A 111268-nucleotide genomic window follows, 5' to 3' on the forward strand; every position below is an offset into this window, starting at 1 on the left:
AAAAATCTAATTTTTCCTACGCCCCATTCCTTCATTAGTCTGTCATCTCCTCCTCCCCCCTTCTGTCATGATTTTGTATAATTAACTAAATTGCTTAGGGGAAATGAATCAGATTAAAAGTACACATTAAATGTAGTGGAGTAAAAGTTGACAGAAATGTAAAAAAAAAAAAAAAAAAGTAAAAGTAAAAAGGTAAAGTACAGATACTCCCAAAAAATACTTAAGAATGGCATCAAAATATTAAAACTATATAGTCTTCTTCAGGTTGCAAAGGGCTGAAGTTTTAAACGTCACTGTGTTGTACGCGAAGGGCCCTTAGAAGTTACATTTTTCCGATAGCACTTAAAGGCGTCATTTGGCACACTGAAGCCTGAGACAAGTCAGTGAAGTAATCCAGCCAACCGAGAGCCGAGGCGAGGGAAGGCGTGTCAGCCGGGTGGGAATACGAACACTGGGAGGCTCAACTGTCAGTTACAGCCAAGAGGATCCTGCGAGTAAACACACGAGCCAAACTGACTCCTACTCCACGGCCCCAGCTGAACATCTGGTAACAACTGAAAAACGTTATATGCTCGTACACACTTGCAGTCTTTATGTTTCTAAATCTTCCTTTTTGTTTCAGATATCCAGCCCGGTGTGACGGAGTGCGCGAGACATACCAAACATGTCCCAGCAGGCAGTAAACGGGGTCCCGTGCAGGGGCAAGGTGCTAACTTTGGACAACATGAACCCCAATGTGAAGAAAGTCGAGTACGCGGTTCGTGGGGCCATAGTCCTGAGGGCCATGCAGATAGAGAAGGAGCTGAAAGAGGTAAACACAACTCGTGGGGCTGCAGCCGCAGATCAGTTTGATAATGCACGAGGAAAAAGACAGTTACTGGGCTGTCACAGCAGTGCTGGTGTGGCGTTCAGTGGACTTAGGTCTTGGTCTGATGCCGACAAGTGCAGCGCTGTGGAAACAGGTCTGGCTTTGGAGTTAGGTCAAGTTATGTGAAGTTGTGTTTAAATCACATGATGTTCCTGCTCGTACAGACAGTTGACGCTGTAATGTCCCACTTCCCATTTTATGGTCATTATTTTATATCTAAGAGCTGAGGTGGACAAAGTACACTACTCTCTCGAAGTATACCCAGCTAGCAACTTGTGGTTTTTAACACGTTCTGGGAATTATACAGTGCAACCAATGCAATGTTTTAGTGATGTTTTCTTTATATTCCCAGAATGTTCTTCTTAAAGTTCATTCTTTATAAACCTCAAAAATTACATTTTTCTTTTTCATTTATTGATTGTTAACATATGACATTACATAACATTTCAACTAAAAAAGGTCTGTTATCTCAGTCCTCAATAACATTTTCTGAATGTTGCTTTGAAAATGTTGTCCATTTGTTCTCATGTAACATTGTGGGAATTATTCTGTGATCTGTCACCTGAATGTTGCAGTTAAAACGTTACGTCTAAGTGAGTATGAACCTTACAGGAACATTATTGGAAATGATAAACATCCTTGAAACGTTCTTTGAACATTAGATTAAATTGTTTTCTTTAAAACATTTTTGCAACCTGTAAGTAAGGTTAGCAGATGTTGCGGGAATGTTCCCTGCTAGCTGGGATACTTCTGGTCAAATATTAATACAAAACAAGCGAACGTTTCTGAGGCAAAATTATTACTTGATTTAAATTACTGGAGTACTTGCTATTAAAAATGCTTAAGTATTCAAAGTACATTTTAAAAATTCTCAACAAACTGTTGCATATTGTCACAATACATTAACAGATCCTAATGACTCTAAAACAACCCACTGAATGCACTGACTTGCTTGTAGAAATTTCAATAAAAAACTGGTTCAATATGCCACAAATTCTGCAGAAATGCACAAATTGTCTGTAGATCCTGAGCCCACCTGGTGGCTCAGGTAGTAAAGCAGCTGCCCCATGTCCTCACCGCTGTGGGTTCAATTCCAGCTTGGGTCCTTTACTGCACATCATCCCCTCTCTTTCCCCCTTTCAGACTATCAGTGTTTTATCATCATGGAGCCAAAAAAAAATCTTAAAGTAAATAAATAAATAAGCAACCTACCTCAACATCTGAGTTATCCACCTTATAACTGTTCAGCAGCACCTCAGCCAGGTAGAAAAATCATCATACAAAAAATTTATTGAATTCAAAACCAAAAATAACTTTCATATAATGTTCAATTTAGGGTAACATCCACCCAATTTTTAAGTCCAAAATTGAACTTTTGTCGCTAGTGCAAACAATTTGGTTTTTTTTTCTGGACTTTTTCATTTTAGAAAATAGACAGTGTGGAGTAGGAAAGTCCAGTGGCTCAGTGGATAAGGCAGGCGCTCCACATATTTAGGTAGTGTCCTTGCCACAGTGACTGTGGGTTCAATTCCAGCTTGCGGTTCTTTGCTGCATGTCATCCCCTTTCTCTCCCCCTTTCACATTATCAATCCGCTGGCCTATTTAAAAGGCAAGGAAAAATGCCAAAAAAATCTTTTAAAGTTTATTGTGTGTGTGTGTGTGTGTGTGTGAGTGACAAAGGAGGAATGCATGATTGGCAAAGCTACTGAACCACTTCAACGGCTGGAATTTGTTTGACATTGGTCAACAACCAGATACTAGTAATTATGCACTTTTGGAAACACCTTTCAGAATGTGCCTTTTTTAAAAAGAAAATTTAAAACATTGCTGCAGCTCTAAAAATATTTGAAGTACCTCTCAGTAGATTTTGGCTTGCAGTAGCGATTGTGGAGAGTGAGCACCAAAGCTATTTTCCCTGCTCTGTTTCCTGGAGATATGTTTTGAAAGTAAAGAGAGAGGAAAGAGAAATCGGTAGCCCTGATTGATTAGATGCTTGCCTTGGACAGGTTTTGCTGACTGGCTGAGAGAGTGGAGGACGGCAGGACATACAGAGGACAGGAGGTCTGCTTTTTTAAAAAAACAAACCATGCATGACAGCAGTGGTGGGTCTGTTATGTTATGTTCTGTGCAGCACTGCTCAACTCACGTTACAGCAGTGGTCATATTGATCCACCATGCTTCAAGGACAATCATGTTGAAGAGGGAGTCTTTAAAAGGCTGTAATGCAACTCTCTCTGCAGCTAGTTATCTTCACGGGACGCTTAATGGTCTGAAAGAAAGTTGCCCAAAGCAGATTTGAGTGCATTTCTCTCCGCTCCAGCCTGAGGTGTCCTGAAAGGATGTGTATATTGTGCAAGGTTTATTATGTAAGATGAGAGGGTACATTCTCTATCCTCTTTTGTCCCTCTGGGTTTGCCCACCTCCCTCCTCCCCACTGGGGAGGGAGTTCATTGGACGGAGCTGCAGCTGTGAGGCCCAGCAGCGTCACAGGCCTTTCTCTGCAAGGAGGTCCATTTCAAGCAGCCCCAGTTCTGCTAAAAGTGCTCGACTTCTCGCTAGTCTACCCAATTTTCCTCCACACATTAAAGGAGAAAGGAAAATATAACCAAATGCTTAATGTTTGCCTGGAATAACAAGAATCATTTGCTGCAGCGCTCCAAAATGTTACTTGTGAACTATACAGCTTTATGTTAGACAAGTCAAATCCAAAGTCCAGAGAGAGAGTCTAATTTTAGACACATGCATTAGGTTAGACAAGGCTGCTTTATACTAGTGGTGGGCTGTATGACCTAAAAGTTGTATCATGATACTATTTAAGATTTGGCAGTTTCATATCTGGGCCTTTAAATTGGTTTTAGGATAAACAAATACAACAAAACATTTAAATTCCATGTGTTCCTAGTGTGTTAAGTCAATGCAAGCTATTTTAAATGCTGTGTAGACAAGGATGTGCTAAAAAGCAAACATGAAGTTTTCTCTTTCCCAGCACCACATGTAGCAATGCAAATGCGAGTGAAAACTATCAGGAATGTGAAATCCAGGAGTTTTCTGAGGGGTCAGGGTCTGTATTACTGCGGTTGCCCCAGTGATCTGCGGGTGTGTTTCCTGTCAGATCTATGACTAGAACACTTTTACTGTTGGCTCAGCAGATTTTATGCAAGTGTGTGTGTGTGTGTGTGTGTGTGTGTGTGTGTGTGTGTGTGTGTGTGTGTGTTTGTGCATGCATGCGCTAGTGTGGTGATGACCCTTATAAATCCTTACCCAGACATCTGGCATGACAGTGTCTGCACTGCAGTAAGCTTTTTGAAGCTTGGATCTAAGCTGCTGGCAAGTCTGCATTGTCTGTTACAATGGTGTTGTGACAGTAGAGCAAGAGATCAGGGAAAAAACAGGTTTTATTGAGTTATGAGTTTGTTAAGGGAGCAGTGTGTAGGATTTAGTGGCATCTAGTGATGAGGAATGCAGATTGCAACCAGCTGAAACTTCTCTGCAAACCATTAGCTCCTGGTTAGACTCCTTCAGTGGTCATTGTTCAGGAGGAGTCGAATCATCTGCATGGTTCTCCTCTTCTCCAAAACAAATAGACCATTTGATTACAAGTGGTAAACACACTAAATAAAGCAGTTCGACGCTACAAATCTGCTGTCGCGGCACCTGCTAATTTGTGCTCTGTTGCAACTTAAAAACCAGATGTTCAGTAGGTTTTTACAGGGAGCCATACTATCCACAGAGGTCTCTTCCTCTCCAGAACAAACCCAGCAGGTGATTAAAACTGCATATAAATCAGTGTTGCGTTACAAATCTGTGTTTTTCAGATGCTGTTCAGCTCGTTTAGGAGGGACTGTTAAATATGGCAGTGTTAAATCAAAAACATGAATGGTCCTGTATAAAAGCCATTGTTTGGGTTTGTCCTTTCTGGGCTTCTGCAGAAACCTGGCTGTGCAACATGGCAGACTCCTTGGATGAGAATCTGCCCCCATGTATAATGGCTCATTCTAAAGTACCAACAATTCTAAACTTCTGATGATTAGAAAGTCTACGTATTTATGTCATTTTCCATTTCTGCTAATATAGCCCCCTAAACACAATGGACCCTTTGAAACACAAAAAGTCTCATGTCCAATTAGCATTTTTTTTTATCTTTTATCTCTTCCATTCCCTGTGTGTTGACTCCTATTGAGCAAATTGGCAGGTTACTTTCATGTCCATTGGCATGTTAAAATCAGTAATGAGTCAGACGCATCACATGAGCAAACCAGCAGTGGCTCTTTATTAGTTTGCATGAGACCGAGCTTGAATTAGAAGAGTTCCAGTAATTTAGCGTGACTGAACACTGTTAGAGGGATGATAGTTTAAGATTATGTCACAGGACTAAGTGATACGTGAATTCAGGCTAGGCTCTATTCAGCCTGGTGACCCTGAGGGTTTCTTGGCCTGGCTCACTGGTCCGGCCTGTGTAATCAGTGCCTGGTGCTGAGCGAGCAGGAGAACGAAGCGCTGAGATGGGGAACGGACTGGCCCCTGTCCTTCCCAGAGAACAGCAGCGTCTTTGTTGCTGGAGAACAAGGCAGGGACGAGGACTGAAAAGGAAACGTGCTGCATCCAGTTAATTAGATTTCAGACAAGCTCGTATCTGACTTCACGCTAACCTAAAAGACCTTGCAGGCCTTGCTTTTGCCTTCATGCAAGGACATGGAATGATAATATTGACTCAGTCAAAAAGACAGTTCTCCCTGTGCCCTTGGATGCGTTTCGCTTGGTATTTTATCATGCTGAATCATAACGAGGATCATGTTATTAAGTTATGATGTGTGTTTAAGCTGAATTTAAGATGAAGTTATGATGTGGGTTTAAGCTGAACTTTAAGCTGAGCTGAAGAGCAGGTCTGTGTGTGAAGTTCTGTCTGTTTCATCTGATGAAATGAGGCAGTTGAATATTATTATAGAGACATGCCTGGACTCACTCACCTGAGGCAAGTTTTAGCAAAGATATTATTGCATCACATTCACCCGCTGGCAACCACAAGTAGACACAGCAAGTTCCCAAAGAATTGTTTCTCTTTTTAAAGGTTTGATAAAAGCAAAGGGAATCTGCACAATCTGGATTTTCAGATCCATAAGTGGGCAATTGTCTCTGGCACTGTTCAGAAATGTCTTTGATTCTATTTATTGGAGTTAACAGCTTTGAATTGACTTGAAAAGGGTTTGTAAAAGTAATATTCTCTACGGTGCCTACTTGAAATTAGGGGTAGGCAATTTATCAATATTGCAAGATAGGGCTAGGTAAAGTAATATTGTAACAGTTGTCTTTTCCTGGTTTTGATGGCTGCTTTATAGTAGAGTGATTTGATTTTCTGAACTTATCAGATTGTTTTAGCTGTTCTAATATTTACCTTAATACACTTAATCATTATACTGTGCAAATGAAATGCCAGATCATGCTTCTCTTGTGCTCAAAGGCAAGATTAGCAAGAAGTCAGATATGAATTTCTTTCTACCTTTTCAGTTGACAGGGTGTCTGCAAGTCCAAAAGTTTCAAATGCCTTAAATTTGATTATAGTCCTAAGCAGAGTTTAAACTGAACTGATGAGGTCGTAATTGCCACAAAAAAATGTCGGAGGAATACGGAGGAGCTTGACTCAAGTCCACATTCTTAATATTACAAATCTTTAAACCTATCACTGAATCTAATACTATACTTGATACTATCTCTGTCCTTCAGAAATCATGTTTATATGTTACTAAATTACTTTCGTTGTTACTTTATATGGCAATGTAATCGCTACCTGGACTATGTTAAAAAGACAACATTTCTTTGTCTATTTCTTTGGTAACGTAACCTCACAGTCATGTACCTTGTAGGCTTTGTGAGTTAGTTGAGGAGAATGGTCGGTGTGCAAACTGCAGGACCTTGACACCACACCTTTGGGTTTGAGTTCAGACTCCTGTCGTCTTAGATTTAGACAATAAAAGCACTTTGGTAAAGTTTAGAAAAAGATTGGGATTTTGGTTAAATGGTAATAAAAAAAAACCAGTAATAACAAAGACTCGTGTTTTATGTTAAGGCAGCAAATGTGTTTTGGTTAAGGTTAGGAAAAGATCATAATTACAGGTAATAAAAATATAATTAAATATAATTCTGTCTCTAAGAGTAGATTCTTATGGCAAGATTGAACTTTTTGTTGGAAAGCAATTGAAAGTCAATTTTAGTGAACATTTTGCTGATACCTGTAGTATCAAGCTTTGTGTACATTCATTAGCAATATTTCCTCATTAACAGAAATTGTATATTGCTCTGCATGACCTTTTTCTTATAAATGTACGTTTCAAATTAGTTCACCAACACGCACATAACTGTTAATTAACTTAAATCAGTCTAATAACCACATTCCTACACAAAACCTAACTTTGCACAGGACAACATTAAAAACCTAAAATCAGTCTTAAATTTGGTGAGAAATTATCTTGAAAAGTTCTTAAAAAGTGTAAGTGATATCTGTAGGCACCCCGGTTTTCTTTGGCTTTGTGTTTCCACTGTATTTCACACCAGCATGCAGTAAAATGTAATGAACACTTTAATTATGCCATTTTAAATGCACAAACCATGTAGCCAAAACTCATTATCATGCTATCTATTCAAACCTCATTGCTCAGCCCTGGTTTGAAGTCACAGGATAAATCTATTGTCACATCTCCTCTGATAAACAGCAACAGATGCAGCATGTTGTGTGTCCACCAAACAGACGTGCAGGCACCAAACCAGAGTTTGTCAGGTCCAATTACGTCAAAGAATTGAAGATGAAGGACTTTCTGATTCAATGATGATGAATAGTAAGTTTGATCGAGGGAGGAAATAGGTTAGATGATGAAAGATTGGATTAAGCCAGCAAATCTTGTGTAAGTCCATATTCAGACACAGAAGAGGTTTGTGTCTCTGTGAGCTCCAGCAGCAGCGTCATCCCTGTCCAGGCCAGCGCCTCCTGCTCTAAAAGCCAAACCAGACTCTGTGCCAGGGTCTTTGCGCAACAAAAGGGCTCTCCTGAGAGAAGATGCATGGTTGAGATGAATAAAAGTCTTTCTGATTTGATTTACATACTGAGCTTAAGGTAGTTAAGAGATGTAAAATGTTCCTTATGGTGATAACCTGTTTTTTTTGTCTTTTTATTTTCAGGGAGTCAAGAAGCCTTTCACAGAAGTTATCAAAGCTAACATAGGTGACGCCCATGCAATGGGTCAGAAACCTATCACATTTCTCAGACAGGTAAGACAACTTTCTGTAGTTTTGCCTCCAAGGTTTGTGTGTAATTGTTAGACAGCACTATGAACTGCATGTGAAACTGGACTTACTACATTCATACATGCTGAATGTGCATCTGTTGGATCTGTCTTTTGTCCTCCTCTCTAGGTCTTGGCTTTGTGTTCTTACCCTGAACTCCTGGAAGACAACAAGTTTCCAGAGGATGCAAAGCAAAGAGCGAGGCGTATTCTCGATGCATGTGGAGGCCACAGTATAGGTCAGACAACTCCCCCTCGCTCCACCAACCACAATTAAATCCCCGTCTGCCAACACACGTCATGAGCATCCACCACCGTTTGTCTACTCATTGATAGTTTATTTGGACAGTTTCTGCACTAGTTCAACGTAGCATCAACTGATCAATGAAGTGTGTCTTGTTTGAATCAAAGTCCATTTTCTTGTGTTCAAGGGGCCTACAGTGCCAGCCAGGGTATTGAGTGCATCCGCCGGGATGTGGCAAGCTACATAGAAAAGCGAGATGGTGGAATCCCCTCAAACCCGGACAACATCTACCTCTCCACTGGAGCCAGTGATGCCATTGTGGTATGGATTACGCTTTTTATTGTCTCTGGATGCAGGGCCACCAGTTTATAAAGTGGCTTAATCCAGCAGAAGTTGACATACTTTTAGTACAATTAACTCATGAATCTGTTCTTTATTAAGCCTCTGTTAATTATACACTCAGCTGCACTTTGCACATCTGTGACATCACTCCGCTCACTGACCTTTGTCACTGTTGCTGCAGCTTTGCCCAGGTTTATTGAACTTAATCATGCTACTGAATGACCTCAGGATACACTCAGTTAGTGTGCTTTAAGATATATGCTGTTTCCTGCAGCGTTAAACTTTGACATTGTGCCCCTCAGTGTAGGTGTGTTTGTTTATTCTGCTGTTGTAAAGTACATCTGCTGGCCTCAGTAGCTTTGTCAGTCATTATCATGGAACTGTCCAGGTGCCAAATAATCAGACCAGATCAGTTACACATCTAACTTCTATATTAAATACTGTAGGTGTTTTTCTGACATGGAATCTTTTAACAGGTTAGTGAAATAATACAGTAAAATGCCTGCACACATCATACCAGGTAGCATTTCTAGTTGCTAATACGAAACTAACCAAAACCAATATATTTCAAAGGGACACAAAATGACTTCAAAGTGATATGAAAATGACAAAAAAAAAAAAATCACGAAGATGCACAAAATGACCTAGAACAAAACACTTGTGTGTCTTGGTCCTACATAGGAGAGGTGGTGGGGTCTTTTGCATATCTGTGCATATAGGCGGTCCAGTTCTTAAAACAGGTTGAGAAATGGTGCTACTTCAACCTTAATTTTTATCAATTTATCTTCCACCACTTCCCCATCTCCTCCCTACACCTTCTAATCTCAGACCATGCTGAAGTTGCTTGTGTGTGGCGAGGGGCGTGACCGTACAGGGGTGATGATCTCCATCCCCCAGTACCCTCTGTACTCCGCCGCCTTGGCAGACCTGGGCGCCGTGCAGATAAGCTACTACCTTGATGAGGATAAGTGCTGGAGTCTGGATGTTGCAGAGCTCAGGAGAGCCATCAATGCAGCCAGGCAGCACTGCAATCCCCGCGTCCTCTGCATCATTAACCCCGGAAACCCCACTGGTATGTCTGACGTTACAGTTTCTGTGTGTTAAATGAAACAGTTGTTTGAATGACTTATATCACTAAACTCTGGTTGTCCTGTGTGACAGGTCAGGTCCAGAGCAGACAGTGCATTGAGGACGTGATCCGATTTGCTAAAGAGGAGCATCTCTTTCTCATGGCTGATGAAGTAATACACCAATGTCATTTTCTTCCTTCCTTTCTGCATTAAATGAAGTTATTTTATGACTTCATAAAAAATGGTAACACTCACTCAAGCCATTACATGTACAGAAGTAGAGTATATATTTTGCTGTGAGCACATTTGCTCTTTGTGGCACTTGAACGATTATTTTTCATTCAACTGCTGATATACTCCACATTTGAGTTAATCATTTTATGCATAATTTGTTTTTAATGAGCTGTTTTTCCATTTCAGGTTTACCAGGATAATGTGTACGCAGAGGGCTGTAAGTTTCACTCCTTTAAGAAGGTGCTGTTTGAAATGGGACCAGAGTACTCCAGTACAGTGGAGATGGCCTCCTTCCACTCCACATCCAAGTGCTACATGGGAGAGTGAGTCACTAGACACATACACTTATATTTTATTTTTTTGTGTATACTTTAATAGCCCTAGGAGTTGCTACTTAGTTGACGTATACATCACCTTTACTAAGAGTACACTTTGTGTTTGACTTACTCCTCTCCTCTATTTGCATTTCTCAGGTGTGGATTCCGTGGAGGCTACATGGAGGTGATTAACATGGACCCTGAGGTGAAGGCCCAACTTACCAAACTGGTTTCTGTGCGCCTGTGCCCTCCGGTACCTGGACAGGCTCTCCTGGACCTGGTCGTCAACCCCCCGCAGCCGGATGAGCCTTCTTACAACACATTTATGAAGGTCTGAAAAACTCTTTGGCTAGCACACATCCTGGTTATGCTCTGAGTGTATGCAAACACACAATGCACTTATGTAAACACTATAATCTAGTATGCACACAAAGCCTTTATTGAGCACGCCAAGGCCGCTGACGTTTTTCCACTCAGAAATATATAATCAGCTTTTTAATGCTCTTATGTTCTGAGAAGATGTTTGAGCTTTGTAATGAGTATCATATATATCAGGGACTCCAAAGAACTAAAAAGTTAATGAATCCATTTAGCATCACTCAAGGACCTTATAAAAATTAAAAAGTTGAGACACTACTAGCAGTTTGGAGCGGGGTTGACACTATAATAATGTGAGTTATATTTATTGATTTTATGACACTTACATACTTACATTTTTTATGACATACTATACTGTGACTTTTGTACATTTACATTTACAGTACATTTTTATGGCACTATATCGATAATACTATAGTAAAGCGTTTTTCTGCCATTTTATACTATACATTTTTTGGACTATTGTTCATGGAATACTATATTATGACATTTTTTTCTACAATTCGTATGGCACACTACACTATGACATTTTTAACATATTTTTGACTTTTGTGTATGGCATATTATACAATGATTTTTTGGATTTTTTTTTGCATACAACACAAAGACTTTCTTTGACATTTTTCTCACATACTATACAATGCCTTTATTATAACATTAAAATACTATGACTTTCTTAACATTTTTTATGGCATACTTTCCTGTGACTTTTTTAAAATTATATACCTTACTATAACTTTTTTACAGGATTTTTTAAGGCATACTATATGATGACTTCTTTTTGGCATACTACTATGATGTTTTAATGATTTGAAAACTATTTTTTTTTAATAACTGAGGATGACATACTATGCACTGATTTTTACTTATGATATTTGACAACATATACCAAGTTGTGACTTTTGCTCTTGATTTTTGATGACATACTTTACTATGCTGGATTTTTTAAAATGATTTTTGATGGCATACTATGGCAAAACATTTCTTATTTTGTTTATACTTTTCTATGTTTTTTTAAAATGATTTTTGTTGACAGACAACACTTATTTATTATCTTCATGGTTTTTAAACTACATTCTATGATATAAACTTCTTTTTTATTTTTTTGAATGAAAAATCAAAACATTATAATGTTTTGATGTGTTTTTGATGGACATGCTATACATGATGTTTTTTTAATTTTATTTTATTTCTTAAACCACGTACTATACTACGATGCTTTTATGATTTTTTTGCATGATATGCTAGAGTATGACATTTTTTGGAGTTTTTGAATAGCATACTATGCTATGGTGTTTTTAGTATTTATCTGGATGAGAATCTATGCTATGACATTTTGCAGATAACGACAGACTATACGATGGTGTATCATTGAGTTTTTGATCACAACAACATTACAACATTCTATGCTATGCCGTGTGTTTGCACGCTATTTTATGCTGTTTTGAGGTGTTTTCATCTGTTTTTGGGATCGTCACATTTTGACAATTTTGCCTTTTGGGTCATTTTTTCAACATGCATTTTTATGGTGTTTTTGGCCATTTTTGCAGCATTCTATGCTATGGCGTGTGTCAGCATGTAAATTTATGCTGTTTTGAGGGGTTTTCAGCTCTTTTTGGGACATGTCATATTTTAAAATTTTTTGCCTATACTATAGCCTTGCCGTTTGGGTCATTTTTTCAACATGCATTTTCATGGTGTTTTTGGCCATTTTTACAACATTCTATGCAATGGTGTGTCTTTGCACGCTATTTTATGCTGTTTTGAGGTGTTTTCAGCTGTTTTTGGGACATGTCTTATTTTGACATTTTTGCCATACTATAGCCTTGCCTTTTGGGTCATTTTTTCAACATGCATTTTTATGGTGTTTTTGGCCATTTTAGCAACATTCTATGTTATGGCATGTGTCAGCATGTTATTTTATGCTGTTTCAGGGTGTTTTCAGCTCTTTTTGGGACATGTCTTATTTTGACATTTTTGCCATCGTATAGCCTTGCCTTTCGGGTCATTGTTTCAACATGCATTTTCATGGTGTTTTTGGCCATTTTTACAACATTCTATGCAATGGCGTGTGTTTGCAAGCTATTTTATGCTGTTTTGGAGTGTTTTCAACTGTTTTTGGGATCGTCACATTTTGACATTTTGCCATACTATAGCCTTGCCTTTTGGATCATTTTTTTCAACATGCATTTTATGGTGTTTTTGGCCATTTTTGCAACATTCTATGCTATGGTATGCCTTTGCATGTTATTTTATGCTGTTTCGAGGTGTTTTCAGCTCTTTTTGGGACATGTCATATTTTGACAATTTTGCCATACTATAGCCTTGCGTTTTGGGTCATTTTTTCAGCGTACATTTTTTTGGTGTTTTTGGCCATTTTTACAACATTCTATGCATATGGCGTGTGTTTGCACGCTATTTTATGCTGTTTTGGAGTGTTTTCAACTGTTTTTGGGACATGTCACATTTTGACATTTTTGCCTTACTATAGCCTTGCCTTTTGGATCATTTTTTTCAACATGCATTTATATGGTGTTTTTGGTCATTTTTACACCATTCTATGCTATGGCGCGTTTCAGCATGTTATTTTATGCTGTTTTGGGGTGTTTTCAGCAAGTTTTTGGGACATGTCATATTTTGACATTTTTGCCATACTATAGCCTTGCCTTTTGGGTCATTTTTTCAACATGCATTTTTATGGTGTTTTTGGCCATTTTTGCAACATTGTATGCTATGGTGTGCCTTTGCACGCTATAATTTTATGCTGTTTGGAGTGTTTTCAACTGTTTTTGGGACATGTCACATTTTGACATTTTTGCCATACTATAGCCTTGCTTTTGCGTCATTTTTTCAACTACATTTTTTCATGGTGTTTTTGGCAATTTTTGCAACATTGTATGCTATGTGTGCCTTTGCACGCTATTTTATGCTGTTTTGGAGTGTTTTCAGCTGTTTTTGGGACGTGTCATATTTTGACATTTTTGCCATACTATAGCCTTGCCTTTTTGGTCATTTTTTTTCAACATGCATTTTGATGTTGTTTTTGGCCATTTTTGCAGCATTCTATGCTATGGCGCGTTTCAGCATGTAATTTTATGCTGTTTCAGGTGTTTTCAGAAGTTTTTGGAACATGTCATATTTTGACATTTTTGCCATACTATAGCCTTGCCTTTTGGGTCATTTTTTTCAACATGCATTTTTATGGTGTTTTTGGCCATTTTTACAACATTCTTTGCAATGGCGTGTGTTTGCACGCTATTTTATGCTGTTTTGGGGTGTTTTCAGCTGTTTTTGGGACATGTCATATTTTGACAATTTTGCCATACTATAGCCTTGCGTTTTGGGTCATTTTTTCAGCCTACATTTTTTTGGTGTTTTTGGCCATTTTTGCAACATTCTATGCTATGGCGTGTCTTTGCACGTTATTTTATGCTGTTTTCGAGGTGTTTTTAGCTGTTTTTGGGACATGTCACATTTTGACATTTTTGCCATACTATAGCCTTGCTTTTGCGTGTCATTTTTTCAACATGCATTTCCATGTGTTTTTGGCCATTTTTGCAACATTCTATGCTATGGTGTGTCTTTGCACGCTATTTTATGCTGTTTTGAGGTGTTTTCAGAAGTTTTTGGGACATGTCATATTTTGACATTTTTGCCATACTATAGCCTTGCCTTTTTTGGTCATTTTTTCAACATGCATATTATGGTGTTTTTGGCCATTTTTTTGCAATTCATTCTATGCTATGGCGTGTCTTTGCAGCATTATTTTATGCTGTTTCGAGGTGTTTTTAGCTGTTTTTGGGACGTGTCACATTTTGACATTTTTGCCATACTATAGCCTTGCTTTTCGTGTCATTTTTTCAACATGCATTTTATGGTGTTTTTGGCCATTTTTGCAACATTCTATGCTATGGGTGTGTCTTTGCACGCTATTTTATGCTGTTTTTGAGGTGTTTTCAGAAGTTTTTGGGACATGTCATTTTGACATTTTGCCATACTATAGCCTTGCCTTTTCATGTCATTTTTTCAACATGCATTTTTATGGTGTTTTTGGCAGTTTTTGCAACATTCTATGCTATGGCGTGTCTTTGCACGCTATTTTATGCTGTTTCGATGTGTTTTAAGCTGTTTTTGGGACATGTCATATTTTGACATTTTTGCCATACTATAGCCTTGCCTTTTTGGTCATTTTTTCAGTATGCATTTTTATGGTGTTTTTGGCCATTTTTGCAACATTCTATGCTATGGCGTGTGTCAGCATGTTATTTTATGCAATTTCGAGGTGTTTTCAGCTGTTTTTGGGACATGTCATATTTTGACATTTTTGCCATACTATAGCCTTGCTTTTTGTGTCATTTTTTTCAACATGCAATATTATGGTGTTTTTGGCCAGTTTTTTGCAACATTCTATGCCATGGCGTGTCTTTGCATGTTATTTTATGCTGTTTCGAGGTGTTTTTTAGCTGTTTTTGGGACATGTCTTATTTTGACATTTTTGCCATACTATAGCCTTGCTTTTCGTGTCATTTTTTCAACATGCATTTTCATGGTGTTTTTTGGCATTTTTTGCAACATTCTATGCTATGGCGTGTCTTTGCACGCTATTTTATGCTGTTTCGATGTGTTTTCAGCTGTTTTTGGGACATGTCATATTTTGACATTTTTGCCATACTATAGCCTTGCCTTTTTGGGTCATTTTTTTTCAACATGCATTATTATGGTGTTTTTGGCCATTTTTTGCAACATTCTATGCTATGGCGTGTCTTTGCATGCTATTTTATGCTGTTTCGAGGTGTTTTCAGCTGTTTTTGGGACATGTCATTTTTTGACATTTTTGCCATACTATAGCCTTGCTTTTTGGGTCATTTTTTCAACATGCATTTTCATGGTGTTTTTGGCCATTTTTTTGCAAATTCTATGCTATGGTGTCTTTGCACGCTATTTTATGCTGTTTTGAGGTGTTTTCAGCAGTTTTTTGGGACATGTCATATTTTTGACATTTTTGCCATACTATAGCCTTGCCTTTCATGGGTCATTTTTTCAACATGCATTTTCATGGTGTTTTTTGGCAGTTTTTGCAACATTCTATGCTATGGCGTGTCTTTGCACGCTATTTTATGCTGTTTCGAGTGTTTTAAGCTGTTTTTGGGGACGTGTCATATTTTGACATTTTTGCCATACTATAGCCTTGCCTTTTTGGTCATTTTTTCAACATGCAATATTATGGTGTTTTTGGCCATTTTTGCAACATTCTATGCTATGGCGTGTCTTGTCAGCATGTTATTTTATGCTGTTTTTTCGAGGTGTTTTCAGCTGTTTTTGGGACATGTCATATTTTGACATTTTTGCCATACTATAGCCTTGCTTTTTGTGGGTCATTTTTTCAACATGCAATATTATGGTGTTTTTGGTAGTTTTTGCAACATTCTATGCCATGGCGTCTTTGCATGCTTATTTTATGCTGTTTCGGTGTTTTTCAGCTGTTTTTGGGACATGTCATATTTTGACATTTTTGCCATACTATAGCCTTGCTTTTTTGGGTCATTTTTTCAACATGCATTTTATGGTGTTTTTGGCCAGTTTTTGCAACATTCTATGCTATGGGTGTCTTTGCAGCATGCTATTTCATGCTGTTTTGAGGTGTTTTCAGCTGTTTTTGGGACATGTCATTTTTTGACATTTTTGCCATACTATAGCCTTGCTTTTTCGTGTCATTTTTTCAACATGCATTTTTATGGTGTTTTTGGCAGTTTTTGCAACATTCTATGCTATGGCGTGTCTTTGCACGTTATTTTATGCTGTTTCGAGGTGTTTTCAGCTGTTTTTGGGACATGTCATATTTTGACATTTTTGCCATACTATAGCCTTGCTTTTGTGTCATTTTTTCAACATGCATTTTCATGGTGTTTTTGGCAGTTTTTTGCAACATTCTATGCTATGGCGTGTGTTTGCACGCTATTTTATGCTGTTTTTGAGGTGTTTTCAGCAGTTTTTTGGGACGTGTCATTTTTGACATTTTTGCCATACTATAGCCTTGCTTTTTGGGTCATTTTTTCAACATGCATTTTTATGCATGGTGTTTTTGGCAGTTTTTGCAACATTCTATGCTATGGCTTGTTTTCAGCACGTTATTTTATGCTGTTTTTTCGAGGTGTTTTTCAGCTGTTTTTGGGACATGTCATATTTTGACATTTTTGCCATACTATAGCCTTGCTTTTCGTGGGTCATTTTTTCAACATGCATTTTTATGGTGTTTTTGGCATTTTTTTGCAACATTCTATGCTATGGCGTGTCTTTGCACGCTATTTTATGCTGTTTTTTGAGGTGTTTTCAGCTGTTTTTTTGGGACATGTCATATTTTGACATTTTTGCCATACTATAGCCTTGCCTTTTGGGTCATTTTTTTCAACATGCATTTTTATGGTGTTTTTGGTAGTTTTTTTGCAACATTCTATGCTATGGCGTGTTTTGCACGCTATTTTATGCTGTTTTCGAGGTGTTTTCAGCTGTTTTTTTGGGACATGTCATTTTTTTGACATTTTTGCCATACTATAGCCTTGCTTTTCGGTCATTTTTTCAACATGCATTTTATGGTGTTTTTGGTGGTTTTTGCAACATTCTATGCTATGGGTGTCTTTGCACGCTATTTTATGTTTTGAGGTGTTTTCAGAAGCTGTTTTTGGGAAATGTCATATTTTGACATTTTTGCCATACTATAGCCTTGCCTTTTGGTCATTTTTTCAACATGCATTATTATGGTGTTTTTGGCAGTTTTTGCAACATTCTATGCTATGGCGTGTCTTTGCATGCTATTTTATGCTGTTTTTCGAGGGTGTTTTTAGCTGTTTTTGGGACGTGTCATTTTTTGACATTTTTGCCATACTATAGCCTTGCTTTTGGGTCATTTTTTTCAACATGCATTTTCCATGGTGTTTTTGGCCATTTTTGCAACATTCTATGCTATGGCGTGTTTTGGCACGCTATTTTATGCTGTTTTGAGGTGTTTTCAGCTGTTTTTGGGACATGTCATATTTTGACATTTTTGCCATACTATAGCCTTGCCTTTTCATGGGTCATTTTTTCAACATGCATTTTCATGGTGTTTTTTGGCAGTTTTTGCAACATTCTATGCTATGGCGTGTTTTGCACGCTATTTTATGCTGTTTTCGATGTGTTTTCAGCTGTTTTTTGGGACATGTCATATTTTGACATTTTTGCCATACTATAGCCTTGCCTTTTTGGTCAATTTTTCAACATGCAAATATTATGGTGTTTTTGGCCATTTTTGCAAACATTCTATGCTATGGCGTGTCTTCAGCATGCTATTTTATGCTGTTTTCGAGGTGTTTTCAGCTGTTTTTTGGGACATGTCATATTTTGACATTTTTGCCATACTATAGCCTTGCTTTTGGGTCATTTTTTCAACATGCAATATTATGTGTTTTTGGTAGTTTTTGCAAAACCTATGCCATGGCGTGTCAGCATGTTATTTTATGCTGTTTTTGAGGTGTTTTTCAGCTGTTTTTTAGGACATGTCATATTTTGACATTTTTGCCATACTATAGCCTTGCTTTTGGGTCATTTTTTCAACATGCATTTCCATGGTGTTTTTGGTAGTTTTTGCAACATTCTATGCTATGGCGTGTGTTTGCACGCTATTTCATGCTGTTTTGAGGTGTTTTCAGAAGTTTTTTGGGAAATGTCATTTTTTGACATTTTTGCCATACTATAGCCTTGCTTTTCGGGTCATTTTTTCAACATGCATTTTTATGGTGTTTTTTGGTTTTTTGCAACATTCTATGCTATGGCGTGTCTTCAGCATGCTATTTTATGCTGTTTTCGAGGTGTTTTCAGCTGTTTTTGGGACATGTCATTTTTTGACATTTTTGCCATACTATAGCCTTGCCTTTTGTGTCATTTTTTCAACATGCATTTTCATGGTGTTTTTTTGCAGTTTTTGCAACATTCTATGCTATGGCGTGTCTTTGCACGCTATTTTTTATGCTGTTTTCGATGTGTTTTCAGCTGTTTTTGGGACGTATCATTTTTGACATTTTTGCCATACTATAGCCTTGCCTTTTTGGGTCATTTTTTCAACATGCAATTATTATGTGTTTTTGGTATGTTTTTGCAACATTCTATGCTATGGGTGTCTTTGCACGCTATTTTTATGCTGTGTTTCGAGGTGTTTTCAGAAGTTTTTGGGACGTGTCATTTTTTGACATTTTTGCCATACTATAGCCTTGCTTTTTTGGTCATTTTTTCAACATGCATTTCCAAAAACAGCTGAAAGCATTTTTGCAAAATCCTTTGCATGAAATAAGCATGCTATTTTGAGACTGTTGCCATAGCAGGATTTGCTGTTTTTGCAAAAATGCCAAAAACACCAAAAAATGTATTTGAAAATTTGACCCAAAAGGCAAGGCTATAGTATGGCAAAAATGTCAAAATATGACATGTCCCCAAACAGCTGAAAAACACCTCAAAACAGCATAAAATAGCGTGCAAAGATACGCCATAGCATTTTAATGCAGTTTATGTTGCAAAAAAAACTGCAAAAAACACCATGAAAATGCATTTTTTGAAAAAATGACCCAAGGCAAGGCTATAGTATGGCAAAAATGTCAAAATATGACATGTCCCAAAAAACAGCTGAAAACATTTTTTGCAAAAACTGCATAAAATAGCGTGCAAAGACACGCCATAGCAGTTTAGAATGTTTTGCAAAAATGCCAAAAAACACCATGAAAATGCATGTTTTGCCAAAAAAATGACCGAAAAGCAAGGCTATAGTATGGCAAAAATGTCAAAATATGACATGTCCCAAAAACTGCTGAAAACACCTCAAAAACTGCATAAAAAGCGTGCAAAGACACGCCATAGCATAGAATTTGCAAAAATGGCCAAAAACACCACATGAAATGCATGTTGAAAAAATGACAAAAAAAGCAAGGCTATAGTATGGCAAAAATGTCAAAATATGACATGACATTTCCCAAAAACAGCTGAAAACACCTCAAAACAGCATAAAATAGCGTGCAAATGAAGACACGCCATAGCATAGAATTTTTGCAAAAATGGCAAAAAAAACACCATAAAAATGCATGTTGAAAAAATGACACGAAAAGCAAGGCTATAGTATGGCAAAAATGTCAAAAAATGACATTCCCAAAAACAGCTGAAAAACACCTCAAAACTGCATAAAATAGCGTGCAAAGACACGCCATAGCATAGAATGTTGCAAAAATGGCCAAAAACACCATGAAAATGCATGTTGAAAAAATGACCGAAAAAGCAAGGCTATAGTATGGCAAAAATGTCAAAAAATGACATGTCCCAAAAACAGCTGAAAACACTAAAAACAGCATAAAATAGCGTGCCAAGACACGCCATAGCATAGAATTTGCAAAAAATGGCCAAAAACACCAAAAAATGCATGTTGAAAAAATGACCGAAAAGGCAAGGCTATAGTATGGCAAAAATGTCAAAATATGACATGTCCCAAAAACAGCTGAAAACACTTCAAAAACAGCATAAAATAGCGTGCAAAGACACGCCATAGCATAGAATTTTGCAAAAAATGGCCAAAAAACACCATAAAAATGCATGTTGAAAAAATGACCAAAAAGGCAAGGCTATAGTATGGCAAAAATGTCAAAATATGACATGTCCCAAAAACAGCTGAAAACACCTCAAAACAGCATAAAATAGCGTGCCAAGACACGCCATAGCATAGAATTTGCAAAAATGGCCAAAAACACCATAAAAATGCATGTTGAAAAAAAAATGACCAAAAAGGCAAGGCTATAGTATGGCAAAAATGTCAAAATATGACATGTCCCAAAAACAGCTAAAAAAACACTTCAAAACAAATAAAATAGCGTGCAAAGACACGCCATAGCATAGAATGTTGCAAAAATGGCCAAAAAACACCATAAAAATGCATGTTGAAAAAATGACCGAAAAAGCAAGGCTATAGTATGGCAAAAATGTCAAAATATGACATGTCCCAAAAAACAGCTGAAAACACCTCAAAAAACAGCATAAAATAGCGTGCAAAGACACGCCATAGCATAGAATGTTGCAAAAATGGCCAAAAACACCATAAAAATGCATGTTGAAAAAATGACCAAAAAGCAAGGCTATAGTATGGCAAAAATGTCAAAATATGACATGTCCCAAAAACAGCTGAAAACACCTCAAAACAGCATAAAATAGCGTGCCAAAGACACGCCATAGCATAGAATGTTGCAAAAAAATGGCCAAAAACACCATAAAAATGCATGTTGAAAAAATGACCGAAAAGGCAAGGCTATAGTATGGCAAAAATGTCAAAAAATGACATGTCCCAAAAACAGCTGAAAACACCTCAAAACAGCATAAAATAGCGTGCAAGACACGCCATAGCATAGAATGTTGCAAAAATGGCCAAAAAACACCATAAAAATGCATGTTGAAAAAATGACCGAAAAGCAAGGCTATAGTATGGCAAAAATGTCAAAATATGACATGTCCCAAAAAACAGCTGAAAACACCTCAAAACAGCATAAAATAGCGTGCCAAGACACGCCATAGCATAGAATGTTGCAAAAATGGCCAAAAACACCATAAAAATGCATGTTGAAAAAATGACCAAAAAGGCAAGGCTATAGTATGGCAAAAATGTGTCAAATATGACATGTCCCAAAAAACAGCTGAAAACACCTCAAAACAGCATAAAATAGCGTGCAAAGACACGCCATAGCATAGAATGTTGCAAAAAAATGGCCAAAAACACCATAAAAATGCATGTTGAAAAAAATGACAAAAAGGCAAGGCTATAGTATGGCAAAAATGTCAAAAAATGACATGTCCCAAAAACAGCTGAAAAACACCTCAAAACAGCATAAAATAGCGTGCAAGACACGCCATAGCATAGAATTTTGCAAAAAAATGGCCAAAAAAAACACCATAAAAATGCATGTTGAAAAAATCCCAAAAAAAAGGCAAGGCTATAGTATGGCAAAAATGTCAAAATATGACATGTCCCAAAAACAGCTGAAAACACTCAAAACAGCATAAAAAAATAGCGTGCAAGACACGCCCATAGCATAGAATGTTGCAAAAAATGGCAAAAACACCATAATGAAAAATGCATGTTGAAAAAATGACCAAAAAGCAAGGCTATAGTATGGCAAAAATGTCAAAAAATGACATGTCCCAAAAAACAGCTGAAAACACCTCAAAACAGCATAAAATAGCGTGCCAAGACACGCCATAGCATAGAATGTTGCAAAAAAAATGGCAAAAAAACACCATAAAAATGCATGTTGAAAAAATGACCAAAAAGCAAGGCTATAGTATGGCAAAAAAATGTCAAAATATGACATGTCCCAAAAAACAGCTGAAAACACCTCAAAAAACTGCATAAAATAGCGTGCCAAGACACGCCATAGCATAGAATTTGCAAAAATGGCCAAAAAACACCATAAAAATGCATGTTGAAAAAATGACCAAAAAGCAAGGCTATAGTATGGCAAAAATGTCAAAATATGACATGTCCCAAAAAACAGCTGAAAACACCTCAAAACAGCATAAAAATAGCGTGCAAAAGACACGCCATAGCATAGAATTTTGCAAAAAAAATGGCCAAAAAAAAACACCCAAAAATGCATGTTGAAAAAAAATGACCAAAAAGGCAAGGCTATAGTATGGCAAAAATGTCAAAAAATATGACATGTCCCAAAAACAGCTGAAAACACTCAAAACAGCAAAAAATAGCGTGCCAAGACACGCCATAGCATAGAATGTTGCAAAAATGGCCAAAAACACCATAAAAATGCATGTTGAAAAAATGACACGAAAAGGCAAGGCTATAGTATGGCAAAAATGTCAAAATATGACATGTCCCAAAAACAGCTGAAAAACACTCAAAAACACATAAAATAGCGTGCAAAAGACACGCCATAGCATAGAATGTTGCAAAAATGGCCAAAAACCCATGAAAAAATGCATGTTGAAAAAATGACCAAAAAGGCAAGGCTATAGTATGGCAAAAAAATGTCAAAATATGACATGTCCCAAAAAACAGCTGAAAACACCTCAAAAACAGCATAAAATAGCGTGCCAAGACACGCCATAGCATAGAATGTTGCAAAAATGGCCAAAAACACCATAAAAATGCATGTTGAAAAAATGACCAAAAAAAAGCAAGGCTATAGTATGGCAAAAAAATGTCAAAAAATGACATGTCCAAAAACAGCTGAAAAAAACACCTCAAAAACAGCATAAATAGCGTGCAAAGACACGCCATAGCATAGAATGTTGCAAAAAAAAATGGCCAAAAAAACACCATAAAAATGCATGTTGCATGTTGAAAAAATGACCAAAAAAAAGGCAAGGCTATAGTATGGCAAAAATGTCAAAATATGACATGTCCCAAAAACAGCTAAAAAACACTCGAAAAACAGCAAAATAGCGTGCCAAGACACGCCATAGCATAGAATGTTGCAAAAATGGCAAAAAACACCACCATAAAAATGCATGTTGAAAAAATGACCAAAAAAGCAAGGCTATAGTATGGCAAAAATGTCAAAAAATGACATGTCCCAAAAAACAGCTGAAAACACCTCAAAACTGCATAAAATAGCGTGCAAGACACGCCATAGCATAGAATGTTGCAAAAATGGCCAAAAAAACACCATAAAAATGCATGTTGAAAAAATGACCAAAAAAAAAGCAAGGCTATAGTATGGCAAAAATGTCAAAAAAATGACATGTCCCAAAAACAGCTGAAAACACTCAAAAAACAGCATAAAATAGCGTGCAAAGACACGCCATAGCATAGAATTTGCAAAAAATGGCAAAAAACACCATAAAAATGCATGTTGAAAAAATGACCGAAAAGCAAGGCTATAGTATGGCAAAAATGTCAAAAAAATGACATGTCAAAAAAAACAGCTGAAAAACACCTCAAAAACAGCATAAATAGCGTGCCAAGACACGCCATAGCATAGAATGTTGCAAAAAATGGGCCAAAACACCAAAAAATGCATGTTGAAAAAATGACCAAAAAAAAAGGCAAGGCTATAGTATGGCAAAAATGTCAAAAATATGACATGTCCAAAAAAACAGAAAAAACACCTCAAAAACAGCATAAAAATAGCGTGCCAAGACACGCCATAGCATAGAATTTTGCAAAAAATGGCAAAAAAACACCAAAAAATGCATGTTGAAAAAATGAAAAAAAACCGAAAAGCAAGGCTATAGTATGGCAAAAATGTCAAAATATGACATGTCCCAAAAACAGCTGAAAAACACCTCAAAAAAACAGCATAAAAATAGCGTGCAAGACACGCCATAGCATAGAATGTTGCAAAAAATGGCAAAAAAAACACCATAAATGCATGTTGAAAAAAATGACCAAAAAGGCAAGGCTATAGTATGGCAAAAATGTCAAAATATGACATGTCCAAAAAAACAGCTGAAAACACCTCAAAACAGCATAAAAAATAGCGTGCAAAGACACGCCATAGCATAGAATGTTGCAAAAAATGGCAAAACACCATAAAAATGCATGTTGAAAAAATGACCAAAAAAGCAAGGCTATAGTATGGAAAAAATGTCAAAAATGACATGTCCCAAAAACAGCTGAAAACACCTTCAAAACAGCATAAAATAGCGTGCAAGACACGCCATAGCATAGAATTTGCAAAAATGGCCAAAAACACCATAAAAATGCATGTTGAAAAAATGACCAAAAAGCAAGGCTATAGTATGGAAAAAAATGTCAAAATATGACATGTCCCAAAAACAGCTGAAAACACCTCAAAAAACAGCATAAAATAGCGTGCAAAGACACGCCATAGCATAGAATGTTGCAAAATGGCCAAAAACACCATAAAAATGCATGTTGAAAAAATGACCAAAAAGGCAAGGCTATAGTATGGCAAAAATGTCAAAATATGACATGTCCCAAAAACAGCTGAAAACACCTCAAAACAGCATAAAATAGCGTGCGTGCCAAGACACGCCATAGCATAGAATGTTGCAAAAATGGCAAAAAAAAAACACCATAAAAATGCATGTTGAAAAAAATGACCAAAAAGGCAAGGCTATAGTATGGCAAAAATGTCAAAAAAATGACATGTCCCAAAAAACAGCTGAAAACACCTCAAAACAGCATAAAATAGCGTGCAAAGACACGCCATAGCATAGAATTTGCAAAAAATGGCCAAAAACACCATAAAAATGCATGTTGAAAAAATGACAAAAAGGCAAGGCTATAGTATGGCAAAAATGTCAAAAAATGACATGTCCCAAAAAACAGCTGAAAACACCAAAAAACAGCATAAAATAGCGTGCAAAGACACGCCATAGCATAGAATTTTGCAAAAAATGGCAAAAAACACCATAAAAATGCATGTTGAAAAAATGACCAAAAAGGCAAGGCTATAGTATGGCAAAAATGTCAAAATATGACATGTCCCAAAAACAGAAAAAAACACTTCAAAACAGCATAAAATAGCGTGCCAAAGACACGCCATAGCATAGAATGAATTTGCAAAAAAATGGCCAAAAAAAAAACACCATAAAAATGCATGTTGAAAAAATGACCGAAAAAAGGCAAGGCTATAGTATGGCAAAAATGTCAAAAAATGACATGTCCCAAAAACAGCTGAAAACACCTCAAAACAGCATAAAATAGCGTGCCAAGACACGCCATAGCATAGAATGTTGCAAAAATGGCAAAAAACACCATAAAAATGCATGTTGAAAAAAAAATGACCAAAAAAGGCAAGGCTATAGTATGCAAAAAATGTCAAAATATGACATGTCCAAAAAAAAACAGCTGAAAACACCTCAAAAACAGCATAAAAAATAGCGTGCAAAGACACGCCATAGCATAGAATGTTGCAAAAATGGCCAAAAAAAAACACCATAAAAATGCATGTTGAAAAAATGACAAAAAAGCAAGGCTATAGTATGGCAAAAATGTCAAAATATGACATGTCCCAAAAACAGCTGAAAACACCTCAAAACAGCATAAAATAGCGTGCAAAGACACGCCATAGCATAGAATTTTGCAAAAATGGCCAAAAACACCATAAAAATGCATGTTGAAAAAAATGACCGAAAAGGCAAGGCTATAGTATGGCAAAAATGTCAAAATATGACATGTCCCAAAAACAGCTGAAAACACCTCAAAACAGCATAAAATAGCGTGCCAAGACACGCCATAGCATAGAATTTGCAAAAAAAAATGCCAAAAACACCATAAAAATGCATGTTGAAAAAAATGACGAAAAAAAGGCAAGGCTATAGTATGGCAAAAATGTCAAAATATGACATGTCCCAAAAACAGCTGAAAAACACCTCAAAAACAGCATAAAATAGCGTGCAAGACACGCGCCATAGCATAGAATGTTGCAAAAAAATGGCCAAAAACACCATAAAAATGCATGTTGAAAAAAATGACCGAAAAAGGCAAGGCTATAGTATGGCAAAAATGTCAAAATATGACATGTCCCAAAAAAAGCTGAAAACACCTTAAAAAACAGCATAAAATAGCGTGCCAAAGACACGCCATAGCATAGAATGATTTTGCAAAAATGGCCAAAAAAAACACCATAAAAAATGCATGTTGAAAAAAAAATGACCGAAAAGGCAAGGCTATAGTATGGCAAAAATGTCAAAATATGACATGTCCCAAAAACAGCTGAAAACACCTAAAAAACAGCATAAAATAGCGTGCCAAGACACGCCATAGCATAGAATGTTTGCAAAAAAAATGGCCAAAAAAACACATAAAAATGCATGTTGAAAAAATGACCAAAAAGCAAGGCTATAGTATGGCAAAAATGTCAAAAAATATGACATGTCCCAAAAACAGCTGAAAAACACCTCAAAACAGCATAAAATAGCGTGCAAGACACGCCATAGCATAGAATTTTGCAAAAAAATGGCCAAAAACACCATAAAAATGCATGTTGAAAAAATGACCAAAAAGGCAAGGCTATAGTATGGCAAAAATGTCAAAATATGACATGTCCCCAAAAAAACAGCTGAAAACACTCAAAACAGCATAAAATAGCGTGCAAAGACACGCCATAGCATAGAATTTGCAAAAAAAATGGCCAAAAACACCATGAAAATGCATGTTGAAAAAAAAATGACCCAAAAAGGCAAGGCTATAGTATGCAAAAAAAATGTCAAAATATGACATGTCCAAAAAACAGCTGAAAACCAAAAAACAGCATAAAATAGCGTGCAAGACACGCCATAGCATAGAATGTTGCAAAAAAATGGCCAAAAACACCATAAAAATGCATGTTGAAAAAATGACCAAAAAGGCAAGGCTATAGTATGGCAAAAATGTCAAAAAATGACACGTCCCAAAAACAGCTGAAAACACTTCAAAAACAGCATAAAAATAGTGCAAAGACACGCCATAGCATAGAAATTTGCAAAAAAATGGCCAAAAAACACCATAAAAATGCATGTTGAAAAAAATGACCGAAAAAGCAAGGCTATATAGTATGGCAAAAATGTCAAAATATGACATGTCCAAAAAAAACAGCTGAAAAAACACCTTAAAACAGCATAAAAATAGCGTGCAAAGACACGCCATAGCATAGAATGTTGCAAAAAATGGCCAAAAAACACCATAAAAATGCATGTTGAAAAAAAAATGACCGAAAAGGCAAGGCTATAGTATGGCAAAAATGTCAAAAATATGACATGTCCCAAAAACAGCTGAAAAAACACCTCAAAACAGCATAAAAATAGCGTGCCAAAGACACGCCATAGCATAGAATGTTGCAAAAAATGGCCAAAAAAACACCAAAAAAATGCATGTTGAAAAAATGACCAAAAAGGCAAGGCTATAGTATGGCAAAAATGTCAAAATATGACATGTCCAAAAAAACAGCTGAAAACACCTCAAAAAACAGCATAAAATAGCGTGCAAAGACACGCCATAGCATAGAATGTTGCAAAAAAAATGGCCAAAAACACCAAAAATGCATGTTGAAAAAATGATGACCAAAAAGGCAAGGCTATAGTATGGCAAAAATGTCAAAATATGACATGTCCCAAAAAACACAGAAAAAACACCTCAAAACAGCATAAAATAGCGTGCAAAGACACGCCATAGCATAGAATTGCTGCAAAAAATGCCCAAAAACACCATAAAAATGCATGTTGAAAAAAAATGACCAAAAAGGCAAGGCTATAGTATGGCAAAAATGTCAAAATATGACATGTCCCAAAAACAGCTGAAAAAACCTGTAAAACAGCATAAAATAGCGTGCGAAGACACGCCATAGCATAGAATGTTGCAAAAATGGCCAAAAACACCATAAAAATGCATGTTGAAAAAAATGACCACGAAAAGGCAAGGCTATAGTATGGCAAAAATGTCAAAATATGACATGTCCCAAAAACAGCTGAAAACACCTTCAAAACAGCATAAAATAGCGTGCAAGACACGCCATAGCATAGAATTTGCAAAAATGGCCAAAAAAAAAACACCATAAAAATGCATGTTGAAAAAATGACCAAAAAAAAGCAAGGCTATAGTATGGCAAAAATGTCAAAAAATGACATGTCCCAAAAACAGCTGAAAACACCTAAAAACAGCATAAATAGCGTGCAAAACACACGCCATAGCATAGAATGTTGCAAAAATGGCCAAAAACACCATAAAAATGCATGTTGAAAAAATGACCAAAAAGGCAAGGCTATAGTATGGCAAAAATGTCAAAATATGACATGTCCCAAAAAAACAGCTGAAAACACTTAAAAACAGCATAAAATAGCGTGCCAAGACACGCCATAGCATAGAATGTTGCAAAAATGGCCAAAAAAACACCATAAAAATGCATGTTGAAAAAAAATGACCCAAAAGGCAAGGCTATAGTATGGCAAAAATGTCAAAATATGACATGTCCCAAAAACAGCTGAAAACACCTCAAAAAAAACAGCATAAAAAATAGCGTGCCAAGACACGCCATAGCATAGAAATTTGCAAAAATGGCCCAAAAACACCATAAAAATGCATGTTGAAAAAAATGACCAAAAAGGCAAGGCTATAGTATGCAAAAATGTCAAAATATGACATGTCAAAAAAACAGCTGAAAACACCTCAAAACAGCATAAAATAGCGTGCCAAGACACGCCATAGCATAGAATGTTGCAAAAAATGGCCAAAAACACCATAAAAATGCATGTTGAAAAAATGACCAAAAAGCAAGGCTATAGTATGGCAAAAATGTCAAAATATGACATGTCCCAAAAACAGCTGAAAACACAAAAAACAGCATAAAATAGCGTGCAAGACACGCCATAGCATAGAATGTTGCAAAAATGGCCAAAAACACCAAAAAATGCATGTTGAAAAAATGACCGAAAAGCAAGGCTATAGTATGCAAAAATGTCAAAATATGACATGTCCCAAAAACAGCTGAAAACACTCAAAAACACATAAAATAGCGTGCAAAGACACGCCATAGCATAGAATTTGCAAAAAAATGGCCAAAAAAACACCATAAAAATGCATGTTGAAAAAATGACCAAAAAAGCAAGGCTATAGTATGGCAAAAATGTCAAAAAATGACATGCCCCCAAAAAACAGCTGAAAACACTAAAAACAGCATAAAATAGCGTGCAAAGACACGCCATAGCATAGAATTTGCAAAAAATGGCCAAAAAACACCATAAAAATGCATGTTGAAAAAATGACCAAAAAAAGGCAAGGCTATATAGTATGGCAAAAAATGTCAAAAATATGACATGTCCCAAAAACAGCTGAAAACACCTTCAAAAAACAGCATAAAATAGCGTGCAAGACACGCCATAGCATAGAATGTTGCAAAAATGGCCAAAAACACCCATAAAAATGCATGTTGAAAAAATGACCAAAAAGGCAAGGCTATAGTATGGCAAAAATGTCAAAAAAATATGACATGTCCCAAAAACAGCTGAAAACACTCAAAACAGCATAAAATAGCGTGCAAGACACGCCATAGCATAGAATTTTGCAAAAAATGGGCAAAAAAACACCATAAAAAATGCATGTTGAAAAAATGACCAAAAAGGCAAGGCTATAGTATGGCAAAAATGTCAAAAATGACATGTCCCAAAAATGTCCCAAAAAACAGCTGAAAACACCTCAAAACAGCATAAAATAGCGTGCAAGACACGCCATAGCATAGATGTTGTTGCAAAAATGGCCAAAAACACCAAAAAAAATGCATGTTGAAAAAATGACCGAAAAAGGCAAGGCTATAGTATGGCAAAAATGTCAAAAATATGACATGTCCCAAAAAAACAGCTGAAAAACACCTCAAAAAACAGCATAAAATAGCGTGCAAAGACACGCCATAGCATAGAATTTTGCAAAAATGGCCAAAAACACCATAAAAATGCATGTTGAAAAAATGACCAAAAAGGCAAGGCTATAGTATGGCAAAAATGTCAAAAAATGACATGTCCCAAAAACAGCTGAAAACACCTCAAAACAGCATAAAATAGCGTGCAAAGACACGCCATAGCATAGAATGTGCAAAAATGGCCAAAAAACACCAAAAATGCATGTTGAAAAAATGACCAAAAAGGCAAGGCTATAGTATGGCAAAAATGTCAAAAATGACATGTCCCAAAAAAGCAGCTGAAAACACCTCAAAACAGCATAAAATAGCGTGCAAGACACGCCATAGCATAGAATGTTGCAAAAATGGCCAAAAACACCATAAAAATGCATGTTGAAAAAATGACCAAAAAGGCAAGGCTATAGTATGGCAAAAATGTCAAAATATGACATGTCCCAAAAACAGCTGAAAACACCTCAAAACAGCATAAAATAGCGTGCCAAGACACGCCATAGCATAGAATGTTGCAAAAAAATGGCCAAAAAAAACACCAAAAATGCATGTTGAAAAAATGACCAAAAAGGCAAGGCTATAGTATGGCAAAAATGTCAAAATATGACATGTCCCAAAAACAGCTGAAAACACCTCAAAACAGCATAAAATAGCGTGCCAAAGACACGCCATAGCATAGAATGTGCAAAAAAATGGCCAAAAACACCATAAAAATGCATGTTGAAAAAAAATGACCCGAAAAGGCAAGGCTATAGTATGGCAAAAATGTCAAAAATGACATGTCAAAAAAAGCAGCTGAAAACACTTCAAAACAGCATAAAAATAGCGTGCAAAGACACGCCATAGCATAGAATGTTGCAAAAAATGGCCAAAAAACACCAAAAAAAATAAAAATGCATGTTGAAAAAATGACACGAAAAGCAAGGCTATAGTATGGCAAAAATGTCAAAATATGACATGTCCCAAAAAACAGCTGAAAACACCTCAAAAAAACAGCATAAAATAGCGTGCCAAGACACGCCATAGCATAGAATGTTGCAAAAAAATGGCCAAAAAAACACCATAAAAATGCATGTTGAAAAAATGACCAAAAAGGCAAGGCTATAGTATGGGAAAAAATGTCAAAATATGACATGTCCCAAAAAAACAGCTGAAAACACCTCAAAACAGCATAAAATAGCGTGCAAAAGACACGCCATAGCATAGAATGTTGCAAAAAAATGGCAAAAAACACCATAAAAATGCATGTTGAAAAAATGACCGAAAAAGCAAGGCTATAGTATGGCAAAAATGTCAAAATGTGACATGTCCCAAAAACAGCTGAAAACACTTAAAAAAACAGCATAAAATAGCGTGCAAAGACACGCCATAGCATAGAATGTTGCAAAAAATGGCCAAAAACACCATAAAAATGCATGTTGAAAAAAATGACCAAAAAGGCAAGGCTATAGTATGGCAAAAATGTCAAAATATGACATGTCCCAAAAACAGCTGAAAACACTTCAAAACAGCATAAAATAGCGTGCAAAGACACGCCATAGCATAGAATGTTGCAAAAATGGCCAAAAAACACCATAAAAATGCATGTTGAAAAAATGACCAAAAAGGCAAGGCTATAGTATGGCAAAAATGTCAAAATATGACATGTCCCAAAAACAGCTGAAAAAACACCTCAAAAACAGCATAAAAATAGCGTGCAATGAGACACGCCATAGCATAGAATGTTGCAAAAAATGGCAAAAAAACACCAGAAAAAATGCATGTTGAAAAAAAATGACCAAAAAGGCAAGGCTATAGTATGGCAAAAATGTCAAAAATATGACATGTCCCAAAAAACAGCTGAAAACACCTCAAAACAGCATAAATAGCGTGCAAAGACACGCCATAGCATAGAATGTTGCAAAAATGGCCAAAAAACACCAAAAAATGCATGTTGAAAAAATGACCCAAAAAAAAGCAAGGCTATAGTATGGCAAAAATGTCAAAATATGACATGTCCCAAAAACAGCTGAAAACACTCAAAACAGCATAAAATAGCGTGCCAAGACACGCCATAGCATAGAATGTTGCAAAAAATGGCCAAAAACACCATAAAAATGCATGTTGAAAAAATGACCAAAAAGGCAAGGCTATAGTATGGCAAAAATGTCAAAATATGACATGTCCCAAAAACAGCTGAAAAACACTCAAAACAGCATAAAATAGCGTGCAAAGACACGCCATAGCATAGAATGTTGCAAAAAATGGCCAAAAACACCAAAAAAATGCATGTTGAAAAAATGATGACAAAAAGGCAAGGCTATAGTATGGCAAAAATGTCAAAATATGACATGTCCAAAAAACAGCTGAAAACACTCAAAACAGCATAAAATAGCGTGCCAAGACACGCCATAGCATAGAATGTTGCAAAAAATGGCCAAAAACACCATAAAAAATGCATGTTGAAAAAAATGACCAAAAAGGCAAGGCTATAGTATGGCAAAAATGTCAAAATATGACATGTCCCAAAAACACAGCTGAAAACACCAAAAAACAGCATAAAATAGCGTGCAAAGACACGCCATAGCATAGAATGTTGCAAAAATGGCCAAAAAAACCATAAAAATGCATGTTGAAAAAATGACAAAAAAGCAAGGCTATAGTATGGCAAAAATGTCAAAAATATGACATGTCCCAAAAAACAGCTGAAAAACACCTCAAAAACAGCATAAAATAGCGTGCCAAGACACGCCATAGCATAGAATGTTGCAAAAAAAATGGCCAAAAACACCATAAAAATGCATGTTGAAAAAATGACCAAAAAGGCAGGCTATAGTATGGCAAAAATGTCAAAATATGACATGTCCAAAAAAAACAGCTGAAAACACACTCAAAACAGCATAAAATAGCGTGCAAGACACGCCATAGCATAGAATGTTGCAAAAATGGCCAAAAAACACCATAAAAATGCATGTTGAAAAAAATGACCAAAAAGGCAAGGCTATAGTATGGCAAAAATGTCAAAATATGACATGTCCCAAAAACAGCTGAAAACACTCAAAACAGCATAAAATAGCGTGCCAAGACACGCCATAGCATAGAATTGTTGCAAAAATGGCCCAAAAACACCATAAAAATGCATGTTGAAAAAATGACCAAAAAGGCAAGGCTATAGTATGGCAAAAAATGTCAAAAAATGACATGTCCCAAAAACAGCTGAAAACACCTCAAAACACAGCATAAAATAGCGTGCGCAAAGACACGCCATAGCATAGAATGTTGCAAAAAAAATGGCCAAAAACAACCATAAAAATGCATGTTGAAAAAATGACCAAAAAGGCAAGGCTATAGTATGGCAAAAATGTCAAAATATGACATGTCCCAAAAACAGCTGAAAACACCTCAAAACAGCATAAAATAGCGTGCAAGACACGCCATAGCATAGAATGTTGCAAAAAAAATGGCCAAAAACACCATAAAAATGCATGTTGAAAAAAAAATGACCGAAAAGGCAAGGCTATAGTATGGCAAAAATGTCAAAATATGACATGTCCCAAAAAAAGCTGAAAAAACACCTCAAAACAGCATAAAATAGCGTGCAAGACACGCCATAGCATAGAATTTGCAAAAATGGCCAAAAACACCATAAAAATGCATGTTGAAAAAAATGACCAAAAAGGCAAGGCTATAGTATGGCAAAAATGTCAAAATATGACATGTCCCAAAAACAGCTGAAAACACTTCAAAACAGCATAAAAATAGCGTGCAAGACACGCCATAGCATAGAATGTTGCAAAAATGGCCAAAAACACCATAAAAATGCATGTTGAAAAAATGACGAAAAGGCAAGGCTATAGTATGGCAAAAATGTCAAAATATGACATGTCCCAAAAACAGCTGAAAACACCTCAAAACAGCATAAAATAGCGTGCAAGACACGCCATAGCATAGAATGTGCAAAAATGGCCAAAAACACCATGAAAATGCATGTTGAAAAAATGACCAAAAAGGCAAGGCTATAGTATGGCAAAAATGTCAAAAAATATGACATGTCCCAAAAACAGCTGAAAACACCTCAAAACAGCACATAAAATAGCGTGCCAAGACACGCCATAGCATAGAATGTTGCAAAAAATGGCCAAAAACACCATAAAAATGCATGTTGAAAAAATGACCAAAAAAGCAAGGCTATAGTATGGCAAAAATGTCAAAATATGACATGTCCCAAAAAACAGCTGAAAAAACACCTTAAAAAACAGCATAAAATAGCGTGCAAAGACACGCCATAGCATAAATGTTGCAAAAATGGCCCAAAAACACCATAAAAATGCATGTTGAAAAAATGACCAAAAAGGCAAGGCTATAGTATGGCAAAAAATGTCAAAATATGACATGTCCCAAAAAACAGCTGAAAAACACCTCAAAACATAAAATAGCGTGCAAAGACACGCCATAGCATAGAATGTTGCAAAAAAAATGGCAAAAAACACCATAAAAATGCATGTTGAAAAAATGACCAAAAAGGCAAGGCTATAGTATGGCAAAAATGTCAAAATATGACATGTCCCAAAAACAGCTGAAAAACACAAAAAAACAGCATAAAATAGCGTGCAAAGACGCCATAGCATAGAATGTTGCAAAAATGGCCAAAAACACCATAAAAATGCATGTTGAAAAAATGACCAAAAAGGCAAGGCTATAGTATGGCAAAAATGTCAAAATATGACATGTCCCAAAAACAGCTGAAAACACTCAAAACAGCATAAAATAGCGTGCAAAGACACGCCATAGCATAGAATGTTGCAAAAAATGGCCAAAAACACCATAAAAATGCATGTTGAAAAAATGACCGAAAAGGCAAGGCTATAGTATGGCAAAAATGTCAAAAATATGACATGTCCCAAAAAACAGCTGAAAAAAACACCTCAAAACAGCATAAAAATAGCGTGCAAAAGACACGCCATAGCATAGAATGTTGCAAAAATGGCCAAAAACACCAAAAAAAATGCATGTTGAAAAAATGACCAAAAAGGCAAGGCTATAGTATGGAAAAAATGTCAAAATATGACATGTCCCAAAAACAGCTGAAAACACCTCAAAACAGCATAAAATAGCGTGCAAGACACACACGCCATAGCATAGAATGTTGCAAAAATGGCCAAAAACACCATAAAAATGCATGTTGAAAAAATGACCAAAAAGGCAAGGCTATAGTATGGCAAAAATGTCAAAATATGACATGTCCCAAAAACAGCTAAAAACACCTCAAAACAGCATAAAATAGCGTGCAAAGACACGCCATAGCATAGAATGTTGCAAAAATGGCCAAAAACACCATAAAATGCATGTTGAAAAAATGACCAAAAAGGCAAGGCTATAGTATGGCAAAAATGTCAAAATATGACACATGTCCCAAAAACAGCTGAAAAAACACTTCAAAACAGCATAAAATAGCGTGCGTGCAAAGACACGCCATAGCATAGAATGTTGCAAAAATGGCAAAAAACACCATAAAAATGCATGTTGAAAAAATGACCGAAAAGGCAAGGCTATAGTATGGCAAAAATGTCAAAATATGACATGTCCCAAAAACAGCTGAAAACACCTCAAAACAGCATAAAATAGCGTGCAAAGACACGCCATAGCATAGAATGTTGCAAAAAAATGGCCAAAAAACACCATAAAAATGCATGTTGAAAAAATGACACGAAAAGGCAAGGCTATAGTATGGCAAAAATGTCAAAATATGACATGTCCCAAAAACAGCTGAAAACACTCAAAACAGCATAAAATAGCGTGCAAAAGACACGCCATAGCATAGAATGTTGCAAAAATGGCCAAAAAAACACCATAAAAATGCATGTTGAAAAAATGACAAAAAGCAAGGCTATAGTATGGCAAAAATGTCAAAATATGACATGTCCCAAAAACAGCTGAAAACACTCAAAACAGCATAAAATAGCGTGCAAAGACACGCCATAGCATAGAATGTTGCAAAAAATGGCCAAAAACACCATAAAAATGCATGTTGAAAAAATGACCAAAAAGGCAAGGCTATAGTATGGCAAAAATGTCAAAATATGACATGTCCCAAAAACAGCTTAAAACACCTCAAAACAGCATAAAATAGCGTGCAAACACACCATAGCATAGAATGTTGCAAAAAATGGCCAAAAACACCATAAAAATGCATGTTGAAAAAATGACCGAAAAGGCAAGGCTATAGTATGGCAAAAATGTCAAAATATGACATGTCCCAAAAACAGCTGAAAACACCTCAAAACAGCATAAAATAGCGTGCAAAGACACGCCATAGCATAGAATGTTGCAAAAATGGCCAAAAACACCATAAAAATGCATGTTGAAAAAATGACACGAAAAGGCAAGGCTATAGTATGGCAAAAATGTCAAAATATGACATGTCCCAAAAAAACAGCTAAAAAAACACTTCAAAACAGCATAAAATAGCGTGCAAAGACACGCCATAGCATAGAATGTTGCAAAAAATGGCCAAAAACACCATAAAAATGCATTGAAAAAATGACCAAAAAGGCAAGGCTATAGTATGGCAAAAATGTCAAAATATGACATGTCCCAAAAACAGCTGAAAAACACCTCAAAACAGCATAAAATAGCGTGCAAAGACACGCCATAGCATAGAATGTTGCAAAAATGGCCAAAAACACCATAAAAATGCATGTTGAAAAAATGACACAAAAAGGCAAGGCTATAGTATGGCAAAAATGTCAAAATATGACATGTCCCAAAAACAGCTGAAAACACCTCAAAACACACAGCATAAAATAGCGTGCAAAGACACGCCATAGCATAGAATGTTGCAAAAAATGCCAAAAAACACCATAAAAATGCATGTTGAAAAAATGACCGAAAAGGCAAGGCTATAGTATGGCAAAAATGTCAAAATATGACATGTCCCAAAAACAGCTGAAAACACCTCAAAACAGCATAAAATAGCGTGCAAAGACACGCCATAGCATAGAATGTTGCAAAAAATGGCAAAAAACACCATAAAAATGCATGTTGAAAAAATGACACGAAAAGCAAGGCTATAGTATGGCAAAAATGTCAAAATATGACATGTCCCAAAAACAGCTGAAAACACCTCAAAACAGCATAAAATAGCATGCTGAAGACACGCCATAGCATAGAATGTTGCAAAAATGGCCAAAAACACCATAAAAATGCATGTTGAAAAAATGACCAAAAAGGCAAGGCTATAGTATGGCAAAAATGTCAAAATATGACATGTCCCAAAAACAGCTGAAAACACATCAAAACAGCATAAAATAGCGTGCAAAGACACGCCATAGCATAGAATGTTGCAAAAACTGCAAAAAACACCATGAAAATGCATGTTGAAAAAATGACATGAAAGGCAAGGCTATAGTATGGCAAAAATGTCAAAAAATGACATGTCCCAAAAACTTCTGAAAACACCTCAAAACAGCATAAAATAGCGTGCAAAGACACACCATAGCATAGAATGTTGCAAAAATGGCCAAAAACACCATGGAAATGCATGTTGAAAAAATGACACGAAAAAGCAAGGCTATAGTATGGCAAAAATGTCAAAATATGACATGTCCCAAAAACAGCTAAAAACACCTCGAAACAGCATAAAATAGCGTGCAAAGACACGCCATAGCATAGAATGTTGCAAAAACTGGCCAAAAACACCATAAATTGCATGTTGAAAAAATGACCAAAAAGGCAAGGCTATAGTATGGCAAAAATGTCAAAATATGACATGCCCCAAAAACACTGAAAACACCTCGAAACAGCATAAAATAGCGTGCAAAGACACGCCATAGCATAGAATGTTGCAAAAATGGCCAAAAACACCATAAATTGCATATTGAAAAAATGACACGAAAAGGCAAGGCTATAGTATGGCAAAAATGTCAAAAAATGACATGTCCCAAAAACTTCTGAAAACACCTCAAAACAGCATAAAATAGCGTGCAAAGACACACCATAGCATAGAATGTTGCAAAAATGGCCAAAAAACACCATAAAAATGCATGTTGAAAAAATGACACGAAAAGGCAAGGCTATATATGGCAAAAATGTCAAAATATGACATGTCCCAAAAACTGCTGAAAACACCTCAAAACAGCATAAAATAGCGTGCAAAGACACACCATAGCATAGAATGTTGCAAAAATGGCCAAAAAACACCATGGAAATGCATGTTGAAAAAATGACCCAAAAAGTAAGGCTATAGTATGGCAAAAATGTCAAAATATGGCATGTCCCAAAAACAGCTAAAAACACCTCGAAACAGCATAAAATAACGTGCAAAGACACGCCATAGCATAGAATGTTGCAAAAATGGTCAAAAACATCATAAAAATACATGTTGAACAAATGACCCAAAAGGCAAGGCCTGGACTGCATACTTTAGTATGACTTTTTCATGGCATTTAGGACGACATACTATAGTATGACTTTTAATGGACAACATACCATGACATTAATTTTGTTTTCCGGTTTGGATGACATTCTATACCTTTCTAGACTTTTTCATTATGTTTTGAAAGACATACTGACGATTTCATGCTGTTTTGGACAACATTCTACACCTTTTCTTTTTCACTGTATTTCTTTTCCCAAATTTTCTTGCATAATATAGTAAGATTTTTGTCTGACTTATTTTAAAAGTTGACAAAATAGATATATGAATACAATTCATGTTCCATAAAAGTTTTGCCTTTTGCTTCCCCTACAGGAGCGTACAGCAGTGTTAGCAACTTTAGCAGAGAAGGCCGCACTAACAGAGCAGACCTTCAACACTGTACCTGGCATCACCTGTAACCCTGTGCAGGGGGCCATGTACACCTTCCCCCGCATCACTCTATCCCAGAGGGCCATCAACAAGGCAAAGGTCTGCTCTGCAAACACAGCTTATGTCACTAATCACCCTAATTTACTGGTCAATGTGAACGCGTTCAAATGTGGATGTGTCTGTCCACCTACAGGAAGAAGGCCTTGCCCCGGACATGTTTTACTGCATGAGGCTGCTGGAGGAGGAGGGTATCTGTTTGGTGCCAGGAAGCGGCTTTGGCCAGAGGGAGGGAACTTTCCACTTCAGGTTAGTATAGAAAGAAGGCAGACATCTCATCTCACACCAAAACAATCTAGACTGATAAATAGCAGTACAGGTGAAAGGAAAAAATATGTAGCTTTGCTTTGGGGATCAAATGACTTTTTAATCAAAATCTTACTTCCTGTTTTTGTGTCCAGGATGACCATCTTGCCTCCCACTGAGAAGCTGAAGATTGTGCTGCAGAAGATCCGGGACTTCCACCTGCGGTTCACAAAAGACTTTTCTTAATAATCATCTCAAAAACCAACTTATTTTGTGCCAGTAACGTCAAGTGCCTATGAGTGAAGGAGGTAGCAGTCTTACCTTCATCTCCCGAAACACCCATCTCTCATCTGAAGGCTGCATTCACCCTCGATCAGATATTCAGATATTTTCACTGTTCTGCAGTGAAGAACATGTAACGCTTGCTTGTTTAGATAGCTAGTGAAAATTAGATGTCCTGCTCACATGTATGTACAACATGTGAACATGTAATGATTTTCAGTGAACGATGCACTTTCCCAAAGTATTATCCAGCCAGGTTTGCAATGTTAGAAAAGATGTTATAATTCTGGTTGTATGTTATCTAAAGAGTATACAATGATTCAGATGCTGCTACAGGTACATATCTCCCTTGCCAAGACTTGTACTGCCAAATTAGATTAAAGTGTCAATTACATAACTTGAAAGTGATTACTTGATTAACTTGACTAGCCATAAAGGGTACACTGTGTTTAGAATTACAGAATATTTTCAGGGTGATGTTTTAAGGCCTGTCTCAAAGTTCAGCCATTCTTATTACTAATTTTTAATTTGAGCTTAAATTAAATTTTAAAAAAAAGAATTTCTTGACTACTTGTTGTCTTAAATGTTTGCACTGGTGGCACTTACATTTAGAATATGTTTTGCAAAATACTCTCCAGATTTTATTCATTTATCGTAAAAAACAGTCACATTTAAGTGCTGGCCCACAAAGCAGCCATTATTTTTTGTTTTATTTAAAAAGATTGAAATCGTCAACAGTGCTTACATGCTTTTTAGAAACACAAGAATCTCTTGGAATGAACTGAAACTAAAAAAAAAAAACTGATTTTACATTGTAATCGTCGCAGCAACTCAGTAACACCGTTTAACTTTACTGCGCTCCCTTCACCTTCCCAGAGGCCCCTTCAGCGTTCCCTAACACTGCCCGAGCATGGTTAGAGTTCTTCGCCACTTATGAAGAGATACTTTCAAAGTTCGTCTCTCTTCTGTGATAGCTGTGTGGCGTGTGTTTCCAAGAACTTGCTCAAGGCCTCGACTGTTCTATCTCCACCTTCAAATTTGATGGGGCTCTGCTTGCTGTTGCTTGGGGCAAAGTATATTGTGGGGAATCCCTCCGTTTTGTAGTTTTCATTTGGCACATCATTGGCTGTGGCGTCCATCTTGGCGATCACCAGGTTCTTCTCCCCTTTGTACTTCTTGCCCAAGGCCAAGTAATCAGGCTCTAGTTTCTTACAGTGGCCACACCAGGGAGCATAAAACTCGATCAGGACATCCTTCTTGGTATCCATGACAATCTCGTCAAAGGTTTTTCCTACAACAACCTTAACGGGTCCTTTGTTGTTCTTTGGCACAGGCTGGGACTTGATGATGGGTTTGAGTTTTCCTGTAGGCAGGTGAAAGAAATTTGTTCTGATTTTGCTTTCATTGCGACAAATTACTGAGCAGAAACTGCATGTGCCTCAAATTAAAACTAAACCATGCTCCTTTACATGATCTCATCCATCAAAATCTACATCATTTGCTAAAACCACTAGGATTCATCACTCACCTTTCTTGAAAGCCATAACAAAGTCTCTCAGCACCTCAGAGTCCAGCTCCTCTGGCTCCATGGCAAACTTTTTGCCTCCTTCTGCCAGAATTCCCACATTCACCTCCTCCCCGCTCTCGCTTAGGCCCAGGCTCTTCAGCTCTTCTGCGTAGTCCTCCTCGTCTCCGATGGCAAATGTATACTCTGGGAAGTCCTTGGCCACCTCAAGCACCTTGGACCTCCAGAACTGAGTTGCTAAAAATGAAGGACAGACGAGGGGAAAATGTTATTGCGCAACACCTAATCCAAAATTGGTGTTAAATGTTTGGGTGGTTGATGGTTTCGGTCAACACGAGCTTGAAAACCCCTGATATTTTACATCATACACAATGACATGCAGTACAATACGTCATAAAAAAGTTGAGAATATTATGTTACAAGTAACATAGTATGCCAGTGAAAATTTATATATTTATTCATAGTATAGCGTATCATGAAGATTGTATACAAAATGGGATGGAATATTATACTATTTTGTGGTCAAAAATGGGAGCATAGTATGTCATAAAATTAACATAACACAATGTCACAGTATAATATGGGAAAAAATGCATTGAAAAACGCAATAGTGAAGTATGTGGTTCAAAAAATTAAAAAAAAATAGTATTGTGTGTCTCTCAAAAAATGATGAAAAGGTAATAGTATGTCAAAAAATATACTATCGTAAAAAAAAAATAAAAAACATGTCATCGTATGAGGAAATTTTAATAAAAATCACTAACACCTAATAGAATGTCACTGAAAAAAATCCTGAAAACGCTTCATCATTAAAAAAAAGTCATATGTCATGTAAATTGCACAAAAAAGTCATACTATCATATGTGGTCCAAAATTGTGCAAGAATTCATACTATAATATGTCCAAAATAGCAAAAAAAAAAAGCCATAGCATAGTATGTTGTCCAAAATAGCATTTAAAAAAATACTATAGCAACATCACAAAGTGCAAAGTAGTGCAATATAGCACATACACACTACAACTCATAGTATAGGATGTCATCCATACAAGTCATACTGTAATATTTTGTCCAAAAGCATAAATACTTCATAACATGGGCACCCCCTACAGCTGCATTAGGTTTAACATTTTCCCCCTTAACAATAGGCCACATAAATAGCAATATGACAGTGAAATAATTAAAATAGAATAACCACAAAACTGAGTGAGGAGAGGAAGAACTTAACTCATAATCAAGACAGAGCAAAATTGCCTTTATGTTATGAGTGTATGTTATGAGTAACTGACCTTTCCTGTAGTCAAAGCTGAAGTCAACTCCATAGTACACAATCACCAGAGGTCTTTTGGTGTAACGCTTGGCATCATTGCTTGGTTTTCTGTGTCCCACCAGAGGAATCATGTGCTTTTTGAAGAACTCCTGCACTTCTGATACTGATGTAGAGTCCTGTGAGATAAATGAATGAGTTCTCACTAAATAAAATCAGAAAACGGGCTCAATAGAAAGATTTACATAAAGCGCTATTCAGGTGAAACCCCTCAGTTCTGTTTTAGTCTATTTGACACTGATACTAGAACTGAAAGAAAGCACAGCCATTTATGACTCAGAGTTTCATACCACAATAAACCATTTCAAATCACAAATACTGAAGAGAAAAGAAGAAAAAAAAAACACAAAAGATGGTACCTTCACTGTGAGTGTGTGCGACGCTGGCTCGTACTTTGAGTGGAACTTTTCAGGCTGAGCGATCACGATCTGACCGGGTGAGGCTTTCAGCAGTTTGGCAACTTCAGAGCTGAAGGAGTGACGGAAGCTGAAGTCTTCCCTCAGTGCATTACCTTACAGACAGACAGAAAGACAGCAATGAGTATACTCATGTCTGTTTGAAGAGACGCTTTTCAAGACATTCAAGCAGAGATATTTGAACTTTCATAAAGCACACACAGGCAGGAAGTCAAAACTACTTGCTTCGCACTAGATCAAGGAGACCGATAACAAATATTTGAAACCGAAACAAATATGCAGAAAATTACAGTTTAAAGATTAAGAATAACATAACTTGGTTTAACTTTATTCAAGCATATGTATAATTAAATGGTACAAGGAGAACTTTCAACATTATTTCTTAAACAAAGAGCCATCGCTCTTCCACCGTCTTTGCATGTATTGCAGCCTGCCTTCCCTGTTGTTTTTATATGTGACACTTGTGACATCTAACTAGGGGTGGGAAATATGATATAAATACTATCACGATATTTCAAATATTTTTGCAACAACAATAATCTTGATGTTACAAGAAAACACTGAAAATATATATGCTATTTTATTATTACCTTCAAGAACACACAGTTGCAAAAAAATAAGTGTCACGGTCTTAAATGTCTGCATAAATGGGATAGTTTGCCTTCAAATATTCAGCAAAAAAATATTTTAGTTGTAAAAAAACAACAGTAACCGCTGACAATTTTGCTCTTAGCCAGTGTTGTTGTTACCTTGCGTAATGGAATCATAAGATTATGCCTACAAGCTGGAACACTGCCATTATCACTACATGAATATTTCTTGTCATATTAAAAACTATACCAGTATTATTGTGAACAATATGATATGGCAAACCGCGACATCCGACCATCAGAGAGTGCTGTGGGCGGGACATTGAGCGAGGCAACACAGCAGTGACTGTAATCTGAAGGCGGTGGCATCAGAGCCAAAGTAAAACGTTTTTCAAATAATTTATTTCATTGGCTGTCTGGTAAAAAATGACAGATGCTGATAACCGCAAAAATGCTAAATAGTGTGGTTGACGATTTGCCAATAATCAGTCAACCTATATCAACATATATCTCCAAGCTCGTGGTACTTACAGGCCTCAATGTAGATTTCATACGCTGCATCCTGTTCACCAGAGAAGACGCCAACGATGACGGCATCGTCGCCATCCTTGATGAGCTCCTGCACCTGTTTTACTGCCTGAACCTGCTTGGAGGGAGGGCCAGCCTGATCAGCCATGTAATCAACAATGCCTAGAGGGAAAGAGAGAGGGGTGCATCAACTGTGATGGATGAAAAGAAACAAAATGCATGAAAAACAGCAACTCGGATTAGTGTCCTGTGTATAAAAGACACTACACAAAAATTGACCAACCATGTTGCTCTCTCGGCCCGTTGTAGTCGAACACTTTGCCTCTCCTGAAGATCTTAATGGTGGGATACCCTGTGACTCCAAAACGTGTGGCGATCTCATTCTCGATCGTGGCGTCCACTTTGGCCAGAGGAATGGGAGGAGAGCGTTGGCTCAACTGCTTGGCTGCCTTCTCATACTCAGGAGCCAAACGCTTACAGTGTCCACACCTGAAGATGAGTCATTCCAGGCAAATAATGAGTATTTTTAATACTGAACAGCAGCTTTTTAAAAGCTAAACTAACATCTAGTTGTGTAAAAAAAAAGAAAAAAAAAAGAAAATTTTCCTGAGCACATGTTTGGTTTATTTTGTGCTTGTCACCATTTCCAAAAACATTTAATAAAAAGCTCAGCTATGGACATCAGTGTCTCACTTTTATACTCACAAAACTAACAGTGCTAATATAACCATCTGTATTTAATAACAGACAGACTGCTGACTGACCATGGAGCGTAGAACTCCACCAGGATGATGTCTGCGTTGTTGACAGTCTCATCAAAGTTGTCTTTGGTCAGCACCAGCGTTGCCTCAGGAGGGGGCTTCCAATCTGGCTGAGCCACCTCTTTCACCCGTGCCACGATAGCTGCAACAAACAGGCATGCAACATATCACTGCCAAGTCTTTCATTAGAAAAAAGGGTCAAGGGGCAACATCTAGCTCACCAGATAGTCACCTCTTCAATATAAATTTGTCCCTTGGCCCCTTCTGCTGCTTCACCCCCCCCCCCCCCCATATTTACTATCTATCTGTGTTTTAAAAACAAAAAAAATGTCTTCAGAAACATATATGTTAAGCTGTAATATGAGAAGCTCTGAACAGGAAGTGTTCTGCATAGTACAAACAGAGGCTACCCCCCCCCCTTCATGTTGGCAGATGGGCCAAGTACACATCAGATAAAAAAAAAGGGTGTGACAACACGGTTGAAAGCTATGTGTGTCAATTAATGTGCTTGCGTTCAATGGCTCTGCTTGAGATTGGTTGCACTGGTGTATGTGCAGGAACTCTGTACCGCGGAGATCACCGCTGCACAGACTCTAACTCTAAATGCTGTCACCAGCGTAAGACAGCGGCTGCAGCGGCTGCATTCGGGATATTTTGAGTTCATTTTTGTACAGTGGAGGGACGTGGAGATGTGCATCTTTTTATAAAGTCTCTGATATGAGCCAAGATTAGGTTACTGTGTTGCCTGTTTCTTTCCTAAAATGCCCACAGAAACATATTTTAATCTACTAACTACAGACAGTTTCTTACCAGTTGCCCACAATTTCATCTCCTGTGTCAAAATAGACAAACTAGCATTATGCAACCCACCGTGGAGAGTCTCTATTGGTCAAGTGCAACACAGTGCATTCTGGTAGTTGTAGGTTTTCTACCTCCATAGCAAAAGCAAATGCCGCAGCCTTTTTCATCTGTTTCTCTAGACATGTAGCACCAATTTCAAAAGCATTTGCATATTTTGACCGCACAGAGCCCAGTTTAATGAAAAGACCTTCTTTCCAGCAGTAAAATATTTCTTTAAATAACAAAAGGTTCCTACCCTTCTCTGTCCTATCTCCATCGTAGTCCACAGCTTCCCCTTTCTTCAGGATCTTGATGGTGGGATAGCCCGACACTTCGAACCTGCTCGCTAACTCATCGGCTACTGTTGCATCCACTTTGGCCACAGGTATAGGAGGGTCATTCTCCTTTAGTGTCTGAGCAATTTTTTCATACTCTGGGGCAAACTGTTTGCAGTGGCCACACCTGAACGGATAAAGAATACAGGATATGTAAAGTAGGTGACACACTGTAAAAGCTGCTTGAATAGAGAATGGCTTAAAGAAAATCAGACGCACCACGGGGCATAAAACTCCACCAGAACTGTGTCTTTGCCCTCCATGAAAGTTTCAAAATTGCTGTTGGTGAGAATCAGCACCCCGTTCTCTTCTTTCACCTCTGTGTCATCATCTTCATCATCATCCTCCTCATCGTCACTGTCCTCTTCATCAGTCTCCTCCTTCTCCTCTGCAGCATCTGACAAGAAACAAAATGAGACCAGCTGATTTCAGGGGTACAAGCTCAGGCAGTGTAGTAGGTAAGTAGTGCAGGCGTAGTGATATCATGTGAAACTAGACCTAACCTATGTCATGGTAGCTTGTCAGGGACAGGGGCTAAGTAACGCTCCAGAGTTAGGTTATTTTTTTTGGCAAGGGAAAAACTGACATGGCCATTTTCAAAGGGTACCCTTAACCTCAAACCTCAAGATATCTGACTGACAGTTGGTTCTTTTGGCACCCACAAATCTGCCATTTACAAACTCGCCCACTTTAAACTAATCCAATACAATGGTGTATTTAAATATTTCTATATACCAAGGACCCTTAACAGTCTTGGAACCACATAAATCTGGTTTGACTGGAAAGCTGAGACTTGTGTAGATTCAATGAACCCAACTTTATTCATGTATAATGATGTTAGCCCCTATAGTAGCAATTAACTTGTGGTTACACAAATGGCCTATTGTGATTTCTGTGGTAATCACAGCCTAAGGAAACTTAACTGCCACAAACTAGAGACCTCTGGCTTTCAGAGGATGGATGGCTTACCTGTGTTTATTAACCATTAGGGGGTCTCTGAGCAAACTGCAGTAAAAAAAAAAAAGGGCTTGCCATTTCTTACATGTTTTGATACCAAAAGTCTTGGCGTCTTAATGTGTTATTTTGGAGGTACTTTTGACCAGATTTATCAAAGCTCAAATGGAAAAAAAAATGCTTTGATTAAGCATCAGATTTGTGTAAAAATGCTATCAAATCACAAAACTGCTGCAACAACTTCTGAGACAAACATCCAGGATAAAGCTCTAAGCCCGCATACACCCTAATCTTACAAAATTTAAATAGTGGCCTAATCAAAACACAAGGTTTACAACAGACATGATAAGAAAAGCACACCGAGCTGAGCTGTAACTGTTTTCTCCATAAACTGTCTCAGAGGACTAAAGAAACAAGACAAGTAATGTACATAACGCGAAGCGAGTGATAGCAAAACACAGTTGCACACCTGTACTGTCACAAACTTGCTGCACACAAACAGTTACAACAGAAACAAACTTCATTAACACTTTGGAGATCACGTTAGTGTTGAACTTCATATTTGTGTATGTGTGGCAGTCGATGTTTACATTAGCTTACCTGTACTGTTAGCTAGCATGCTAACACAACTAGCGGAGGAGTTACCTACACTCCGGTAACTTAGCTTGCTAGTTTGCATGATAATAACTTGCAAGAATCTTGCTCCATCTGCGACATTGCTTGACTTAAATGGTTCATTAAGTTGTAATACTAACCGAAGACTGTAAAAAAGCTCACTCTTACCATCTTCACATCTGCTCAGAGTTGCAAAATGTGCAACACCGAGCAACACAATCAGCAACAGAGCGAGCTTCTTCATTGTCCACAAATGACGCAGCCCGGGGATAACAACGTGCTTCTAACAAGTAGCCGGCTTATTAATTTAGCTTATAACGCTGATGAATATCATCAAAACACACAATCGGCTGCACAGACCCGAAGCCCGGATCAATACTGACGAGTGGCAGCAGACGCTTTCGGGCTCGTGGTTTCATACAAACTAATCACTTCCGAAATCTCGCGCAGACCGCCTCTTCCGCCTGGAGCTTGTCTGACTTGCCACGTTGTGATTGGTCCTCATCATCGGCTCTCCTCCAATCAGAATTCGCCACTCAAATATACGTTGGATGTTGCTATTGGATACTTTCTTTCTTGGAATTCGTTATTTGCATATAGACCAGTGGAGAGAGGCTAAACTTGATTTTAAAAAGTTATTTGGTGATAGTTTACATGGAAACTTTAGTTGAGCTTTGAGAAATATGCACATCTTATAATACACAAATACAATACAAACAATCCAGTCTTTGAGGCCTCACAGAGGTAAATATTTGAATAGCAAATCAGTAAAATAAAAATAAAATAAACACTGTCTTTAGGGTATATAACATCTTAGAAGTATTATTATTTAAAAGGTAAACATATTGGTATAAAAGATTAAAAATTGTGCATTACAAAACAATAAGCAACTTGAATGCATCAATAAAAAATACCTTTTGTGAACTACTTTTTCAACCTTTCGATCTTCAACATTTGCAAATATTACAAGTAAAATACTTACTTAGATGCTAGAAAAGCAATTACAAAGAATGGCTTCAAAAAAACAACTATATTGAGAATTTATATGACATCAGTGGTTCCTAACTGATCCAATCAGATTTCTTCTTAGTCATTAGTTCATGGTCAACACATTTTAAAGACATAAAACATATTACAAGAATAAACAGAAATGGCACTCAAAATAAAATCTCTGTACTGGAAATTCATAGTGCTTCAAAAGCAAGTGTGTTTTTGACAAACTTAACATATTCATGTTAAATGTTCCAATTTAATATGAAGAAGTTTGGAAGAAGAGGAAAATGTATAATTCCTTGAAATGCCCTGCTTTTGTTTAAATTTCCTTCATCTCTTTAATACACCTATTTTTATTAATTAATTGCAAATGCAAAAACACCCCATGCTCTACATGTTTGTTTCATTCCTACAAACAACTTTTTAAAAAAAATACAAAATTGGTTCACTCTGTAAAAGTACCTAACTTAAAATGACTATGTGACTGTTGTTATTCAATGAACAAGATAAAGGAAAAATGTCAAACAAACAAATTAACTCTGAACGCTAAAGGAATTATAACAAGGAGAGGTTTCAGACAGTTGCAATTGCCAATCCTCACCACTATATGTCACTAAATCCCCCCAAATCTTAAACACAGGACCTTTAAAAAGGGTTGTATGTATTGTAAACCATTAATGACTTAATGACTCAAGTGCAAAGTTACAAACTAGTCATTCTGGTTTTGCAACAATGCAAGTACTAAGTATTGAGTCAGTAAGATGCTGAGCACATATAATACAGTATATCTATAACCTTGCAGATCTTGTTTATTAAAATGATTGCAGTGTCCCCACCATAACTGTCACCTAAGGACCCTACTGTTGATCTGGCTCCACACCCCCTGGCTCCTCATGGACCAGAACTTCCACCACCACCTCTGTATGTGCAGCCTGAGTTTTGACAAACCAGCAACTGTCATTTGTTTTAGTCCACTGGTCAGCTTGCTTCTCAAGAACATCTTCTGTCCAAACCCTTATGAGGGAAGCTGACTCTGGGAGGGACGGTGAGTTTTGTTCCTTTAAATAAGTGTGGAGCTCTCTGTCTTTTGGATTTTCTTTGGCTCTTGATTTAGGTTGTTGCGAACTATTCAATGTCACAACAGTCTCTGAGGGGTTTCCCCTTTGGCCTTTCTGCTGCAGGAAGTGCAGCATCTCCACCTCAAGCTTGGACCTGGTGTCATGTGTCCAAGTGCCATGTAGAAAAACACAGGAATTCTTTAATATATTTAAACATTTTCTTATGAATGGTATATAGCAGTGGTTCCCAACTGGTCCAGCAACTGGGTCCAGATTTCTCCTTAGTTATTAATTCAATGTGCGCACATAAGAGAAATGACCAAATATTAAATTTTATTTCACAAATTTATTTCCACTTAAATCAGAATGGCATGAATCATATTGCAAGAATAAACTTTAAGTGGTTAAAACTGGGGGTGTTTCTAGGATTTGAGGACATTGGTGGCTTAGTCCCGGTGCTCTGTTGGGGGGAAAAAAAGCTTTATTTTTCCTTTTAAATTTCTTTTTCGTGATCTTTTTTCATTTAAATTTTTTTGTAATTTTTAAAAACTTTGGCTTTTTTTATTTAAATTTATTTACTGTAAAACCTTTGGTAAAAACAGCCATCCCTCCTCTGAGAAATAAAGAAAAATCCCTTAGGCCTATTCTTATTTTTGAAAAAACAACATTACACCAAGAACAGGGCAATGGCATAGAAACTGCTCTAAAAAAAAAATAAAAACAGGGCGGCCTCTAGCTCACTGAGTAGAGCATCCGCCCCATGTAGGCTGAGTCCTTTGCAGTGGCCCGAGTCCGATTACAGCTTGCGGCCCTTTGCTGCGTGTCATCCCCATTATCTCTCCCCCTTTCCTGTCACTCTGTAACTGTGCTTTAGGCATGAAAAGCCAAAAAAAAAATCAAAAAAAAAAAACCACCTCTCTCACTTTACAGCAGGAAACAGCACTTCAAAATAAAAGCTTTGTGCTGCAAATTCACGGAACTTCAAAATAAAGTGTTTTTCACAAATTTGACATGATGGAAAGTCACTTGCGATCCATTCAGAATGCACACGCGACCCATTTTTGGACCACGCCTCACCAGTTGGGAACCGCTGGTCTATAGCCTGAGCAGATGTTGGACAAATGTTATTACCTGAGCAGGTGAGGTGCAGAAAAAAAGATTTCTCCATGGCCACTGACATCATTGTGATCATTCACCTTCATCTCTTCAGTCATTTGTGTTCTTACAAAGTCCTGTAACAGAATCACAGTGTTCAAACAGCACGGGCTTTCCAGAACACCTCTGTTTAAAATAATATAAGCGAGAATATGTTTTGTGTGTATGCACTGTATGCATGTTTCCGCCCCTTTTCTAGATTTTTGTGTCCAGCTCACCTGTCTGCCCATGTCTGAGGGTTCCCATATGGGTGAGATGACAGGACTGTCCTCCTCCCTGTAGCAGTGGGCTTTGGGGGGCAGAGCGTGATGCAGACTGTTTGAGAGGGCGTTGAGTCTGAACAATAGTTCATCTACTAAGCTTTCAAACTCCTCAAAGTTGTAAGTCTGAAAAAACAGAAGGCAAAGTTATTGCAAAATCAGTATTTTAATGGAGGGGAGAAAGGGACAGATGGTTGAATGAAGGTAAGGGAGGGGGAAAAAAATGGATTTTATTCTTTAAATATTTTGAGTTATAAAAAAAAAAGATCTTATTTTTCTTCACGTGTGTTGCCTGCTCCATTTTTAAGGTGGCGTATATGTTACGAAGAAATAAACTTCATAATTCTCTAAATGCTAACTGCTTGCCTTTTATTACTAGCATTTACTTGTACATTTTTATCATACCATTCCTTTTGATACTTAAGTGAAGTTAATACATACTTTAAGACTTTTACTTAAGCAATACTGTAATAGGAGACTTCAACTTCTACCAAAGTCATTTTCTGATAAGATATCCGTCCTTTAATTCAAGTATGGCTTTCAGGTCATTCACCATTGTGTGAAGTCTACAAATATTATTAGGTGGTACAATGAGCAACATTTGAGGAGGTACAATAAGAAGCAAAAGGTTTTATAGGAAATGCATTCTTAATTTAAGAAATGTCCACAGTGGCATTGGCAGTATCATAATCCTCAATATAGTCTCAGATGTTCACACCAAGGTAGAAAATAGTAATAGTAAAATAGATTTTTCCATAAAAAATCTCAGTAAATTAACTTGACAGTGTCGTTTTTATGGACTGAGCAACTTTTTACTCACCCTCTTTTCCACCTGATTTCCAACCCATGCTTGTCCACGCTGTCCAGTGAACTCAGAGACCCTCCGTCTGATGTAGCTGGTTAATTCTGCTAGAGTGAAGATGTTCCCCCTGCTTTGAGCTCTTTTGGCACTTCTGACAAATGAGGACATCACAACTATCACCTACAAGAAAACAGATGACTGTTTAAAACACAGCAGTGATATAGACTGGCATGTTGTTTCTTCCATGCAGCATAAGTTCCACAAGGACCGAAATAGTGCACAAATCTGCCAGCATGCTGTCACAGTTTTTACAAAGACAAAAAAAAAAAAAATTAAATAGTATATATGTACCACTGTTGTCCACACCACAGAGGACAGACAGAGAACTCCACGGTAAAGGAAGTCACGCCCAGAGAGGAAGAGGCCTCTTGTGGTCCTGAGACCCCAGCTGTGGTGGAGCAGAGTCTGAAGGGAGCGGGAAAGTGAGCTGAAGGCAAAGGAGCTTTGCACAAACAGGAGATTCCCCATGCAGGACAGCGCCACCATCAGGATAAGACTTAAAATCTAGGACAGATGGAGAACATTTTTATTTGTCTGTCTGATGAGCTTTCTATTTGTTTCTTAAACAAATGCCCACTTTAGAATTATAGCTTTCTGACATTTTAGGGAGAAATAACCATAAAACTATTTTTAAAAGTTGCTTCAAAATTAAGAAAAAAAAGAAAAATTCTAAACTTTTTGAAAATCAAATTTAGTCTTTTCAGGCCCCATTCCCTCAAATTTGATGACCCCGACACAGCACAGTTAGAGACACTGATCAAGATGAAGGGGTAAATTTGGTATTTTTCAACCTGTAAATCATTTTCTCCTGTTTTTGTGTCTATGTGACTAACATGAACAACATTTTTTTTAAAATGTTTTTAGCGAGACTGCTGCAGCCAGCAGTGGGGAAACAGGCTGCAATGTAACCACTCAGGGCAATTAGGCACCGTGAATTTACGCCCATTTTGAGTGCTTGTTTTTGCCACTGACAGGCTCAGGTTGTTATTTTAAGTGTCTGACAACTTATATTAAGGATCCCTACAGTGATAAAGCTGTTAAGTAAAGAGAAAAATCTATTTTGTTTAACAAGAAAAAGTCCTAAAATCACCATCACCAAACCCACCAGACTCCATTTATATAAACATTAATTTTTGCATGTATAAAGCCAGCATATTTTCACATCTATCCAACAAACTGTGACTGTATTTATTTATTTAATAAACTAACATTTTAACAGGCAGTGCTTGGAATGAAGACCTTTTCTAATTGTTATTGCTGCAAAATGTGTTTACCATTGGCCAGAAGAGGCTGGAGAGTGAACGGGTAAAGAGTGTGGTGGTCATGGCCAAGGTCCTGTTCACCCTCAGCACAGTCATAAACTTCATGGTGAGAAGGAAGAGCGTAACACCACGCAGAGTACGAACATACTGCAGACACAAAAGACATCTTAGTCCCTGTAAATCACTACTGTAATCTCTAAAAACCTTGCTATGATCTCTAACCTCAAGGTTGGGCTTTTCAAGTGAGAGTGTGTTTAACAAAAACAACAAACCTTGTTCACAGTGCATCTTCTAAAAAAGTATTATAACTACAAAATAATGTTAAATGTAAAGCTATAATAATCTACTGCCAATGAAGTTCAGGTAATTATCTCTTTAATTTTCTAAGGGGAGGTACTGAAATAATTTAGCAGAACAGTGTTTTCTCAACATTAAATATTTGTTTTCCTGTTTCTTTCTTTCTCACTTGTTCCCAGGTGGCCAGGAGGCTGACGTCAACATGTCCTCTGTGGTTGTGTCTCTGCAGCAGCTCCACAACCTCCAAGATAACAATGGAGTAATAGATGTAATAAACATAGTACACAAAAGTTACTGTCACCAAACTGACCTAGAAAACAGAGAGAGAAAGGTAGTGAGGCATATTTCTACAGCAGTAAAAGCATAATCAAGGACATTTCATACTTCTGTGTGCTATGACCTTCCAACTGCACAGGTATGTTAGTTTAACAGCTACAGGTCACTTTACCCTTTCTGATAGGTTGTTGTGATCTTGTTTGCATTGGTGTGTGGCCGAGTGTGAGTGTGTTCCTGTGCATATTTCCATGTGTCTAGTAAAAGTTCAAGCTGTGTGCATTTAACGTCTTTAAATCTTCTTTTGAATTATTCTATTAACATTTTTGCCTGTATGTTTATGCACAAGTTGTTAACTCACTTCCAGCCAGTTGCAGGATGTCCTACAGTTTCCCATCAGCCCTTGCCGCCCCATAACATATAGTTGATCACAGAGTTGAAGCAGAGACAAGAGGAGAAAGAGAAGCTGGTGGGACAAGAAAAAAGATGAGGAACTTTAAGGCTTTTGACAAAAAATGACCTAGAATCTCATGAGATGAACTATGTACAAACTATAAACTGTAAGTGCAAAGTTAGAGTTAAGACTGGCCCACACTACAACATTTTTTAAAATAAATCATATATGTTGAAAACATAACATAATATACTTATAAAGTTAACAGTTGTGTTTTTATGATGTACTGAGAGCAACAATCTGTCCAAAAGATTAAGCTTGCACTAACAGATTTCATTCATGTACAACCAGAGTCCTGACTCATAAGACCAGAAATTACCCAAATCTCTAGTGAACACATTTTTTCTGTCATGCCCCACCTCAGAAACTGAAAAAGTGCATGCCTCCCATGCTCAAATGGTTTTTTTTTCAAAATATATAATTGCAAAGGCAAAGAATAAGGATCCATGCTGGATTTTAGTGAAAAAAGGTCAATATGATTGAAACAGCAAACTCTTGTTTACTTATTTTCCCTACATAAATCAAATTTATTAAACTTTGTCTCACTTCATAGTTTCTCCTATGTGCGTTTTTGCACTACTTTTCACGGAAAATTCATCAAAAGAGGTTTTAATCTCAATGTACCTTCCTAATTAAATAAAGTTGTTGGGTTTTTTTTTGTTTTGTTTTCGTTTTTTTTTTTTTTTTTAAATATAGAAGAAGTCAGGCAGACGGCAGAAACATTGACTACACATGTTACAGCATGAACTGAAGGTGAGTAAATTCAGAGTTAAATCCGATTTAATATCATATTAAAACCCTCTGAGAGGGACCACCTGTGATCCTCTAGATTCCTCAACAACAAGATACTGCATCATAGATGTTAAACATGTTTATTATTTACAATTTGAAATCGGTGCAGCCAGGACTTCCGAGCAGATTGGGGATGTGAAAACACATTCTTACATATATATATATATATATATATATATATATATATATATATATATATATATATATATATATACTATACTATACTATACTATACTATACTATACTCTTAACATACCTCACACTACAGGAAAATCTGGTAAGATGAGCTTTATAAAGATAAAAAAATTTGGTTACTAACCATTGGTCGGGAGTGGGGTATCATGCACAAAAGCGACTTGATTCTCGTGTAATGCGTACCTGGCATTATTCTTCTTATTATATTTTTGACTGTTTTCTTTGGTTGGTGAGTTGTTTTATGATGGTGTTTAAGACAAGTCGTTTTTTTTCAGAAAAAAACAAACAAAAACATTTTACCTGGCACACCATGACAACATAGTCCCACACAGCAGGAGTGTGATAAACTCTAACAGACTGGACTTTAGCAGAGGTCAGCAGGACACCAGTGGGGCTCTGCTCATGAGCATGGTCACACTGGTGAATAAGTTGGGTGCAGGGCTGAACAATGTAAAATGAACCTTCAGGGCCACCGTCTGTCTGTCCAGCCAGCCACCTGAATGCAGGAGCTTCAGTCTGGACGTAGCATCAGACCTGCAGAAGAGTAAAAGGACAAATGAATGATGGTGGTGAGGATATTACAGACATCAGGGTTGATATTACAGGATATTATTTCACCTGAGATCACAATAATAACTATGTGTGTATCTTTGTGTTTCTCACCTTGTGTGTCCTAAGACAACTGTAGCACTCGGTCCCAGGTAGCAGCCAAGGAGACCACATGTCCTTGGCGCTGTTGCCATAGGAACTGAGACACTTAAGTGTGGGTGAGTGGATGTTTTGGTCCCAGACAAGAATAACCGAAGGCAGTCTGGTACAAGGGTCACACTGGAGAGCTGCACAGTTATACACAGTCAGAATACACACAGTCAGAACAACATTATTAATCAAAGGTAACACTCGTATTAACTGACATGATGGCAGCTTTAATAATCTCACAGTGCAGTGTTTCCCTTTAACTTGAGCACGATCAGAACAAGAATTCATCATCTTTAAATGATAAAGATACTAACACTCATCATCGGACTATGACGGTGTATCATGTATGCTTGTTGTTTGAGCCACTGTTTGTGAAACAGCGCTCTCTACAGAGGAATTGATACAAAACACGGCAGTTTAATGTCTTGAGTGAGAATACCATATGACTGATTGTAGTATATTTCATCATTTAAGAAGGATGTGGTTGGTTTTTTTTGTTAAGATTGCTGTTATTTCACAACATATTTAGTTATTATGAACAATCCAGACGTAGGACCAAGTCAATGTTTTGGAAGTTACAAATAAGTCTCAATTCTCTGCACTCAAGACCCAAATTAAGTTTAACTCAAGATCTACAAGTCATAAACTTTAGGATGACGGTTTTTTTTACTGACATATGAAACTCTAACTTTTTATGACAGTGATATGAGATTTCTTTGACATATTATACTAGACGACATTATTTACAAGATAGTATATTATGATTTTTTATGGCATATCATACTATATTATTTTATGACATATGATACTAAGTCTTTTTATTTCTAATTTTTTATGGCATAATATTAACATAAACCATTATCTAGCCTACGTAACACTCATATTACGTTCTAGCTTTCCACTTTCCAGCCTAATCCATCTGAAAGTATGAAATAGAGACAGGAAGGTGTTTGAATTTATTGTTCCCACAGGTAGTTGGGCAACAGCTGTTAGCTAATTTTGAATATACTGGCATCAGCTATTGAAATCACAACCTTGAAACGTTTTTATTCAAGGCATTAGGTCAATGAAAATGATGTCAAGGGATTTTCTGAAGGCTCTTTTCCAAACAACTAATGGCTGTGAAAGTTGTGACAGGATGTCCGGGAAACAGTGGACCTGGTTTGATGTCAATATATTTATAAATAAGTAAGCCATTGAAATCACAACCTTAAATTGTGCATGTTTTTAGGCAATAGGTTGTTGATAAAGATGTTAACATGTATTATGCTACCACATGTAAAAGCAGGTCTCCTTTTGTTTGTTACCTCGCCCTGAAATGAGCTTGACAACTCTGTCTTCCACAGGACTGGCTCTCCAATCAAGATGTGGGACTGTTGATGAAAATGTTGGTTTTGTAATGACAATATATAAAATACAATCGTTCCACCAAAAGAACATTTTTTTGAGTGGGTTATGGAGATCTTAATACATGGTCAGCAGAAATTATTTTTATAATTCACTAAATGGCATTGGATGGATGGATCATTTTCATTGTGTTTTAGAAACTTTTATGGAGCAATGAATCACTGTAAAGCCTCTGCAGCTCACCTTATTTGCAGCTGTTGTATTGTTGTACAGTGAATGAAGAAGACTCGTCTGTGCCCACTTCCACCAGTCCTCATGCTTTTGTATGGACAGAAATGCATTATCATGGCCTCTGCTGAAAGATAAAACATGATTTTGGAGTGTGTCTATCAGAGCAACAAAAACAAAAAGGGAGTCAGCATGTGCATGTGCAAAGGTTACCTTATGAACTCTTTTCTTGACAGCTTTATTAAGGTGGTAATGGTCAGCAAATGAGCTGCCATAATTTATACACAGCATGAGGAAGAGCATGGAGCCACAGATAGACAAATCCCTGGAAGACAAGAGGAGGACATCATCCCTTATGGAGCTTTAAATCATATGCAAACAGGTGCACACCTACACAAAGACACACCTGAGAATCTTGTGGATAACAGCCTCTCTTCTTTTCGTCCCTCGAGTTTTCCTCAGCTCAGGCCGGGGTCAGTGGGCGCACAAGGCGGAGGTACCGAGCTCGCTGACGAGCTCTAAGCACCTGTCAATCAAAAATTATTTACTCTGTTTTAACAGTAATAGAATAAATGAGAATGACATAAAATGGAATAGTCTGGCTGTTACCTTTTCAAGGTACGAGCATCTTTCCTGAGGAAAGGCAGATGTTCCAAACCGCTCTGCCAGTTGATTAACTCTATTGTGGCTGCACAGTTTTGAAAGTCTCTACCTCAGACTCTTTTTATACTGGAGAAACTATAAAAAATCTGCTCTTTTCCTGAAGCAAAAGGAGACAGTCACTATTTCCTGTCAAAAGGAGACTGCCACTGTAAATATCTGGGGGGAAACAGAAAATGTTTTCTATGAAATGTGCAACTGTGTAAGTGTCTTAAATTGCATGTATTTTATTGGTATTATATAGGTATTACTATATTGGAAATATAGTTTACAAAAGGTTGGTATTCATTTACCACAGTTGGCTGGATGACGAAGATGCAAGAGATCAGGGAGAAGAACAGAGAGTGTATCCATAGCAGAACCTTGCTGCTGCTGAACCTGACACAAGAAAACACCCACACATACATATAGTTTTAACTCTAAGGCATACAGTTATAACACAGGATATAAATCACGTTGCTAAAAGTCAAAGCTTATAAGAGGGCGGTGCAAAACGTTATATTCCTTTTTTTACATTCAAAAACTTCTATTGAGGTTTACAAATGACGTCTGGTGTCATATTTTGTGACCTCATCACCCTAAAACCCAATTTCTTTTTAAATACTCTGTTTGAAAAAAATAAATTGGATTAAAAATGAAATCAACTTTAATGAATAAATGTAACTTTAATGAATAAATGTAATTGATGGTGCTGTCAGATTGCTTCTAGGCCATCTTGTTAATACAGGTGGGAGCCTCCCTTTGTGTGCAGCAAGCAGTAGCAAAGAGCAAACCGTTTTCTGACTGCAGTGAAAATAATAGATCAGTGAAGCATAATCCACACCACTGGCTTCAAACTTAATCACATCTTCACAGTCATCCATTTAATGGCGTCACACATCTCCTACCTCATTCCCAGCACTGCAGATAGCAGCAGGCACAAGAGGGACAACAGCAGACACAGTGTCCAGGCCAAATAGTGACACCACTGAGATATTAGTTTGAATCTTCTCCGATTTAGGCTGTCAATGACGTGGTAACAACTGTTGTGACCAGACCACGCTGTCTGGTGATGGCTGCCCTCCTCCCTTTTCCCTGAAGGATCTTTCTTCTCCAGAATAGCCTGACCTCCATCACTCGTACCGGACAAAAGAGATCTCTGTGTTTTTTCACTTAAAAGATCTGACTCTTTTCCCGGAGGTGCTTGATTGATACCGTTCCCCTCAGTAATGAACGAAAAATTTCCAAGCATTGGTTCCATATTGTCCTCAACTGGTAGAGCATCCCCCTTTCCTATGATGGCATCTGTTTGGATTACAGGTTCTTTATTTGTACTTTTATCTTCCAGAATAGTGGTGGACACTGACCGCAGGTCTGTGCGCTAAACACAAAAAGAAGGGTCAGACAGGGATGATCAATGTTGTGGGAGAAAATATACAGAGTGTGTGAAAGACAATAAGAAACAGAGAAGACAGAAAATGTTATATAATCGAGGTGTCACCTGGTATTTTTTCCTCCAGGTGGCCTGCGCCCACTGCTGAAGACTGTTCCAAGAGATATGGTGCTCAAATAAACTGTCATTCACTAAAAGGGTATCTGTGAAAGGATAAAACAGGCAGGGTTAAGCAGAAGTTGAACTGGAAAAAAAAAAACTTTCATTTTCATTATGCATGCAACTAACATATGAAGTCACCTTCAAAAAAGTCCTTCTCAGTCATTCTGCCCTCTGCATGTTGGACTTCAGACTGTGTCAGCTTGACCTCACGCAATCGGAACAGAAATGATATGATTGCTGCTGCAGGCAACACTGCCATCACACTTAATACTCCTGTTTTCACAGAAAGAGCTGAGACATCGATGATGCCCAACTCGTATGGCAACTGCAAACAAGAGATCAGGAGCAGCAGTATTATTTTATTACTGTTTTCAAGAACTCATGCACCCAAATCTCAAACTCTGAAGGTGTAACTGACCCACCTGTTTATCCATTTGTGATATGATTACTGTGTTGACACATGCATATCCCAACAGGAGCAGCAGGCTCACGCTAAGTCTTTGAGCGTGTGTGAATGAGTTTGGGCTGGGGCAGCTGAACACAGACATCCAGATATGGTGGTCGGCCAAATAGTCAGATAGCTTGAGACACAACATCTGCAAGCACACACGGACACCCAGGGTCACATGGAAGAAGGTTTTTTTGTTGTATCGGTGCTCATATGTGAGCGCTCTACCTTGGCAAAGCCTATTCCCTGAGTGCAGACTCGCAGCTTTCTGTCCACACGGCCATCACCTTTGTTCACAGCCAACCAGCACTGACCGATAAAGAGCCAAGCACGTCCCGTCACATGCCCCCTGCTCACCTGCATTAAAAGCACACAGACAACCAGAACATACAGTCACAGTCCAGTAGTTCAGATGGGTAGTTTATGTTCCACTTTAGGGGGTGTGAGTAAATAAAAATATTTTCTCCTGAATAGTTTTGATGCAACCATTATTTACTTCATATTGACTTTGTATAATATTTAATTGAACATGTACTATTTCTGTTAATTTTTTTCTGTTATGAACCTTAATTTTATTTTATATCTATTTTTTATTTATAAATTTTTTACTACTATTTTTCTTATTTTATTTTTTATTGGCTGATTTTTTTTATGCTTTGATAAATGGCATTAAGTGGCCTTTTACACATAATATGTACATTGCATCTATCCTCTGCAGTTGATCTTGTGGTTGATCAGCGTGGGATCAAAGCGATATATTATGTAGATGCTGCAACCAGCTGTGTGAATGTGTTTTGTTTATTCATGATACTAGGGCTTTTCATTTTTTCTTTTCCTTTTTTTAAATTGATTTTCTTTTCTCATGAATAATTTGGTCTTTAATATAAAAATGCCATCTTGTCAGCTGTCATCATATATACATGTAACTCTATTTGTCATGGTTAAGGTTGCTGTAGACAGTGTTTTTTTTCTTATGGAAACAATAAAAAGCATGATTGAAAAAAGCAACAAACAAACCCCATTAATAGTCAACTGACCGAACACAGAAAAAAACAACACATTCACAAACACTAAACAGATGGATCTTACCTCACACACCTCCACTTGTTTGAGGTACCAGCTTGGGGAGGGTCCAGAGCTGTCATGCCATATGTGAACTCCCCACACTGGGCCCAGGCTCTCTGCTGCACTGTGGCATCAGTGACAAAAACATTTTGAAGTACAAGCTTAGAAATGAGCAAACTAAACTTTAAAGCTACTCAAAGTATTATGTGGTATTAGAGTAAATGTGTAATGTACTGTGTATTGATTTTACCTGAAAAAAAGTTACCATATTTTTCTTCTTCTTGATCAATATATTTTTAGATATTTTGATTTTACCTGAGTACAAAGGTGTCTTGAGAGTTCCTCCTGAACAAAGTGCATCCTGGGACTTGTAGTTCTTTTGTCTGCGAAACCCCGTATTCACCTTTCAGCACTATGTAAACCTGGTAAACATGTAGAGAAGATTTCAGAGGCACATTAGTTCACAACTCCATCCAAGTACAGAACACTAAGCCATAACCGCAGAGACTGACCACTGTGTTTACAGCTTCACCATTAATGATCTTTTTAAAATTATTATTGAGGAACATAATTGAAAGTAATTTTGATTTTAAGAGATCAGACTCATCAACATTTGGTAACTTTTTTGTGCAGTTGAAAGAAATGAGCCGAATAACACAAACTACAAATTACAGATCAATGTGGCAGAAAACCAGCAGCTCCTGTGTTCAGTGAGGTAAAATTAGCCGTAGATTTATCAATGCAGTCTATTCAAAGAGTGTCTAAAGGGAGTAAAGGTAAGCGTCACTTTCTGTTTACTTCCCTGATGTAAAGAGCCGACGGTTTAGGAAGTACTGAACATAAGACTGGATAAAAGAGACTTAGTTCATACGGCACGGGCTGTGTGAAAGCTTGCAAACGTGTTTAAATGTAGTGTTGCTATCAGTAAATGCAATTCCCAATGACTTCAATTTATCAATGATGTTATTTGTTTTCGAATTCTTCATTAACTGTGGAGGTATTCAAGAGAAAATAAAGTTTTATTCAGAAATGCAATGTGACACGGGTTGAGTCATTGATATACATTTGAGCGTTGAAGTTTTCCTTTAAAATCAGCTCAGTGTTCAAGGATGTTTGGAGGTATTTTCAAATTTGCTATCAATGACACCTGTTCAATTCTCATGTGCCTCTTCAGCGACCTGTTTCACGTGTATATAAAGATGGGAAATGAGCGAGACATGTCAGACTGCATCTTGCTGTCTAAACAAATCATATTCCAGAATGAAAAGTGCAGCAATTTTTCTGGTGTTGCTGCTCTGTCTGCAATGGACGTGGGCTCAGGGTGAGAGTGGAGAGGTGACAGGGAAAGACACTGAGACAGAGGGAGAGAAAGATGTTCAGTTTGAGGTACAGGGTGTCAGAGCAGCCCACGATCAGAGCAGCAGACAGACCAACATCACCCCTGACATCTGGACTGAGCTGAAGGAGCTGAGAGACATGGCCATTGAACACAGGATCAAGATTGAGAAGCTGGAGCAAGAGAAGACAGGTGACACACACAAAAAACATTCTAAATGTCAGTCACAAAGTGCTTCACGGATTCATTTGCTAATTATTTTTGGACTAATTTATTGCTTTAAATCCAGCTAAAAAAAAAACATAGGTAAGCTACAAAATCTAAATTAAAATTTTGGCATAATAGTGTATGTTACATATACTTTATTAGATTTCAATAAGAAAAAGGGAATGTTAATGCTATTAGCATAATTTTTCTTTTTTTCAGTATTGGAGGCCAGAATCAGTGCCAGCAACAACAAGCTGGAGGAACTCAAGAGAGACAATACAGGTTAGCAATAACGGTCATTACATAGTAAAAATGTTAGATTATGTTAACAATTAAAGCATATTTAGTGATGTAATCATCACACTGAAGTTAACAGTTAATCTTTTGGTGAGAATCATTGGACATGTTCACAGTTTTGGAGGTCAAAATGAACAACAGTGAAAATGCAGTTAAGGAGCTCAAGAGAGAGAACATGGGTAAGCTACCAAAACATGCAAAACAAGTACAAATTATAATGTTGTAGAGGCAAGCCTTGCTGTATAAAGCTCCTTCAAATGTTATGTGCAAATATGATAAAAGATAGTCAAGCAATTTTGCAGAAAAAATGCAATTGAATTAAATTTAACATCTGGTTGTTGACCTACTAACTTTATTATTTTCCCTTCATGACAGATCTTCTGGACAGAGTGACTGCGAGCGAAAATAAGAACACAAGTAAGATTATAAAGTAATGATATGTAATAAGTTATCAATCAAATATTCTAAAATTGATGACAATAATTTTATTTTACAATAAAAATGTTACATATGTTCAGTGTTGGAAACCAGAATGACCTCCACTGAAAATGAGGTGGAGGAGCTCAAGAGAAAGAATGTAGGTAAGTTATATAAACATTATCAAACATGTTGTTGTGCAAAACTCTTTAAGATGTGATGTTCAAAAGTTAGAGTAAAGACCTATCTAGAAATAATAAGTTGGTTGTTGATCAACTATTAACCAACTTATTAAATTTTCCATTATCACAGATCTTCTGGCCAGAGTAACAGCAAATGAAAATAGGGACACAGGTAGGATTCATTCAATGAAAATGTGAAAACTGACGATCATAACAATAGTTTATGATGAATGAGTGAAATGTGTTCACAGTGTTGGAAACCAGAATGAGCTCTAGTGAAAACGAGGTGGAGGAGCTCAAGAGACAGAATGCAGGTAAGTTATATAATCCCATATAAAGTCAAAATCTCATTTTTTGTTGGCACTGAGATTGTAACTAGTGAACTGAGGAACACATTCAGAGCAGCAGAACACAGAGAGACATTAATATTGTTAACTACTGTTGTTAAAGTAGGCAGAAATGATGATATTCAGCTGTTACTGATTCTACTGGAATCCAAACCCTGCTGTCTGCCAGCCTCCCAATGACTGCTGTGCCACTATGCTTTATTATCGGAATATCATTATAAGGACATTTTTTGACAAAAGATGTATAGTGACATTAACTTATAGACTGTACATCAGTGAAGTTTCCTCTTTGTACCTCTTCCACATATACACAGACCGTCCAAAGGTGGCATTTTCAGTTGGTCTTACTGATGCAGGAAGCATAGGAACCTTCAACACTGACATCACACTGAAGTTCAGTAAAGTCTTCACCAATATTGGCCAGGCCTACAGCCCGACTACAGGTACACAACTCTTTTACCTTCCCACATAAATGTCCAAAAAGTTCTTCACAGAGGGCAAGAAGTGACTTGCAGTGAGACAAAGACTACTTTGAGCCCTAACTGATTTTCTCCTGTGATGCAGGTATCTTCACAGCCCCAGCCAGAGGAGTCTACTACTTCAGATTTACTGTGTGGGAGAACCGCTCTTCAATGTGGACGGGTGCTAAACTCTATCACAATGACAAGAGAGTGATGTGGAGTTACGATTACAATGATAACTTGGGTTATGTCTCTGTGTCTAATGCATTAGTTCTTCAACTGGAAAAGGGAGATGTGGTCTATATGGTTCTCCCCTCAGGCCATGGTATGTTTGATGATTCTTACAATCGTACAATTTTCAGTGGATTTCTACTTTTTGCTGTATGATGTCGCCTGTAAAACATCCATACTTAACTGCATTAACTTTCAATGTCACACTATTAAAAATATGTGTGCCAATTAAATCAAAGTAACTCTGCTGTATGTGTGTATTTTTGTCTGGTTATATGAACAAGATGAAGGGTGCAGCGAAAAGAAAGTGCCCAGCTGACCATATCAAACAAAGTCTCTACAGTCTAAATAGAAGTTCTAGTATTAATAAGAAGAGAAAGTAATATTTACTTCTGTAGTTGCACAACATTTATTCCATGAATCAATCCATGCACTCATTCAAGGGAGACAAACACTTAACTCAGTGGTCAATGCAAGAATAACCTGGTATCAAAGTACTCTATTACATAGATGGATTACTGAACCAGCCTACTGGGAACAGGCCCCTTGTCCTTCACTTGCAAAATGTCACTCAAAATAACATGTACTGACCAGGAGGAGACTCAAAAAGACCACAAAGAGATGCAAAAGAAACTAAGAAGAGACACAAAATGACCAAAAAGACACAGTTAAGCTTCAAAGAGACACATATTGACCTATATTGAGCTTTTACATCTTTTGATTTTGTTTTGCCGTTAATTACTTGATTTAATAATTTAAAAGAACATTCACAGTTTTTGAATTCCTAATTTACTGTGGAGGTATTTAAGAAAAAATAACTTTTGGGGGTTTTTTTAGAAATGCAATGTAATACAGCGTGAATAATCACAATACAAATGGTCATTTCGGCGTTAAAGTTTTCCTTTAAAACCAGCTCAGTGTTCAAGGATATTCGGAGGTATTTTTGATTTGTTATCAATGACACCTGTTTAATTCTCATGCACCTCTTCAGTGACCTGTTTTACGTGTATATAAAGACGAGAAATGAGTGAGAAGTGTCAGACTGCATCTTGCTGTCTAAACAGGCGATATTTCAGAATGAGGAGTGCTGCGATTTTTCTGGCGTTGCTGCTCTGTCTGCAGTGGGTGACAGGGAAAGACACTGAGACAGAGGGAGAGAAAGATGTTCAGTTTGAGATACAGGGTGTCAGAGCAGCCCACGATCAGAGCAGCAGACAGACCAACATCACCCCTGACATCTGGACTGAGCTGAAAGAGCTTAGAGACATGGCCATTGAACAAAAGGTGGAGCTGAGGAACAGCAAGAGCAAGATCGAGAAGCTGGAGCAAGAGAACGCAGGTGATACACACCAGAAGACGTACTGAATGTCAGTCACACAGTGCTGCACAGATTCATGCACTAAGTACTTTTTGGACTAAAGTATTGATTAAAACCCAGCCACAGAGACCAGACTGTGTTTTTCAGTATTTATTTGTATTTTTCAGTTTACTTTTATATACAGATATACATTAATTATGTTTGGGACAGTTTTCCTATTTGGTCAAGCTCCAAAGTACAATGTGACTACATCTACCATAAATCTACATTGTAATAAAAATGTTTCATGTGTTTACAGCTTTAGAGGCCAGAATGAGCTCCACTGAAAACGTGGTCGAGCAGCTGCAGAGAGAGAATATTGGTGAGCTACAAGTCATAATCAAAAAGTTTAAATTACAGTGGGGTGGAAAGCATCTTTATGACAGAAGCTTAGTCAAAAGATTTTGCATTTACAACTAAATAAAGTTTAACACCTGGTTGTTGATCAGCTAACCTGATTATTAATTTGTCTTTCATAACAGATCTTCTGGCAAGAGTAACAGCAAGCGAACAAAAGAACACAGGTAGGATTTAAAAGTAATTATTAAAAAAAAAAAAAGAAATTAATGAGTATCGTGCTATTTTATGTTAAATGTTAAATATGTTCACAGTGTTGGAAACCAGATTGAGCTCCAGTGAAAATGAAGTGGAAGAGCTCAAGAGACAGAATGCAGGTAATTAAATAAACCATTATTAAGTCAAAATCTCTTATTTTGTTCGCAGTGAGAATTGAAGTGGTAAACTAAGGAACTATATGCAGAGCAGCAGAACAAATAAAGACATTAATATTTATAACTACTGTTGTCAAATTAGGCAGAAGTGATGAAAGTCATCTGTTACTGTTTTACTAGAATTCAAAGCCTGCAATATAATTTTAAGGACATTTCTTAACAAAAGATGTACAGTGACATTTCTTCATAGACTGTACATCAGTGATTTTTTTTTTTTTTGTGCATCTTTCACATTCATACAGACCGTCCAAAGGTGGCATTTTCAGTTGGTCTTACTGATGCAGGACTAATTGGACCCTTCAACACTGACATAACACTGAAGTTCAGTAAAGTCTTCACCAATATTGGCCAGGCCTACAGCCCAACTACAGGTACACAACTCTTTTACCTCAACACATAAATGTTTAGAAAAGTTTGTTACAGAAGGTGAGATATGACTGTATTAAGCTTTCTGTGGTAAGACTTTAGTTATTATCGAAGAAACAAAAATTCCTTTGTTTACTGAGAATTTATCTGGGGTAGAAATAAAACTATTGCTTTCATCCCACCCCCGATCCCCCTAAAAAAGGGAGACAACACTGATTTTCAACCAGCTTTGTTTCAAAATAAGGTGGGTGGTAATACTAACCGAAATACGATCAAATGGTAAAAATAAGAAATGCTGATCAAATATAAATGAGGATTATGCTACTCCACGGCCTATTTCGTAATACCTAAAATGTTTTCAGAAACTTATTTCGTGACGTGTTTAGCTGTAATAGTGGGCACACTTTTTCCTGCACAGTGAAAACAAGTCTGCACCCCCCCCCCCCCCCCCCCTTCAAATAAACAGATCAAACTCTACAACTAAGCAGTGCTAATAAAATTTAAACCAATATTCTGTTACCGCCTTGTCCATTCCTCACCTCATTTTTTTTTCAAAAACATGTTTTAGCTTATTGTTTTAATTGTAATATAACATTGTTTCTTGCCAGCTGGTTGCTATTGTTTCAAAAGGACAGGGGGCACATTACGTCAGCCACCAGCATTTACTGGTCCTCTGCAGCATGGTGCATTTTGGTGATTGTAGGGTTCTACCTCTTGAGCAAAAGCATCCTGTTTCTCTGTTTTTTCTGGTCATGTCGCACCAATTTCAAAAGTACTTGCATCTCTCTACTGCAAAAACAACCTAGTTCTATTAAAAAAACAACAAACATTCGTGGAATACTTCTTTAAGGACCCTCACAGATTTTCTTCTCTGATGCAGGTATCTTCACAGCCCCAGCCAGAGGAGTCTACTACATAAGATTCACCATGTGGGACAGCTATTCTGCAGATGTGATGGGTGCAAAACTTTATCACAATGACAAGATAATGACGTGGAGTTATGATTACAATGATAGCCACGGTTATGTCTCTGTGTCTAATGCATTAGTTCTTCAACTAGAAAAGGGGGATGTGATCTATATGGTCCTCGGCGCAGGCTACCGTATTTATGATGATTCACATAACCGTACCACTTTAAGTGGATTTCTACTTTTTGCTGTCTGACATCACCTGTAAAACACCCATAGTCAACTGCATTAACTTTCAACATCACACAATTAAAAATATGTGTGCCAATTAAATCAAAGTAAATCTGTTGTATGTGTGTATTTCAGTCTAGTTATATGAACACGACAAAGAAAATAACAATTAAAAAGTCCTCTACTGACAATATCAAACAAAGTCTCTACAGTTTGTAGAGAAGTTCTAGTGTTAATAAATAGGAAGAGGATGTCATATTTACTTCTATAGTAGCATGAATCCAGCACTGAATCCATTTAAGGAAACAAACATTTACCTAGGTGGTCACTGCAAGAATAACCTGGTATCAAAGTACTGTGAAAGTATCCATATTAATGAATACAACAATGTCCAAGTCTTGTTTCATAATCAGTTATTTAAAGGTCTAGGGTTTAGGATTTAAGGGGAATAAATTGAAAGAAATGGAATATAATAAGCATGAATATAATAAGCATTCTTTTTTTCATGTGAGCAATCCCTTGAAAAAAAGAATCTTGTTAAATAGTATCAGAAAAACACTGACTTTTAATGTGAAATTTCTTCATTCAGTTTTTTTGATCCATTTTAATCAATGAGTCTGTTTGTTTTGGAGAGAAGAGAGCTCTGCAGATAATTCAGCTCCCAGTTAAAACTTCCTGAACAATGAACACTGGTAGTTCACACTTTGCACATGGGAGAAATTAACCTACTAGGGGCTCGGACAGTGTGGGGTGTAATTTGTGTAACTGCAACAACAGAAGTTTGCTTATTCAGTGGAGACTATGGGCAGTCAAAAGAGCAATCTGGGATCAGACCCCTGGTGCCTGGTCTCGCTTTGGCTAAATTTGAGTCACGACAGGATGCCAAGTGATGGTCTTTCTCTACCAGGCCGCTGCTGCAAAATGTCGCAGAAACAGCATGTGTGAACTCTGCTGTGCTGTGATGGATGTTGAGAATAACAAACTCTATTTCTCAGCTGACGTTTGCAAATGTTGCACAATGTTCTCCAATCGGCAATAAAAAATGATTTGTATACGTATAGTTACGTGCAGTAGGCCTACCTAAAATGTTATGTTTAAGCATGCCTTACAAATTATTTTAAAAGTACATCACTCAAACTACTTGATGTTTACTTTAAAATCAGTTCAGTGTTCAAGGATATTCGGAGGTATTTTTGATTTGTTATCAATGACACCTGTTTAATTCTCATGCACCTCTTCAGTGACCTGTTTTAAGTGTATATAAAGACGGGAAATGAGCGAGAAGTGTTAGACTGCATCTTGCTGTCTAAACAGGTGAAATTTCAGAATGAAGAGTGCTGCAATTTTTCTAGCATTGCTGCTCTGTCTGCAATGGACGTGGGCTCAGGGTGAGAGTGGAGAGGTGACAGGGAAAGACACTGAGACAGAGGGAGAGAAAGATGTTCAGTTTGAGATACAGGGTGTCAGAGCAGCCCACGATCAGAGCAGCAGACAGACCAACATCACCCCTGACATCTGGACTGAGCTGAAGGAGCTGAGAGACATGGCCATCGAACAGAAGGTGGAGCTGAGGAACAGCAAGACCAAGATCGAGAAGCTGGAGCAAGAGAACGCAGGTGATACACACCAGAAGTTATACTGAATGTCAGTCACACAGTGCTGCACAGATTCATGTATTAATTCTTTTTGGACTAATGTATTGCTTTAACCCCAGCCACACAGGCCAGACTGGCAGCCACTGAAAGCAAGAATGCAGGTAATATGTTTGCATTTCAGTTTACTTTTATATACAAATATAAATGAATTTATGTTTGCGGCAGTTTTACTATTTGTTTAAGCTCCAGCATAAAATCTAACTACATCTACCATAAACCTACTCTACAATAAAAAATGTTTATTTTTGTTAACAGTTTTAGATGCCAGAATGAGCTTCTATGAAAATGTGGCCAAGGAACTCCAGAGAGAGAATACTGGTAAACTAAAAATTATAATTAAAAAGTTAAGATTAGCCAAAAGATTCTGCAGAACCATTTGAATTTGAATAAGGTTTAACAACTGGCTATTGATCAGCTAGCCTGATTAATAATTTGTCCCTTTATTACAGATCTTCTGGACAGAGTTACAGTGGGTGAAAATAAGAACAAAGGTAGGGCAATAGAAAAATGCAGGATTACTTACATAGCAAGGTAACTCAGCATGCAACAGCTTCTCATGATAACAGAAAAATGGGGCAGGGCTGGTCAAAGGGGGTTCAATTACAGTAGAGAATCTATGGCCCAGATTTGTTTGTAGTTTGACTAGCTAAAACATATTTTTTATTAGGATGCCTTATTATGTGTTTTTTTCTGTCTATTCAATGGATGAAGAATGTTAATGCAAAAGTTGCCTAACATTAAAAAATAAAAGGTCTTAATAGACCTTTTTCAAAAAAAATGAATGAATAATGAATAATATGAATAAAGTGATGCTTAAAGCACATTGCATATATTTTTTTTAGGTTTTTGTCATTGTGACACTAAAGTATTTCCTGAAAACAATATGTGGAAAAAACTCCAAAGATAAATATTCTGTGAACATAATCAGTCTGATTGTATCATTAAGAACAAAATCAGAACAGTATTTACCTGTTTAAACTGAAGTCCTCCATGAATTTTCCTGTAACACACAGATCCACCATTCATCCACCATTCAGTGGACTGTTTTTTTTTAAAGTAAAAGCTGTAAATATTTCACAAGATATTTGGACTGTTTTAATGTTATTGTTTGTCTTTTAGATATCCCATCAAATAAGTGTGCATTTAGGTTGAGTCAAATGACAATAATCATAGATCTAGAAATCCTAGAAAAGTAATTGGAATGGATGTGGGATATCAACAGGTTACCTACACAAAAAATGGCAAAAAAGTAATTTAACTACTTGAATCACTATGCAAACACAGATGTGGTTTAACTACCAGCAAGCTACTGCAAAATGTCCTTAAATTACTAGTTTATTGGCATGTATATCACTACTCCAACATTGATGATCAACTATTAACCTGCTTATATTTTTTCTATTCATTGCAGACCTTCTGGCCAGAGTAATCGCATGTGAAAATAAGGACAAGGGTAGGATTTCACAGTAATCAATCAAAAATGTGAAAACCAAAAGCCATAAAAGTAATTTACAATGAAAATGTTAAACATGTTCACAGTGTTGGAAACCAGAATGAACACTAATGAAAATGAAGTGGAGGAGCTCAAGAGAGAGAATAGAGGTAAGATACATAAACCATTATTATACCCAAAACTCATATTTAGTTAGCAGTGAGAATGGAACGGGTAAACCAAGGAACAGAGCAGCAGAGCACAGAGAGACATTAATATGTATGATGGCTATTACTATATTAGGTAGACATTATGTTATTTTGGTCTGAGTCTGTTGAAGGTGGCATTGCTGTTTGGGCTGTGATAGCCATGTGATAAATAGACTAACTAGCGTGGCTAGCTTAGCTTAGCCTTAGCCTTGTATCTGTGATAGCCATGTGGTACTGCCATGTGGTACTGCCACTACCTGGAGCTCGCATAAAAGGAGCCTGGGTTTGTTGAAGGTGGCAGGGCTGTTTGGGCTGCGTAGGAGCAGTGAGAGCTGGCTCTAGGGGAGTGGCTTTGGGCCGCCAGAGTTCACTGCCTAGTCTCCTGGAGGTGTTGTGGGACCAACTAGATGAAACACCGATGAGTGGAGGTTCCCACCTGATGACCCCAAAGACGTGTTAGACTTTCTATTTTCTATTTTTCTATTAAACTTTAGCATCCAAATGACTGCAGTGTCGCTATGCTATATGGTTGCATATCATAATGTCAAATGATTTTATTTTTATAACAAAATGTGTATGGTGACATTTTTTCATAGACTGTACATCAGTGAAGTTTTCTTATGTGCATCTTCCACATTCACACAGATCGCCCAAAGGTGGCATTTTCAGTTGGTCTTACTGATGCAGGACTACTTGGACCCTTTAACACGGACATCCCACTGAAGTTCAGTAAAGTCTTCATCAATATCGGCCAGGCCTACAGCCCAACTACAGGTACACAATTCTTTTATCTACACCACGAATGTGTATGAAAGTTTGTTAAAGAAGGTTAAATTCAATTGTTTTAAGCTTTCCATGGTTTCTTACTGAAACCAATGAAACAAACATCTCTTTGAAACAACCACCCATTTGCTTAGAAGTGAGAAAAACTCTTTTGAGCCCTCGCTGATTTCCTCTTCTGATGCAGGTATCTTCATGGCCCCTGTCAGAGGAGTCTACTACATAAGATTCACCATCTGGGACAGCCACTCTTCAGCTATAATGGGTGCAAAACTCTATCACAATGATAAGAGCGTGATGTGGAATTATGACTACAATGATGACTACGGCCTTGTCTCTGTGTCTAATGCATTAGTTCTTCAACTGGAAAGGGGAGATGTGGTCTATATGGTCCTCGGCTCAGGCTACCGTATTTATGATGACTCCTATAATCGTACTATTTTTAGTGGATTTCTACTTTTTGCTGTGTGACGTCACCTGTAAAACAGCCACAGTCAACGGCATAAAGTTTCAACACTATTAAAAATATGTGCACCAATTAAATCAAAATAACTCTGTTGTATGTGTGTATTTTGTCTGGTTATATGAACAAAACAGAGGAAATGATAAGAAAGTCCTCCACTGACAATATCAAACAAAGCCTCTACTGTCTGAGAAGTTCTCGAAGATGTCATATTTTCTTCTATAGTTTCACAACATTATTCTATGAATCAGTCCATTCATTCATTCAAGGGAGACAAACACTTAACTCAGTAGTCACTGCATGAATAACCTGGTATCAAAGTACTGTGAAACATGGATGGATTACTGAAGGGGCCTAGAAGGCACAGGCTAACTGGCCCACAGGCCCCCTGACCTCCAGCTGCACTCAAATCAATTCGTTTTGACCAGAAGGGGACTCAAAACGACCACAACGAGATGCAAAGGAAAAAATTATTCATTAACAGTCGTCAACTTATATGTGCAGTCGATGGCAAGGAGCCAAATGCTGCTGGATTAAAGGAACAAAGCAAAAAACTTACCTTTGCACTCATACGCGCTGCAGAGCAGAGACCAGTGTGGACTGTTACAGCATAGAGATATGGGTCACACGAAGAGTTGTCAGAAAGGTAGTGGACTTTCTGGTTCGCCTCGGAGATGATGTCAGCTCTCCTACACACCACCAACCCAGGGACGTACAGGCACACACACAGCACCAGCACACCCAGCACCGTCAGATCACTGGACACACTGAGGTGACCGAGAGGGAAAGAGGAGGCACCGATGGATGTTATGCTCTAATCTTTATCATTCTCATAAAAAAAAGACTCAAAACTGCAAACAATATTAAACAAAATGACTGAGTGTGACAAATGTGTGTCTCTCAGTCAGTTCATTACAGCAGAAAATGATGATTTTAAAAATCTGCAAAAACAATTAAAGACACTTTTCTCTGTATTTACTTTGGTAGTTTTTTTAATTCTAAAACTGATGACCAAAGGTTCATTATGCTGTATGAGTTGTACTATTCACTCATGATTACTACTGCAGTTTAAGAAACAGAGAGATTTTGTTTTCTCTGGTAAAATACATCATCCAAGACTAAGGAGGATGAGGTCACCTTAGGAACGGGTCCAGGCTGGTTGTGTCATGGCTGCTCTGGATCTGCTGCTGCACCACAGTCAGCGGCCTCAGCTGGTGACAACTGAGATAAATAAGAAGAAGTGATTAATTGATGTGAATCAACACTAAATATAATTATCTCTTGCAAGTCTGTGTTTCTCTCTGTGAAGTCAGGTCTTGTGTTCTCATGCCTTACCTGCAGTTGATTGCAGTAGATGTGTGTGCATGCTGTGTCCTGCAGCCGTGGTGTGTCCAGGCTCCCTGGTGGCCATCCCAAGACAAACAAAGGCTGCTGTCCACCCTGAGACTGTAACTGACCTGTTCACTCAGTCGCTTGTGTTTGGGTGTTTTCCCAAAATCAGCATTCAGCAGAGCCAGGTGGCCAACACCTGCAGCTAGAAATGTAAAAGATTTTGACAATCCAGTTTTTTATAAAGCCAATTATTGTTGGTGTTTTGTGTGTACTTTTGGTGTTTTGTGTGTACTTTCTTAAATTTTTTCAAATGTAAACTGGCTCAAGGCCACCAAAATCCAGTTAGTTAATCTTTGAGCCCAAGTTCAAGTCTGTGTCAAATTAGTAAAATTCCCCAAAGGTGTTCTTGAGATATCGCAGTCACAAGGATCAGCCAGAGAAGGTCACAATTGATCATTGACATATGACCACCAAATCTCATCGATTCATTTTTGAGTCCAAGAGGACGATTGTGCCAAATTTGAAGAAATTTCTTCAAACCATTCTTAAGATACTGTGTTTACGAGAATGGGACGTACAGACCTACAGACAACGAGAAAATATAATATATTAGGCCACAGCTATCGCCAATGTGGTGGAGGCATAAAAACTCTGTTCTAAAAAGGCATGGTTGCATTTTAATGAATGATATATTGTAACTTTATAGAATGAGCAGTAATTAACCAGGACACAGAAGGCAGGACACAGTTGAAAAGTGAGAGACAAAACCAGATCTCTTACCACTGAGGTAGTTTGAGGGCAGAGTAAGGCGTGTGGTGTTGGTCTTCCAGTGATGAATCCTGTGCAGATGGTACATGCCTGGAGTCGGCCTCTCAGACATCCTGCCACAACAGAGACTCTGGGATCAGTCTTTTTAAAAAACTTTAATTATTCAATGTATTAATGCTGCTAGAACTATCAGACGATAACACCTCTAAAACAGCAATGTCTACCTGAAGAGCAGCATGATGGGAAATGCGTGGTTGAGCGGCGGTGTGAACACCACACTCAGCTGGATGGCCTGCCGCAAGTGCTCCTGGGTAATGTTGAAGCTGTGGTAGTTGACCTGGCTGCGTAGGAGGATGTACTCGCGTGCAGAGCTCTTCTGCAGAATGGATGTGATCACACCCACTTTTATTTAACAATGTGAATGACTGTAGTGAAAAGGTGTGAATGAAGTCAACTTGCAGCGAACAGAAAAGAAGAAATGGCGACTCACATGTTTTGGTGGTTGCTGCAGCTCGATGTCTATTGGCTGAATCAGGGAGCGAACACGGATCTTTCTCCTCGTGCTGCACTTGTACACACTCAGGTCAACCACTTTTCCGCTCAGCTGGAAATCAGCAGAGGAAAATAAGAGTAATGCCTTTCTGTTTAATAACTCAGTGTCATGATATCACACCAGTCTCACCGTTCCAGGACCATGGATCCTGGCGTAAGGGTTGTGGCTGAGCTCAGTCAGCATGCTGAGCACACATGGCCGATGTGGTCTGTTCTCAGTCTCTCTACTGCGATGAAAAAACAGAAGTTGGATGAGGGAGGCAGGAATGTAGACTGTGGTTGAGCCACTGCTGATGACTCTGGAGGTTTGGTTTTGGTATGTGGCATATAGGGTGATAAGACCACTGATGACTCTGTGCTCCTGGGCTTCGTGGAACAAGACGTATTTCTGGGAATTGACAAATGCAAGGTACAAATTCAAAATAAAAATAAGTAATTTCATGAGTAGAAATGCGTAAGAATGTTTGATTTTTCTCACCAGCATCAGGTCTGAAGCAGTCTGCAGAATATTAGCTACAAGCTGCACCGTCTGCTTTGCTGAAATCGATCCTCCTCGTTGGATGTTAATGCTCGAAGTGTCCTGTATTTCATCACGTGGGTCTGACTCTAATGTCTGTGTTATGTCAGTACTGGTGGACATTTCTGGTGTGAAGTCATTAATCATGACAGCAGCTTGCAGGCTGTATGAAAGCAGGGCGACCAGGGTGTTGAGTGTCTTCTGGTCCAGATGGAACTGAGCTGGAGCACTGGGCTCTGAAAACTGCTCAGAGATGACCTGAATGTGAGCTGTCACTCGTCTTGCACTAGATAAGGTCACCTAAACAGGATAAAGCAAGTATGAAAAATCATCTTTTGGCAAGCATCTATCAGTGTCTCTTTGAAAGTCCATGAAAGGAGATGACTTTCCACTTGCCTGACTTGTAACTTGTAACAGGTTTTTGAGAATGCTGACGTTGTCCAACATTGATGCCTAGGATTAAATGACATTTTATTAAAATGCTGCAAAAGGTTGTAAAGTTAAAATCAAACTGTGACTGAGAAACAGGGATAGACAGTAGAAGATGGATTTGTTAAAATGAGAAATGTCGTTCTGTTAATCTTGAGATTTTGTATAGTGTTTTTTGGAGGCTGTAGGAGATTTTTTATTGGATGGATAGGGATTTGTGTGTGTGTGTGTGTGTATGTGTGTTTACCTTTACACTGCTCTCAAGCTCACACACTGTGCTAATGAGCACATTGCGTGTGTGTCTCTGTTCATGTGTGTTGGCCACTTCGTCCAGGCTGAGTCTGTTTAGGATGCTGGAGAGGAGACTGACGTAGTTACGAATCTCCACACTGTTTCCAAGCTGCATCAGAGCTGACAGGTTTCTGAGACCTGACTCTGCACTGGAGAGGAGGAACAACATATGCTGTATAAATAGTAACTTTAATAGACAGTAACTTTTTAAAATGTACATCTTCAGAACATGATTGCCAGTAAAAAGTTGACATAATTTAGGGCACAATAAAGACTGAAATATTATGAGCACTGTTACATAACGCTAACACCTCTAGGTAGACATAGTAACTTGTTTCTTTCTGTTGTCATTTTTAGCTGTAACTTTAATGTTTGAAGATATATATATTTAACACGCTGTCGCTTTTCTAGCATCTTTGTTAAACTAAATCTATCGGCACAAAAGCTAAGCAATGTATTGTCTCAACAAACCTTAATTTAGCCACCTAAAAAGATCCAATATCAGTTTTAAGTGTAAGTTATATTTGAAATTTTTTTTTTTGTTGTTTTACCATACAAGACAAGGCAACGGCAGACCAATAATTCCCATTTTCAAAAACACTTTCATTGGTTAGGAAAATAGAATAAATTTATATGATTTTAAGTAATTTCAGAGTCAGTCTTTTCAAATATATGTGGTAAACTTCAGCGTTTGGTACTCATATAGGCTTTTGCCACTACAATTTTCCAGTATGGTCTGCAAAAACGTTGCACCTTGAATTGTTGTATGGTACACAGAATACACCTCTAACAAAACTCTGAAACATAAACATAACCATAATCCATAATATGATGACATGGTGACTCTTACAGCTCCAGATCAGGATCAAGATGAGAAGATGTGTCTCTGAGGAAGCTTGGTAGGACTTGGACAGTGACAGGACAGGGTTTAGTGGCCGTCCCATAAATGCTGCTCCTGATCTCTGTGTAAATAGTTACTTCAAGCACAGAAATCAATCACTCAATGAGTTAGCATGGTGACGCATCCCTGGTACACACTATAGAATTTACAAATCAGTGTGTCTGTGCGTTTAACTTTACCTTTATAGTCATCACTTGGGTCACCAGAAGGAAGGCTGAAGTAGTACTGGAAGTCCCTCCCCTTATACAACACCCGGGGAGGTCTGCCTCCTACACTGACGCTGTATTCATACTGCAAGTCCTACAGCACATGGACACAAAAACATATGAAGGCTAACATGCAGAAGACAGTATAAACAAATAAAAGGTAGAGAGAAATGGTGGATACATTTGTAGTTTGTTAAGGTCTGTTTTTTCTGTGTATGTTGGTATAACATGATGGAACGAGAGAAACTTATGCACAAACTTAAAGGCCCTATGGGAAATATGTATGTAGGCATGTGGGTGTGTAGGGTTGTGGAGCCAAATGCATAATGTTTAGTTTAGTTTTCCTCTCTTTTTTTTTTACTCAGTTTTTGGATACATATTTATATAAATTCTTAGAATTTGTCTCCTTTCATTTACTTTTTCAGTTGTGCATTGCTTGTGAAATCTTGTTTGTTAGTATTGCTATCACTGCTTTATTTTATTTTTGATGGTAGTAGCCTAGCAGGGTGGGATTGAGGGGTTGGGGGGGCACTGGGATGAGTAGGGAAAATTAGTGGGTTGAGAAAAAGGTAGGTGGTTTTCTTCTTCCTACATATGCTGATTTTGTATATTATCTTGTACAATTGTATGTTTTGAAAAACTCAATAAGGAGAGTTAAAAAAAATTTAGAGGACCTGCACATTTTAGAGAAATATTTGGTATTTACAAAGACACATATTGTCTCAGATAAGTATGAGGTAGTAAAGAAATTATCCCAGATAGAAGTTATGATTCTATTTTCTTTTGTAACAAAATCGTCACTATATACAGTATCTTAGCATGCACAAAGATCCTTAAACCTAAATTAGCCTTCTAAAACTTTTCCTGAAATAAAACATTAGTTGGCGCACATACGTTGTACAAAGGACCTTAAATAACACCCATCTGGTATAGTAGGGTCAAAAGATAAAAACATGTGTCTGTGTGTTCACGTTTGTATGTGTGTGTGTATGTGTGTGAGACCAGTGATACCTCTCTCCCTGAGGTGCAGAAGATGCTGAAGTGTGTGTATAACTCCACTCCTTTGACTGGTTGCACCTGGCATGTCATGCCCTTTGGAGCAGGGTTGGTTTTTAAGAAAAGCTGAGTCCAGCCCAGAAAACTATCATGGGATTCTGAGAATAGCAGATAACAATCAGATTAGCGCCCAGATCCATCACTTTCAATTTCAATCAATTTTCATTAGAAGAGTACATGATGGGCTAACATAGAACCGGTGTTGTTGTTTTCATTTTAAAGGTCCAGTGTATCTATTGGCAGAGTATCAGGATATCCATTAGCCTTCCTTCCTGCCTAACTAAATTGCATAATACTAAAAGCTATGTTTTCTTTAGTGTATGACGTCCTGAAAATACAAATTGCTGCGTTTGTAGCCAACATAATTGGCACACAGGAGAAGTTTCAGATCTCTATGACCACTAGATGTCATTAAATCCCACACACAAGACCTCAAAATTTAGAAACCACCATGGTTATGCCGAACCCTGAAAACTAGATCACATCTATTCTGCAATACAATACAATTAGAATTGCTGAACTTTGCCTGGATAGTAGAAAAAACATATATAAGCACTATAGCAAATATGAGAAAAATTAAGACATCGGGACTTCTGTGATGATTATCTTTGATTAGAATATTTAGATTTAGATGTGAATATTTAGATGGTGTATGTATATGTGTACACTGGTACATATATGACAAGTCTTGGATTTCTATAGGGGAGATTCTGATAATTATTTAAATATATAATAAAGGGGTAGGATTATCTGATCACCTGTGATTGTAACCGATAGGATTTACTTAGGAGTATAAACAATCTGTATTTCAAGTCATTTCTATCTATTTATTCTGCCATAGTTCAGAGTCCAAAGTCCAGTTATTTTTGTGAAACTTACTGGCAGTGACCTCCAACATGTATCTGCTCCCAGGCTTCAGGCTGAACGGTCTGAAGTTGAGCAAAGGGGAGGATATGCCTGAAGAGAATCAGAGAGATGACTAAAGGCTGAGTTAGGTGGATTAAGAGAGGAACTGTGTGTCTGTGAGTGTCCTGCACAATGCACCTGTATAAGTGTAGGACTCAAAAAGGCCTCTGTCTACCAGGTCTCGAGGTAAATCAAGCAGGATTGGGTCCTGAATCACAACAGATGGTCTGGAATCTAACAGATTATTCCCTTCGTCTTCATGTGATGCAGAATCAAACACTGAATCGTCTCCTGGACTGAAGCTCTCACCATCCACCCCTGAGGATATATACAGGATTAACACACAACCTCACACACACAGGTGATTATCAGCAAACACACTACTGTACCTGTAGGTCTTCCTGCTGATATCCCAGGGTCTCCTTCCTCTGTTCTCATCAGGGGAATAACATAATCTGACAGAGAAACAGATTCAATGCACAATATACAGTAGTTACACACTGAAAACCTGCACAGACGGTGTATATGAGAAGCTTAATTGTGTTATGATCAGATAAAGAAATTTAGTGATTGTGTCCTATTTCTCCTCATAATTTGCTATGGATTAGTTGCAGATTGGAAAACTAACCTTTTTCACAAAACTTACTTTTTAGATTTTACACAAATCTTTTACCTCTGCTGCAATTTTTTTTAAAAAGCACCATGTCATCTCTGTACTGTGATGCACTTTAAATTCCTGACTGAAAATCCTTGAATAAACTATTCTCTTGGAGGAAGTCACAAAGTTGGTTAGCACCTTCTTTCTCAAGGATTTTAGAAATAAAGAGGAAATTGGATATCGGTCTATAATTTGCTAAAACCTCTGGGCTTCAAGGTCAAGAGTGGGCTTCTTTAGAAGGGGTGTAATGACAGCTACTTTACAGGACTGTGGAACATAATTCTGATAATAAAGACACATTGATTACATCTAACAAATACTTGACAATTAAATCTAAAACATCCTGAAGTAGCCTAGTTGGGATGGGGTCTAACAGGCAGGTTGATGGCTTTGATGCAGAAATAATAAAAAGAGTTTGTGATGGTCAGTGGGAGGAAACCAGTCTAATATTAGGCCTTACTGCCATATCCAAAGTACCCGTGTCTGAGGCCAGGTCGGTTAAGGGCAAGAGGTGATCAATTTGATCTCCAATAGTTATAATTTATAATTTAAGAAACTCATAAAATCATCGCTTCTGAGGGCTAAATGAATTCAAGGCTATACAGAGCTGTGACTCTGAGTAATAGTAATAACAATGAGTAATAGCTTGCTCTGGCATGGCGGAGGACCTTTCTATATGATTTAAGACTGTCCTGCCAGACTAAACGGGACTCTTCCAGGTTTACTGTACAACAATTTCTGTCAATTTTTTTCAATATTTGTTTTAATTTCTGGTTTAAACCATGAAGCTAATTTTCTTTGTTTCATTAATCTTTTTCTTAAAAGGTACAACGCAGTTGTGAGCTGATCCCAGTGAGCCAGCAGCTCTATCAACAAGACAATCAATGTGAGAGTGACTTCAGTTACTAAAAGCGCTCTCAGTCACATTCAGCCACCAATTCTTTAAATGTAGCTACTTTAGCTGCGACATCTGCTATAGTAACTAGTATAGTATAGTAACAAAACATTGAAAGTTATCAGATAATGGTCTGGCAGAGCGGGATTTTGTTGCTATACACCAGGACAAACTCTACGGTGTGGTTGAAGTAGTGGGTGGGTTTGTGTACACTGACTGAAGCCAATAGTGTGAAGAATGCAACACTGACGATATCATTATTAATGGCCACACGATTGTTAAAATCACCTATGATAATAACTTTGTTTTCAGCACTAAACTTGATATAAACTCTGAGAATCTGGATAAAAAACTACACATCTGACACACCGGGCAGGAGAGCAGCAGCTCGATAACCTGAGCTAAAGTAGCTAACGAGCTAGCAGCGAGTGAACGGCTGTGTGATTAAACAGGAAACCCGCTGAGAGGAGAAGACAGCAGTGAGTGCTTGAGTAAACCTTAAGTGAGTTTATATCGCAGGCAAGTAACAAGCAGCTGGAGTAAAGAGCAAACTACAAGATTAGCTGAGAATCGCTCGCAGGAGCAGCACAGGGACGCTACCAAACACAAACAAAGAATCACCGGAAGTGAGATCATACGCTTACCGCAGTACGTCATCACGTCAGCATAGGAGTCAGCCAGTGTCAATCAACCTTACGTTTCATGACCTCATGTGGCTGAAGTGATCCACAAATGTAAAATCTGCTTTATTGACCGTTTTATATGGTCATTTGACACCTCACTTTTCTTAACTGGAGGATTTCTGAAAATCATCTCAGCTAAAGGCTAAAACCAACAAGCCATACCTAATCAGCTGTAAATCGATTTGAAAATCGAGATTTATTCTATACCCCATATGTTATGATCCAACAAAGATTTGAGATTGACTCTTTGAAACCTGAAGTGACTTTATTTTTCTTGTGCGTCTTTCAGATGCCTTTAACAAGTAGGCCTAGTTAAACCTTTGAACCCTGAGCAAATTGGTGCGATTAATTTAAAAACATGCGAAAAAAGGCGACAAATATATCTTGAAATACTCTCTTTAAGTCCTGCATTCAAACTTTTACTCAGGTAAAAAATATAAAAGTATTAGCATCAAAATATACTTAGTGAAACAATGTTTTAGGGGTCATATATATTATTGGATTATAATTACTTTCACATTAATGTGTGCATCACTTTAATGTTGTAGCTGGTAAAAGTGGGGGTAATTTTAATTACTTTTTATACCACTCGGTAGCTTGTGAATCAAATGAGTTAAATAATTGTTTAATTTTATGCGACTGCCAGACCAGACAAGCTTTACAGCCCAAATTTCAGATCAGTTTTGTCTCACCTAGTCGATCTTCCCAGTCACTGTTCTCCAGGAATGGAAAAGAAAACTCCCAGTCAGCAGAAGAGTCAGAATCCATCGGGAATTCACTGATAACGTCACTTTGGCCGTGGTGGTCTGAATAGAGGACGCCTCTGTTGTCAAGGGGAAGTGGCAGGTATTCAGTGGAGGAGTACAAAGGCTTTGGGGGGTCAGTCTCCCTCAGAGAGTGATAAAAGGGCTCCTCTCCTGGACATAAAGAGGAAAAGCTGTTAAATAATTCATAAACTATTCATTTTACTGTAACCATGACCTTGCACATTATTACTTCCTGTTAATTTTCCCTGTAGATGTCCATGTCTTAAATGTTTTTAAGTTTGCTTTTTTTTTTTTACATTTTGAGCATGGTAAACGTTACATATTCACACTTCACAACATCTGATTCCAGTATACCTACCAGAATAAGATAAATTCCATTGTAAAGGAATACTTCACCCCCCAAATAGCCATTTGTATAACAATAACTCACCCAATGTTATGTGGAATTCACGAGGACCTTTTTTTTTCCTTGCATGCCTCCGCTGAACGAAGAATCAAAAATAAAAGAAATTCTTGATGAACTGAGGTCATTGGGGTCTGCATTTAACAACAGAAAAATTATCTGAAAAACTCCATCAACAAGCTCTCACACAACTTGTGCAGTATAATCTAAGTCTTATTTAACCAGTCGTATGCTCAGTACTTCGCAGACAGACAGCCCTTTCTGAATCTATTCCCACTGTGAAGCAAGGTAAAATTTCAGATTTTATTAATGGAGTGTTGCTTTGAAGGAAGCAAAGATAAGTTTTACCTTTGGTTCAGCTCCTCGACGGAAAGGGCTGTCAGGGAAGTACTGAGCATATGACTGAATAAATGAGACTTGGATTATACTGCACAAGTTGTATGAGTTTGTGAACATGCGTTTTATTACAGCTTTGTTGGTGTTAAATATAGACCTACATGACTTCAATTTATCAAGAATTTTGTCCATTTTTGTAAATTCTTCTTTCAGCATGAAGGCATGCAAGAAAAACAAAATTCTCATCATCAATTCAGCTTAACACTGGGTGAGTAATAATTACATAAATAGTCATTTGTGGGGTGAAGTATTCCTTTTAAGCAGTAAAAGCTGGCAGTACCATGGCAGCGTGCACAGCTGCCCCTCTTACCAGATCCTGCTGTGCTCATGTTGACTAGAGATGAGACAAGCAAGGGCTCCAGTTCTGTCTCAGCTGTTTGAGGAGAAAAACAGGGAAGTCATATTTAGGGACATGGTGTTATTTTCTGTGTCAGTATGCAAAGTTATGGTTTCCTAAAGCTGTTTTTACAGAGGAAACCCATTTTGGGAGCACTGAGGTTGCTGTTTTTATCTCACCAGTTACATTTGACTACATACCAGCCATAGCTGACTTCTTTCTTTTATTCTTCGATAATGTTTGGCTAACTGTCTCATTCAGAACTGAGGGTTTGGCAGAGGTATTGACAGCACGGGTGTACCTGTAGCAGGATGCAGGGTTGAGGTCTGAGGGGAGGCAACAGGACCCTCCATGATGGTGGAGGGAGCACTGAGATCCACTGTGTAACAAAATGGGACTAGAATAGAAAAGAAGAGAATAGAATTAAAGTGACATATATTTCTTGGAAATACATTGATGGTACTTTATTTATTTTATTTACCTTCTGTGGCAGGCTTGGATGATGCATTGACCACGTACAGGCTCCAGGTGTACTGAATGTACTTTGTGGAAATATTGCAGCCTTCACATAAGGCGTTGACAGAGAAAGACTGATCCCAGTTCACCTGGTCTCCCTGGCACTGAGGGCAGTAAAGTGACACTTTTCTGGGTTGGAAACATTCAGATGCAAGCGTTACAAGGTGTACCAAGGTCCAGTACACTCCTAAATTGTGGACAATATTTCTAAAATTCTTTTCACTTCATTGTATACCAATTTATCTGTCCTTTGGTGTAAACGTGATTTGCAGACAGACTTTGCTCTATGACTGTAAAAAAAAAAAGTGTTGTGTGTTTATAACATTTTAGAGGTTTAGTCCAGCCTGTCATCAAATACTGCTGCTTGGTCAGTGATTTTAGTGTCAGACACCAACGCAAAAAGCCACCTTTTGTGGCAGTTTGATACACCAGCAGGTGGTGTCAGTTTCTAATATCGCTGGACAGCATGAGTTTGAAACAGTGCTAGTAACAACGTTATGTAAGAGCTTGAACAAACCCTGGACTTTCACCCATGAGACCACTGTTTGCTTCCTATTTGAATGTCCAGCCAAAACGTGATGTTTTCCTCTAAACCTAACCATGTGCTTTTGTTGACTGAACCTAACCACTCATTTTTGTTGCACAAGGATATAAATGTAAATATGTAAAATGTAAGCATTTAACAAGTAGAAACTGTATATTTCCTGTACAAATATTTTGAAAACACACAATGCATTTAACACATCATAATATAAAAGTGAACAGCACCGACCAAGCAGCACTATTCAATGAGCTGAAGTGAATGTGAATGTGTTTGTGTAATCTGCCTGTTAATGCACATCTATAGTCTTCAGATATAGTGACTAGTATAGTAATGTTTTTATGACTCTTACCCGATCACATTGGGTGTTAACGTGAGGAAGGTCTGTGATGAAGCTGAACGCTCACCGCTGTGGATGGTGAGTGTGAACTGGAACTGGTCAAAGTTGTGTTTTAGGAAACTAGCAGGAAATACCAGAACAGGGGACGTAGTGGGAACGTCATGGTGGAAACAGGAGCTGGTGATGAAGCTTACTGGTTTACATGTCCAACTGAAGCTGTGAGGAGAAAAAAGGGGAAAATTACAGTGTTAAAGGGACAGTTCACCCCAAAATCATAAATACATTTTTTTTCTCTGTTGCCTGTCATTTTATTTATCAGTCTAGATTATTTTGATGTGAGTTGCTGAATGTTGGAGATATTGGCTGTGGAGATGTCTGCCTTCCCTAAAATATAATTGGCTTAGATGGCACTCGGCTTGTGGTGCTCAAATTGTATTGTATTTTAGAGAAGATGTCCAACACTCGACATCTCACACCAAAACAATCTAGATTGATAAATAGCACTATAGGTTAGAGTTTGAATCCACATATCCATTATAGCCATTAAACGTTTTGTGTATGCATCAAACAGTTTCTGTACCCGACTGGGTTCATGGGGAAGTCTTGGTCGTAAGATCTCTGCCCGTCCAGTGTGACCACAGTGGTGTTTCCGTGGTTAATAAAGATGTTGGTGCCACCCTGGATGAAGGCCACAGGAGCGCTTGGTATCACCTGCACTCTCACACTGTAGTTACTGTACACCACACTCCCAACAATCTGAACCTGCAAAGCAATGAAAGCTACTGAAGTCGAAATACACCCAATTCAGTGGTGGGACATGAAGTGTCTTAGGTCCTCTACTTACCCTGGCTATAGCAGTGTAGGTGTCATAGTGCAAGAGACGGCTGGGCAGTATGAGGCTCTGTCTGTGTGTGTCTACGAGAGGCAAAGGGAAGACCTTCTCTGCAGAGTCAAACAGCGTCCAGGTGTATTGAAGTCCTCCTGAAATGTCACAGTCAACTTCTGTCTCATAGGTCACCCCCAGATGGATTACCTCATATCTCTGCACCTTGAAGAGAGAAGGTGGCAATTTAATCTTTTTTTTATTATTTTTTTTTTTAGCTTTTTTTAACCATGGTAGACAAAGGTGACAGTCCTACTGGTAAAATGTACCTGTACTTTTAAAGGCCCCATGTTTTTCACTGGTGGAGGCTGACAAGGTCGGTCCACTACAAAGATGTGACTACTTAGAGAGGCAGAGCTGACCAGGTTAGACACAGTGACCTCCAGTCGGAGCTCTCCCGTCCTGCAGAGAGTAAAAACACATAATAAATGAACACAGGCAAAAATGCACATACAGTTATGAAATTTAAAGATTAATAGGTAACTGAAAAACATAAAAACTCAAGCTAAATAGGATGCGTGCATTTATTTTGAAATAAAACTTTTTTTCAAGGTTCATTTAATAAAACTTTAGGGGAAGAAATTTTAGGTTTTTATACATAAAAGAAATTAAAGATACCTTGCGCTTCTGTTTTACAAACTGCTCCATAACAAATAATTGTTAAAAAAAAAAACAGCTTTACCAATATTGGATTTTTTTATTGTGCCTTAGATATATATGTGTGTAGAAGACATTCTTTATTAATCCCTGAAGGAAATTTACATTTTTTTACTCTGTTGTTACTTACATGTTACATACTCAGGCCCAAAATACACACACATGTTTAGCAAATGGACTGAGCTACTACTTCCCTAAAAAATATCTTTTTTAAAAAAAATCATTTTGGCCAACATATGCACCAGTGCTGATATGTCTGCAATAAATCAAGCTAATTAAAAATGAATAATGATAGAGAAACTCACCTGTAGAAGACGTGCTGCTCTGTGCTCTGTCCCAGCCTGGATGATCCGTCTCCAAAGCTCCACAGAAAGGTGACGTCAGTCCCCACATTGACCCTGCAGCTCACTGTCATAGTTTGGTTCTGCAGGACAGAAGCCTGGTGGAGCAGCCTGTTGAGCTTCACCGCTCTCTGGACGACCAGCGGGAACACATCGGAGGTAAGGGAGATCTGGCCACTTGACATGACCACAAATACATCATACCTATATAGAAGACAAAGGGACAAAGTGTTGCAGCTTGTTACGATACTATTCAGGAAAAAGAACTGTCTATGTACTGTCTCCATTTATTCTTGTTAGTATGTTATCTAAGTATTTTTATGACACACTTTTGATTAATTTGTTGCTTGAAATGCAGTGAAACTATGCACAGTTATGGATACAAAGAAGATTTAAATCATGTTTTGAATACTTCATCTGTGTCTCATACCTGCCAGGTTTGTGGTATCTTTTGGTGACGGTCCTTAAGGTGGTTCTGTCTGATGTTGAGTCTCCAAAGTGCCAGAAGAACTCTACAGGATCCGGTGCTTCAGCCACAGCCAGGAAAGTTACATCTGTATTTGTGGGATAAGCTTGCTTTGCTGAATAAATCAGCACTGTTAGGAGACAAAACAGATATCACCTTGTCAATAGTTTATAGTCTTAAACACAAATTTGTAATGTAAAAATGTAAATGCTCTAGGAAAAGAAATAAAGAATTATGATGTGGAGACATAAACCATTTGTCTCAAGAGAGTGAGAAATGATAGAAAAAGAGGACCAGAAAACCCTGAATGAGCATTCATGTACTGATCATTTTGACGCTCTCATTTTCTTTGACAGTGTTAAAGGGATAGTTCTTTTTTTTTTTCTTTTTTTTTTGAAGTGGGGTTGTATAATGTACCCATAGATAGCATATTACAAAAAGCAGATATTAGTTCACACGCCCCCAGTTTGGAGAAGCAGTCTGGTTTCAACATGATGGGAGCTAAGCAATCTTTTAGCAATGTCAGACGTTGATTTCCCACAGGAAAATGAAGAAAAACACTGATTTAACATTACTGAAAATATGAGCTGCTGATCTACTGTTGCCTTGAGCAGTTATTTTGTTTGTAAAACTTTTTTGTTTTGTTGTTATCAAAAGTTTGGCTGAGGAGTGCTACTTAACATATAAAGGTTTCAAAGAGAGGTGCTCTTTGAAATTCAAGGACAAAAATGACCAAAAAAGGAGGGAGAGCTTATACTTGTTATATTTTTTTAGTGAGTCAAAACCAAAAAATTCCAAGGCACACTGTTTTGCAAAAGTAAAAAATGGGGTAATAAATAATAAATGGGCTATGCGTTTCAACTTACAATCTTTATCAGTCTTCATCTTTTGTTTGTGTTGTTTTGTGACTTTGACATTTAAAAGCGTTAGTTCAGATTCACCAAAGTCACACAATAATGCAAACTAATTTACTGACTAAGGCAGCAGACCAGCAACTCCTGTGTTCAGCAAGCTAAAATTATAGTTTTTCTCAATGAAGTCTGGTAGCTTTGACAAGAAAAATTGGGGAATTAAAGACATTATCGTCTTACCCCTTGAAATGGGCTATTTAACATAAAGGCAAAGTGGTGAAAATACTCTCAATATAGCATACACTTAAACTGATATTAATTTTTTGGGCGGTGAGACTTTATTTAGAGGATTAAAATACATTTTATTGCTGACCCCGTCCACAGCAGTGCAATGCGTAACTTCCGTGTCAGACTTAGGCCTGCCTCTCCAAACTGTGGGTGTGCTGACTGATATCTAATACACTGACTATGTTCAAGTTCCCCATACAACCCCACTTCCAGGGAAAAGAGAAAAAAAGCTAGGGAACAACTATATTTGTAGTTATAATAATTTTGTATGTAAAAATGTGTTACATAATATAATTTTAAAGCACTTTTTCTAGGTCATTTCCTTTTATTTAACTTCCATGTGTTTTTTCTTTCTTTCTTTTTATCTAATTGTCATTTTCTTGTTCTTTTACTAATTTATTGCAATTTTTTTCTCTTTTATTATTTCTTCTTTCGTTGCTCATTGACCTTTTCTCATGTTTTTGAAAGAAATCAAGACAATATGGTAAGGTTTCAAAGGATTAAAAAATAAAAATCTTGGTCATTTACTAGAAAAAAAGTCACTGTTTTTCTAAAACACTTAATTACTGGTTATATGCTTTGCACTGCTCAGTTGGTGTTCATTTGAAACACTTTCTCACCATTGTCAGGCAGGTTGTGAGCTGTACTTTGATTGGCAGGTGGTTGCCACGTTGGATTAACTCTAACTTGTGGTGACGGCTTCCTCTTCCCCTCAACATACACTCTCACGCTCTTGTTCTGAGAAGACACTCGATTCTCAGCGCGAAGCTCAACCACAACTGTCCCAGTGCGGTCGAGAAGCAAAACCACCCTTGCCTCCTCTCCTGTTGTGTAGCTGGTGTTTCTATACAACAACGTTGCATTTACCAGCAGAGACACAGTCACATTTGACCCAGCTTTGATGCTAAAGAAAACAAAGTGTTTTTGATTTGTTGTGATCACGCTGGGAACATTTAACACCAACTCTCTGACTGGATCTTGAACAAAGATTTGTGTGCAGAATGAGGCCCAGCTGATTGGGTTAAAGGCCTTAACTGTTACTTTATAACAGCCTGCTATTTGAAAGGACACATTTATGTTCCACTCTTCAGTTGTTCTGTTCATCCAAACGTTATCCAAACTGAGAGTCCAAATCACTCTTGACCCCATTCGGTTGGCAGGGCTGACAACCTCCAGGGTGAGTTCTGTGTGTGTTAAAACGGACGACTTCCAACTGCCAGAAGGCCACAGGGCACATATATGCTCGTACACCATCAAGGCTCGAGGCAGGACAGCGGAGAGCAGGACTGAAGGGTCAGACGTGGAGAGAAGAGACGCTGTGAGTTGATACTGTCCTGCAGTGGTGGGGAGGCAGCAGCGGAGGTTGAGGTACAAATGGCAGCTGGAGCAGTTGGAGGTGTGGAGGAGTTGAAGAGGGTGGGTTTCTGAGCTGTTGGTGCCCTCCCAACAATTAATGTTATTGTGGTTTTGATTGAGTTGGTTACTGTTGTTACAGTCATTATCATTACTGTTTTCCTGGTGAGTAATTTTGATGTTTCTGTTGCCATTGTCCTTCATGTCAATGCTGCCATAAATGCCACTCAGTGTGAGGTTAAGGACGAAGAGGTGCTTCATGGTGGTGAACAGCTTCACATGCACAGAAGCTCCCTCTCCAGAAGTCATCTGATTCCCTGATGTACTTATGCTGAGGTCTGAGACAGTGGGGGGCACAACAAACTGCAAGTGCAAACACAAAAATATGTTGGATATAGGAAATACATGTACCAAAATGCACAAATATGAGATAAACCGTTTTAACTCTGAGCAAGTTGATGTGATTGCTTTCAAAAACATGAAAAAAAGGCAACCAGCAACTTAGTAAGAATTTGCAATTGCAAAAATATTTTTAAAAAAGCTAAGTAAAAACTACATTTATAAATAAAATAATTTCATATTTAAAAGTAAGTTACAAAATAAAAAAAAATTAAAAATTCAGCACTTTTTTAAAACTTTCTTTTATTTAATCATCTATCCTTTTCTCTTTTTTAAAAAACTAATTTATGGGTAATTTTCTTGTTTGTTTGTTTGTTTGTTTGCTTACTTTCTTTTTCATTTTTTTCCACTAATTTTCAGGTAATTTTCTTGTACTTTTTACTCTTTTTTGTGGTAATTTTTGGGCCATTTCTCCTTTCATTGCTCATCGCCTTCTTCCCATGTTTTATAAAGAAATCTTTACTCAGGTTGTCAATGTTGACATTTGGTTTCACATGGGAAACAAACCCCAGTCTCCTGGATAAAACATTTACTAAAACTGTGTAGTGTAGCAGCTATTTTGGGAAATTACTCGGCCTTTAAAAAAATTTTAAAAACATTTTAAAACATCACCAGTGTTATCTTTTAAAAAGAATAAATATGAGGATGTAAGTAAATGAACACAGAGTACTCACAACATGTATTGTCTCCTGTGTCCATCCATAGGCACTGGATGCGTTCACCGACACCATGTGAACTCCCTCTGTTTCAAAAGTCCAGTTCTGCAGGAATTTATGTTTCATTATTTGTAAAAAATGAAATCCCCCCAATTCCCCTCAATGTATAAAACATGTGCATTTAAGTTGATGCTGAAATGGCCAAAACTTAACCACTATGCAGGACATTAAGAAAAAATGATTATTGTTACATTTTAATCAATGTGTCATTGTTATTGCTGAGTTCTGATTGTGTTTTAAGACCACAGTTGCTGACAGCTTCACTTAAAATCACCCAGATTTACTTGATTTGTTGGATTACTGTTCTGTAAAAATCTGTCATATGACACCTTAATAATTCAATTTTTTTAACCAACCTTTCAAACTGCCTTGGTTGTTTTTGAAAATAAAATGGGCAATACATCTATATTTGAAGCTGAAAGGAGACTTGAAGAGGCAGAAAATAGGTGTAGGACAAAAATGCAGTTTTTAGCTGTTCAGAGGATAATAATTTTTTTGAGATTCTTTTTAATAAAGCAGTCACAAACAGACTGAAATGCTGACACAAGCAGGCCGCTGACCTTATAATGATCATTTGTATATCAGTTACTCACTCTGTGTTACACTGAATTTGTGAAGAAAATGTTGTTTTTTCCCACATGTCTCCACAGTTCATGAAGAATCCAAAAACTGACTGATTGTTGGTGACCTGGAATAAATTGGGGCAGTAAAATCAAAGCCTTATTTATCCTGTTGCTAAACACATGCATTTTCTGCTAAAACCTTATTATTTAAAACAGTTTTTGTCAGGTTTAGTGTAACATGGGGTGAGTACTTGATATACAAAGGATAATTTTGTGGTTGAAGAAATCCTTTAACATCACTAATTGATTGGTACTGGTGTTTTTAATGTATTCAGTATTTTAACCCTTTCACTTTTCTTAGCCTGCTTTCAGACGCCTTTCACAAGTATTTAAACCTTTAAAATGTGAGCAAATTCATGCAGTTTCTTTCAATGACGTGAGGAAAAAGGACCAACTTGGTAAGAAATGTTCCACAAATTGCAACATATAAGTACATTTAGAATATTACTTAATTAAGCCAAGGAAAAATGTCTAGGGAACAAAAAAAAATCTAGGGAAACATAGTTACATATCTAAAATTACATTTATGAATTATTATTTTAAATTCTTTAAAACTAATTTTCTTGAACTTTTTTTTTTTACAAATTTCTTGCAAATTTTTGGGTCATGTCTTTCATGTTTTGGAAAGAAATCGCGCCAATTTTCTCAGGTTTCAAAGGATTCAAACAGCTATCTCTTGTTGTCATTGAAAACCAACCAGTTAAAGTTGTTTCATTTTGCCTAGCTTCATTGATTCATGTTGGTAGATGTTAAAAAAGCACTGTGATAAATTAAAAAGAGGGAGCTTCATCTGTAAATGCTAATAAACCTTTGAGATAATAATTAGTCATTTCTCTCAGTTTACTCTCTCAGCCCTACTCACCACAGTGCTGTTCACACAGTCTGAGTTTAGGAGGCAAGCTGTCTTTACACCCTTCATGTTTTTCTCTTTTTCCTTGTGAATAAACCACCAAAAAAACTCCACTGCCAGACCATCATCCATCATGTGCGCCTGCAGTGTGACAGGGTCGCCCAGGTGTACTGCCTCCACAGTCACACTGCTGAAGTCTGACTGTAGCGAAGGCACGCAGGAGGGGACACCCAGAGGACCATGGAGCACAGAGACCAGTAAGCCGTCTGAAGAGGGCTGCAAGACGGAGAGGTGGAGGGTGGAGGAGAGCGTGGAGAGGGGGTTGGAGACACTGACATCTAAACAAAAAAAATTGATAAAGGAGAAAAAAGAAAAAAGAGAAAGATAGATTGTGACTACAAAACCATGCATATTTTTAAATTAAGTTATTACATCTGTTTGTTCTTGTTAAACTTACTGATTTGATATTTTCCTGGAGTTTCCAAAGTCCAGTCACGTAACACAACAAAGGAGCCATCATCCAACACGTTGACATGATGTGAACTTTGACCTTTAGGGGTCGTTTCCTGAAACTCAACAGTGACGTAAGAGAGGTCCTCCCCTCCCACACCCACGACCCCTGAAAATCACAGAAAAACTCATTTAAAACAGAAAATGGAAAACTTTAAAATGATCTAAACATCAATCAATTTTTTTTCTCTCCGTGCATAAATATATTATTTCACATAGGAGCTTATTAACAAAAACATTCTGAATTAAATATTGGATAGCACAACATAAATTTAATATTTTTTTCAAACAAAATAGTTATTTTAAAATTAGATCTAGAGATGTTATTTTGTATAACAATTAGAATAATATATATATATATATATATATATATATATATATATATATATATATATATATATATATATATAATTTTGAAATATATATATAATATACATAAATTATTCATCATTTTGAATACATTACACAATACATCTGCAACTTGCAAAAAACAATATTGGAAATGTCTTTTCCACTGCAATAAACAACTTGTTTCAAATTTGTGTCCAAACATGTTTATTAATACATTTTTTTGGTGAAATAATTAAACTTTTATAAGTAATAAAATAAAAAGAAATACATTAGTGCTGACAACACAAATTCTGGCTTTCTAAATTTCTAATTAACTCTCCCTGTAATCATTTTATTCATAATAATTTACAATAACAAATAATGTTACATAATTACAAATAATATGTTTGATTATATAGTATCATTCATTCAAGTAAAAGTTCAAAGTATTTCATGTTTAACTGCTGAAGAATATCGAACAAAGAAAAAAAACATTAACGCAATAACAAAGAGTGACAAAAAAATAAATGTTAAGGGGAAAAATGTTTAAAAAATGACTAATATGTAATGGAGTCAAACTACATGCAACTGGAAGAATCATATTTCCAAGAATTACACCTGTGTGAAATACAGCAGCTGACCTGTGGGCTGGTTGGGACGTCCAGCGAGGTTTCCAGAAATTTCCACAACAAATGTCCTCCCAGCCTGCACTCTGTGTGAAGACGTAGACAGACGAACTCTGTGCAGAAATGGCCCTTCAGTTCTGTACAGTGCCACATTTCCCTGTCCACCTCCAATAGGCAAGTAGAGGACACTAAAGACAAGATTAGAAAAAAAAAAAAAAAGAAAAAAGATTCACAGTAAAAGCATCGAGCACACGTCAACACAGAAGCTTCAATGACTGTTAGTAATTTGCACGTGTTTTTGTGCATAAATTATGAACTGGTCCCTAAAACTCTTGTGAATTTTAAATGTTTTACACTGTATGAATGGTCAGATCCTTAAAGGAAAAGCAGCAGTCTGTCTCACCTTTGTCTTTGTCCTCTGACATCTTTTGTCCCTCCTATGGAAGACGTGTTGGAACACTTACTGGCCACCAAACCATGTTGCTGGTTGCCACAGTAACAAGCCTCGGAGGTCAGTGCTGCCACCTGGTACCTTCAACAACAAATACTGAAAGTTAATGAATTACTGTCTGAGTGCTACACAAGCATTCAGCTCAGTAAAAATTATTTATTTTCAACATAATGTCTGATTAATGTAAAAGTCAGCCAATATCTCTGATCAGGGGCGTAGCACTACATTCTGGGCCCTGTGCATTCACAGCTTTGTGGGCCGCCTGCTTCTCTTCTCTTGATCTGTCTCTCACATGCATCTTTGTATTTTTTTATTTTTTACAAAGCAAGTTTCCTTTCTTCCTTGTCTTTCTTTGTTTTCTTTTTTGGAACCCTGATTTCCATTTCTTGGAGGGAAACATAGTCTGCCTTGATGCTTCAGCAGCATTAGCACGCAATCACTCTGGTCTTACTGCCTTCAGAGATTAAGGGGTGGATAACCATTATGAACATTTAAGGGGTAAGAGGTCTCCAGAGAGTTTCCTTTTTCAAAAAATAAAAAGTTCATTCTTCACGCTGATTTCTTCAGCCAATTTTTATTTAGTTATTGCAGTTATTACTTAGATTTTATTTTTTTTTAAATGCATCCCCCCACCCCCTCCTTCCCTTCTATTGGGGCCCTTAGTCAGTTCCACTTTCCCAAGACACTCCTGTCTCTGATTGAGCACAAAGTCAGGGACATGTTTATTGTAATGTTTGAAGCATTTTTATTATTTGAGGGGAAAAAAAAGTTTCTTGAGTTTATTTTCAGATTGATTTTCATAAGAAGAGAATGCAGGAAATTGAGGACATCCATGTCATATACGTTTTATAAATGGCCTGGTGTTTGAAATTAAATTATCTTAAATATTTCAGGATTAGATCATCAGAGCTGCACAAATACAGCATGGCTGTTAGGAAGGGGATTTTTTTTTAAAGAATATATGTTTTCATACATAATAGGACATTACTCGGATACAAAATTATTAGTGTCACCACTGAGAATTTTAAAAATTTACAAGGTGGATTTTCTCGATAATTTTACACTAATATAGCTACAAACTGTCTTTAAAATGTATCTGACTCAACGTGCTCTTTTGCATTTTCCTCCAACTTACCCTTTATCCAGGCAGCGCACGGAGCAGGTAACCGGGTCAAGGTCACGGGCACCTTTGAATGGCCAGCCGCTGGCGTTGACGCACCCCATGAACCACGGTGAGTCCTCGTGATCCGGTGCAGGCACTGCCACAGAGGAGCGATGAAAAAACGGATGCAGTGAAATGAGCGTGCAGACAAACGCAGCGAACATGTCTGATGCGCGAGGTCTCCGGACAAAGGCCGCAGCAGCCTTAGAGCACGAGCTCAGGACAGCAGCTGGATTGCGTTTGAAGGGGAGGACGCACAGGTTTTAGACTGAATTAGGGGGGAAGAGTGGGATAGGAAAGCAGGTGCATTGACACCACGGAGTGCGTAGGTGAGAACAGAGAGGGACTGTATGCAAATTAAGGGTGAGGAAAGACTGAGGAGGAAGCTGGGATCAAAAAGAGAATTATTACAGTGCTGGTATGCAATCAAATAGTGCCCAAATAAGTGAGCTACCGCGCATTTGTAACATTATAATTTAATGTTAATGGGTATATGGTTTTATTTCAGGGTCGTAGTGGTGAGTATTTCTCATTTACTTGTGCAGTTTTCCTTTATTTTATGCATTGCAATATGATGTTTAGGAATTAAAATGTTCATTTGTCATTTTTCCTTATAGTTTTTAATACCGTGTGTTGTCTGTTATGCTCTCCATGCGTGAAAGGTCACCAGTCCAATTAAGTAACAGTATGGTCGGATTTATAAGTCTGACACTAGATCTGTGGCAAGAAGGGATTGTGCAATAAGGAGGTCTGCCATCGGACAGTTTTTTTTCAGTGAGAGCAGCTAACACATGGAACAGTCTGCCAACAATTACCAAGGACTGTGACACACATAAATAATTTAAAAATGACCTAAAATCATGGCTAAGAGACAATAAAGTGTTTAACCATACTTATTTAACTTCAGCTTATTTAAAATCCGAATTGTGCTTTGTTTGCCCCTGTTTTAACATACTTTGTGTTTTCTAATGAAGTGCATTCTGTCCTATGTATACAGCTGTTGTTTCTGTTAATAAATTGAATGTTGTTTTTTTTTCTGTAGTTATCATCACACCTGCCCAGGGACTACAGTTGAAAATTTGCACATTTACAGATATGTCTATAAATGTGCACTGTTCCTGTAATCTTAAACTGTATAATTAAATAAATAAATGTGAGTTTTTCGTGCATAATGAAACAGTTTTCAGACGACCACAGGCCTGTGTTTCAGCCTGAGTTGCTGCTTTTCTTGTCACCACACTGAAATGACCTATCATAAAGAGGCAAAACACCAGAAAACTGTAGAAAAAGATGAATGTGTTCTTTCTGGGGTTTTTTACATTATATTTTCAACCCCGTGTGTATAATTTTAATCTAACAATATGTAAATGTTATCATTAAGCCGTTTCATATGACAAATTAAACTGGTCAACAGTGACCTGGAAGCGTGCCCACGTGCGTCACTCAGGCCTCCAGTCTTAATAACAAGAAGGAGATGAATTCATTTCTACAGAGCCACGTTTGTGAGACAATGGCTGCGTCCTGTCACGAAGCAAATCCCATTACTGACTTCATTCAGCCCATTTGAAGCCGGTTGTGTCACTTAAGGACCAGAAACGGATGTCTATTCTTTCATAAACACTAATAATAACATCCATAGTCTTCAAAAGCGTCCCATTTATGTTTTATTCCATCAAGGGGAATATGAGGCATAATATTCTCGTTTAGGGACCAGAATAATAGAATCTGATGAGTGAGCCATCACACCACTATAAAGCAAAATCTAACAAGCTGCAGTTTGACATATATGAATCTCACTGACTATTTCGTTTTATTCTAAGTCTGAAATGTGCTTTTCTGACATGTGACACGGGATGCATCGTCCTACAACTAAGTTTCAACTGTGTGTCAAGAGCTGTCACCCTGTTTGCGTCTCCATTTACTCGCTAATAGCACTAATTCAAGGAAATCCTTCAAGAACGTCAATTTTAACAGGAAATGTGTATATGAAAACCTCACCAGCAGTGCTTTTTTTATTTTGTTTCATAGAAATTGGATATTTTAGTTATTTAGTAAACAGTTTTCTTATAATATCGTATTTTTTGCAAAGCAGTTCTGGGCTGTTGGGGTGAGAAATGCAACAACACAACAGAAGTGGTGAAAATCTTAGACGCCAACTTGCCCTGTGAGCCCTTTGGTGGGGGTAAAAAGCGTCCTCCTCTTGCAGCTAACTCTACCGGTCCACCTTAAAAAACTCTTCCGGTTTTCCAGACATCCCCTTTAAGAGAATTTTCCACTGGTTCTCACGGCCAGCAGGAGGCGCTGTCAGACCATACCATCTCACTGAGCTGAGTGGAGCAGAGAGAGGCACAGCGGGGGGAATCAAACACATTTTCTCTGTTCATTTTTTATCCGGAATACGCGCATATTTTGTCCCTTTCGTTCCGTGTCTCCACGCAGACACTCGTCTTTCTTTCATAAAAGTAAACATACATGTGACCACAGAGACACCGACAGATCTCATCTGGTCTCTAAAGAAATCCGAAATAGCGGGATTTTTTAAAAATTGTTGATTTAATAGCTTCAGCTGCACATATGAAAACTGAATACAGCTGTGGGAGTGACACCTATATTTGCGCACGCATGCACATTAAATTGGAATCTCTTTATGTAAATTAATCATCAAGAAAATACACCATGCTTTATTTTGGTGCGGGAGCCCATCCAAGCACCCGTGGAGGTCCCCGGATCACACGTTAAAAAGCATTTTAACCCTGAACATCAACATGTAGCGCTGCGCTCGTGACGGCGCGTAAAGCCCAACCCAGGCCTATAAACTCCCAAAAACCTGCTTAATTCGATAAGCGCGTGCTGTGTTTTCGACAAGTGCGCGTGGTGATACAATTAACAAATGATAAAATCAACGAATTTTTTAAAAAAGAAGCCGCTGAATGAGCGTTATGGTGCTGCGTAACGGAGAGTCCTAATAAAGACACGGGGCGTTATGTAAGCGCCCGCAGCCTGAGCCAATATAGAGGACACCGAGGAACCCGCTGCAGGAAACACAGCTGACTCCGGTAGACGGGGAAGAAAGAGGTGGAGCGGGATTAAACAGATATAATCTCACGGGTTTTGTTATGATATCAGGAGTGCAGTGGAGGGAAATCACCCCACCAAACCAGTTTACCTTTAATTTGTAAATTTTGTAACGCTTTTATCACGTGACATTAAACTGGACGCGAAGACATGGAGACATTAAGAAACTGAACAGATATAAAACATAAAACTATAGATTTAACTTGCTCATGTGATAAGCAGATAATCATTTTTATTCACAAACAGAGGAAAGTGCTCCTCATTTAAGAATAAAATAGTTTTGATTAACACGCTGCGTGATTTTTCTCCAGTGGCTGTCTGATCATGTAGACATAATTTCCTTTTTTTATAAACCAAATCATTTTTGTTTTTGTTTTTGTTTTTTTTTCTGGAGGAATAGTAACTCATTATATTCTTGTCTTTGGCTTCCATTTGTCAGAGGACTTTCCACAAATTGCTATATTTTAATACTTGAATTTTGAAGATAAAAAGGCCTGATCTTACCAGACTTCATCTCTCCCAACAACATTAAAAATGATCCATATAGCAGCATAAATACTTTTTTCTTTTTTAATCGATTAAGCAAGTCTTCTTAGGGCATTTTTTAAAATAAAAAAAAGTCTCTAAAAGAAACATTAACATTAATCCTTTACACACAAATACCATAAGAAACGACCAAACAAATTCATTGACATCATTTATAAATCATGTCAGATTGCTAAAGAAGTTGTGAGCATTTCATGATGTTTGGATTAAGGCTTTTTAAAGGTGAGAACAGCTGGGATTACAAGCAGCCTCCCCTACTATACTCCATTTATCAGCTTTGAAATTGATATTTGAAATGAATACAGTCATTTTCGTTTTGGAAGAAGCCCAGAGAGGCAAAACGCTGTATCCTGTTGCTAAAACACAAATGAGACAAGATGAGCAGATTAGGCAGTCATGGCAGCGAGTTTCCACCGGAAAAAGAGAGCCAATTCAATCCCCAATCGATGTATAAAAAAGGTGTTTGATTAAATAAAGAATAACTGGAAATTGTGGAAGAGGCAGGCTGTTTCAGTATATTTCACTTTTGTTTCACGTTCATTTTGTCTCGTGTTTAAACAGGTTGTTTAACTTTACTTTTTTTACATACTTTTCAGTCTACTAACATTCATTCTTTGTATTTCAAGCAGCTGTTTATTGGGGTTATGAGGTATATTTTGCTCAGTCCACAGAATAAACATTTCATCATTTAGCCTGAAAACCAGTCAACAGCAAACTAACTGCATATTAATAGAATACTTATATAACGATTTTTTTAAATACAAAATCTTGTCTCTCAATATTCATATATGATCACGTGATGCTTGTCACTTCATTAATGATTGAGGCCTACCTCACAGTCACATTAATGAACGTGCCGTCCAATCGGCTGCATGCAAAAGCTCCTCAGACCTGTGTGTCTCTCTGATGGTGCTCTAAAAAAGCACAACATTAAAGCTGATTCTTCTCTTTGTGCTTGTTTAAGGGTCTGCAGCACCAATACTCTGTATCCGGGTTAGCTAACCCTTGTTCAGTGCATTCACAAAATCATTTGCAGGCTGCTCAGCCACAAAAAGGAGGCCAGAAACTTAAGGGAAATTTGGAGGGTCAAGATGAACCAGAAATAAGCCGCAGAGAGCATATTTGAAAAAGGAATGTGTGTAGAAAGGCCAAAAACATCCAAAATATCCATGTCCATTAACCAATGAGCAACTAAGCACAGAAGCAAGTTAAGTAATTGCGTAAATTACCCGTGCATTGAGTCTATTAGATCACACGGTTATCATGTATTTCACCATAAATCTTTATTAAAGCACAAGTGGCGCACCCTTCTAACAAAGTTTTGGCCGTGGCACTAAAACATCCGCATTTAAAAGCTCTTTGACGGCACTGTGAAGTCGTTTCCCCCGAGAGGCAGCTCTGCAGGCTCAGATGACACTCTAAACAAACCTCAATCAGGCCAAATTATTATCGAGGATTCACTGTAACATTCAGATCTTATCAGAGCTGCATCACCAGGAGCAGTCTCCTGTGTTTGACAACAAGGGCTGGAGAGAGAGAGAGAGAGAAAACACATTAGAAAATGAGTTTAGCGGGACATTATAGGCTACAACTGAAACCATCGGCGAAGATCACAGATCCACGGACCAAAGAAACATCAGGGGAAACATTTTTTTAATTAAAATAATATTCTGTTTATACAACATAGGACTTTAAAAATCCTCAGTATGGTTAGGTCACAAACTGACAATTAAGCAGGCCTGTTAATAAAGTGTTATTTTACAGGATGTAATTGTAATATTTCACAATAAATTACTATAAAATGAAACTCTAATATTCAAATATGCTGTGTTTTTCCCAGGATGTAACAGTGATATTTCACAATAAATCACTGTTAAAAAATGATACCGTGATATACAAAGATGATGTGATTATTTCCAGGATTTTACAGAACTGTAATATTTCAAAATAAATCATTGTAAAATTATACAGAAACTTATTAAGAAAGTAATTTACTGCGACTGTACAGTCAAACATTTTTACAGTGTGTTCATATCCCTTTGTCTTACTACAAATATGAATACTAATAGAAGGAAGTAATAATAATACGATAATTGAAAATTCATTATTAAACATATCAACCACGTTTCAACCTATGCCAGCAATACTACGCAGGATACAATAATAAAGGACATAATTTAATATTAGCTATAATCCATAAGTACAAATAGACCTGATGATTTTCAAAGGAAAGTTCTGCTGAATTTTCATTTATACGCTGAATGCTTCAAATTAATATGGAGTAAGTTAAAATGAGTCTTTCTGGCTTTCCCCTTTGTCCCACACGAGATATAAAGAATTGGGTGAAGGTTGACTGAAACCTTATCTGGCAAAGGCCCAGTCAACCCTCTGAAAGAGTGTCCTATTATATGTCTCGCCCTCCCAATTTAAGAAACTTCACTTGAGGAGGAGAAGAAAGGAAGCCCATGTGCTCAAATCTGCTTTTGACACACTGCTTTTCCCACCTGCCTGCCTGCCTGCCTGCCTGCCTGCCTGCCTGCCTGCCTGCCTGCCTGCCTGCGTGCCCTGCAGCAAGGCAATAAGCTGAGGTTTTCATCAGTCTGACGTTTGACATGTAGCCCTGACTGAGGTGAGAATATCTGTCGACTTAGGCAATGGGGCAGTGGCACTGACAAAGTAATCAATGATCAACAAGCTGTGGCCTGACTGTGTGTAGAAACTGCTAAAAACACATTTTCTTCAGTGTTGTGGTCATTTTAGAAGGATTATTTCTGTTAATAATAAAAAAAAATCATGTGTCTGTTTCAGTGGAGGAGGGTCTCTGTTGTGTGTGTGTTGTGTGTGTGTGTGTGTGTGTGTGTGTGTGTGTGTGTGTGTGTTGTGTGTTGGGCTTTCATCCTCAATCCAGTCTGGGCTCCTTGTCCTAACTCCCTGGTATGAGGGGTCAAAGGTCACCCCTGCTTGTGGCCTGTTCAAATCCCCCTATAGTGTGTAATGTTCTCAACTGATCTGTCGTTTCATAAAAGGAAACTAGTGTCCAGATATACTAGTTTTCAGGCTGTGGAACATTTCAATCAGCTGATAAAAACGATAAACACACACCAGCTTTAAATGATCATCTTATCTCCTGCCCCATTCCACTGCATACAGCTTACAGCTGCTTATATCCAAAACAATGGCAAAATCATTTTAAATTGTGACTTGTTATTGTTGTTGAATTCCCTCTTTTTAATGAAAACTCAAAATACCATTTCATGGGATAACAGCTAAGAAAACATCTTAAAACATGTAGCCAGTAAAACCAGTGAGATGAACCATTTTAGAGCAAAACCATTGTGAACGCTTGATGTGCTTTTGCACAAAGATGAAAATAAATGTGAAGATGTATCCTGCAATGCAAATAATGTGTCGAAAAACCAAGGTGTCCCTACCATAGTTCACAACAAAGAAACCACTATGAAATTCGTGAGTGTGGGTGTGCGTGGAGGAGGGCTGTATTTTAAAGGCAATTCATTTTTTTGTTTCAGCACGAAAAAATTTAAGAAAATGCCTTCATAAACAGTATCCTCAATTAATATATGTTTTGCCAATGAGTAGTTTGTTTTTCCCCTTTTATTTATTTGTGGAAATTAAACTAATCATTTAAATTAATAATTCTCATTATTAATTACAAGTTATAGTTAAAACATGCTGAGACATGGGGCATGCTCAATCATTCATGTAATGGGATTAGGCAATTTAAAAAAAAAAAGAACAATAGGAACTTCAAACTTTACTTAAAAAGTGGGTCACTGCAAAAAAAATACTTGCACAAAATTATTAGTCTTTTTCTTGCTTTTTCATTTACTAATTTGCAGTTTCATTTAGGCTGTTTTCGTATTTCCAGCTAAGGACAACATTTTTCTGTGTCACACTGACTGACAGCGTGAATCCTGCTCAGGTTTGAAAACCTAATAAACCTTATGAGTTTTCAGTTCATGCAAAAAAAAAAAAAAAAAAAACCTCTAATGGGAGCCATGGGCTATATGAAATAAATATAGGCCAAAAAGACAGGGTTTAACTAATACCACGCTTTAAGATATGTTGACACATAGCAGAAAAACGGTCTCGATCAAAGGAGATCTTACTTGGCCTAAATATAAATGCCTTGGTGTGATTCTGATCAGTGTTGAGTTGGCTCCCACTGATCGCCTAAACACCGGGCTTACAGCTGCTCTCGGGGCCAGTACACGTCACTGCAGCGGGGCTCGTTGATAACTGATTGAATTGTATGTTCAAAGTTGCTCCAGTCTCCATGCTCCATTCAACATTAGGGCTACATCTGGCTCTCTGCTGTCCGCAGAAAAGCCTTTACAAATGGAGTTGAGCTCCATGACCGAGCAGAAGCCCTCTGGTGCTGGTTTTCCCCTTCCTTCCCCCATGCAGTCCCTCTGGCCAGGGAAATCCGCACAGACATCAGCTCTGTGGGCTCCCTGTGTCTCCTCTGAGCGTGTTTTCAGCGCTCTGGGGTCAGTTATTAACTTGAGATCATTTGATTTTAAGTTACGCATGGAGACTGGAAAATACTTGAGTCACTTCCGAAAATACCCTTAATGATAATAATAATAATAATAATAAATAATAATAATAATAATAATAATAATAATAATAATAATAATAAGCCATGTAGCCCATATATTATTTTATAGATATAACCTATTTCGTTGTGTTACCAGGAGCCATAAATGTGCAAATACGCATTAAGTAAATTTCAATAGGATTTTATAACAAACAGGCTGCCGATACTCACATAGGTTACTATAATCACAGTTATTTTAAAACAAAAAAAAATTAATTGCAGCGACAGCGCTGTAAAATCTGACATGTTGATCTTACTTAAAGTAATCTTGGAAACCAATTGCCTTGAAAAAGGAATGGAAATATATCTATAAATCTTAATTTATGTTTACCTTATATGTCAGTGTTAACTTGAAATGTAGCTGTATTTACTTAAATTTGTGATGTTGTTCCAACTTAAAAAATGACAAGTGAAATTACCTTGTTCTTTGTAAGTGTTAGCAACTTCAGTCAACTAAGTTAGTCTGACTTAACTTAACTCAAAAAAAAGATAATGCCAGCAATGAAGTTAGGAAATCTACTAGCTCTGTTTTCTTAACATATTTAAGGAAATACAAATTTGACTGACTAGCTTGCATTCAACAGAATACAAATATAAAGCACATGGTTTACTGAAGTTTCTAAAACTTAGAAAATTTTATTTAATTATATTGGTAATTGCAAAAAGTTCACAAACATTTCATACATAACTAGATTTTAAGTAAACTTTAATTAGATATAAAGTTGACATAAATCGAGCTTAATAATTGTATTTACCTACGCTTTTTAAGGCAATTGGTGCCCCATATTTTTAAAGTAGATTATAGTCAGATTATAGAGTGTATTATTTTATTCAGTGCTTAAATATCCCATTTGACGTTTGAGTGTGTTTTTAAATGAAAAGTCGCATCAGCAGAGTTGTTCCCATCCCCTCTCCACACAGGCTGCCATCCCTCCCTCTGACCCCGCGTGTGTGCAGGGGGATGCCGGGTAAAACCCAGCAGAGGCAGCGCTGTTTCCCCCGCTGTTTCCTCCTTCATGTGAAGCCACAACGGAGGTGATGGAGGCTACAATGAAATGCAATTCACGTGACTGACAGTTAAGAAAGTGTCTGGTGAACTAAATTTTTGGGATATAGGCAGTTAGAGGCGATCATAAAAAAACATTATTTTTAATTTGTGTTTATAGCCTCCGAACTTACGTCATGGCTACGTGATTATAACAATATTACAATGTCATGAGCCCCTGACCTTTGCACTACTTATTTTTAATTCATTGGAGTCTCTGACTTGAAAGCATATTGATTGATTGCCAGACACCACACACTTAAAATGTAAAGCTAATACGCCAAGAGCGAAATTTGGGGAGTATTTTGTTCAAAGATTAAAACCGTATTTGTAAGAAATATACTGTAAATAAAACGGAAAAATCATCATAAAGCTCTCGATAATTCTGTTATCAACAGCTTCCCTCCATATGACGGTCCTCCAGTAACTCAAGCTCTATTTAAAGTCACAACTGTTGAAGCGTGAAAGTGCTTACAGCTCATACCACAAAAAGGTCAAAATATCAATACCAAGAAGAGAGAAGTACTGAAGTGGTGAGAAAAAAAGACGCGATTTTATTGTTAATTCACTCCACCCTGTCTCTTAGATGTGTAGCTTGTATAAATTCACATGAAAAAGAAAAGCACGGGTCACCCATGAGGAGCGCGTTCTCCTATAAGCGCATGGAGAAGCCATTGGTTTATAGCGACTTTTCTCATGGGGAAACTTTTTACACCTTATACAGAAGCTCTGCTCTCTGTTTTATCAGACTCATATGGCCACACACACACACTTTCGACTCCGCGTGGTGTTTCACTTGATTAAAAGAGTAAGCTTTTATTTTGAAATTTAATGCAACAAATGTAACAATTCCTCCTTTTATTGGCATCAAACAGTCTGCTTACTGCCCCCATTTTTCTAGTCTTAGCCTCTGTAGAGTTTAATACATAGTTAGTCAGAGTGTACGTGCACACGCGCCAATTGGCACACGCAGAGCTTGAGTGTTATCAGGAGCCCACACCAGAGTGTGCAGACCAGGGATACTCAACTTGCTTTGCTTGGGGGGCACTTCTGAAAAATGACAGGAATCCAGGCGTCAGTCTATCATCCCTATGTTTCAAGGATTTTAGGACATCCCTAAGACTTTAGGAAGTTTCTAGGACTTTATGGTATTCCTAGGGTTTTTGGACATATCTAGGGTTTTTGCACGTTTCTCTGATTTTAGGACTTACAGGATTTTTAAAGATATTTCTAGGACTTTAGGGGTGTTTCTAAGATTTTAGGAAGTTTCTGGGACTCAGGATATTTCTAGGATTTTTAGACATTTCTAGGATTTTAGCACATTTTTAGGATGTTGCTCAGATTGGGATGGGATGGGTTTAACTAGGACCTCTTTTTTTAAAAAAAAGAAAACAAAAAAACTAGCTCTATTTTGATGCAGTTTTATGCACTTTGGCACATTGTTTAGACATATACTTAAAAGTACAAAAACAATTCACAAAGTGAATCACTTTATCTTTATTGCGAATTACAAAATGGTTGGGGGCGACACGGTATGCTATCAGGGCCAGATTTGGCCCGCGGGCCGTAAGTTGAGTATCTAAGTAGACGCAGTGTTGAATGACTGAGTCTTGCATTGCGTGACACCCTTTGCATGCATTATGTCAGTGTGGGCTGAACAGTCTTAGTGGAGAATTAATTCAATAATTTATTTGATAATTTACAGCTTGACTTTTTCTTAATTCTAGATACATTTGGGGAGTCTTTCAGCATTATTTCAATCACAGGTTAACGATGCAAACTTTATTCCACCACAGCAGATCATCGACCTGCGGCAGCAGCTTTCATGTCACGAAAGCAAAAAGTGTGCGCTTGCAATCTGCATGTTATACAGCGAGGCTTCAGTGCAACGTTTGTGCAAAACTATTGTATCATGCAGAGAGCCGTTTTCGTGTCCCCTCTGATCCCTGACTCACAAATTCATTCATACAGAGAGAATGAGAGAGAGAGAGAGAGAGGCGAAAGAAAAAAGGGTATGGCTGCGTAATTGGTGATGCATTAAAAAGCACGCAACACCACACACGACTCTCTTACAAATCCTCCCTTTGTTTTGTTTATTAATATTTTACACTCAAAATATTATGAGTTTGCCAGTGACCTTGTGTGAAGAGGTGAGTGGCAGGCAAATACTTTACAGCTGAGAGATTCAACATAAAAACGTCCTGACAGCTTTTATCGGTCTCCGTGTATTTAATTGTCTCAAAGATCAATGCAGAGTGCTGACCATAACGCGGCATGTGTCTGTCAGCATTACCCATAACTTCGTTTCCCAAACACGCAGCCAGCCACCAATATAATTCCGATTCCAATGAGCTGAGCTCTTTGGAAAACCTTAATTTTTATTTTTTTTATTTTTATTTTTATGGCTGCTAAAAACCAAATTGTGTGAGGGCTTGTTTTGTTCTTTTTCCACGTATTCTTTCTATTGTTATTCTATAGAAGTTACAGTCTACTGGTTTCCAATCCGCACTGGAATTTAACCCTGAAACGCCAGCAGCAGTATAATGGCTTGTCTCTGCTCCCAGTATGGCCCCTCCAGGCTCCAGCAGCAGCAGCAGCCGTGCCGGGGCCAGACAGCCTGCCAGCCCCAGCTCCCCTTATCAACCTCGGGGCTTTGGCCTGGACCGTATACCGCAGAGTCCCATTAATCAGGGAAACATCACGTCAAACATGGCAGATTGGGCAAAGAGCAAGTCTGGTCAACGCTTTCTTAGAAAAGTTGCATGCGTCCTGCACTGCACACTATATTCTGAACAGCCTTTGGGCGAGTTTAAGCTGTAGTCCTGTGTGTCCATACAAGTACATATGGTTGTGAATTATTAGTTTAACTTATTGTAGTTTGTCCCCTACACTGTAAAATGTGGCAAGTTGATTTTAAAAATAAAAATAAAAAAAATTAAAAATAGGACACTGATTGTCTTGAAAAATATAAGTAAATAACTATCAATCTTAATTAATGTTTACTTTATTGTTAAATTTACTTAAAATTGGTCATATTTATTGAATTTTGCGAAGTTGTTGCAACTTAAACATAAGAAGTGTAAGTCAATCTTTTCAAGCTTTAGCAACTTCAGTATGTTTACTGTGTGATATAAATGTATTCTGCTGGTTTCAAACTAGTAAATCATTTTGTATATTTTAAAACATCTTAACAACTCTCCTGACTTCACCATTGGCAAAATCCTTTTTGTCATGAACAGTGTTAATCAGACCAATTTGGTTTACTGAAGTTGATAACGCTTTTTAAAAAAAAACATGGTAATTTCAACTTTTTAAGTTGCAACAACCTCACAAAATTAAGTAAATACAGCAAAATTTCAGGGGAAGACATAACATAAATTAAGAATAATATTTACTTTACTTTTCAAGGCAGTTGTATTCCAAGATTTTTTAGAGTAAGATCAGCTTGTCAGGTCTTGCAATGCATGATATTATGACTCTAGATTTGCATTTTCTAGCTGTATTTTTCCTGCAGGACTTACACATTATGGAAGGGAATAATGATGCTTTACGCAGCATGTAAGGTAGCTCTGCACAAACGCTTTCTGCAGATGCATACAAGCCACAATATGAGTGCACACATGCTCCCTGCAGGAGTGTTGTTTGCTCTGTTTCCAGTGTTAAAGCGAGTAGGCTTGCACCACCTCATGTGCCAGTGGTTGGAAATGCTGCATGCGTAAATGTCTGCGGTTTGCCTCTTGTTATTATTGCAGGCTCCGCAGGCCTACCACTTCTTCCGTCACACACCCCTTAAATACACCAGGAAGGGATTCCCTCACTAATGTAAGACTGAAGATACTGCCATACCGTATGCAGCTATGTTTGAGGGCTATTTACCGTCAGTCATTATTAGTTCTATTGTTAGTTTAAACTGCACACAATGTGGATAAGCGCTAGATCTATTTGGGGTCTATTTCCTTTTAAATGTGAAACCTCGTCGCCTCAGGACAAAAGCCTTATCTGCTATTTAAGTGGAAACTATCTGATTTCCCAAAACGCCTTTAAACATTTATGAAATAAGTCGTGTTACAGAGTAAATTGAAAGGTTGAGGACATTTGATGGCAAAGTAGTGCAACATATGAAAAGCAGCTGTGTTCCCAAAATAAAACATAATAAAAAAGGAAAAGGGAAACCCTATAAAAAGTTTGAAAATCACTTCACTTCTTTGTTTTCATAACCCTCTCCTAATGCAAATCCCAGGCCAATTTCTCCATCATTAAATCTGTTACCGCCCCCCCCTCCGAAACAACAAATGATTGTCCAAAAGAAAGAGAAAGAGTCTCGTAATTACACTCAGTCGCGTTTAATGAATGCTTCATAATTAAAAAAAGAAAGAGAAAGTGCTTCAGAAATCCACTGTTCAAGTTTCCATTTCGAGTGCAGTTGTTCTATATATATTCACAAAAAAAAAATCAATATACAAGAAAAAAAAAACGGAAAAATTCACAAAAATAAATATTCAGATTGATATAAACAACCAGTGACTTCAAATTCCATGTCAAAAAACCTGACCTCAAGTATTGTATCAAAAAAGCGAAGTAAATGGGTGAATGAGGAGGGCAGGGAGAAGAAGAGGAGGAGGAGGAAGGTGGAGGGGGGAGAGAGAGAGTGCACGCAGCCTCTAGCTGCAGCACGATGCAATTGTTTACATTGATAGCGTCACTGTCAGAGAGCTATTTGTCTTAACGGTGGAAAGACCCTCCCAACAGGCCATTACCACCATCTCCGTCCCCTCGGCCGCGCATTGTGAGCACTGCGTGAGAATAGGCTGGTGCGTCAGGGGGGCAAACCCGCACTGCTTTGGGCGCAGGCTATTCCTCTTCTTCCTATGCCGTGCAGCCTATGCTTTTGACATGCGGATTAAAGGTTGAAAGCTTCGCTCTTGCAACACAGCAACTCCCCCCTCTCAAACCATGTGCAACCCCCTCCTTTTTTTCTCTTTTTTTTCTCTTTTTTTTTTTTTTTTTTTACTGCTAGCCTGCACATATACCAGCTTGTGACACGGGCTGCGAAAATAGCCAGTTTACAGGCTGGAGATATAAGTTCAAGTTTGAACCGTCGCTCCAGCACTGCAGGAATAAGGCCCACGGTGAGTTTGGGGGGCTTCGTGGCTGCAGAGTTAATCACGTGGCTAAACATATATGTATCCACGCTGATTTAGGCAGAAACTCACTTTTTGTACTTTTTTTTTTTTTTTTTTTTTTTACAATCACCCATTACATAGTTTCTACAATCCTCTGAATGAATGCACCCTTTGCTGTGCTTGTGAGGCTGACATCATTCACGGGCTTTGGGTTTGTTGTGATCTGGCTCGCCATAAGCTGGGCCTCTCTTTGTCGCAGACAGAAAAGCCTGCCAATTAGCAGAGCGCGTCCTGCACTGCCATTAAAAAAAACATCTACACATTTACTTAAAATACCTACATGTAGGTGCAGCTTCAACCTCTTGATTCGCTTCTGTTTAACGGTGTGGACACTGAATTTAGGAAGTAAATGAAACAGGTCTGGGGGACTACATTCACTGAGCAGCCATATTCAAAAGGCTACATTAAAGATGATGGTGGTGACAAATACAGAAAGCAATATTTTCAAAAAGACTGATTGTATTCTGGGTGTCAAATAGGACATGATTCGCGATTTTTTTCCCAGCTCAGAATGCTGACTTACACTAATATTACACTGATGAAATACAGTGGCTTCACGGAAATTAGCATATTATTAAATTATAGGAACTCACATACACTGTAAAATCTGACTAGTTGATTTTACTTTTAAAAAAATAAGGACAAAAAACTGCCTTTAAAAATAATGGTATCAGTAAATACCACTACTACTCTTATTTGCTTTTACTGAGAATTTAATTATAATTAATTAATATTGTGAAGTTCTTGCAACTTAAATATGATCCGTTTAATTAATCAATGTTTTTGAGTTTTAGCAACTCCAGCACACCAAGTTTACTGTGCTGTGTATCTGTATTCTGCTTGCTGCAAACAAGTCAATTGTAATTGTATTTTCTTAAACACGTTAACAAAACAGAACTTGCAGATCTCCTAACTGCATCATGGGAAAATTTCCCTTCATCACGATCAAGTTAAGTCAGACTAACTTGGTTTACTGAAGTTGCTAACACTTAAAAAGAACCAGGTAATTTCACTTGTCACTTTTTAAGTTGGAACAACTTCACAAAATGAAGTCAACACAGTTACATTTGAAGTAAACTTAACAATTAAATATAAAGTAAATTAAGATAATAGTTATATGTACTTCATTATTTCAAGGTGCTCTTTCCAATATTATTTTAAGTAAGATTAACTTGTCAGATTTTACAGTGTATGGGTGAATTCTAAACATCAAAATAACAGTCAAATGAATGCATTTTGGCCTTTGTGTCTACATTCAAATT

The 111268-nt window shown here is 37.6% G+C and overlaps 6 protein-coding genes across 6 annotated transcripts; 4 read left to right on the forward strand and 2 right to left on the reverse strand.

Annotated features, from left to right (window-relative positions):
* The first annotated feature begins 475 nt into the window (after positions 1–475).
* Positions 476–39995, forward strand: si:ch211-217a12.1 (alanine aminotransferase 2-like). The gene is made up of 12 exons (XM_042510082.1): positions 476–547; positions 623–811; positions 8039–8128; positions 8273–8381; positions 8574–8707; positions 9557–9800; positions 9890–9969; positions 10219–10355; positions 10506–10680; positions 38817–38972; positions 39067–39179; positions 39332–39995. The coding sequence occupies exons 2-12, from the start codon at positions 665–667 to the stop codon at positions 39420–39422; spliced, it is 1476 nt and encodes a 491-aa protein (XP_042366016.1). The 5' UTR covers positions 476–547; positions 623–664; the 3' UTR covers positions 39423–39995.
* Positions 39996–40128: 133 nt separating this feature from the next.
* Positions 40129–47787, reverse strand: pdia4 (protein disulfide isomerase family A, member 4). Its single transcript, XM_042510078.1, has 10 exons — positions 47516–47787; positions 45998–46175; positions 45700–45905; positions 44607–44745; positions 44126–44331; positions 43846–44004; positions 42668–42819; positions 42271–42427; positions 40987–41220; positions 40129–40821 (listed from the first exon to the last, which is right to left on the reverse strand). The coding sequence occupies exons 1-10, from the start codon at positions 47589–47591 to the stop codon at positions 40406–40408; spliced, it is 1923 nt and encodes a 640-aa protein (XP_042366012.1). The 5' UTR covers positions 47592–47787; the 3' UTR covers positions 40129–40405.
* A 707-nt stretch (positions 47788–48494) lies between these two features.
* LOC121960982 (polycystic kidney disease 1 like 1) lies at positions 48495–95703 on the reverse strand. Its single transcript, XM_042510885.1, is given in 58 exon segments — positions 48495–49552; positions 50530–50630; positions 50772–50939; positions 51634–51795; positions 51967–52179; positions 52950–53084; positions 53404–53544; positions 53869–53973; positions 55249–55352; positions 55355–55482; positions 55612–55784; positions 56955–57020; positions 57238–57354; positions 57445–57547; positions 57629–57693; positions 57695–57748; positions 57832–57930; positions 58176–58260; positions 58770–59242; positions 59363–59457; positions 59555–59741; positions 59839–60012; positions 60093–60221; positions 60954–61053; positions 61245–61351; positions 73099–73306; positions 73677–73760; positions 73875–74073; positions 74652–74752; positions 74864–75012; positions 75130–75243; positions 75322–75579; positions 75670–76008; positions 76105–76161; positions 76385–76577; positions 77279–77405; positions 77509–77629; positions 78547–78689; positions 79471–79548; positions 79636–79815; positions 79887–80030; positions 82426–82650; positions 83610–83672; positions 83938–84033; positions 84118–84281; positions 85046–85249; positions 85614–85795; positions 85878–86081; positions 86186–86318; positions 86879–87118; positions 87345–87510; positions 89140–89363; positions 89769–90235; positions 92473–92798; positions 92918–93079; positions 93942–94114; positions 94330–94458; positions 95513–95703. Coding segments are annotated over 58 exon segments (9483 nt in total). The 3' UTR covers positions 48495–49197.
* Positions 62163–64649, forward strand: LOC121960862 (heavy metal-binding protein HIP-like). The gene is made up of 9 exons (XM_042510746.1): positions 62163–62457; positions 62692–62754; positions 62886–62948; positions 63145–63186; positions 63288–63350; positions 63499–63540; positions 63620–63682; positions 64030–64158; positions 64280–64649. Exons 1-9 carry the CDS (start codon positions 62190–62192, stop codon positions 64561–64563), a joined length of 1017 nt encoding a protein of 338 aa, XP_042366680.1. The 5' UTR covers positions 62163–62189; the 3' UTR covers positions 64564–64649.
* On the forward strand, positions 65458–68112 carry LOC121960864 (complement C1q-like protein 2). The gene is made up of 6 exons (XM_042510748.1): positions 65458–65746; positions 66024–66086; positions 66247–66288; positions 66376–66438; positions 66738–66866; positions 67742–68112. The coding sequence occupies exons 1-6, from the start codon at positions 65485–65487 to the stop codon at positions 68023–68025; spliced, it is 843 nt and encodes a 280-aa protein (XP_042366682.1). The 5' UTR covers positions 65458–65484; the 3' UTR covers positions 68026–68112.
* LOC121960863 lies at positions 69304–72633 on the forward strand. Its single transcript, XM_042510747.1, has 8 exons — positions 69304–69616; positions 69715–69756; positions 69911–69973; positions 70105–70146; positions 71067–71108; positions 71195–71257; positions 71942–72070; positions 72264–72633. The coding sequence occupies exons 1-8, from the start codon at positions 69328–69330 to the stop codon at positions 72545–72547; spliced, it is 954 nt and encodes a 317-aa protein (XP_042366681.1). The 5' UTR covers positions 69304–69327; the 3' UTR covers positions 72548–72633.
* Positions 95704–111268: the final 15565 nt, after the last annotated feature.

The sequence above is a fragment of the Plectropomus leopardus genome, chromosome 21, assembly GCF_008729295.1.
Source record: "Plectropomus leopardus isolate mb chromosome 21, YSFRI_Pleo_2.0, whole genome shotgun sequence".
NCBI classification, from domain to species: Eukaryota; Metazoa; Chordata; class Actinopteri; order Perciformes; family Serranidae; genus Plectropomus; species Plectropomus leopardus.

What these genes read in the sequence shown, in the direction of transcription:
- LOC121960864 (XM_042510748.1), top strand. Translation starts at nt 65,485, where the DNA reads ATGAGGAGTGCTGCGATTTTTCTGGCGTTGCTGCTCTGTCTGCAGTGG. An exon ending in GCTGCAGAGAGAGAATATTG is followed by an intron (nt 66,087 to 66,246) that starts GTGAGCTACAAG and finishes CTTTCATAACAG; the next exon opens with ATCTTCTGGCAAGAGTAACA. An exon ending in GGCCTACAGCCCAACTACAG is followed by an intron (nt 66,867 to 67,741) that starts GTACACAACTCT and finishes TCTCTGATGCAG; the next exon opens with GTATCTTCACAGCCCCAGCC.
- si:ch211-217a12.1 (XM_042510082.1), top strand. Translation starts at nt 665, where the DNA reads ATGTCCCAGCAGGCAGTAAACGGGGTCCCGTGCAGGGGCAAGGTGCTA. An exon ending in TAGAGAAGGAGCTGAAAGAG is followed by an intron (nt 812 to 8,038) that starts GTAAACACAACT and finishes TTTTATTTTCAG; the next exon opens with GGAGTCAAGAAGCCTTTCAC. An exon ending in CTTACAACACATTTATGAAG is followed by an intron (nt 10,681 to 38,816) that starts GTCTGAAAAACT and finishes CTTCCCCTACAG; the next exon opens with GAGCGTACAGCAGTGTTAGC.
- LOC121960862 (XM_042510746.1), top strand. Translation starts at nt 62,190, where the DNA reads ATGAAAAGTGCAGCAATTTTTCTGGTGTTGCTGCTCTGTCTGCAATGG. An exon ending in GCTCAAGAGAGAGAACATGG is followed by an intron (nt 62,949 to 63,144) that starts GTAAGCTACCAA and finishes CCTTCATGACAG; the next exon opens with ATCTTCTGGACAGAGTGACT. An exon ending in GCTCAAGAGACAGAATGCAG is followed by an intron (nt 63,683 to 64,029) that starts GTAAGTTATATA and finishes ACATATACACAG; the next exon opens with ACCGTCCAAAGGTGGCATTT.
- pdia4 (XM_042510078.1), bottom strand. Translation starts at nt 47,591, where the DNA reads ATGAAGAAGCTCGCTCTGTTGCTGATTGTGTTGCTCGGTGTTGCACAT. An exon ending in GTGGAGTTTTATGCCCCGTG is followed by an intron (nt 45,906 to 45,997) that starts GTGCGTCTGATT and finishes TTATCCGTTCAG; the next exon opens with GTGTGGCCACTGCAAACAGT. An exon ending in TGAAATCTACATTGAGGCCT is followed by an intron (nt 42,820 to 43,845) that starts GTAAGTACCACG and finishes TCTGTCTGTAAG; the next exon opens with GTAATGCACTGAGGGAAGAC.
- LOC121960863 (XM_042510747.1), top strand. Translation starts at nt 69,328, where the DNA reads ATGAAGAGTGCTGCAATTTTTCTAGCATTGCTGCTCTGTCTGCAATGG. An exon ending in ACTCCAGAGAGAGAATACTG is followed by an intron (nt 69,974 to 70,104) that starts GTAAACTAAAAA and finishes CCTTTATTACAG; the next exon opens with ATCTTCTGGACAGAGTTACA. An exon ending in GCTCAAGAGAGAGAATAGAG is followed by an intron (nt 71,258 to 71,941) that starts GTAAGATACATA and finishes ACATTCACACAG; the next exon opens with ATCGCCCAAAGGTGGCATTT.